This window comes from Lytechinus variegatus, chromosome 6 (assembly GCF_018143015.1).
Source record: "Lytechinus variegatus isolate NC3 chromosome 6, Lvar_3.0, whole genome shotgun sequence".
NCBI lineage: Eukaryota > Metazoa > Echinodermata > Echinoidea > Temnopleuroida > Toxopneustidae > Lytechinus > Lytechinus variegatus.
This window is the reverse complement of record NC_054745.1, coordinates 19,597,556-19,728,397: the sequence shown is the minus strand read 5'-3', so window position 1 is coordinate 19,728,397 and position 130,842 is coordinate 19,597,556. Positions and strand designations below refer to the sequence as shown.

Below are 130,842 nucleotides of genomic sequence, written 5' to 3'. Positions count from 1 at the left end.
GCAAAATATTTGGCATGTTAATAGATAAAATAGGCCGTAGATTTCTAAATAGTTATGAGGCGGAAAGCATCTGACTGCCTTTCGCAATAATCTACGGTATTTTCAAACAATGTACGATTATCGCTTGTGTTTATTTCTGCTCCGACACGAAAATAAAGGCATAAATGTACGAAATATTGAGCCAAAAACTGTCTAATAAAATGATTTTATAAATACTTCTAGTACGTTTCAAGGTGGAAGAATTCATATATATCTAATTAACCCTGCTTAAAAATTAACTATTTCTTCCACCAATGCACGATAATTGCTTGTTCCTGTTTTAGAATGATACAATTCACCTTGCCATTAATTTGATGGTTCAAATTACAAAATTTGTGATTTTATGCCATAATATTTGATGCAAAAGTATTCAAGTAATTTCATTTCATTTTATATAATCATTGGATTATTTTGTCGCAGCAGGTGAGTGTAATGGTGCTTCTTCGCAATTCATTATGTTTCCATACTCGTGCAATGTATACACAATTAATCAATTTAGAAGCCCATTGTAACGAGTAGTCTGAAAAACGCTCAAGCGCAATGAAAAGAGCAGGATCTTTCGCAGAATAGTTATGTCCGCTACGCCCATGACCCTTCAATGATAATTAATCAATATAATCTATGTCGGATACTTTCTTTGAAAAGAACTTGCCGCGCATTATATTGTGAAAGCAAATGGCCGCTTTGATCTTTAATGACTTAAACAGCACCATTGTTAGGTATTTAATCAGTTAATCTTAAAAGAGGATAAGAAAGAACATCCTGTGGAGTCTACTTTTTTGCCCTCTTATAATATTTTAATGCTTTTAAAAGTCATCCAACACTAGAATCTTTTGAAAAATTGTTCGGCGATTTCATGTAAACGGGGGGGGGGGGGGGGGGGGGGGGTGTCGAAAATTATTAGACCTATAAAATCCTGGGCACGTTGAAACCAACAAAGTATGTATAGCCCTTTGGTATAATTATGTACATATATATTTTTAGGGCGGTAATGTCAATAGGCATCTAAAAAGAAGAAGGCGGGATTATTAGAACTTTGATTATAACTTACCTTTTGTATCGGCGTGGGGATACAAAATCTTTGCAAATTGTTAACATAATTAAAAGAAAGATAAACTTAAAAATCGGGGGGGGGGTATACAACCAAGTCCATACTAGTGAGGGCACTAATAGATTTACCCGGGGCCACAATGCCTAGCTGCCCTATCAGCTACTTTAAAAGATATGCCTCATTATATTGCTATATAACTAGATCAGATTTCATTTGGCCTATGTAAATGGTGCAAGCACGAAAACACGACACGACACGAAGCGCGCTTGAATTTTCTATAAGGCATATCTTCAACAATTTTTTTCTGACAGAACATGGGTTCGTCCATATACGGGAATATCAGTTATTTAAATCGTTTACACTCGCATTAAATTTAAAATCATGCGTGATCGATCCTGCATTAATTTGAGATGTTTGTAACTCTATTTCATTTGCCTTTCCGATATTGCCGGGAAAGTGTCATTTACGTTCTCAGAGAACATGAATTCAGTCCTGAAGATATATGAAATTTATCTTAAATTGTTTGCACCTCAAAACAATCGCTCTTACATCAACACATGATCAATCGGAAATGATGGCGAAAATCAAAGAACGACAGAGATATTCCATGCATCCAACAATGGAATCGGTTCGCGAAATATACGCAGTAGCACCCATTCATCATGTTCATAATAAAATATAGAGGGTGAAGAGTTTCCTCATTTGAATAAACACATGCGGCACTAAAAAAAAAAGGATTGTCACATGTATCAGTTCCCATTATGTGTGTAATGGCCCTAGCCTATTTATTCACAAAATGCTGCTAAACTAAAAAATAGGCCTCAAATGATAGGATTTATCAAATACTGCAGTATGGAAATTACAATGAGTATCATACAGTTTGACTTTTTTTTCAAAACTTTGATGTTTTGTATGGGGATGTCATCTGGATCCCAAGCGTTTTCTTTTTCTTCATTCAATGTTTTTTTTAATAAGAAAAAAAACTATGGACTACTAAACCGCACATCCGGGTTTTTTTTTATTATTGTTCCTGCTCGAAATGATATAGAGCGATCAAAAGACGGCGTTTGTAATTTGCATTCGACCCTTAACGCCCCCGCAATCCCCCCTTCCCCCTCTGCGTGTGGTCTTTAGCGTCACTAGGGAATTGTTAACGCACTATAGAAAACCGGTGGATGAAAGGCTGATCGGATTTAATCCCGTGCCTAGAAAGACAGTATTGAAGATTATTGATACTAAAAAGCACTGATTTTTATACCGAGACTTAAACCTCGGTCACATTTGATGTACGGCAGCCGTAAGGCGAATTAAAACAGCCGTTTATTCGTTTGTTTTATATACAAACCACCTATATGCAGCTGGTTCAAAAATGTTAAAACGGCTGTTTCCGACTCGCCGTACAGCCGCCATAGAGCAAATGTGACCGAGGTGACCGAGGTACAAATGGTAAAAAAAATTGACAAGCAAAAAAAAAGTCTTCACATAGGAGAGGGGTCACTTATGGCTCGTCAGGGATCACTTTGGACTCGTCAGGGGGGAGGGGCAGGGATACGTCACTTGCATGTGTTGTGACTCGTCAGGGGGGGGGGCAGTCTGCCCCCCCCCCTTATTAGGTACGCTAATGGTGCTGATCGTTGACTTTGGCCGGTTTATTAGGTCCGGTAAGAGGTAAAGGGTTGGAATAAAAATTTTAAACGTCTCAGATTAATTGAAAATCGTTCGAGACAGAAATTATTTTAAAAAGTGTTTTGATTTGGAAATCATATTGAAATAATTTAATTTCCTTTGAGAATAAACACTCTCCTAAAAAGAAGTACAATTCACGTATCTTTTCAATTAAGTCAGAAATATAAGTCCTAAATACATTAGATAAATGGTCTCAACTCTCAGATCACAGCTCATGATCGATCAGAACGTATTTCAAAATTGTTTTGAGGTGGAAATTATATAGAATTTATTTCAGATACCATAATCTCTTTTTCCCGAAATAAATATTATTCGGTTATCTTTCCAATAAAAGGGAAATACGTTGGAATGAAAGTACTCAACATCTTAGTGTTAGATTAATGCACGATCGTTCGAGACGTATTTTTGAAATTGTTTTGAAGTGGAAATTATATATCATGAAATCAATTAAAACCTTCCAATGTAAACTTTTATTCTCCTGGAAGAAATACAATTCGCGTATTTTTCCAAAAAAAGTCCAAAAGAAGCAGATTGCGTTTCCAATAATTTTCTAGAATCAAGAGTGCCTACAATATCAAAAATTCGGCATAAGTTAAACAAAAAACCCAACATAAATATACCCAAACAATTTATACGATGTCAGAAACAAAATCGAAATGTCAAAAAATCAAAACAAAATATCATAAAGGAAGTATTTCAAACCAACATAAAAAGTAAGGCAGTATGTCTAACAAAAGAAAAAGAAGTAGACATTTTGTTGATTTGCGATTTAGCGTGTTTAATGATATGGCGTCATTATCATTCTCCAAAATTTAGTTTGCCGTTGATATCAATGTTCGCACTAATTTAGTAACATTCGGGCATCATATTCATATTGTGTCATTTTATCTGGCCTCTGTCAGAAAAAATAAATGTTCTAAGAATATTAATCTTCCCGTGGCAAAGATGAATAGGCCTACCCCTCTAGTTATACACTCTTGGCGGACATTATCCGGCGAGTTGGATGATATAGGCCTATTCATACCAAGATGTCTCAAACTATGGCCTTAATAGAGGTAAAAAAAAAACTATGCATGGGTACCATTCGTGCAACTGCTCGATCATTAATATTCTTTTTAAACGAACGGTTTGTCTTGCGCTTCTTGATTTTCATGCTCGGGAATTAATATTTTTGTCAGTGCCAAGAAGCAACGTTGACGTTCGGATAAAACGGGATAAAATAGGCGTGTAATCCATCTGTATCCTGTCCAAAATCATACGTTAAAAAAGGTCATTAATTCAACTTATTTTTCATGTGTGAATCTTCCGTGTCAATCTCAACTCGAAAGCTGCAACATTTTCGAAATCGGCAGTATTTCTATTGATGGCGTTAATTTTCAGTTCAGTTCGTTGACAACGGAAACTATCGAGAACCATCTACTTATCGAGATCGAGAATTTTTGTCATATTCATAATTATGCGCACGTGTTGATCTGTAGTACTCGGTCGCCATGCATGCGACACGATGCAGCCGAGCATATTCTATCGCTAGCTAGCTGTAGTCATTTCCAATAGAACGTGCTTGCATGAAATGCTTCGATACGGACATAAAAGAGGAACGCCTTTCATTATCATGCTTTTAAATATAATAATTTGAAGTCGAGTAACACGACAAGTGGAACTAGTACAGGCACCACGACGTACATGTTTACTCTTCATTCCAGAGCGAGTCGCGGAATTGAAGGCTAGCCGTGGCCGGCGCGGGGTGAGATTGCCTTTGCGAATTTTGATAGAAATGGGGGGCAGCGACAGCGCTTGAGATTTCTACAGCGCAGCTAGCGGCAGCTAGCTGCCGCTAGATGCAGCGAGCTGAGGATTAAATCTATAATCAAATGTATCATAAAGTATGGCAGCGAGCGGCAGCAGGCACAGGGGGAGCTGCGAGAGCGGATGTGAGTTCTATTGTGTTTTAATTATCGCAGCTAGCTGCCGCTGGCCGACGCTATTATCCCGTCTTAGAGTGTGCAAGCGTACGCTCGCGGGGTGCACGCTGCCAATGCAATATGGATGGGCTCCCTTAAGTTTTGGGTAAATTTCTATGGGTGTTTGCAACGGCCAAATTGAATGCCCGGGTGAAAAGTGGAGTGTGAGTTTCTTTTAAATTCCTGAAGCATGTCGGCCAGTCAACTATGGTGTCTTCCAAAGAATAAACTGCTTGAATGATTAAAAAGACGACAAGGACTTAACATTTGATATCACATTCTACCTAAAATTTTGATGACATCGTCTCTTGAAATGCAGAATTCTAGACCCTTGTTGGTACTTTTGAAGGTCCATTTTTTTGGGCAGAAATCTATTTAACCAACTTTTCGTAAATAAATTCAAAATTCCCTCTCAATTTTCAAGTACAGAGTTACTACCTTTACTAAGTTACTAAGTTTACTTTGCTGTTTTCTTATTTGATGCTATCAGATCTTCACATTCTCTTTGGGTTTTTGAATTATTACCCTAATTAATTTCTTGGTAGTTTTGTCTTTTCAAGACACCATATGAAAAATTGGCTAATTGGCAAGCTTGCAAGTATTGAAATCATTCAGTTTGATTGGCTGTTGTAAAATTGTTATAGAAAGTTGCCATTTGCTATTGTTTCACATAATCATGCCGAAGGACCTTGATCCCTCATCACTTGCAGTGAGACAAGGGCCCATATTCTGAAATCAGGATTAACTTGGACCGTGTTATAACCCTGTGCCTAACTTATGGGAAGCCACAAATTTCAAAATATTGTTTACATTGTATGTTACTTATGTTTACCGTGCTCTTTATTGGTGAAGACAACTATCTTATTTACCTTCCCCGACAGTTAATGATATGAGTGTGAAATAACCTAGAAAATTTAACCTCTACTATTCAAGATTTATGTCATAATTGGCTATCCATAATTAAACCAAAACTTCAGACCAGAGTTTAGATTGAACAATGCTTCAGAATACAGGCCAAGAGGACTATTCATTTTGGAGGGAAATGTGCATTTTTTGGGAGTTTTTATTTTTACCTCTGTGGTAAAAACAGGTAAACTACACAGGGCCTCCTGACTAATTCACTCCCTTACACCTTCAAGAGCCTTGGTAAACTCAAACGGAAAAGTCCCTGTATTAGGGTCAAGTCTAAACCAAAACAAAGTAAACAAAATTGATTTGGTGAGTGCAAAACTTTTCCCTATAAGTTTTTTATCATTATTTTTTTAAATGCACAGTTCACCCTAGGATATTTAACTCCAAATGGATTGGTCCCTAGTATCACTCCAAAAAGGATTATGATGGACTATAAAACTATATTAACACCTTTGCATTCAGACAAGTCGTGCAATAAGCAGATGCAGGTTTATGAATAAGTGATGGGCCCCATTGCATAAAAGTTACTATGGTGGTAACATTTCCATCCAGTGGTAAGTATCATGGTAACACTGATCAGCAGCCAATCAGAATCAAGGATTCCATGCAAGTTACCATAATGGTAAGGTAACTTTTTTATGCAACAGGGCCCAGGCCATAGCATTTTGAAAGATAAATGGATGTTCCTCTTGCATATATTTGCCATGGAATATTTGCAGATGGCTATGGTGCGTGACAATGAAACTTTCGGCATCAAGCAAATGGTTTACTTTTTCACCGTTTTTGATGAACAATGAATTTCAGTGTCCCCCATAATGTTGATATCCCTTAATGGAAATAATTGAAATAAATATTTTGTATATAAACCAATGGATATTGGTAGTAATTGTAAATATGCAAACAGGTGCTCCGGTTGTGTTTGGTACATGGTACAAATCAATGTTGACAGTTGGGGGGGGGCAAAGAGGCTGAAGGCTGAGACAGATCAACACAGTGAGGAGAAACAAAGGGAAAAAAAAGTGTGGGATGAGAGAAAGAGAAGGTCAAGGTTAGAGGAAAGGAAGAAAAAAAAGGAAAGAGAAATAAAACAAAAAGTGGGAAGATAAAGAGTCGGAGAGAGGGAACTGGGATCATTGATGTAGAAAGAGGAGAGGGTTAGACAGATGTAAAAGAAAACGATGGATAGAAGAAATGAGAGAGAAAGGAAAAGATAATGAAGAAAGCAAATAAAACAGCAATAACTGTCAATGACTTTTACAACACAGAGCAACGGTTGCAAGAGCAAATGTTGTGTCACCAGATTTTACACCATGGACAGTACCCCATAGAATCGGGTTGATATGCTAAAATGTAGAAATTTGACGAACATCTGTTTGTTTGCTTGAATGTTTAATTTCTACCATGCAGAACAAAAAAATAAGTTCCAAAATATAATGTAACATTGATAATAGTAATACACATTAAGAACTAAAAACGATTGTTTTAAGTGTAGTCCCTCACACAACATTGTATGTAACTCGTTAGAAAAAAATACTGTAGCACGAAATCAGCATTAATTAATAAAAAACATAAACGTAATAAGAATTTTCAACATAGCAACACATTTTACATCAAAATTTTGAGAATAATTGTCGGAGAGAGGGAAGTGGGATCATTGATGTAGAAAGAGGAGGGGTGTTAGACAGATACAAAAGAGAACGATGGATAGAAGAAATGAGAGAGAAAGGAAAAGATAATGAAGAAAGCAAATAAAACAGAGCAATAACTGTCAATGACTTTTACAACACAGAGCAACGGTTGCAAGAGCAAATGTTGTGTCACCAGATTTTACACCATGGACAGTACCCCATAGAATCGGGTTGATATGCTAAAATGTAGAAATTTGACGAACATCTGTTTGTTTGCTTGAATGTTTAATTTCTACCATGCAGAGCAAAAAAATAAGTTCCAAAATATAATGTAACATTGATAATAGTAATACACATTAAGAACTAAAAACGATTGTTTTAAGTGTAGTCCCTCACAGTCACACATTGTATGTAACTCGTTAGAAAAAAATACTGTAGCACGAAATCAGCATTAATTAATAAAAAACATACAAACGTTATAAGAATTTTAAACATAGCAACACATTTTACATCAAAATTTTGAGAAAAATTGTCGGAGAGAGGGAACTGGGATCATTGATATAGAAAGAGGAGGGGTGTTAGACAGATGTAAAGAAGAGAACAATGGATGAAGAAATGAGAAAGGAAAAGATAATGAAGAAAGCAAATAAAACAGAGCAATACATGTGTTTCTGTCAATGACTTTTACAACACAGAGCAACGGTCGCAAGAGCAAATGTGTCACCAGATTTTACACCATGGACAGTACCCTATAGAATCAGGTTGATATGCTAAAATGTAGAAATTTGAACAATTATTGTATAAAGTGTAGTCCCTCCCATAACATTGTATGTAAGTAACTCGTTAGAAAAAAATACTGTAGCACGAAATCAGCATTAATTAAAAAAAACATACAAATGTAATAAAAATTGTCAACATAGCAACACATTTTACATCAAAATTTTGAGAAAAATTGTCTTGAAAATACGCAAAAAAAAATGTTTTTTTTTTCCAGAAAGAGAGCTCAAATGCCTCTTCCTGTTATATGAGCAAGTGTGTCCCAAAGAAAAAAGAGACCCTTCGACAAAGATATAAGCATCTTCAATAAGTTGTGATAACAATCACACATATTCAACAAGGAGTCAAATCAACCAACTTACTATTGGTTTCAGGGTGGCAGGACATGAACTACACGTGGGGCCATATACTTTCAAAGTCATGATGACATTCCAAAAACTTAACTTTTAGATTTCAATGTTGAGGACACTGCCACCGCCGTCGGAAAAGCGACGCCTATATAGTCTTGCCCTGCCACCTGCAGGCAAGACAAAAAGTATGACACCCATCGATAAAGAGTCCTGGTTTATTAGGCCTACCATTTAAAGTTAAAAATCATTGTATCAACATTTTAAATTGCAGAACATTACTGTTTTTCTTTTATACCTAGGCTAATAATTATGAGCAATGATTAATACAGCCTTTGCATTTGACAGTAAAATGTAACAAATATATATTAATGAACACCAATCATAGATTCAGGCTTGTCAGATAGAGGGCAGACCTCACAGATAAAAGACAATTATTGGATTTGTAATATCAATATACAAGTACAGTGCGCCCCAGAAAAAACGAAACGAGATTAAGCTATGATTCATCATAACTTAATCACAAATTATAGACAAATGACCCACCAATGAAAAGCTTAGAATCTCCTCTTTCATCTGATATTACTTATTATTCCCCATCCATGCATGAGTGAGCTAAAACAATTTGAGGAAAGGATACCGAAAACTCATTTGGCGGGTGAATCTGAATTTCAAAACGAAAATAGCATGCCTAAAAAGTTCAATAGCTGCTCTTTTTGATACCTAAATCCCCAAAAAATGATCAAGGAGTAAAAAAGTTATGTTCCCTCAAAACAATGCTTGTATTCCCATAATTTCATTAAATAAACATGTTTTCACCGGTTTCCCACAGAAGCTATCGCATGGTTAAAAAAAGACTTAATGCGTGGCTGATTGTCAACAGAACGGAGTGTCAAGTGAGTTTGAACGCTAGACTGTTCAACCTCTAAATCTTATGAAATTATTGAAATTCAAGCCTTATTTCAAATAAGCCAGAACTTTGTTATTTTTGACCATTTTCTGTAATTGATGTACATGTATCAAATTAAAGAGCAGATATTGAACTTAAATAAAATGTGGATTTCTTTTTGAAACCCAGATACAGCCCACCAAATGATTTGTTGGTATCCCCTCTTCAATTGTTTTTGCTCACTAATTAATTCCAGATCGAAGAGAAAATTCTAAGCTTTACAATGTTAGGTCATTTGTCTATTATATTTGTGATTACGTTATGATAAATCATCGATAAATCTCGGCTTCGTTTTTTGTGTGACGCACTGTACATGTATAATGGATGATTATTGAAATATGCTCTAGGGTGTGACGGTGCATCATTGCACATTGCCTTGATCTGCCTCTGCTTACATGTAAGTGAACTGTCACAGTCATGTACATACATAGTGCATTACAGTTGAGGCCAGAAGTTTACATACACCCAGAAAATTCAAAGAAAAGTTGACGCTTGCCAAACATCATAAAATTTACTGTATCTTATAAAATATTTGTGCTATCATGACGAATGCGATATCAAACAAATGAGTATGTCATGTCCCTTCATCACATTGGTTTGTCATCAGGAGCTGAAAAATATTTTTCCCCTAAAATCTTCATATTTTAGACAAATAAAAATAAAAACTTGACAAATTTCATATTTGTGTTCGTTACTTCTTAATAAAAACATTTTACATTACACATTTTTGTTCAGTGGTGACATATCATGATGGAAAATGTATTATAAATCATAGATTTACATTTGAATATAAATTTCTAGGAAACAATGTTTATGACAAACAGAATACATTTGGCACGTATATTATTTTTTTCTTTTAAGAAAATTCCACCTGCATTATACTTTATACTTTAATCCCAACATTATACCTTAGCCCAACAGCATCCAAACCATGTGAAAGGACTTGATACCCTCTTTCATTTTACACCAAATTCGTCATGGTAGTACTTATATTTCTGGAGATCTATACAGTAAATTTTACGATGTTCGGCAAGTGAATAAAACTTCACTGAATTCCGTGGCTGTATGTATACTTTTTGCCTCAACTGTACATATCATTTACATGTACATATTACATGTACAGTATATACATTGTGCATGTACATAAGTTTTCCTCTATAGCAGTCATTCTCAATTAATTTTGTTGAAGCGCCAAATTTCTTGTTGAGAATCTGGACTGCGTCACTATCCAACACGTGAAGAGCGAAATATTGTGGTATAAAGGGGGGGGGGGGGGGGTGCAGGACCACCTGAAGAGCTTAAAGGTCAAATCCAGATAAATGTTGATTTGAATAAATAGAGAAAAATCAAAGTAGGAAAACGCGGAAATTTCATCAAAACCGGATGTACAATAAGAAATTTATGACATTTCAGAGTTTTGCTTATTTTTTTACAAAACAGTGATACACAAAACTGAAATGAGACATTCGATGATGTCCCTCACTATTTCTTTTGTTTTTTATTGTTTGAATTATACAATAATTCATGTTCTTATAGATTTGACAATAAGGACCGACTTGACTGAATCATACAGTATGATATGCTCATTCCACACGTTCAGAGAAAAATTAGTCGTTGTCTTGCTTGACAATGAGAAAATTAGAATATTCCCTATTTCATATAATAAAATACAAAAGGTGGCCTCAAATAGTGAGTGGATGCCGTCAACGGTCTCCTCATTTGCATACCCACCAGCAGGGGCGTCGATCCATTTTTTTCAGATGGGGGGGGGGCAAAAACGATATGTTTGCCCCAAATATTTTCATTGGTGGGGCAATCGCCCCCTCCCCCCCCCCCCCCCCCGAACGACGCATCTGCCCACGAGAGTGTGCTTATAACTGTTTTGTGAAATTAAGCAAAACTTTAAAATGTCATAACTTTCTTGTTTTAATTATTATGTTTCTGTATTAAATTTCGTTCTTGATGAGGGTTGCGTTTGAAAAGCAAACCGGGTATGTTGATCAGTGGTAAAGCGTCAGTCTCATGAACGGGAGGCCGTGGGTTCGATCCCCAACAGAGTCATACCAAAAAAATATAGGAATTGGACCTTCTGCCTTCTTGCTTGGCGCTCACACACTTAAAACAAATCAGTCAAATTGACTAGACCAGTAGTCAGCTGGGAGCAACTGATATGGCAATCACTGATATTCACATTTCTGACATATATTCTAGTCAGAAATAACTCTGTTCGAGTAAAATATGACTAGAATAACAGTTGCTCCCAGCTGACCCTATTGACAAGTCATTTTTGACTGATTTGTTTTTAGAGTGCAGCATTTACATTGGGGAAGGGTAATAATAACATATATGGAAATACAGGGCCCGCTGCAGTCCCTTACCGAAATGGCTACCCTGAGTATATAGAACGTAATTATGATTATTATTGTTATTATTAAAAGCACTGTTGTATGTTAACATATTATGTACATAGTCTTTGTACCACTCGTAAATGAATACATTATCTTCCATAATAAGGGTTATCAAATGCTAGATTACACAAAATCAGAGGAAGTCAAATAGCAATTAGATTTCAAAAAGAGCTGAGTTTTTATTTTCCCTCTGTAATTAAATGATCAAACCTCAATTCCAGATTAATAGTAGATCAACCTTTTATTTTCTTTTTTCTTTTTCTATGCCGGCTCCCACGCGCCACTCCGGAAGGCTCGGTGCGCCACAAGTGGCGCGCGCGCCACCATTTGAGAATCCCTGTACTAGATATATACACAACAAAAAAAGTAAGTCCCCCCTAAATCAAACTGCTGTAACTTTTGAACCGAATTATTTTGAGATATGATATTTCATAGGTAATTTTCTACACTCATTAAGCAACTCCGGGGGAAAAATGAGATTGAAAGGTTGAGTCATGCATGAATAATTAAAGATTGAATTAAAAATGACCATTTTTGAAAGTCACAATAGTCGTTTTTCAGATTGTGCAAATACAAAGTTGGGCAAAAATTGTTTTTAGGTGAACTTTATAGTGTTATGCTGTTTTAATATCCATCATTGAACCATTTCAGACCAAATTTTGATATCGTATGTTCATGGTTGAGTGAGCACGATGTATTGCAGGGGCCGCGGAAGCGGGGGGGGGGGGGGGGGGGCTGGTGGGCTTCAGCCCCCCCCCCCAACTTTTTTCCATAAGCAAGTACAAAAATGTAATACGATTGTGATTTTTGGCATGGTCAGCCCCCCCCCCAATTTGAAAACTGCTCTGCGGCCCCTGTATTGTGACGTGTCATCATAGGGTTTTGGGGGTATTATCTTTTACAACTTGTTAGATCATGTTAAAATTTGAAAATGTTGATGGCTCCCCCGATTATAGGCCCTCCCCCATTTAAAATTCTGGATCCACCACTGATCTGTCCATACATTCAACTGATCATGGGAAATTGTTAGGAAAAGTATACATTTATGCAGTATAAAGAGTATTCATTCCTAAATTATCGAATGTGCTCGCTCAACCATGAAATGGCTAAAGTTCGGAAAGTGTTTGGTGATAGAAATGATGGATGATAAAAACAACAGCAATTAAAGACACCTTTCAAACCAAATTTGCCCCCAATATTCACTTTATTACCCTTTAAATAGAGTCTGTGACATTGAAAATACAAATTTTCCCACTTTGATGCGTGCTCACTCATCCATAAACAAACAAATCGATTTCATTTTTGCACAGAATTCTGCCCATAGGTTGATAAACATTACTGCCAAACGACATTGCTAAAGACAGTCTTGAAAAAAAGTTCCACCATATTGAAAAAGGGGTTTACGTATGCTTAAACATATGCACCCATAATGCACACAAGTCTATGAGAGAGGAAGTCAAAATTTTAACAAATATGAAATGAGGGTTTGTTTCATGGACGGTTTTTGTTACTTCTGCCAACAGTTATTTCATGAAACTTCGCACATGGCTTCAGAGTAACACTATCCAAAATGTGCGCACACCAAAATTACCATTCGATTCGGTACAGAGCGGGGCCAAGGCCTTGAACTTTCTTCTCATTTGCATAATTTTCGAATATTGTGTGCTCACTGATGCATTAAACATCGGGATTTTCATAAAAATCAAATCAAATGAACTGTGCAAGGAGTTGTGTGACAGATATCCATAGTTACAAATTGCAGTTTTTCCAATAACGTAAAAAAGAGCTAATCACATTCCACATGTTCATTCAAGCGTTAATGTTTAATTTGACACCTTTGAATCATTGAAGCATGTTAATTGGTCATGAACATAACAAAAAAGTTGAGAAAAGATCATTTTCAGTTAGAAAAATGAAGCAATACTTGTCTACGATATTTGAAAATCGCATTTTTTGTTTCCAATAAATGTTCATTGAACCGTGAAACGGTGAATATTGTTGGAGATAGTCTTCCCCAAAATAACTGTCATTATATTCTAGCATTTTTTATTGAAAGAAATGTGTAAAAATCCAATTATAGCAAATTTGGACTTGAGTTTACTCAACCGTGAAATTTAGCTTAAAAAGTTGTATCGTCTTTTAGAAAGTACCCTTTCTAAGCCTTCTGACTAGTTTTCATGATGAAAATGTGGAATTAGTTCCAATACAATGGAATCAAAGTCGTGATATTTTGCTTGTGACTTTTGAAAAGTGACATTTTTGCCTTCTGACAGTGCTCACTGAAGCATGACGTAAGATACATCCACAACTTTTACTTTAGGGTAGCTTATAAAATTACCTACACGCACATGTAAAAATATATCAAAAACTCGCATTGGTTCGGAAATTATTGATGTTTGTTTAGGGGGGACTTACTTTTTTTGTTGTGTATATAATGACAAATCTGGAATCAAGCTGACCCGTGGTTGTTGTTATGAAATAATTTACCTGGAGTTATCATTAAGAACGAATTGTTGAATTGAAATCATTATTCCTATTTCAAAAGGACGTTCACTGGTTTTGCAATTGCTGTTAGTTGTGGATGGTTAGAGTTTGATATCAAGGACATTCTGGTGTCAATTTGACCTGGAGTTGTTACCAAATTGTTGAGTGTGGCAGTTCGTAACTTGAGGTTATCATGGAACACGTCCAATTATTTTCCTATTTTTTTGTTCTGAATATTTGTTAAATTGTTTGTGTGCGATGAAATTGAAATATAACCATAAATCCATAAGAACACGGAAAGGTATGAATTCTTGATATGAAAGATAAAATGATTAAAAACAGTTCATCTGATAAGAGTGTTTGACATAGTCGACAGGCGTCTTGACCTATAGGGTTATTGATATTGTCAAATAGTTGACTTAGAAGAGCCGTGGTGTAGTGGTTCTGACTCTCGCCTTGTAAACAGAGGGTCGTGTATTCGAATCCCACCGCGGTCTAGCGTCCTTTGGCAAGGCGTTAATCCACACTTTGCCACTCTCGACCCAGGTGCTAAATGGGTACTTGGTAGGATGCGAAAGATATTGTATGTTTGATTTTGCCAGCGCCATAATGTGGCTGCGACGAATGCAAGGAATACTCCCCAGGGAGCGGAAATTGTGCACTTTTCGTGCTTGATTGAAATGAATCCAATGACCGGGGTAATAATATGCTGTAACGCGCTTTGGACTATTCTGGGAAAAGCGCTATATAAAAATTGGCTATTATCATTATCATTGGAATCACCATTTTAAAGAGAAGTCTGACTTAAATTAGGATATACATTCTTTAAGAGAGCCTCCATTGATTTTGAAAAAAAAAGAATATAGTTGATACTGATTATTCGTTAGGCCTGACCAAAGTCATGTACATAATACCCATTGATCTGTTTGGTTCGGATGTATTTTTAAGTATCACTTCATGCTGTTAATAATAATAAGGATAATAATAATAATGATAATAATAATAGTAATAATAACAATAGTAATAACGGTTTATTTACCCAGGGTAGCCACTTCAGTTCCGAAAACTGTTCTCCAAGCGGGCCCTGCTATGATCACACCGGCTTTAGCTGGGCTGCCTAGGCGCTCAAGCATTCAAGGAATTAAATCCACCTCACCTGGGTCGAGTGCAGCACAGTGTGGACCAATTTCTTGTTTAAGGAAAACACGTTAGGTTCATTGGTAGTCATGAGTAATGCAAGTTTTCAATGCCAACAAGTTCTTTATTAACTTTGCAAACTTTTGGGAGTCATCTCCTATACTGTAAAAAATGAAATGCTAATTTAGCACTTAAAGTGCTTGTATAGTGACTGCACTACGAGTGCTGATTTTCTAGTTAAAATTTGAACTAAAAAATCAGCACTTGTAGCTATGCAAGCAATGTAAGTGCTAAATTAGCACTTCATTTTTTTTACAGTGTATTCAATATATATTTGTTCGTGGACGCATTGTTACTGTTTTATTTAAATATAAGACACAATTGAAAAGAAGATATGATTAATCAAAACATCAAAGTTGGTGCTTATCTCAAATTTTAAACCAGCATGTCACTTTAGTAACAATGACCTTCCTCTGATCATGCGCAGAATCTTCTGATGTTGTGCAGAGTGGAACTACGAACTGGCTTATTGGCTTGGCGCATGCACGGGTAGCGTATAAAGATAACAAAATATATTTTTTTTCTATAAAAAAAGTCTACAATAACAAACACAAAAAAACTGCACACGCGAGACCGAATTAAAATCAAGCCAGTTCGTAGTTCCTTTCTGCGCATGATCAAAAGATTCTACGCATGATTAGAAGAAGGTCATTTCCACTAAAGTGACATGGTGCTTTAAAATCTAATGAGATAAGCACCAACTTTGATGTCTTGATTATTCATATATTCTTTTGAATTGTCGTTTTCATTTACATCCACAAAAAACAACAATGCTTCCACGAACGACTGGTATTTCAGTTTGTCAAGTACATTGTGCAACATGCTAAGATATACGTGCATTCAAAGTAGGAATGCAACAAATAAATTCATTAAGTGTTCATTGGTGTGCTATTCTAGTCACCAGGGGCCGATTGCACGAAAAGGTCTTTGCAAGGACCGTCTTTCGTGTCGCCCATCTTTTATGATGCGCCATGTGAAACGCATTTTAACTAAATCATCTGCAAACATATTTCATTCGTCCGTTAAATTAAACAACATATTTGTTTATAAAATGATGTAATATATCATGAAATTGTACAAAATCTGATTTAAAAGCAAACTAACGAATCTTATTCTTTATCATAAATTTCAGAAACAACCCGCCTATAGCGTATCATAAAAGATGGGCGACACGAAAGACGGTCCTTGGAAAGACCTTTTCGTGCAATCGGCCCCTGGTCTATTCAATTTCTTCATCCTGCTATGCCAAAAGGCAAGCTTACGTAATATCTGGCTTTGAAATCTTCCTATCATCATGATCGATAAAAGAAATGAAAAGGTCATTTGACCAAAATTGCCCATGCATGAAGTAACTACGAACTGGTCTATTTGGTGTTCGAAGATCTTCACGCGCCGTAAATCAAGGGTGTGTCCAATAATGCATGATCACTGTGTTTTCTTGGATGAATGAAATTAGAAAACAACCGATCGTTTGCTCAACCTATCTGAAGCTTCTGGAAGTAGGAGCCGATACATCTTACCGGATTTGACCACAACGAAGGAAATATGGTAAATACAACTTCGCATTAAATTCATTGCATTTCCCACTATCTAAAAAATCCTAGGGCGATTGACCCTTTGCTCATGCTGGACCAGCCCTGTGGAATTCACTACCACAGGAGCTGAAGAACTCAAACGCTGCAACATCCTCTAAGGGCAACCTAAAATTGTTTTTTTTTCACCAGCAGGTACTGACAGTCATTTTTCCTCATTTTTAAATTTGCCCTTTTTTGTACTTCTCTTAGTTCTCTTTACTTTTATGTCTTACTCCCTTCAACATGTTCAAAGCGCCTTGAGCATTTGATTAAAATGGAAAAGACGCTATATAAATCATATGTATTATTAATATTATTGAATAAATCATGCTAACACAAATAACAATTCATAATAATGTAACTGTATGTAGTATATTCTATACTATGGTCGCATGTCATTATAGCGTGTGATCATTCTTTCTTCTTTTTTGGATACAGACGATCCAAGGCGATAAGCTAATTTTAGGCTCACAATCGATGTTTTCAGATTTTGACAAATCTGAAAGTCGATGAGGGACGATACACTCTTAGTACCTCTACAAAGACTTTGTTTACCCCGAGGTGACCTCAGGCATATTTTTTTCTAGTCCCAAAAGTAAATAGCGCATTATGTAATATTCTCAGGTGAGTGAGTATAGTACTGCTACCCTGTATATTCAAAATCAGAGGATGGGTATACATACATATATATATATATATATATATATATATATATGTATATATATATACATATATATATATAATTTCCGGTCGCATTGATCTGCTGCAATTTTGGTGAAATGCGGCCGCCGAGCGCTGTCCGACCATCGTCTCTGCCCGAGCGCACCCGGCGGAGGCCACGCTAGCTGCATCATGCACGCATGCCCGTTCCATAGGGGTGCATACTACTTACTCACACGCTGGCGATCCGTTCCAAGGACCCCCGTTTTTACAAAATGTAGTTCCGAAGCCCGTTCCAAGGACCCTCCTTTTTACGATAAGCCCGCTCCAAGGCCCCCGTTTTTTGTCTCGCTCGCGGCTATTTTGGTCGAGTGCCCCCCCCCCGGGATGGTTACCTTTGTTTACAGTCATGACAGTAATGTTCTGGAAGATTACTTGTATAGGAGTAACATTGCGGAACGATATAATTTGAGTATTGTCTTTTTTAATATGTATATGCGTGTATGTGTAACTATAGAATAAAAATAATTTGGTTTTCGCAGTTCTTCACGCGCCGTAAATCAAGGGTGTGTACAATTAATGCATGATCACTGTGTTTTCTTGGATGAATGAAATTAGAAAACAACCGATCGTTTGCTCAACCTATCTGAAGCTTCTGGAAGTAGCAGCCGATACATCTTACCGGATTTGACCACAACGAAGGAAATATGGTAAATACAACTTCGCATTAAATTCATTGCATATCCCACTATCTAAAAATTCCTGGGGCGATCGAGCCTTAATTTGCTCATGCCGGACCAGCCCTGTGGAATTCACTACCACAGGAGTTGAAGAACTCAAACTCTGCAACATCCTCTAAGGGCAACCTAAATTTTTTTTTTTCACCAGCAGGTACTGACAGTCATTTTTCCTCATTTTTAAATTTGCCTTTTTTTTACTTCTCTTGGTTCTCTTTACTTTTATGTCTTACTCCCTTCAACATGTTCAAAGTGCCTTGAGCATTTAATTAAAATGGAAAAGACGCTATATAAATCATATGTATTATTATTATTATTGAATAAATCATGCTAACACAAATAACAATTCATAATAATTTAACTGTATGTAGTATATTCTATACCAAACAACAAAACAAAGATCTTGGCGTTACGACTGGCGCCCAAATATAATTTATGGTAGTTTAGTTTATAGTATAGTTTATTCAAACCAAAATAAAACACATTCATAGTAATGGTATAAAGCAAGACATCAAATATTTGATTAGGTTTGGGACCCCAGTAAAGCACAGCTTGCTAACAGGGCCCCTGTAGCGATGAATAACATATCTACAATAAGTATAACTAACGTACAATGATAAACAATGTTATAACTTATAACTAACTACAGACAACCCCCCTCCCCTTCAGCTATACACACATACACACACACACACACACATCACACCCCCACACACATACTCACGCATGGACATATCATTCATGGCTAACTCCTCTTGACTCATGTACGTGTAGTACCAGATTGCAATCTGTCAAAAAGGCGTTTTTTACATAACTTTAAATCGAGATAGAGTCGAGCTTTTAATTATATCATTGGGTAAACTATTCCATTCTTTAACACAGACTATTTTAAATGATTTCAAAGCAGTTTGGGTTCGAGCATATGGCTGATGGATAAGGTTTCTTTGGCGAGTATGATAATGATGGATTGAAGAATTTTCCACAAACACATCAGACAAAAATGTATACTGGCATGATCGACATTTAAACATGAATACTACACAACTAAGAGAAACCATCTCATTGAAAGGCAAAATTTGCAGTTGCAATAATAAAGGAGTACTTGGTGACCTGTAATCTGAGTATGTTATATATCTAACAACTTTTTTTTTGGAAGAACTTGCAGTTTATGTATATGGGTCCTAAAAGTGTGCCCCCAAGCAATATTGCAGTACATCAGATGAGGCATGACAATAGCATTGTATAGAGTAACTAGGGTCTGCTGGGGGAGGAAAAACCGAAGTTTGGATATTACTCCAACACTCCGAGACACTTTAGTACATACATTATCAAGGTTTTTTTCCATGATAAAAATTCATCAACCGTAACACCGAGGAACTGCACATGTTGACTGCAGCTTATCTGTTGACCACCAACAACTAAATGATTAACACCATCAGGGATAACCTTTTCTCTAGCCCTGAATATTACATATTGTGTTTTACCAGTATTTAATAACAATTTGTTACAGCAAAACCATGCAAAAAGTTTACTTATTTCAGTATTAACTGTTTGCATTAGAGTGTGAATATTCTTATGAGAATATAATAAACAAGTATCGTCAGCAAAAAGAGAATATGTAAATAATTGAGACGAATTTATGATGTCATTAATGTAGATCAAAAATAACAACGGGTCAAGAACAGATCCCTGTGGTACACCATATTTTACATTACCTGATTGTGACTTAGTACCATTAACAGTGATACTGGAACTTTCGGTCCCTTTTGAAACCAATACAGAAAAAACACATGAATATAAAGAAAGAAAATACGCCCCACTCATTTCTGACATTGAATCCAACAGCTACTCAGTAAAATACTGTCCAATTGAGGTGGGATCAAGAGGCTACATTACCCGGATAACACAAAACGACTTAAAATGCTTTTAAATGAATTTGGCAAACCAACCCCTTACAAAATTTTCAGAGACAACCTTTCTAAATTGGCAGTGACATCATCTTTCGTAATATACTACTCAAAAAATAACGTCCAATGGGAAAATCAGATTCCTCTGCGTACATAGTGTAAAGTTGTACACATCAATTCACAGTGTAATTCATGCTAATGCATGAGTCCACATACGTCATGGTCTTTCTTTTCTCAATGTTTGGTTTTTATCTAAAATGATTTTATCTACAGGCCTATAATTACTTTAATTACAAATTAATTTGATGATTAACAGTTTATTATACTTTCACCGAATGTTCCATCTTATTTGGTAGTTTAACTATATATAACTGTAACATTATGTTAATTTGCCCTGCTTGCGTCAGTAATGTGACCATGTCCTGGGCTCTCTTTTATTCTGTACATGTATACGTATTGTTGTCATTCTTACACTGTTCCTTTATTGCTTTTCGCACAATAAAGTGATGCAAAACAATCTATTTTCCAGGTAACTTTTAAACCAATTTAAGGCTGTACCTCGCACGCCATAATGTACAAGTTTTTTTCAAGAGAATTTTGTGGTCAATTGTGTCAAAAGCTTTTTTGACAAGTCTAAAAATATACCAAGGCAATACTTCCCACCATCAATTGCACTGACTATTGTATTGATTAAATATAAAACTCCCATACTGGTGGAGCAATTTTTACGGAATCGAAATTGCTGAGGGATAATAGTTTTATTAATAAGCAAAAATTCATTCAACCTTTTGTAAACTATTTTCTCTAGAAGCTTTGAGAATATTGGCAACAATGCAATTGGCCTATAATTCTCAATGCATTTGTGATCATTCTTTTTGAAAACTGGGACCACTTTTGCTATTTTTAACTTGTTAGGAACCACCCCTTGAAACATTGATTTAATAAATATGTCACAAAGTGGATCTGCAATAACATGAATACTATCTTTTACAATTCTAGGAGAAATATCATCTGAGCCTGAGGACTTAGATGGTTTGAAAGCTGAGACTATGTTAACAATTTCATGTGCAGATGTTGGTCTAAAAAATAAGGAGGATGGATTGTCCTGGAGTGACAAATGATTTTCAAATGATGTCTGGACAGGCGGAATTTCTTTGCTTATGTTTCTAGGCAAATTAATAAAATACTTATTAAAATATTCTTCTTTATCCAAGTTTGATTTTAGGTGTTGTTCCCCATAGTACATTTCATCTGGTATGTAATCACGTTTCCCCCTCCAAAGTAAACTGTTAATATGATACCAGGTCTTCCGAATGTCCCTCTGTGTATTTCTAAAGACATCATCATAATAACTTTTTTTTACTCTTACGAACTTAAATTCGTCAATCTGTTTTTATAGTCTACATATTTCCTTTTATTGACCTCATTTTTATGTCTAATATAATATGTGCAGTAGAGCTTATTTTTGTGATTAATAGATTTTAAGAGTCCTTGAGTGATCCAAGGTTTCTTGCATTTCTTTTTTCTACTCAACCGAACAAGAGGAAAATGATTTTCATACAATTTACTAAATATGCTTAAGAATTGATTGTAACTTTCATCCGCATTATCAAGATTATAAAGTAAGGACCAATCAGTGACCAGAATTTCTTGTTTAAAATTTTCAACTCTTCCATTTGTAATCACACGTCGATATATTTCATCGTTCACTTTTTCCTTTGTAAGAGACTTGCCTTTATTTATGCTAAAAATTGGCATATGGTCAGAAAAGTCTGAGCAGAAGATTCCACAATCAAAATTATCTTGAATACAATTTGTGAAAATATTATCTATTAATGTTGAAGTTGAAGAAGTAATGCGAGTTGGTTTTGTTATCAAAGCAAATAATCCAAATGATGTTAAAAAATCAACAAAGTCTTTCACTTTACTATCTGAATCAAAATTTATCAAATTTATATTAAAATCACCCATAAGATAAACACCTTTCTTTTCTCGTCCAATAATTTGCATGTGATGATCAAATGATTGAAGGAAGGAACATCATTATCAGGTGCTCTATATACACAGCCAACAATGGATTTGACATTATCAATCACTATTTCTACAAAAATACTTTCAAAACCAGCATATTCCCCCGATAAATCATCACGTACCTCAAAATCAATGGCATCTCTGATGTATAATAATACCCCACCACCACGTTTATTGGATCTACAAATTTGTAAAAGAGAATATCCAGGAATGTCAAACATACATGTATCTGTTGTTTGTTTGAACCAGGTTTCGGAAATCCCTATAACCGAAAAATTGTGGTCCGTATACATGATAAGAAGACCACATGATGTTCATAATTCTTGAAAAGACTTCTCGAATTTACATGCAAGATAGAAACATTCTTAATGTAATTACATTTAAAATCACCACAGTTTGTGTACTGGCAGTCATTATATAAACGATCAATGTGATCCTGGTAGTTGTCATCCATTATAAAAGTTAATATACGAAAAAGAAACCTTTAAGTGTAACAGAGGAAAGAGATTCAATTTCTGGAGAGCATTTGAGTAAGAAAGCACATAAGTGAACAAATAGAATTGTTGAGGAGTAGCCTTCACACAACCGCAAACAAGCAGTCGCAGCATCACACAAACAACTTCACTCACAACACACATGAATAGTGTAAATATACAGAAGACATGATGACAATGTTATTACGTAAGGAGTACTGCTCCAGATCATCCAGCTTTTTGTCAAGCGTATCAGCCAATGGGCATGTAACATTCTTGGAATGGTAATGTGATAAAATGTACATTATACAGATATCAACTAGTGGGGTATTTAATGTCAACATTATTTGGTTCGCCAGATTTACATTTTCCCGAAGCGCGGCTACCAATATAGACCTTGCATCGATATCATGGTTATGAATCTTGACAAGATTCATTGCGCTGTAAAGCCTGAAATATAAATAAAAGATAGAGAACGTTTTCAGAACATAAATTTGAGCTCGTGGCGTAAATATGAACATGTTTGAGGTTAGAACGTTTTCAGAATACCATCCTGGACTTATATGGTGTATATATAAACGAGTTAACATTGGTCGCATGTCACTAAAGCGTGTGATCATTCTTTCTTCTTTTTTTTGACAATGTGTGATGGCACCAGACAGGCAGACACACGTGATCCGGGCTGTAAAACGTTTTGTACTTAGGGGTGACTCACAAATTCGGACGATACAGACGATCCAAGGCGATAAGCTAGTTTTAGGCTCGCAATCGATGTTTTCAGATTTTGACAAATCTGAAAGTCGATGAGGGACGATACTCTCTAAGTACCTCTACAAAGACTTTGTTTACCCCGAGGTGACCTCAGGCATATTTTTTTTCTAATCCCAAAAGCAAATAGCGCATTATGTAATATTCTCAGGTGAGTGAGTATAGTACTGCTACCTTGTATATTCAAAATCAGAGGATGGGTATATATATTATATATATATATATATATATGTATATATATATATATATATATATCATTCATTTGCTTGAGTCAATGCAAAACAATATTTGCGTTTTATGTGTTCAACTACATGAATATAATTCACTGCCGCAGAAACAAAAATATAAAGAATGAATTAAATAAGCAACTGTTTTATTAAAATGAGTATGAAAAACTTTAGCACTAAACACATGAATCCGCATGAAATGAAATAAATGATATCAAAATCAAAGTAAGGTACATGTAATATATTGTTTCCAGTCTATGCATGTGGTTACGGGTATTGACCATTTAACAATACATTGAAATAATAATGCATAGCTAATAAACTCAATTTCTGTGCTTTTGTGTACTTTGTATTCAACCCAAATTTATTCATGTTTTCAGTCCGAGGAGACGAATAAAGAGATGAGTAAAAAGAAAGTCCTGCCTAGTTTTTATTGTAAGAATCAGTATTAACTAGACAATTTTTCATAATATCACTCTTCATTTTGACTGGCAAACTTGAGATACACTTATTATACTCGTCACATGCAGGTCTAACAATAAGTCAGAGGAGGTAGATTCTGTTATCAAAATGACCACCTTTGGGTATCAATGAGTTCTGGTCAGTCTATGCTACAGTACCCTTCATTTTCCCTGTATATTTATTTCCAAAGCAAACACTGTCGGCGAGTGTAGATGGTAATCAATTTAGCTCTTTTGACAATAGATCTAAAAATGATATTGCTTTTTGCTGCATGACAAATGCCACACACAGGCCTATACGCTATGTGACGGTGTGATACTTTAAAAAAGAGAGAAAAATAGAAAACATAATGTTAACAAAATCAGAATCGCCATATCAGAATAACTTGAAATAGTCAAAGTTAAAATAACTGTGATTTGAAAATCAATGATTACACGAAAAGAAAAAAAAAGAGAGTAAAATCTTGTCTGTATATATCACTGTGGCTAGAGTTATTCATTTGCTGTGTAGAATAATAGAAATTAATAGAGCAGATCAGTTCATTCATATTGCATTTGACAAAATAGGTACAAATTATCTTCAAAGAAGCCAAGAGAATTATACATGTAACTATATGCCTAATCCTTTGCAAGTGCGAACATTCAAACATTCAAATTATGATCTTGTGAACGTATTCTTCTGTATTAAAAATGTACTTCTTCCTATAATTCATTAAGTGTTTTGAAACAGTCAGAGAGTTCCAATTATGGCTTAAGAACAAAAGAGGTTTGATAAACAATAAATAAATGGATTTTTCTTTAACATAATGATCTTCAGTCTTTGGCTTGAAAATAAATACAAAAATGTTCACTTTGGAGGTGAGTTTCTGAGTAATTAAATTCATACAAAAACCTGATCCTCATTACATGTTAAAAGCTTTCTACACCACAGGTTACAGACACCTCAGAAAATATTAGCATCTTCATGACTTTAATATTTTCTAAAATGAAATAGATGAATAAGAATAATTTTAGTAGTACAATGTAGGATTTTAGAATTGATGTCAATGTAAAGGAGCATAATTATGGTGTATGCTCTTTGTTTTACAACATTTTTTTTAAATATGAAATAAATAAACAATTTCGATCAAGTAGATCCCATTTAATTGGGTTAGGTACATTGTTCATAAATCTTTGTTTTCTGTCTCAAATCCTCTAAATTTTTAGTAGTTCTGATGAAAACAACCAAACTTTCACATGAAAACGTAAAAAAGTAGCAAAGGCCAATCACCTTTTTTATTAAAATAGTTTGGATTCATTTTAGTTTAGTTGCAAAAGGGGCTAGGTCCACAATGATAATTTTTAAAAGAATATACAGAACAAAACTAAAAACGAGTAGATTTCTTTACCCTATGACAGTAAGTGACGGTTTTTGTCGGAATGGTAAAATGTGGACCTAACCGCTTTTGCAACTAAACTCTTCATTTATTGCTGCAACTTATTTCATTATAAGGGAGATATTATTTACAAGAGTATGAAATAATGAAAATATGATTTTTGTAATAGCATAGAAAACAGAAAGTGGAAATGTGACATCACCAGCACACCTAATGGATATCCATTTCGACTGCTTTTTCACAAAATATTGCTCAACTTTAAACTTGAATAACTCTATTATTTGTTATCAAATTTTGATGAAATTTTTGGCTTTTTGCTCAGTGAATTCTACTCTATGGAATGAAATATAATTTTTTTTCAGCCCGCACCATCCCTTTAAAATCCGAATGTGTTTTTCATTATTTCATACTTGTGTAAATATTATGCCTCCCTTATATAATGAAATAAGTTGCAGCAATAAATGAAGAGTTTAGTTGCAAAAGGGGTTGGTTCCACTTTTTACCATTCCGAGAAAAACCGTGTTTTTTTATTATCACTTACTGCAATACTCTTATGAGAAACTAAGTTGTCATGATGTACTATACCGTACAATGTGAACATTATAGGGTACAAAAGAAATCTACCCGTCTTCAGTTTTGTTCTATATATACTTTTAAAAATTATCATTGTGGACCTAACCCCTTTTCGAAATTAACTGAAATGAATCCGATCTATTTTGATTTAAATAGTGATTTTTCTTTGCCACTTTTTTACGTTTTCATGTGAATATCAGATTTTGTTGTTTTCATCAGAACGACAAAAAATTTAGAGGATTTGAGACAGAAAACAATAAAAATTTATGAACAATGGACCTAACCCCTTTTGACAAATGAGCTCTTTAGAACAGTTTGTTTGCAAATGGTGTTAGGTCAACTCCAAGAAAATCAGTTTTTTAATTTTTCCGTATTACAATATTCTTATCAAAACTAGATTTTCGTGATACCCTACCATGAGAACATAAATTGGGTATAAAATAAATCTACCTATCTTCATATTTTTGTAAATATTCTTTTCCCAACAAAAATTTGTGCGGACCTAACCCCTTTTGCAACTAAACTAAAATGGAACTAACCACTTTTGAAAAAAAGTGATTGTTCTTTGCCATTTTAGATCACTTTCTAATGGGAATTTCAACTTTTCTTTGGTATCATTTTATAGAGCTACTAAAAATGTATACATTGAGACCCCCCAAAATCAAATTTGATGAAAAATGAACCTAACCCCTTTTGCAAGTGAGCTCTTCAAATATCTAATGCACTAAATCAGTTCTCCATCCATTTTTTCTAGTTCTTGGAGGAAACAACTTGAATGAACCTAATTACATATAATAAGATACAAACGAACAATTGGGGATGTGACATTATCAACCCACCACATAAATATTTATGACGACTGTTTTCACAAACTATTGCTACACTTTAAAATTCAATAACTTTGTTATTTGATATCCGATTTGATGAAATTTTCGGCATTTTGCTTAGTGAATTCTACTTAATTTTGTTAAGCTAAAAATACTTTCAACCCGGACCATCCCTTCAAACAAGAACTTTGTTCTACTATTGGCAAGGAAAAATTTCACAGGGAAAACTGTATACATCCACTTCTAAAATGGAGAAAGGGTCTAGATGAACATGTTGACTGCTTTTAGGAAAACTGTGCATATTTGGTTTTGTAAGATTAATCTTTTAATGACTTGATTTCGATTGCTCTGAGTAGGTATGAAAGTTTTATCCCTTTTTTGATATTATTTTGAGTAAAAAAAAATAATAAAAACGCTGTCAATCATTTGCACATGTTTCATTGGAAGTAATTTAAATGAATGTTTTACTTAAAAAACATGGTGATTTAAGTCGCGATCTGAATCACAATTTAAATCGACATGATTTATCCCCACAAGTTTCAGTGTGTTTTTTTTAAACTATTTTTTATCCGAATTAATGCTATACTTTAGCATATTCCAATTTGCACACAAAAATTGATATGATACAGTACATGGATCAGGTACAACCCTACTACATAGTATACACTGATATGATGAATGTATACATAAGTACACACGTTCAAGCCCCTTTGTATTCATTTTTTTACAATACTGTCCATATCAAAGTGCATTCAACTTTCTCTTCTCATTCACAAATTTTATTTAGGGCGATACTGAGTCGATACTCTCAAGAATACAGCATCGACTTTGTATCGCCTAATCTATAAAGCTTACATCGATTTGGATCGACTGTTGTATCGACGGCGATGCAGTCGATAAATGACCTTGTGAGTTACCCCTATTTTAAAAGCGAAAATAACAGAGGAGAGAGAGAGAGAGAGAGAGGGTGGGAGGGGGAGCGGGGGATATAAATTGAATCATTGCACAAAAAAATTCACCCTTTCAGTCTGCTTTTGACGATCGTCCGCGTTCGCGGAACGGGGTTGGAACGGGGTGGGGGGGGGGGGGGGTGAAGTTAACAAAGCTTTTTCGAGACAACCGAGGAGCTTTTCACGAAAGGGGTGTGCTGAGAAGTCTCATGTAGCGGTTCTTGTGGCGTGGGTGGGTACGTGAAGGTGTATGTGTGTGTGTGTGTGTGTGTGCACAGCAAAAACTGGAATTAACCAGTGTACATAGAGGACCACACCAGTTATTTTACACCGGTGTTAAATTGGTGGTGTTAGTTCTACACCTATAGGTGTTAACACCGATGGTTGATACATTTACACTCGTTGGTGTTATGTTCAATCTCTAGGGTGTTATTTGAACACCTCAGGGTGTGGTTCTCTATTAACACCAATTGGTGTCAGTTCTAACACCACAGTTTTTACAATGAGGAAAGAAAGAAGAAAACAAACCCCTCATATTTTTTGTGCATTTGCAATTTAGTCTTCTTCATTTTTAATACTCTCAAAGGCGCATGCACGGTGAGGCCACGTCGTGCCGGAACCGACCGGGTTTGCCACACATTCGAACTATGGTACTATAATTATATTACTTATACTACTTATAGTCTAGGTGATTGGTGAAAAAAAAGTTCAGAAAATGGTACAAGCATGAAAATTGGCACAATGGTAGAGTAAGTTATCCTAAACATTTATAACAGGGGTGCCAACGTGAGTTTCCCAAATATAGCAACGGTTTACTAAGTAACATATTTACCTTAGTAGTCCAGGATAGGCCCCATAGAAAACTGACCAAACCTTGTTTTTTATATATACAATATTTTTTAAGGTTTCTTGTCAATTCGAGGATGCTGATTACGAATCTGGATGATGCCACTCTTTTAACCTTGAGCATTTTCCGCAAATTGGCAAAATCCAATATTTGATATGCAAATTACCCATGAAAATCATAAAATTGTCCGCACATTGACTGTGAAATGCATGAAATTGTGTGGCAGGAGTGAAATACAATCTTAAAAAATAATTTTTAACAAAATATTTATTTTTCTGATATTCAAAATGGCCGCCATAGGCCATTGTATACACTATCATGTACAGTATACAGTATATATAGGGAAAACTAATTTTCACAAAAATGAGCGCTGCAAAAACTCGCGATATATGAAGTAATATATGCAAATCATCATTATTAACGAGATATATCATTTATAATGTCATATGTGGGAACATTGCTGTATTTTGATATCTAAAATAGCCGCCACTGGCCCAAACAGTATTTTTTAAATGTTTGTTATTACTACAGTTACATGCTTATCAATGAATGATAATGGACCACATGATTATTTATCTGAGCGATTGAAAAAAAGTAGAATTAATCGACACTTGTATCATCAAGAATCATAAGTCTAGAAACCGTTGACATTCATGTACAAATTTCATGTACTTTCAACACATCAATTCTGAGCAAATATTTCTTGGCTCCATTAACGTTAATGATATCCATCTTGCTGAAAAACAAGAAACGAAATTCTTAGGTGCATTGACTCTAATTTAACTTTGGAATAGCCACATTTGTTATATTAGCACACTTGTTGCCAGTGGTATTGGCATACTATTCAAACTGCAATATTGGTTACAGCCCGATAGACCGGGGGTCCGATAGTCCGCGGTGTGTGTAAAATTATGATCAGGACAATATAGTGAAATCCATGTCATCAAGAGGTCAAAAGGTCATTGATACGAGTCCATGTGGTTGTATAACGATGACCCACAGGACAATTGCCCCCTGACATCTACTTCAAGGAAAATATTATCTCCATATTTTTATCATCGGGGACTGTTACCCCCCCCCCCCCGGAAATATGCCCTCTAGACGCCATACGAAGCTTCTGAAATGCCATCGACTTGACGACATAGCGAGATACTTTATCTTGCCATGTCGACTAAATAAGCTTATTATGTCCGCATGGCGAGATACGTTATCCTGCCAAGTCAGTCCACTTATAAAACGTTATATGTCAACATGGTGAGAAATTTCCATTCTTGTGGTAAAAATATTTTTTCACTGAAACTTACTTCAGAAGTTCTCTGCACTATCAGCTGGGTATGATTTGGGAAAAAAGTAATTAGTTTTTTTTCGTAATATTCATTCAAGTACAAAAGATACCCTCATAATTTGTTTTTTCTAAGTCCGTGATGCCTTTCTCCTAATAAACTTTGCCCCATTCACTTGTGTACAAAGAGGTTTAAAAATACACGTGAAATTGATGTTTTTTTTTTAACTATACGAACACAAGGTGTGGATTCAAATGGATAATTTTCAAAATTGATTGAGGTAAAATCAGGTGTGCCTCAGAGTTTTGTTCTGTGTTTAATAAGTAACATATCCAATGCCATTGTTTCTGAAATGAAACACTATACTGATAATTGTATATTTATATACAGACTGGTAAAATCGACAAAGATTGTGTAATTCTACTATGATCTCGATAAACGTAAAATAAATGGTTTCTTGATTTGTCAAAACGGAATTATTGAAAATGTCCCGAAAGTTCAAAAGGTAGACTGTGCATACTGAATGGATGGAAACGATTTAACTATAACCAAATCTGAAATGTATTTAGACATTTTGATCAATGTCACTTTGAATTGAAAAGATCCATGCGAAGCAGCATATACCTATTCAATTGTGAAAAGGAACTTTGTGAATCTCCAAAGACCAGTGTTACGAGTCACTCATTCGACCATGCATGATGCATGAGACCCGAATCATATGCCGAGATTGAAAAAAATAACAGCAATAATGTGCTCTAAAAAATGAATGAGCCAAATAAAGAAGCTAGACAATACTATTTTAGGTGGGGGGGGGGGGACAGGTAGGTTTTATAAAACTAAATAGTTGATGCGAGCGGGGCGGAAATATGTTCTCGGTCATATTTTCCCCGATCAGCCGCTCCAAAATTCTGGGCAATGTATATGTGATCCTGAACAGAATGTGCGTATGCAACTACAGATAATTGCTGCGAGCACGAAGCGCAAGCAGAAATTTTTAATATACGTTTTGATCTGATCGAAAAGTGGCCTAAGGACTGCTTGGACGTAGACATGAAGATGCTAAAATTCAATAATCAAATACTGCGAGCGCAAAGCGCGAGCTGGGTATTTAAAAAACATTTTTACCAAAAGAATGGAAATTTCAAGCACTTTTTGTAATCGTGAACAGGACAGGTAGGTTTTATAAAACTAAATAATTGATGCGAGCGCAAAGCGAGAGCGGAAAATGTTGAGATTTAGACCTACAAATGGGACACTCCATTAAAGTTAAGTAAATCATAAAAAGGATGGGAAATTGGAGATCTCCCTACATTTATAAATGCGAGCGCAAATAATTTTGATTGATCAATGGCACAATGAATAGGAATGATCATTGTGAAGACTCATACCTATTGCGAATAGGAACTTTACGAACTTCCAAAGACCAGCAGTGGCGTACCGTGGGTCACGGCATTGGGGGCACCATCAAAAAATTTGGGTTGCGAAGCTCAGTTGCGCGCTCAGTTGCGAGGCATACTGACCTAAAAGAGACATTTTAAGGACAGTGCACAGCGAAAACTGTGGTGTTGACCGGTGTACATAGAGGACCACACCAGTTATTTTAAACCAGTGTTAAATTGGTGGTGATAGTTTTACACCTATAGGTGTTATAACACCTTTTGTTGTTACATTTACATTCGTTGGTGTTATGTTCAATCTCTAGGGTTTAATTTTAACACCTCAGGGTGTGGTCCTCTGTTAACACCAATTGGTGTCAGTTTTAACATCGCAGTTTTTACAGTGTGCCATTAAATGGATATTTAATTTTTGACATCCAGATCTAGAAAGGGACATTATAAGCATTTTTTTGTTATCATGTTTCATACCTGTCTCGCTATAAAACAAACAATACGAGCGTGATCGAGCACAAGCTGAAATTTTTGTATAATTCGACCCCAAACGGGGACATTTTAAGGACTTTATTTTAGGAATCAATTAAGAGCATACATATCTCACCATATTCATCAAATGCGAGTGCCAAGTGCTTGCTGATTTTGTTAGAATCTAAACACAGGAAGCAATTGTAGTCAATTGTAATTACGCATCTCACTAATCAAATATTGGAAACGCGAAGCGCGAGCTGAAATTTAGGAAAATCAGACCTGAAGAGGGGCATTCTAAGGCTTGTTTGCAGGAATTCACTAAGACCATACGTATTTCACTAACCAAATGATGAGAGAGCGAAGTGTGAGCTGAATTTTTTTGATATTCAGATCAGAAAAAGGGACATTTAAGGGCTGATTTTAGGAATTCATGAAGAGCAGACATATCTCACCAATCTTTTAATGCGAACGTGAGCACGGACAGGAAATATGATATACTAAGACCTTAAAATGGGGCGATCACTTTAATGTAAGTAGTCATGAAAAAGAAGCATAATGTCACTACATAAAACAATAACTGCTCGAAGTGCAAGGAAACACATTTGGTTATATTGACTTGATTTGACAACGTCACGTCTCTCAAATATACTTGAAAACTACAGTATTCCGGAAAAAAAAATTTGATGTAATATATCTAGTTTAACAGAAAATGCGAGCACCATGAACAATGAAGACATAGGCCCTGAACAAATTATGTTTCATAACGTTAGGACAAAAAAGTTTATTTATGTAATATACAGTAATAAAACATAATTACATAAAATTAATAATTTCTTCTTTCCCACTACGTTTCTCTCCCTTTCTCTCTCCCTTTCTCTCCCTTTCTCTCCCTTTCCCCGTTTTTTTTGCCAGCCGATGGGGGGGGGGGGGACGTGCCCCCCATGGTTACACCACTGAACACCAGTATTATACATGTTATAGACCCTGTACTAGTTCACTCATTCGACCATATCATGCAGGGGACCCGTATCGGGCAAACAATATGAAATTACTCGAGGGTATACAGAAAACATAAGTTAGAATATTGTGCCGAAATTGGCAAACAAGTTATAATGCGCTTCTACAAAAATTGAATATGCCAAATATGCAAGCTAGACGAAAGCATCACAGACTTGTAAAGTTCTATAAGATCACCTGTAATTTAGTTCATGTCAATATAATAATTAAACAAGCCATCAGGATTGGTAGGAACGACCATGACAAGGTAATCACGCCCTTCGCAGAAACAGATCTATCAGAACTCTTGGGGGTAAGAATCTCAAAAGATCGGAACATGCTTCCTCGTAATGTCTTAAATAACATATCTATCAGCATGTTTTAAAAAGAAGAGGGGGAAAGAAGGAGAAGGTTGAGAGAGAGAGGAATAAAAAAGGAAAATGGTAGATGGAGAGAAAACGATAAAGAGGGGAATTAGAAAGGAGAGAAAGGAAAGGGAGCGAGGAAATGGGGGAGGGGAATGCAAAGGAGGGGAATGCGAGAAAAACAAATGAGAGGGAGAGAGAAGGAAACGCGGAAATGGAGGAGGGTGAGAAAGGTAAGAAGAGAGAGTAGGGGGAAAAGGAAAGGAAGAACAAATTTTACACTGCGAAAACTCTGGTGTTGAATTAACACCAGCCTGGAATCTTTATATGTCCACACCAGAGAAGTGTTAAACAACACAAGCTTCGTTTTGGTCTAACACCAGATAGATGTTTATACAGCACCAATTAGTATAAAAACAACGGTTTGATTTTAAACTGGTGTTGTTTCAATACTTCTCTGGTATGGACATAATTCCGGACTGGTGTTAAACTAGCACCGTGGTTTTTGCAGTGTAGTTTCATTTGAACTGAATGATAGTATTATAGCTTAAAAATATATACATGTATATACATATGCTAGGGCGGAGCGTGAGCTGAAAACTTCATATTCTAAACACTTTTTGTAAACATGAACTGGATCATGGTTATTAACCTAGCATTACACTAGGAAGCGATGGAGGGGGGGGGGGGTCCTGGGTGGATCACCCCCAACTATTTCCTTGGGGTCGCTGCGTGTATTATTTTCCATAGGCAGCACAACTACGTGTTATGAAGGATGTGTAAAAATAGCAAAATGCATCCAAAATGAATTTCATTTTTAATTAAAAACCTTTTTTCTCTTGTTTTTCTTTTCGAGTTTCTCGGGAGCAATTTAATATTTACATTGTTTTGAAACCCTACTTTTTCATTTTCAAATTCAGCAGTCCCAGAAAAAGAAAAATGAGAAAATGGGAAAAAAATATCAGGGCCCTGTACCCTAGACTTAATCGCGTACGTTGCCGTGATGTAAAATGGCGTCGGTACTTTTTTTTTCAGCGGAACGTGAATTTTTTAAGTGAGCCCTCTAGTGCTTGAGGGTATTTAACTCTTTGGTCAAGATGCATTCTTTCTTTTTCTCTCTTAGGAAAATTTGTCTAACCCCTTTGGCGATAGTGATTTCGTCGACAGGATTGGACCTTTGTCTGAGAGATCGGATGAGTACAAGACATGGTTACTCAGTATCCTGCGCAGCAATAATTGTCGACGTATACTTGACGTAGCATGTGGAACGGGGTGAGTGTTCTCATATAACTTTCAAGTATTCGAAACAGATATAATAGGTATTTTTCGATTTGCACGCCACTTGTGAACTGCGACGAAAGTACGTCATGATAGTCTACTTTGTGTTGATGGCATACAAAGTCAGTCGAGCACATGATTGGAAGACACTGAGCATGTGCAAGCCATTCCTGACACGTCAACTTCATGATGATGACCGTCGATTTCGATCAGATCCCGGTCGTTCGAAATGTATAAAACGATCAACTAAGTCATTGCCCATTGATTGAAGTCACGTGGTGATTTACTCACACAAAGCAGACTACATGTATTATGATGCACTTTCGTCGCAGTCCACTAGTCGACGTGCAAATCGAAAACTCGCTAATTAATCATGTTAGTTGGTGTTTCACAGAGAAGTTACGTGGATATGTTAATGTCTAATTGAAGAGCTTCTTTGGAAAAGAGGTTAGATCCATCTTAGACCGTTCAGAGAAAATTACATTTAAAAAAAAATATTTTCCCATGTTGCAATTATCCTTATGCTTTACTACCCTATGATGTGAACATAAGTTTAGGTATAAAAGAATTCGGCATGTCTTCATATTTCTTTTCTAAAAAGATTACCATTGAGGATTTAGCCCCTTTTTGCAACCATGCAATCGAAAATAGATCCAACCACTTTTTTAATAAAACGCTGATGTCTCTTTGCCATTTTATTGAATATTTTAATAGGAATTTAAATTTCACTTCGGAATCACCAGAGCGACTAAAAATCTATACATTGAGACAAAAAAATGATCCAACCCCTATCTCAAATGAACATTTTTTGGAAGACTTGCAATAGGTTGCAAAAGGGATCAGACCCACGTCATTCACTTATAAATCATTCCAAGAAAATATATATGTATTTTTTAATATTGTAATATTCTTATGCGAAACCAAATTGTAAAGACACCCTAGCATGTAAACATAACATTGGATATAAAAGAAATCTGCCCATCTTCACACTAAAAAAAAAATTTCGCCACAAAAATTACCTTTGTGGATCTAGCCTCTTTTGCAAACAAATTTAACTGACATGGATCTAACCCCTTTTGAAAGAAAAAGTGATTTTCTTTGTCATTTTAAACGGAAATTTTATACTTTCCTTTGGAAGCATCTTAAAGAGGTACTAAAAATCTATGCATTGAGACAAAAATATCAAATTTGATTAAAAATTTATCTAGCCCCTTTTGCACTGAGCTCTTTAATTGAAAAAAAAATGAAGAAACAAAACATTGGCCATTCCTCCACCCCTCATCCAAAAATGGTGTTACGCGAAGGCTGCCGAAGGTTTACTAAAGCCCCTTTAACAATTGACGTACGACCATTTGCGACCTTTTGGTCGTGCGACAGGCTGCAACAGGCAACAATCGCTAGTCATCTCATAAGATCGCACAGATGCTTTCACAGTTGCAACAGCTGTCGTACAACAAAAAACCCAGTTAACCCCGTTGCACGAGTAAGTCGCATATGCTCTTATTGTGCTCGTGCGATCACATGCGAGTGTTGCACGATGGATTGCGAGTGGAACGGTCGCATACATGCGAATGAAACGGTAGTGCAATGTTGTAAGCCGTTGCGATTGGTTTTGCAATAGTCGCACCCAGTCGCTAGACAGGTCTCTGTACATGTAGGTCGCTTGCACATGTTCACGTGTTGTACGACCTCCAGTCAAGTAAATGCGACTACTTAGTTGTGCCACCTCTCGCACCAAGTCGTACGACGTTGAACAATACTCGCACGATGATCGCTCGACCGATGGTACGACCCCGGGTACGGCCTGGTGCGAATAAATTGATCGTATTTGATCGCGTTTGGATTTTGAACATGTTCGAAATTCAGATGTGACCAGTCACGACCACCTCGAGTTCGTGCGACCGTCTACAACGACTGCGAGTGCTCGCAAGACACCAAGGAATCGATCGTGCAACAACAAGAAAAACTGTTGCAGGTGGTCGTAAACAGGTCATACGTCAATTGTGAAAGGGGCTTTACTAAACGCTGTGGGGCGCTCTTCCCGAACGACGCTCTCTATGTACTGTCCAGTCATCCCCTTGTCTGTCTGTAGAAACTCTTTTCGACTCGCCGTACTGTCATCGTTAGAGAAGACTAGTGTGACTGGACAATCACATATGCTTCCGATTAATCATCGATTTTGTGTTCAAAGTTCTTAGATAACAGTTAAGATGAATAAACTTAATATTCCCATAAAGTAATTCCGTATAACTCTTTATTTTTTCTTTGCAATGCAGTGTAGACTCGGTATACCTTCTTAAACAAGGAATGGAGGTGGTTAGCTGTGACGATTCAGAAGCAATGCTTCGCTATGCAAGAAGGGAGAAGGAAAGGCTGAGACTCGATGACTGGGGTATCGTATATTCCTGTTCTATTATTAAGAAAGTTCAAGCTCTAAGGAGCATTGGCGTACAGGTGGGGGCTTCGGGACTCGCTATTTATTTTAAAAGGATTTTGTCCAATGCGCCACATCCGGCCCCTCTTTAAAGGGGAATGAAACCTTTGGAACAAATAGGCTTGTGTAGAAACAGAAAAATCAAAGAATAAGAATAAAGAAAGTTTTGAGAAAAATCGGACAAATAATGAGAAAGTTATGAGCATTTGAATATTGCGATCACTATTGCTATGGATATAGCAAATTGGCAATGCGACAAAAATGTGTGATGTCACTTGTTAACAACTTTCCCTATTACTTTAGTATATATTTCAGTTGAATTGCCTCTTTTATCACATCTATCCATAGATCATGTGTTCTGTCTACATGAGGGCATGTAATACATATTTTTTAAGAATACATCATGGATAAAGAGTTTGTATCATCATAAGAAAAAGCAAAAAGAGACATTTTGAGGGTATTTTATAGTCCACCAAAGGGAAAGTTGTTCATCAGTGACATCACACATCCTTGTCGCATTGCCAATGGGAGGATCTCCATAGCATTAGTGATTGTAATATTCAAATGCTCATAACTTTCTCATTATTTGTCCGATTTTTCTCAAACTTTTGTTGATCTGTTTCTTTGATTTTTCTGTTTTCACACAAGCTATCTTGTTCCAATGGTTTCATTCTCCTTTAAGGATTAGTTGTTAAGTATCTGCTCTGAGGGCAGGTATAACATTCTTGCTGTGCTTTATGGAACCCGTTACGTGTTGACATTAGCTTAGGAACTGTACAACTCTTTATCTATGGTCGCGTCGTGGTCTAGTGGTTCTGATTCTCAGCTTTCAAACAGAGGGTGTAAGGTTCGAATCCAAGCCATGGGTGTTCCCTTCCGAAAGAAATTTAACCACACTGCTCTGCACTCGATGAGGTGAGGTGAATGGGTATCCAACATGATTAATTCATTGAATGCACTCGCACTGCAAAGGCAGCTCAAGCTAAAGCCGGGGTAACAAGAATGCGCATCGGAATTGATTATTTCTGGATAGATGGCACCATACAATGCCTGTTATTAGTGTACAAACTTTAAGATACCTCTTTAATACTCGAGTTAAATCTATATCAAGATTTATTCTTCCAAGGCTGGCCAGCCTAGTGATGTTTGTGTGGGTGTTGCATATTTGTTTTGCTTATCTTTTTTTTTTACATAATTGTATTTAACATTTATTGTACTTATTATGTAGTTATCTAATTGCTGACATCTCATTTGATGTCGGGCCCCCATTCACAAGCTACTTTTTTTAAATCCTTGAACACCTTTGCATATATATATACACACTTATCACGTTTTAAAAAAAATCAATCTAAGTTCAACTTGAACTCGTTCTACTTGACAACAGATATCAAACGAGCTAATTGGTTGACACTTACCGAAGACCTGACGGATACAGAACCCTTCGATGCGGTGCTTTGTTTGGGAAGTTCCATTCTGCATCTTGTCGATTCGACTCCAGAGCTCGTACTCCTTCGCAAGTGTCTGGTCAACTTTAAAAAAATTCTGAAACCCGGCGGACTGTTAATGATCGATCACAGAAACTTGGATGCGATGCTAGATCGAGGTCTTGTCGTGAATAAAAGAATTTATCATAAGGTACGTTTTTTTTATAAGAACATGCAATGCTCTTGAATGACATACATTAAGTGATCATGTTTAAAGCAAACAAACAAAATGTAAAAGCAAGTTTAGAAAAAAAATGCAAAGTGTTCTTAACGCCCATTGCAACGCCCCAATAGTCTATACATTGGACAAACTCTCAAAGTTAGGGACAGATTTTAACGATTACAACAGCAGCATTACCCACAGTGTAAATCACATTGGAGCAGAATACTTTAATCAAGCGGGGCCTTCAATCATGGTTGATGCATCTCTAAGTTGTGTCTTTCGAAGAGTTTAAGGCACTTATTTGAAATGAAGATGACTATCAAAAGAGAAAGTTGCCAAAAGCAAGGTATCTACACTGGTGCGTCATGGCTCCTATAATTTCTATTATTACACCTTATTTTGAGGTACACCCACCTGATTCATGTTGGAAATAATTTTTTTTGTTCCATTGCCTCCAGTCTGCATAATTTCCGTTTACCACTTTTATTCCTGCCTATGGGCTGCTGGAGCTTTCAGAGATGCACTGCCTGCAGATCCTTTGTGTGGAGCTTTATCTTCCCTATTCACAAACTTAATTGCGCTAAAAACAATCAAAGCCTGCCTTCATGCTGAAAGTTTGTATTTAAGAAAATGTAACCTTTACCAGAAGAAGGGTGGGCCTAAAATCACGAGCGCCACGGGACGCATGCGCATGGTGCGCTCGGTTCATGGACTTTGTGGTCGTTCGTGTTGCTATGAATACATGATCAACACCTAAATCCGATTCTCAATCACTTATCAAATACCATTAAGAGCAGCAAAAATGGTAAACTAAAAATATGTTAATTCCGAACTTTACGTTTACTTACGATCAATGAGCTTGGTCGCCTTGGTTTAATAGGTCTAATCCGTATAAAGAACTAGTAAGACAATTGCCGATTTCGAGATTAGAAACTTAATGATTGGTAAAGAAAATGCAGATCGAGCAATTATATTTTGTTGATCTCGACGGGGATCAACATCGAGAGTTAACTCTGCAATTTGCAACAGTATGCAGAGCATTACGTCCATGTTCTACTCACTGACGTTGTGCCTGACGCTGCGTCAGAATACGTTCCATGCTGATACAGCGCAGACCAGAGTCTATCAAGGCAGAGAGACTAGATTAGATCTAAGATGAATCTATCAAGATCTATGACTAGTTCTGTATACGAACTAGATCTATTTAAACCAAGGCTACTGAGTAAACTGGTTTAATCTATACTAAACGGAATTAAACAGTTCGAAGTTAATCATGGCACAATTTGGCATTATAGGCATTAGGCATGTCAAGATTTGAGATAAAGTTAATTCGCTAGCCTAAGTTAGCCATATTTTAGGCTAGCCCTAGCCTAGCATTTTGTATTGTCATTAAGAACAGTTTGATACGCGTTTAAGAATTGGATCTAGATGTAGATCTAAGGAAATAAGGCCTATGTAAACGTGCAAGTGTACCGGCAATTAGAGGGTGCTGATTCATTCGTGGCAAAGTACGCTAACGACCACTGGCAAATTTTGTAAAGATATAATCCACGCGCATGCGTACTCGTATTCCGAAGACACAAATCATGAATATTCACATTGGCTTCCAGAAGTGCGATGGGAAAAAATAATTTCGGACACGGGAGCTTGCGTCTGCCTAAATGTCTACGGGCCTTGGCTATTCGCTAAACGTGCAAAGTTTGACACACAAAAGGATATCTCACTAAAAACCACCACTGAACAGTAACTAAGTGAATCAATTGACATTGGAATTTATTTAATTTCATCATGCAAGTACATGATATTACAAACGGTATCACATTTAATAATAAAGAAACTTACATTTTTCGTGACGATGGAAGGATTTATCGCGGCCGATCTGATGAAAACTGTTCTCCTCACGCGCGCGCGGGCGCGCAGGGTGCCGAGAAACACGTGCTGACTACATAGCATACACAATGGGTGAAATTATTTTTTTAATCTCAATCGGCTCTATGTTTTAACTGACCATTAAATTTTCATTAAGACGAATAACAAGTTTCTTCATTTTCGTACTGATCTATTTCATGATTTAGATTACGAAATTATGCATTTTTCTAGTATAATTCTAATCCAAAATCACAATTTTTGTCAGTAGTTCACTAATAACATTTGGTGAAACAGGTTGTTTTATTGCTGTGACGTCATAACACCTGAAATGACGTTATACGTTATGACGTCTTGTATATTTGTGACTTCACTCAAAAAGCGGTCCCAATGCACTGGTTGGTGTTTGTGTTAAATGCGCTTCTTCTATTTTGAAACATATTATGCACCAATTTTTCCAAAGGCTATACGATATAGCTCTGGGGAACCTTGATTTAAGCTACGCCTACCATTGTTCTCTTCATCCATTTCTTTACAATAGTTAAATAAAAGAGTTGCCAAAGCTGTTGTACATGTATAATTTTACACATTGTATACTTTCTCTCATACGTGTACTGTATCAAAGCAATAGCTTTGATCCAGCTGAGGCATGGCGGCTTGTCATTGTTCAAAACCCACCTTCACCCGACAAAGAAAATTAAAATTGGTAAAGTGTCGAAAATCTGTCTATCTGACGGTCAATTGAATCGGGTCGCCCTAACCATTAACCCGTCTCTGTGGTCAAGGCACCGGCGTTCAAAGCTGGGGGCCCGGGTTCGCAGAGACATTTTTTCGGCATCAACAATTTTTCCAAAGGGTAGATAGCTATGGGGAACCTTGATTTAAGCTACGCCTACCATTTTTCTCTTCATCCATTTCTATAGATATATATATATATATATAAATATATATATATGTACACACACACAAACACACACACACACACACATATATATATATATATATATATATATATATATATGTGTGTGTGTGTGTGTTTGTGTGTGTGTACATATATATATATATATATATGTATATATATATATATATACATATTTATATAATATATTTATTTATACATAATTTCACCCATATGAACTCGTTCACAAGTGATTTGCATGTAACAGTGTATCACAATACGCGAACGAATGAGTAAAGGTGGCAAACGCTGAACCTTGGCATCGCTTCGCATCCTAACCCTACTAGGACTTGTACGATGATCCCCCCCCCTCGACGCTTCGCGCGATATTTCCGAAACTCAAAAAGATAGATTTTAGAACGTTTTTGTTAACTCTCACGCAACTTTAAAGACCAAATTCGCGACATACGCATTTACCTTTGCGACGCCACGTGACGTTTTAGGAGACAATGTCATGCCGATAATTGCTATTTTTTGTATTTTCTGTAAAAAAAGTCTATGGGATATGAAAATCATGAAAAGGAATATTCGTATCAACCACCTTCAAAGTTAGAAATTACTACCCTCCCTCAAAAAATATGATTAATAATAATAATGTAAGCATGAACAATGAGCTTATGCGCATAATACAACTAAATGTAAGCGTACAAAAATAATAATATGAGCCTATGATTATGTCTAGTTTACATTTGACTAAATCAATATTTAAAACAATGTGCAACTTGACGCATGAACAATAGGAGTAAAACATGATTTGTTTTTCAACTTAAAAATGTCTCTTTAAACCTCCCCCCCCTCCCCCACGATCGCCAGGCCCCATTTCACAAAGGGGAGACCTTTGAAGGACTTTTGAAAGACAAAAAATTGGCAAGGTCTTACTGCAGTCTCCAAGATCACTGAAATTTGTCATCTCTGTGGAATGGCTCAGAAAGACCACTAAAAGAACCCAAATTAATAGTAATCTTCCAATGGTCCTTCAGAGATCTTTAATGCAACAAGTGATCTTTAAGAATTCTTTCCTTGGACTTTGTCTTGTCTTTCAATGATCTTTCAATGATCGTTTAATGATTTCTCTTGAGTCTTGAGAGACTGCGGAAAGATCACTGAAAGACTGAAAAAAGAACTTTGAAAGTTCACCGAAAGACCACTGAAAGAATGCTATAGGCCATCAAAAGACCATTTTCCTGTACGACCGCTGAAAGACTGCTTTTTACCGTTTCAAAGTTTTGGAGATCATGCAGACCACGAAGACCACGGAAAGATCCATCTGGGCCTGTTGCAGAAAGAGTTGCGTTTAAACGCAAGTCAAAAAATCAATCGCAAGTCCCAAATGCGCGCTGTTGATTGGTTGAAAATCAAGTTACGCATGATTTTTAGAGTTGCGATTGATTGCAATTTTTTCTCCAACGGGCCACAGGAATCCTAAAAGACCTCTGAGGTCTTTAAAAGTTCGTTGAAAGACCTTTGAAATCTCAAGCAAGATTAATGGTCTCTATCATGTCTATACAGTAGTCTTTCAGGGGTCTTGCTCTCTGTTGGTTGGAAATGGATAGCACAAGGTGCCATGTCCGAGTAGTCATATTTAACTTTCACCCGTTAAAGGGGAATCCAACCCAAATAAAAACTTGTTTTTATAAGGAAAAGAAAAATCAGACAAGTTGATAGGTGAAAGTTTGAACAATATTGGACAACCAAAAAGAAAGATATGAATTTTTAAAAGTTGTAAATATTGGTAATCACTATACCCATGGAGATTTCAAATTGGCCGCATATGGGATGTCATAGTGATGTAAGGCAAGGACTACTCTTCCATGTACTCCAATACATATTATGGCTAAAATGTCATTTTTCCCAAAAGTTTTATTTCAAATTATATTTTTCTTTCATGAGGACATAAAACAATATACTACATGGGTTACATTTAGATTACTGCCCCAGGGGAATGGGTACTTAGGAGAAAACCACAAATCCCTGATAATAAAGTACATGGCCTATGAGAAAGTTGTCCTTGCCCCTTGTCATAATATACTTACCCAGTTGCCAATTTGAAATCTACATAGTATTAGTGATCTCAATTTTAAAGCAGCTATAACTTTCTTATTGCTTGTCCAATTTCTTTCAAACTTTCACCATTCTTTTTAATTTATTTTTCTCCTTCCCAACACAACATTTTATGGCCAAGGCTGGATTCCCCTTTAAAGAAATCGTAATTTGGATGATGATTCCAGGCAAAAATAAGGCAGTTTATGACAGATTTTTAGCACGTGTGAAACCAATCTTGAACCACGAACGCTAGTCACAATCACGAATTCAAATTTTAATCCGGAAGTAAATGCCAGTTAAGTTTCAATTAATTCACAGTACGAATTTTGGGTGTGAACGTCTTGATCTCTAAAACATCTTTTTGGGGCGGAGCTTAATTATACTTGACCTTTCAAGCAATTCCGTAGATAGTACAATTGTAATGCATTTATTGTAGTTTGTATTTGCGACGCATACCGTCTTTGCTCGGGAATTAAAATTCAAATCACAGTTTTATAGTAAGCGTGTGAAAGTTCCGCTATTTCTAAAGAGGAATTGCAGTCATTATCACAATGATGATTCAAGGTTTCCGTGTGAAAAGACCATTTGGCGCCTGATTAGACACATGGAAGTCTTGGGTTCGATGCCCTGCCAAGGTAGATTTTGCCCTTGAGTAAGGCAAGGCATAAACAATGTTTTTTTTTATCATACATTCAAATAAAAGGAAATATTATAGCATTCCTGAAAACTATGTTTAACAGGGTATTGTCGTGTAAAGCAAAGTGGTTCAGAGAGTTTCTTTCCTATTTTTATTTTTCTCTCCAAAAAAAAAATGCTAGGAGCACGCACTGATGGAAGCAACAGCCGAAGTAATAAAGCAGAACGGCAGTCGGCAGCGAGTTGATATTTCCTACAGCATAGCTACAAATGGATCCAGAGAGGGAAACTTAAAACTAGAAAAGTACGTAGCCTACTTTTTAAATAATAATGATAATTATATGCCTCTATGAATTACATTTTTTAAGACGATATAGAAACAAATAAAAAAAACGTATGACCGCAGTTAACAAATTTATCGAAAATTTGGCGAAAATCGACCTATATTATAGTCAGCATACTTAAGAAGACGTCTGAACACAACCCCCCGGCTATTTTGAGTTCAGACGCAATTTTGATGACGTCATGAGAAAAGTGAGGGTCAGGTGAGAGATGAAATCATATCTACGGTTCATACTGTATCCGAATAAGAAAACGAAATCGAAGAACTATTGAACAGCTATGATGGATTTTGTACAGGTATGTTTTTTGACATAATTATTTTGCCTATAGCGCGCGCGCGTGTGCTGTAAGCTTTGGTGGAAGCTAATTCCTTTATTAAGGGTAGCAGAATATTGATCAAGGTATCAGAGTGCTCAAAATTTCATAACTAATGCATTAAAATATTTTAAAAACCCAAACAACAAACGTTGATTCTAAGTTGTGTAACGGCGTTAAGCGCGAGAACGAGTGTGAAAACGCGCGCGTGCGTAAATTTTTGAAATATTTTATCTCTCCGTAGCTTTTGATGGCATTTACAGTTGACCCTTGACCAGAAAAAAATGACTTGATGTAGATATGATAATAAAAATAGGATTGAAAATGTAATGGTATAAAATGATGCCTAGATGATGTCACAATGAACTTTTGACCTTGAACTTGTTTTGTCCATATCACCTCACATGCCCCAATTGAGTGAATGACTTTAGATTTCGTGGTTACAAGAAACCAGGGGAAATGAAAACAGATGCATGATTGAATAAATAATTAGATTAATAAATTGATGAATAAAATAAATGACAAATAAACAAGAAATTTCACACGAAGATCAGAGGTGATCTGTATATAAACAGAAATATAACCTAATTAAGATCAGGGGATGCCAATGATTAACAAATCCCATTTTAACGCTAATTGTTCTTGCGTTTGTCTGGTATAATGATGAATAATAAATTATGTACAGGTGCACGACAAAAAGTAATCGTGAACAGCACACGTGTGGTAGTCAGTGAATCGGAACATTCTCCAAACTACAGATATTGACCCAATGTGGCAGCTCTAGATTCAGACAAAATTTCATTTTATATTGCGAGAACAAATTAAACATGACCTTTTAAGGACCGACCTTCGGTTGCCGTTATTTTCACTATTGGTGGCAATAGGTTTTATAAACTCGGGGAAAAGTGGAGGGGTCAAAGAAGTTTGACAGGCTGACAGAGGCGGGACATTTTCATAAAATCGGGCGTGAAGCACGAGCTCAAACATTTGGAGATTTGATGTACTAAGACCAAAAATGAACGTTCTGAGTAATTTCTGGAATGAGATACAATATGATGCCCGTTCCAGCGGTATGCACACACAGGCGACCCGTTCCAAACACCCCCGTTTGCACAAACATGTGTAGTTCCGAATCCAGGTTCCAGGACCCTCCTTTTTAGAATAAGCCTGCTCCAAAGCGCCTTTTTTTTGGGTCTCGCCCGCGGCACACACCTACCACTTTTTTGGTCGAGTACCCCCCCCCCCCCCCGGAGTATGCAGAGCCGCGCCTTTACATATAAACTTTTATACGTGCATCTTCTGTACACTAGCATTACTTTGTGCCTGATGTTGATTCGTTCCATGCTGATGCAGTGTAGGTCATAGTCTATCAAGATCTAGACACAAGACTTTATCTAATTAAAACTAATTTTATTTAGATCTAGGACTAGTTCTTAATACGAACTAGACCTATTAAACCAAGGCTAGAAGGCTCATTAGTCTATAAACGTAAGTAAACGTAACATTTTTAATTATAAGTTAACCAGGACACTAGCTAGCCCTAGTGTCTTGACAATAATGGCATTTGATAAGTGTGCAATAATTGGACCTAAATAAAGATTTAAGCCTAAGGCTTATTTAAGGGTACCTGTACCTTCTTGACGGTGTCGACTGTTCTTACGGTGACGATTGTTATTGAACTTTATGTGACGTATAACTACGAGTGAGTAGACAGTTGACAATACTCAAACAAAAGACTTGGTGACGCAGAATTTCCAGTTACCATAAGATGCATCAAGTATACCGTCAAGCATACCATCGAGCATACCATCGGTCATGTTCAATCTATGGCGTAAAAATATAAACAAACAATAATAACATCTGTATATGTGCAATTACATTTTACAATTATGTACTTGCATGAGATAAATAAATAGTATAAGTTTGCACAAATTAATTGTGACGTTTGAATCTTGCATAAATAAATATTCTGGTTTTCTGTAACAAATTTACCTTTTATGTTTTGTCAATTTGTTCAAAGAACCTTGAATTAACTTTGCTATATATGTGGTTAAACAAAACCTTAACTTTGTCTCATTTGTTCCTTATACCAACTACGACACTTAAATCAATATAACCTTGCCTTCAAACCATTTTCATACTCTGAGGCATTAATGACTAGCAAAAACTTTACTCACACCAATAACCACGCTTTTATTTCACCTATGTGTTATTTGTAATTATCAGGGCTTTAAAATGCACCCCCCAAAACTGGCTTAAATGCCTTATTTCCAAACTCATACATATACTGTATCTATTTCAACAACTTAGAACCAAATGCAGCTAACAAAGAACAACATTTGTTTATTCGACATTCCATTTCGTTTACAACTCGGAACATGCAAAACCTATATGCACCGTGTGCGAGATTACCACACAGTACCGTACCGGTATGCTATTACGCAACACTCTTCATGTACATGTCCAAGTACCTATCAATGTACAATGTCAACATACGTTTATCACACGTGTATCTATACGTAAGCTCAAAACACTTTCACCAAAGTTATGAGGTAAATTAACAACAAATTAATTATCGTCTAGAGTTAATTTTGGTCTCATATATTCAGTTACATTAAGGAAATATCAAGGTCTTTTTACTTACAACATTGGACTTGTACCGATTATCTTGAATTCTACTGTAAAGTCACTTCGTGCTGAAATTTAAATCTTTGTCGATCTTGGCAAGGCAAATTTCCAACGCCCTCTATCGATCCAGATAAATAATGCTAAATCTCAAGTAACGTCCCCGACGTCATATTAAATATTTCAAGGAAAAAAAATACACTTTCTAAATCTTCCATTACCGGTAATTTGAGGGTGTTGATTCGTTCGTGGCAACGTGAACGGCCACAATTTTGTACCCCAAGATCAAGTCATGAATTTTTATACAGACTTGGGATCAGGATGTAAAAAATAATAATTTCGCGTCCTATAAGTGTGGTAATTTTTGTGCACTATACAGTGTGCGGATGATGCGTGTGTGGCCCTCTTACAGCATCGTAAAAGGGGGAGGGGGGCGACATTTGCTGAACGACAGGCAATGTTGCTCCTCGGAGGCCAGCTACAGAGGTTGAAGTTACAACAGCGTTTGGGAGAGTATTCCAACTACGGATGGCTCTTCGAAACATACTGTATATGTAGCAATTCACTCAACAAAAGGGTTGGGTGTACTTAAGCTGATGTCCAATGTGAACGTTGTGGACGGGCGTTACTGCTTGGCCTTACCTGATATAGCATGCTGATGTTAACAAATTTGTGATGAATTTTGTAGAACATTTCACATTGGTAAACATGGTAAAGAAGGCGTTTGCGTTGAAGAGTATCCCAGTGAGGAGTTGACAACATAAATGTTACACTGGACTCTCTGCTATAGTCACGAAGGACAAACCTTGCACCCTGACGCTGAATAATCAACATCTCTCTGTATGTAAATGGCAGATTTTTGTTGTTGTCCAGTTTATCAAATGCATGGGGGGAATGGGGGGAGGGGGTAGCAATGTTAAATGCGTAAAATGCCCCCCCCATTGGTGCCAGTGCCGCCAGTGATTGTTTAGAGTTTTCTGTGTTATCTATTAACCCTTTCATTATCGTCTTTACAGGAAAACATTGCAGTTAGCACCTGTCTATCTTCACGATTTTAGTACACTGCTGAAGGAAGTGTTTGGAACAAGTCGCAAGTACGCCATCTACGGCGATCTTGTACGTCAGGACGTGACTGATACAGAAAATACAGCTTACTTCCAGCACGTCATTTACAAAGGGATATGATTTAGATCCTAATTGGCACGGTCTTTTACTCGGTCATGCTAAAAATAAATAATGAATAAAATAATAAAATAACGGAGTAATAAAGATTGTTTTTAATGAAAATATGCAACATTACAGTTGTAACCTTTTTGGGTGAATAGAAAGGTTCATTTACATTTAATTGCCTCTAAATCAATTCGACACCATGGTCCTGACATTTGGAATGGTCTTCCAAACAATATTAAAACGTGTTCAACCATATACTCATAAAAAGCCACTCTAAAGAAAACTATCATTCGAACAGAAATGGGCAAACAAAGTTTTTCTTTTGCTGGTGCATTCATTTGGAACAATTTACCTATTTTTTTAAGAAATGCTCAATCCGAATCCTCATTTAGTCTTCTATTTTGGCGTTATAACAGTCTTAATTTATAAACTGGCCCCTTGAGTTGTTCTTTTCTTTACAGTTTGTTTGTTTCAACTTACATTGTACACTGTTTATACTCATGTTTGTTATATGTTTGTATTTTTGTTGTAGGGCCTCCAAGGACAACAGTATATCAATTACTGATGGAGCTACCCTACTAAAAAAAGACTTATAAATAAATAAATAAATAAATAAATTCAATCTTATCAACACCACCCTCCAAATTAAAACATTCACTCAAATATTCACATTCGCTATTTAATATTCTGATTTTACTCAACTGCTATACACAACACCAGCACCTGCACTTGCAATACACCCACTTGGTCAGTAAATATCAATCTTAGTCACGAATCTTTTATGAGGCCGCCATCAATTCAAGCCTAACCGCTCACGATGGCGGTCTCCTGCTTTCAGTTATTACATTATATATATATTTTTACATCTATAAAAGACTAATTTATACTCACATCCCTATTTATATTTATTATGTAATATGACCACATTGTTTATATTGTGAATTATTTTGTATTTTGTAATTATAAATAATTTTGTATTGTGTTTTTGAACGCAGAAATAAATGCAAACAAACAAAAATGCAAACAAACAATCATCGGGAGAGCACCATAAATTTATTTTCAGTTTATTTTTTTTTCTGATTTGTGTTCCTAACCATCTAGACATACATTGTTATTTCTGTTTTTAACATAATTTAAACATGCATTGGCCAGGATCTACATGTTATGAAATTAATTAATGCTTGATAAGATGTTTGTACAAAGTTTTCAGCGATTTCCATGGTTTATATTGTTTGTCAACAAACTCATGATCTTAAACGGAGCTTAGGGGGAGGGGGCGATAGGGGGTAATCCACTCTGGGAAGGGTCAATTAATGATCGTTTTACATAAATTATATCTTATTGTATTTCAATAATCTATTTTTTCTCATGTAAGCAGGAAAACAAATATTGAGGGAAAAAATGCTCTCGTCTCATTGAGGGTGAAATCCAACGCTTCACAAAAATACTTCCATGGCAAAGCTTTCCTTTTTATCTCTAAACAAGAATATTTTGATGATAGGTATAGATGTACGATAGCATACCGATTAGATATTCATCAACAGTTAACAGTAACGATAATCCAACAGATCGTTGTATTATGAACAAGTGAAGAAACGAATTTCTTGAGCAGGTGATGAATGACATGTATATTAAAAAAAACTTACATTTGCTACCTATCCAACCCCGCATACACTACAAAGTACTTCTATTCGCCTACCAATGTTTCCATCAGTTTGGTCCATTGTATCTCATTGAATTGTTAACACCATATAAACCTGACAGAATGCTACGTTCAAGTAAAAAGTCATTAGTACAGGTCCCACATACTGTGACAAAGTCATACGGGGAAAGATCATTTTCACATGCAGCTGCTACATGTATTTTATGGAATGATCTGCCAGAATATCTTAGAAATATGTAACCATACGAACATTTTAGAAATAGCTTGAAAACACATTCACCATTTTGTAACTGAACAATTAATGTAAGAACCCAGTGCTCTCCTTTCCATATCCACTCCTTTTGTAAAAAGCGCTTAGAGGCATGCAACTTTCCTTAAGTATTTTGCGCTATGCAAAAACGTTTCATTATTATTTTTATTATTTCAGATGTTGTTTGAAGGTTTGCATGGGGGCATGTAAAATTGCTGATGTGGTTTACGGTACACCATGTGGAGTATTATAGAAACAGTGGATAGAAGAAGAGAAGAAGTGGATAGGCTTTCTCGCCTATCTCCTTCTCTTTTTCTATCCACTGTTTCTACAGTGGGTATAAAAAAAAGCTTACACTTTGAAAAAATCCTGTAAAATTATACATTTGTAATATCCTGAAGATTTTTCCACATTTTAACATTGATACAGATCCATTTAAGCAAATGACGATATAACTGCCGAAAAATATTTCCGCTTGAGTGAGCACCACTTACTTTTGAAAAGTTAGTGAAAAATGATTTGCGCAGAACTTGGAAATATTTATGCGAATATAAGTAAACCTTAATCAAGAAGAATACGTGGGATTGAGTTATTAAAATTGATTTGAAGATATCTTCCACCTTTTTACGTGTTTCCTTGCCAAAAACACTTCGAAGAGTGCATTTTGCCCCACCCCACTTCCCCACACACCGAGGCCATCGTGACGATATTTGCTTTACACTGAGCTGTCATTTACATGGAATGGATTTTCATTTTGTTAATCATCGCCAAGCTAGGGAAAGTGTGGAGAAACAAGTATTAAATGAAAAATGAAATGTAAACCCACTTTCAATGATAAAAACGTAGTGAAAAAATGATGGAGATGTCTGATATAAACTTTTGTTCAGATTCAGTAATGTAATGTCCTCAGATCCACCTGACACAAAAAGGGTAAAGGTTGTACTTACTAAGTGTTGAAATTTCAAATTTGGGTGGCAAAAATGTCACGAAATGCTTTAGTGTATCCGTTTTATTTCAATTGGCTAAAAGTGCAAGTGAAATGTATGAGAAATGTTTCGCAGGGTAAGTTTGATTTCGCCCTTTCCCCTTGACACAGCATGAAAAGAAGCATTTCTGCGCAAACAGATGGACAGTGCTCACTCAAGTGTAACATTCTGACAAAACTTTTACTTTCATTTGATAGATGAGACCCAAACCCAAGATTGTATGTGAAAAAATTACCCACATGTTGTATATTTTTTAATTCCCATGACTTTTTCAACGTGTAAATTTTTTTTTGATACGCACTGTATAACACTCCACATGGTGTACCGTAAACCACATCAGCAATTATTATTATTTCATACTTACATTGTATAATATCATTATATGTGCATGTGTTATCTAGTTGAGAAATGACAGGGTTCCAAGCCCATCAGGGAAATCAGAAAAAAAATATTAAACTTTTTTCAGTCAAAGGGAAAAATCAGGGAATTCGATAAAATACCTCAGAGAAAATGCCTCAAATGAGGAGACAATCAGGGAATTTTGATCGGAGCGAAAGTCGAAAGAACGGTAATTAGACTGTTATATTTTGTTGCATATCAAATTTTACTCAATGTTTTTAGAGTGCATAGAAATGAGGTCACTTATTTAACATGTTTAATTGTACTAACCCTCATTTAAAACCTCATTGTCTTCTTCTTTGTTTTTGTTATAATTATAGGAAACTAAGTTTGGGTATGAGGCTAACATTGCGTGAATATATATACACGCTTTCTTTTCTTGGCAAGTCCCTCCGCTCGTTTCTAAATTTACATTCTTTTCGTGGATAATATAATTGCAAGTCACTTTAGTTTTGTTTGATTTATCTTCAGAATTTTTATGAAATATAGATCTGTCTGTAATATTTTGAATATGTATTGTTACTTTGATTATATTTTGAAAATTTTGTTGAGCAGATATAAGTAAATCTTTATTTAAATTTTTGTGCGATTTTGATGTGTTCCATTTATATCAAAAGGACCATTGTTTTTCTTTTCTTTTAACATGAGTCTCTCTTGACGAGAAGTTTAGCTTTTAGTGACTCCCCCACTTCGTATAATATTATGTTGATTGTTTTTACATGCATTATAATTTGTTTTTAATTAATACATTAATAAAAGGCCAGTAAGTATATAATCAAAATTCCATTCATGATATGTTTGAATAAATTGTGCGTCAATATATAATTAGACCTGGCATCCTAACGAAATAAAATCAATTCGTAAAGTATACTTGTCTGTTTGATGTCAAACTTCTAAGTCATATTGCTCTGTAAATTAAAAGATTGTTCCATTACTGTATTTTAAAGATAACTTTTCAAAAGGCCACTACCAACATGACCAAGAACAATTACCAAGAGAGAGAGAAAGAGAGAGGTTCGAGAAGAAAATCAAATCTGTAATTGTAAAACTCGCCTTTGGCACTAATTACTCTTAAAAAGGCATTTTTGCGAGATGTTGCGAGCATGAATCGCAAGCTCAAATTATTTTAACATTCAATATAATAGGACATAACATGAGATATTCCGAGCTTTTTTTTAAATCATGAAAAAGATGTATATCTAACTAAATAATTAATGCGAGCGCGAAACGCGAGACGAATTTTCTTATATACTTACCAGAAAAGGAACAGGTTTGCAATTAGTGACTCATGAATGGGATACAAAGCTCACCAATCAAATAATGCTAGCGTGAAACGAGAGCTGAAGACTTTTGATATTCCAACCTGAACACTGGACATTCTCAGCATTTTGTAACCTTGAATAGGATGTGTACCTAACTAAACAACAATTGACGCGAGCGCGAAGTGCGACCCTCCCCCCCCCGCGCCAAACCGAGTGAATTTCTAACCTGAAATATATTGTTTAAAGTAAAAAAAAAAGAAAGAGTATTCTATTTTGAAAAAGGGCACATTTCATTTTAGAAAGGATAATTTTGCATTTGCTGCCCCCCGGTTCCGCTGCCCCTGATCATCATCATCATCACCATAATCATCATCTCCACCATCATCTTCATTCCCTCGTATACTTCTCTCATATAGCTTCATTATTAAATGACAAGTCCTATCCACCAAAAACGTTGATTTGAATAGAAAGAAAAAAAAAATCATCAACATGGGATGCAAAATACGAAAGTTATGACACTTTAAGTTTATGTTGCTTCATTTCACCAGGGCCGTTTCCCTCCCACGTCCAGGATTTCACAAAGCAGTTATACAGTGCGTCCCAGAAAAAAACGAACCCGAGATTAAGCGATGATTTATCATAACTAAATCACAAATACAATAGACAAATAACCTACCAATGTAAAGCTTAGTATCTCCTCTTTCATCTGATATTACTTAGATCATTCCTTATTCATGCATGAGTGAGCAAAAACAATTTGAAGAAAGGATACCAAAAATTCATTTGGCGGGGGTATCTGAATTTCAGAAAGAAAATTACATGCCTAAAAGTTCTATATCTGCTCTTTTATTTGATACCTTAATCACAAAAAAATGGTCAAGAAGTAGAACTTTGTTTTTTCTTGACCATTTTCTGTAATTGAGGTATCAAATTAAGAACAGATATTGAACCTTTTGAAAATGTGGGTTTTGAAACCCAGATAAAGCCTGCCAAATGAACTTTTGATATCCCCTCTTCATTTTTTTTGTTCTCACTCATACGTGAATGAGAAACAATCTAAGTAGTACCAGATGAAAGAGGAGATTCTGAGCTTTACAGTGGTAGGTCAATTGTCTATTGTGTTTGTGATTAAGTTATGATAAATCATCGATAAATCTCGGTTTCGTTTTTAGTGGGACGAACTGTACACACATCCTGCTTTGTAAATAAGTGGACCGACGTCGTCACTCACTCAGTATTTATTTTGTGTTTTATTGTTCTATGATTAGCATTCCAGCTAAAAGTCTTCTAAAATACCCGGGAATAGCGTATGGCCGGGTGCCAAGCGCACTTTTGCGCGAAAGTGTCATTTTTGCGTAAAATGTGAAAGTATATAAAAAAAATCAGGCATTTTGATAATTTGACGGAATAAGTTCACATTTTGATTACCTTGATATGCAAAACTTTTGATTTGGATTTTCAAATTATAAGTCTGATATTACATTTCAAATTTGAATATTACACACAACTGTATGGTCCAGTTAAACTGAATTAAAAAAATATAACATGGCTGACAAGAGAATGAACAGTTTGAAAACAATCAAATTAACTCAATATGCGTAAGGTTGACCTACTCTTTTAAATTTGAACAAAAGCTGCAGTATTAAAGTGTTCTGAATGATTTCATTACGATGATAAAAATTGCTAGTTTTGGTAATGCTTGAACTAAATGATAAATAGCAATGTTGCAAATGGCCACAGAAAAGCACATATATTTATTTTAACACAAAACATGTTTATTTTATTTCCTTTTCCCTAATTTTAGGTGGCTGAACATATATATATTTACCTGTTGCTAAATGATAAGCACCATCTTATTTCATTACCATAGCATCAAGATATGACCTACAAAATCATATCATATGCATATACAGAAAAGACAATACATTCTTAAATACTTCAATCAAAATTAAAATATCACTGGGGAAAACAAACGAGATACTAGGAACGACAAAGAAGAGGGAGGGTTGTGATAGTGAGAAATTAGATGACGAGTGCACGAGAGTGAGAAATCATATTAAATATCTACAATATTAATCTCACTGACTCAGTTTTTACTTTTAGCTCTACCTTATTGCCCGGCGTGACATATCCACGCATTTTATCATTAGGTTTCTTGAGCAGGCGATAATTTGGGTCCGTGGATAAAAAAATGGAAACTTATTGACCCACCATTTGATCACAGTCATAAGCAGGCAATTAATTTAACTCAGGTGCCCTGCTCAGACTTCTGATACGGAATATAGAGTATTTGTAATAGCGCCAAATCAACATTCTTGGTGTGCTCAAGGAAACAAGAAAGATAACATGGAGTCCTATTCAGCTACATGTACAAGGCTGTTTTACAGAGTGGCTGTGAAAATAAACAAGAGCAGAAATCGTACATGTGTCAATAAAAATATACATAATATACAAAGATTGAAAATATGATTACAATAAACAAACATTGGAAACATTAGACAAGAATGAACTTGGCACATGTAAATTTTACACACAAAAATATAATAATCATTAAAATTCAAAGTTGCTATGTATTGATATTAATAAAGATAAACAAACTACAACAAGCTGAACAAGCTTTATTTTATCCTTTTCATTTCTTCAGTCTTCACGTGCCATATCAAGCAGCGCCGCGCCAATTACCCTAAGCCCATGGCCTTTAAACAGGATGATCTATCTCAATAAACAGACAATGCGAGCACCAGGAGTGACGAACAAATATTTGCCGAAGAAAATGGCGAGGTAAAGTGCCATCTAGTACTCGTTTTAATCAACTTTGCAACATCGACAGGCAACATGCTTCCAAATTGTTCACTCTTCCCTTACGAATCACTATTGACACCAGACTTCGAATCACACCCTATGAAATTTTAAATAACTTAATACCTATAAATGAATGGCTCACACAAATAGGAAAGCATACCAAAGCATTATGCTATTTTTGCAATGCGACACCCGAGATATCGGATCATTTGTTTTTTTTGCATGCCCTAAATTTAAATAGCATCCTTTTGGAATGCGTTGCGTATGAGTGTGACTGATTTTAATCCTAATTATTTCCTGCTTTCATGTGAAACTATTTTATTTGGATTACTAGAGGCATTAAGCCAATCCACCTTAGCATTTGATTGTCTAATCTTTCTTGATAAACAATTCATTTTGCGATGTAAATACCAAGAGACTCTCCCTAGTTTGAAACAATTAAATTATTATCTTTTATCTTATAAAGTTTTTTCCCCATGTATTCACTTCTGAATATTTTGCATGTTATGTTTGTTTTTCCCTATTTGCTTGTTTGATATATTGTAAACATTTGTTTACAGGGCCCCCTGGAAAAAGTACATGACTACTGATGGGGCTACCCTGTATAAATAAAACGAAATAAATAAATGAATAAATTAATTACTGAGGAAATTATTGCAAAAAAAGAAAAGCAAACTCAATACAATTTAAAATGGCAAAACATGAGTATTTTTCCATTGCATTAATTGTAACCACTGTAGTATTTTGTGTTAATCGTCTTTTTGTGAGTTTGTTTTATCTTCTGTTCATGTTGTAGTAGTGTTTTTTTTTTCATGTCATATGTTTGGTCATGTTAATACATGAAGTGTCATATATTTTGGGGGATTGCGCTATACCCCGGCAATGCCGTCAGGACGACCGCGGACCGACGGGTATTATCGTACCCCTTTTCTTTTCGAGTCATGGATCGTCCTGTCGGTAGAACTAGGGTTCGAGTTGCTTGTAAATTTTTATGAGTACACAATTCATTTTATGTACTTCCACAGTTTGTATCAATGTTCTGTTTGATTGAAGTGTAACGATATGTTTTGTATACTTTGATTGTTTTTGTGACTAATAAAAACTGCAAAGATAAAAAAATAGTCATCTAGAGATCAAAGGTTAAAAAATGGGAGGCCACGTGCATATTATTTTCTGGTTAAAATAATGTTGAAGCTTTTTGCGGCTTGCTCTCGCCTCTTTATTTCTGAATCAATTATGTCCATACTTCGTAAAAAAATATATATATATCATTGGTTTACCGCATGTGTTTTGATGACTTGAACGTCATATATATATACATATATATATATATATATATATATATATATATATATATATATATATATATATATATATATATATAAATGTAAAACATACTGTTTCATGTTTTATTCATGGCGAAATCAGACGAGACTCGTGTTTCGTGAACAACCAATATTTAAATATCAATACATTATTCCAATTCTGGCAAATTCGTCTATAAAGCTTTTTGCTATTTTGCAAACGATAAATCAGTTCATTCGATCATTCAATAGATAGACACGATTTGCTAGACCACATTTCGATATGCCTGTCATTCTTTACACTTCTTATTCAAAAAGATAGTGAGGTAAATGCATTATATACCACCCTCATTCGTTACTGCTACGGCACGGATACTATTTTTTTCCAGCGTTGATAGGCAGGTGGAAAAGTACGTATTGAACATAATTCTAAAGGAAGTACCATAGAGCTATTAATTAGCTCCATGGAAGTACGTTCCTTTTGTGCATGTCATGACGAAGTTTCCAAATTCATGGTACGATCCAGGCATTGAGAGCGAAAGTGATTTTGCGCGTTATTCTTCTTAGCGGCACTAGTCTACTTCTATAGACACTATAATTTGTTATTTACAGACCAAACGCCAAAGCAGAGTGTTCACACTGAGAAGCCACTCTGACCAAGGAGTTATCAGCACCTTGCTCTGACCACTGAAAAGACAATGGAGAGACCAGAGTTTGGTAGTCGCAAATTAGTAATGGCTTGGCGCTTGCAATAGCGAATTAAAAAAAAAAAGAGTCTAGAGTACTAGACTATAACCGCAGATGGGGAAACTGAGTTCTCATTATATTGATTGGTTACTGCAGAACTCCACGTTCAGTAAATAAGGGTGTGTACAATAGCTCCATGGTACAATCAAGGAGCTTCCAACACAGCTCCTTGGTAAAATAAATGAGCTGGCTTCTTCCTGGTACAATACATGTGGGCATTCTCGTGATCGAAGCCACTAGTGGACTCTTTCCCCGGACACTTTTGGTATTCAAATCATGTCCTACCTTTCGAAATTGAAAGTCTTTTTTTCAGCAAACTATAGCCGTCCATCCAGAGATATCGTGCGCTTACATTGTACGTCGTCGCGTCGCATCTGCGCTCGAGCTAGCTCTGCCCAATTCGTGTGCAACTGTCATGCGCAGACACAAGTCGTACACAATACGGTACACACTACTAGTGATCACCCGATGCATTTGATGACGATTGGGAGGCGGAGCCGGAGGCGGAGTTTGGAAATCTGTGACTTTGGGGGGTGAAATATACCACGCGCATCAATTTCTTTCAAATTCTGTGGTTTATTTCGTTTTCCAACAGGTGGCTTGGATGTAATCTACTATGGGCTCAATCTATTTGGTCTCCTTCGAGGCCACTACTGTGTATAAACCTATGGTGTATTTTCCATAGACTTCTACACAATAGTGGCCTGGAAGGAGACCAAGTATAGTGAGCCGATATTTCCAAAAAGTTATTGTTCAAGCTATACTTGGTATCCTTCGAGGCCACTACTATGTATAAACCTATGGTATATTTTCCATAGACTTGTACACAATAGTGGCCTGGAAGGAGACCAAGTATAGTGAGCTGAAATTTCTTTAAAAAATTATTGTTCAAGCTATACTTGGTCTCCTTCGAGGCCACTACTGTGTATAAACCTATGGTGTATTTTCCATAGACTTCTACACAATAGTGGCCTGGAAGGAGACCAAGTATAGTGAGCCGATATTTCTAAAATCTTATTATTCAAGCTATTCTTGGTCTCCTTCGAGGCCACTACTGTGTATAGTTTAACGGTGTATCTTCCATAGACTTGTACACGATAGTGGCCTCGAAGGAGACCAAATAAAGACAGATTTATATTGTATTTCATCAAATATTTTTTATATTAAAGCGTTCTTTTAAAAAAAGATAAGTTGTATAATTGTGTTTATTTCTATTTTCAGGAATAGGTAACTGTCTGAAAGTGGCAGAGTGGTCTTGAAGAGGAGGGAAATGAGGGGTAGATGGAATATACAGGTTAATTACCTTAATTCCCCTGTATTAGCAGTGGACAGTGCGAACAGTCCACATTTATGTGGACTGTTCGCACTATCCACTGCTAATACAGGGGATCTGCATTATTTTGTGTGCACACGCTCACAATTTTTGCTGTAAACGTGATCGTGAGTGCACACGGTACTCGGTGTCATCTCGCAGCTAATTTACCCTGCATGGGAGGCGGAGTCTGGAAATCCGTGCCTGCGCATTGGTGATCATAAGCTTATCGATTGGAAGAATGGGCCGCGGAGGCGGAGTCTAAAAATCCGTGCCGTGATGAAATTAGCGCATCTATGTCAAATTCTGTGGTTTATTTCGTTACTAAGCAACACATGTGGCTTTGATGTAATGTACTTTTAAAAGTGAATCAGCTTTAAAAATAGTCTCATTCGAAGCCATATTAAACTCTTGACGTATTTTTCTTAGACTTTTGGTTCGAACAGACAATCATCTGAATATTTTTAAGGATGCAGGAATAACCGTCTGAAAGTGGCAGAGTGGTCTTAATTGAAGAGGACTAAAGTGGACCTTCCTCATTTGATAGATTTAGGTTATCGTCAGATCTACTTCATTGTTTTACCTTTTTTCTTTAATAATTATTTTAACTAAATAAACTCAAGGGTATAATGAGTAGGCCAATAAACTCAAGTGTAATGAGTAGGCCCAATCTGTCGAAATACGCAGGTGACAACTTGGTTGATTTGATTACTTTTTATAACTTAATTTTATTTTCCAAAGATCATGCAGTGCTAGAGGATTGCACTTCAAAACTGCGGACTAAATAAAGCCTACATGGCCCATGCACCTCACCAGCTGCAGCCCGTCTCGATCGAGAAAAATAAAATGCTTAACGCTCGCGAGCGATGTGCTGCAAAGTCACGGACAATGTAATAAAAACTGAAGGCGGAGACTCGGGCATGAGCAAAACTTTTCGCCAATATGCACGTATACATGCACGTTGCACTGCCGAGTGTGGCGCCTCCCATGTAGTGATATCTGCAATCTCATTGGCCAAAAGTACATACATCCACGGCGACGTGCGCAGAGAATTGAAATATACATGTTTGGTTGACTGGACTATAAATTCTTGAGTACTTACGCCATGTACCAATATCTTGCGCATGCCTTCTTTCGGCCAATGACATTACAAATAGGTCACTACATGGGAGGCGCCACTCGACGGTACTCGATCATGATTGGCGAAAAGTTAGCGCACGCCCTATAGCTACAGATTCTGCCAATTGGACTGCACGCATGCTTGCAGTAAACGGCAAGCTTTTATCAATTTGAGAAGACTGGTTGTTGAGCTGCATGGGCCAGCGCCACTATGATCGAGGCTTTATTTCGTACGTCCGTACAATTACAATAACAAAGCAACCCAGTCGTCATTTGCGTATTTCGTATATTGGGCCTAATTCGAGGCCGGCCTTAAATCAAAATCCTTGAGTTTATTTAGTCAGAATAATAATGTTCATATATCAGGGAAAACCAATGCAAATAAATTTGCGAGCTTGCTGTGACAAAGCAATTAAAAATAGCGGCCTAATTATAATAGTGAACATGGTGAACTTCCATAGATCTATAAACCAAATGAGGACGATAACGTTAGATCTATTATGTTTTGCTTTATTAAGTACATTAAGTATGTTAAAAATAGAATTGAAGTTACATGTTATATACTTTCAACGTTGTGGAATCAAATACTTTGATAACTCCCCCTTGCGGCAACTATCAAAGCTTTCAATTTGGGCAAAATGACTGTTTGAAATGTCGAGTACCCATGTTTCATTAATTTTCATTATTTTGATTACTATTGTGGACAGCTCGAACTGTCCACTGTTAATACGGAGAAAATTGGAAATTAGGGTAATTAACCTGTATATTCCATCTACCCCTCATTTCCCTCCTCTTCAAGACCACTCTGCCACTTTCAGACAGTTAATACATTTCTTGAACAATCAACATAAAACACAATAAAACAAATTAATCTTTTTAAAAGAATGCTTTAATATCAAAATATTTGATGAACACAAATCTGTCTTTACTTGGTCTCCTTCCAGGCCACTATTATGTACAAGTTTATGGAAAATACACCGTAGATTTATTCACAGTAGTGGCCTCGAAGGAGACCAAGTATAGCTTGAACAATAACATTTTGGAAACATGAGCTCTCTATACTTGGTCTCCTTCCAGGCCACTATTGTGTAAAAGTCTATAGGAAATACTTCATAGATTTATTCACAATAGTGGCCTCGAAGGAGACCAAGAATAGACAGCATTCATAAGAAATAATAGTTGATAATAGCATCTATTCTGTTAGTTTTGTGATAGACTTAATACTATTTTTTATACTATCGTTCATTCTATATTTGGTCTCCTTCCAAGCCACTACTGTGTACAAGTCTTTGCAGAGGGCTCCATAAAGTTGTACTCAATAGTGGCTTGGAAGGAGACCAAATATAGAACGACAACTAAGAGTCAAATCATTATCATATTTATTGATTTATCTTATCGAGGAGAGGGTCGGGGATTGTCGAATGAAATAACGTCCTACTCAGAAATTATTGTATCAATGGGAAAATACGTGTTGTAGCAAGGTCACTATTTCGGTTCGTCTGTGGGGGAAGTTTCGCATCGAGAACAAAAGATTTCTTTTGAAAATCATTGAAGCCGTCATTTCATTGAATCGGCCTGCAAATATTGGTAGGTGTTCGAAGAGGTCCTAAGTGGCTTATAACACGATATGGCCTACATGTGTGATGACTGTTTATTTCTGGATGGCTGACGTTGGAAAACACCCTACCGTTTGCTCAACCTAGTTGTACGAGATACAGTGGAATCTCTTGGAAGTGCAAGCCGATACATCTGCTCACAGCTAGGCCTCAGTCACAGCGTAGGAAACATGGTAAATACAAATTACTGCGTGTGATTATACTAACATAAATGGTAATGATACGGGTAATGATAATTCTACTACACTAATTATAGTATAGTGTTTCTACTAATTGTAACGAAACACTGATCCTGGCAGCCTAGTTCAAGTTGGCTCGCCGCTGCATTACTGTATGGTAGACCAAGGAGCTTCCAACATCTTGGGTAGACACATGCAAGCGCTTACTCCAGACATGGTAATTTGGTAAAATGTATACATGTGTGCAAGTCGGTGTGCAAGTCAATATTGACTTGCACACCGACATTCTACCCTGTAAAAAAATGCGGTGTTAAAACTGACACCAATTGGTGTTAATAGAGGACCACATCCTGAGGTGTTAAAATTACACTCTAGAGATAAAACATAACACCAAAGAGTGTAAATGTAAGTAACAAAAAAATGTGTTGTAATAACACCTATAGGTGTAAAACTAACACCACCAATTTAACACCGGTGTAAAATAACTGGTGTGGTCCTCTATATACACTGGTTAACACCACAGTTTTTGTTGTGTACTATTAGTACCAGTTTACAGTCTACATCGGCATAAAAGTCACAGATTCTATGGGTATAAATAGAAACAACTTAGCAGTGTCACCAGAGCGCATGGACATTTTTTTTAGTGACAATTAATTTGTGATGGTATCTGACACATGTGGCCTGGGTTGATTTAATACTTATTTTTATTTCAAGATAGAAATCAATGGAAGAGTTGGGATAGAGATATTCGGAGAGAGAGAGAGAGTGAGTGAAATGTGGGGCGAGAGGGGTACAAATCAAGTTAATATAAACAGGTAAAAAAATTATAGTATATTTTCCTCCTTTTAGTATTAGTCTGCAATATTAGACCCGAGCGCCTTTTGCCTTACATTTTCTTGAGTATCTGCTCTGAGAGTCGCGGGAGGTTGAAATGAGTGTTATTAAACATGTTTGTCATTATTTTCAGGACGTAAAAGCCAATCCATTTGATGACGGAGATGCCGTCCATAAACTCGGTCCCTTGGCAGAAAGATCTGAGGAGTACAAGGAATGGTTACTGGGGGTGTTGAGAAGTAACAACTGCCATAGGATACTTGATGCAGCGTGTGGGACAGGGTAAGAAGAACCCCATGCAACCACTAACTAGTTTTAATAGACCAGGGTCTCGTAACACAAAAGGTTAACGATTGATCGTACGCTTGATTTTCACGATTGATTGTACATTGTAGTCTATGCAATCAATCGTAGAAAAATGTTCTTCGATCATTGTTAAATTTTGTGTTACGGGCCCCAGTTCGTATGTACTTCATGGACCATTTTGGTCAAATGACCTTTCATTTCTTTCATTATGACAGGCAGATTTCGAAGCACAAAATTACGTATGCATGCCTTACATAGCAGGATAAAGAAATTGAATAGACCAGGTGACAAGATAGCACACCAATGAACACTCTACGAAGGTATTTGTTGCATTTCTATTTAAATGCATATTAGAGGATGTTGTGCAATGTACTCGGCAAATTGAAATATACCGGTCATTCCCGGACGTATTTTTTTTAGTGGATGTAAATGAAAAACACAATTCAAAAGAATATAACAAAATCAAGACCTCAAAGTTGGTGCTTATCGTTGATTTTTAAACCACCATGTCACTTTAGTACCAATGACCTTCCTCTGATCATGCTCAGAATCTTCTGATCATGCGCAGAGTGGTATTACGAACTGGCTTAGTAAAGATAAATTCCAGTTCTGGTAATGATCTCAAAATGACTTTTTACAGAATCTAAATATAATGACCACCCAAGTGTCTGTATGAATAAAAAATATGTGTTAAAGGATTTTGGAAGAAATTGTGTAATTTTTGAGAAATGGCAAAATAAGCGCGGATTCGGTCACTTCCGTCGGGTCTTTGTTCAAGCAATAATACACTGTCCCACGTGTGCTTATCTGTGTTGGCGATCTTCATTGTGATCGTGTTTCAGCCTAGATTTTATGATTTCACAATGTTCAGTTTGTGTAATTGTACCAGATCTAGATCCACGATGATATAGTCATACTTAACCTTAGTTTTACATACTTTCTCACGAAATTAGTGCTTTACTGCAACTACTATCATTTAGCTTTAATGTGTATAAAATAAGATCACATTATTTTGGAAAATTTTACCATACAGCCTTGTAGATTACATTGCACACTATACCAGCGAGCGTGCGCATTTTTGCGGCGCCCGCGCGATCGGGGGCTGAGATCTCGGGGGGGTTAAATCAACCCCCCCCCCAGCCACAGCCCGGCCTAGTTAGGGTTAAACTCAGGTTTAAAGTTGGGGTTTAAGTATGGATATTCAATTGTTACATAAATCACTAACAGTAGAGGTATCAGACTTCAGCTTATTTGGCTCTCAAATCATTCATAATTGTGTAGGAAGTACATATATAAATAGATGATTGTCTTGAGAATCAGGAAAGAGCACAGTAAACATAAAAAACATACAGCTTAATATTTTTGTGATACTTTTGGCTTACAATACTTAAACCACAACTTTAATCCTGAGTTTAAGTTAAACCTGACTTCAGAAGCACAAAAGAAAGAACGGCAACTAGATTTTAATTCGTCATGAGGACGAATTAGGTGGTCTGTCATGAATTTTCATTCAGTGTCGGCTAATGTTGTATGAAATGAATTACTTGGATATGATTGATAATCTTGGTCATAGTCATCATACGACTAAATTTTGACCATTCCTATATGTGATTATTAATGTGGTGATGACAATCGTGATGATTATAATGATGGTGGTGATAATAGAATACGGTAAATATGAAATGGAAGTTTGGAGCACGTAAAACACCTTAAAAACTCCTCAAAAATTTCAGACGATTTTTACCAAAATTGACATTCTAAAATTGCGCAATGAAAGGCGCCTTAATTTCCACAGCAGCTAATTTTTAATCGACAGTTTTATGTTTTTTTTGTGCAAAATCTTTTTAAATACCCTTTGTACTGTTAGCACTTTTTTTAAGATTTCAAGCAAGAATTTTTACAATTTCAGTGGGTATAAATTTCACAGAATACATGAAAATTCATAGGTGATACTTTTTAAAATTAAAATATATTTAATACTTTTGTTCAAAATTTCTTCTAAATTTCAATGATTTTAATTAGAAATTTCTGAATCACAATGCTTCAGTTTCCCAGCATCCACTTAAAAACTGATCAGCGATGTTTTCTATGAAAGAATGACGTAGAATTTTGTTGTAAAAGTTTGCAAAAATTTCTTCAAATTTCTAAAATTTTGACATTTTTTCCGTCAAGAATTTTCAATATCCATTGATTAATTGAGTATGACTGAAATTTACTTGAAAGTTCTTTCGTGATGATTTTTAGTGAAAAAAGGTAAGGTAAAAGATTAAAATACACGCAATTTTCCCGCAATATTAACGAAATTGCACAATTTTTTAAATTTCATATAAGGTACCTGCAAATTTTTTATACATTATATTCAATAGAAATGACCAGAAAAAAAAATCCGGGAATTTCCAGAAAATGTCTGGAATGAATTTTTCCACCAAAGGGCGTTTCAATATTGTAGCGTTTACTCAGAAAATACATAAATGATCTTTTACAATGTTAAAATTACCTCTTAAAAAGTTCCGGAAAAAATACGAAAAATGTCGTACATGAAAAAGCACAAAACCAGTGGGCTTGAAACTTACAGGAAGACCGTAAAATTGATTAAAAAAACATTTTCTCCAATTTTTTTTCAAAAATTAGGCCCAGAAAAATTTTGCAAAAACTTAAACAGGTCACAAAACATTGATGCTGCGGTCGAAAGTGAAAATTATTCACACGTTATTTGTAGAAAATTGTTTTGACTACATCATATCAAAATTTGAGAGAAAACAGATCACTAATAAAAAAAAATACGGTCAAATATGCATAAATACGTTGACGTATTTTGCAAAAATGTGTAATTTTTATTTCTAACATAATTTTGTGGTATTTACGCAATCTCCAAATGAGATATTTACTATATCGAAGAGTGAGGAAAAATTTTGGGGTCAACGGACTCCTTGAAGAGCTACAGTGAATTTTATATAGGCATATTTTTGCCCACTTTTGACTTATTTTGCGAGTTTGCACGCGCGTGCAATGCAAATTTGAATGGACGCGCATTCCGGTATTATTGGTCGTAAGAGGCTGAATGAGGTATCAAATTAATCAGAAGATCATGGACAATTGACAGACATAAAATAAATGACAAATCGAAGAGGCATACCGATGGTAGGAGCAAGAACGCGCATGCATACCTGTGCGCGCGCAAATTCTTGACATGCTCAAAATGGCCTGAAACGTACCCAAACTTGACCACGGTTGATTTGGAGAATTTTCAAATTTTGACGCGTGCGTACGTGCGCGTCGTGACCTCTGCATGACCTCTGTTGACATGTCCTGATGACTTGTTACCTGAACTTGATATGATGGAAATATGGATGATTTTTGATGATTAGTTGCGATGATATGATCAATCATTTAATTTCACAAAATGGCGCCTAGATGACGTCATCATGATTTGATAACCTTGAAAAGTTTCGTTTCGCATGTCCATACTGATTGCCATACATGACATGAAAATCAAGAAAATTGATATGCCCGATATTGAGATAAAGTGGTTACTAGCTTTGGCAATAAAAATAAAGAAAATTCTGACGAATATAATAGGTGATCTGTCATATTCATGACAGACCACTTAAAAAGGGTTAAAAAAGAGAAAAAAAAAGAGTCGAGCGAGGTTTGAACCACCGACCCTGCATTACCAGTCAGGTGCATTATCCAGTCGGCCACAATTGTTTTCGACAGACTGCTTGTGCGAAACAGGAAACTTATTGTCAATGTAAATTTTTCCAAGTCGAAAATTGGCACGATGACAAACCTCTACAAATTCTAGTTTTGAGAGTAGTACAAGCTTTCAAATAAAACAATGGACATATCGTCTAAAGGGTACATTTTTAGCTAAAACATATTGAAAATTTGGCGAGAAAAGACCAATATTTACGGAATTAGAATCAATTTACATGAGTGTGGTGACATCATGAAACAGAAAACGTTAATTTTTAGTTCCGACGCCATCTTGATGACGTCACGATGTTTTTCAGGGTCAAATGTGGCATGAAATCATATCTCCCATTCATACTCTATTCGAATAGAAAAAAAAATTGGGGGTCAACGAACTCCTTGAAGAGCTACAGTGAATTTTATATAGGCATATTTTTGCCCACTTTTGACTTATTTTGCGAGTTTGCACGCGCGTGCAATGCAAATTTGAATGGACGCGCATTCCGGTATTATTGGTCGTAAGAGGCTGAATGAGGTATCAAATTAATCAGAAGATCATGGACAATTGACAGACATAAAATAAATGACAAATCGAAGAGGCATACCGATGGTAGGAGCAAGAACGCGCATGCATACCTGTGCGCGCGCAAATTCTTGACATGCTCAAAATGGCCTGAAACGTACCCAAACTTGACCACGGTTGATTTGGAGAATTTTCAAATTTTGACGCGTGCGTACGTGCGCGTCGTGACCTTTGCATGACCTCTGTTGACATGTCCTGATGACTTGTTACCTGAACTTGATATGATGGAAATATGGATGATTTTTGATGATTAGTTGCGATGATATGATCAATCATTTAGTTTCACAAAATGGCGCCTAGATGACGTCATCATGATTTGATAACCTTGAAAAGTTTCGTTTCGCATGTCCATACTGATTGCCATACATGACATGAAAATCAAGAAAATTGATATGCCCGATATTGAGATAAAGTGGTTACTAGCTTTGGCAATAAAAATAAAGAAAATTCTGACGAATATAATAGGTGATCTGTCATATTCATGACAGACCACCTAATAAGACCTTTGGATGTCCGCCTTCGAAGCAGCCAGTTTCAGTGAAGAAAGCAGGGGGGGGGGGGGGAGAAATTTTGAGAATATCCATTTGTATCAGTTTTCCATCTTTCATATTAATAAACAAACTGAAATTTAAATGCATGGAAAAACATCAATTACCAAGCACTATTATGACAAGATATTTGCCCAGATTATATCAATTGACCTGTAATTATTGAAAAAAGAAAGAATTTGACTTTTACTGATACCAGATTTTAACACTTTTCCGATCGTTTGCGGCGAATGAAAATTTGAAATTTTGTCTGTAGAATACTATTGTTCATCACTGTATATGCCAGATGAGTGCCCGCACATGCCCAGTCGAGAAAATTTGAGTCATATTTCAGGACATATTGCATAGTTTATTTTCGCATGCCTCCGAATTATGTACTACACATATAACCAGACCAAGATGCGGCGAAAAAGTAATTATCATCACAAAAGCCTATTTCCCTTTATGTATGACCTATAGCTGCGGAGTCATGCGGGAATGTTTGTCTACACAATAAGCCAGTTCGTAGTTCCTTTCTGCGCATGATCAAAAGATTCTTCGCATGATCAGAAGAAGGTCATTTGCACTAAAGTGACATGGTGTTTTAAAATCTAATGAGATAAGCACCAACTTTGATGTCTTGATTATTCATATATTCTTTTGAATTGTCGTTTTCATTTACATCCACAAAAAACAATGCTTCCACGAACGACTGGTAATTCACAGTTTGTCAAGTATACATTGTGCAACATGCTAAGATATGCATTCAAAGTAGGAATGCAACAATACCTTCATTAAGTGTTCATTGGTGTGCTATTCTAGTCACCTGGTGTATTCAATTTCTTCATCCTGCTATGTACGGCAAGCTTACGTAATATCTTGCTTTGAAATCTGCCTATCATGACGAAAGAAATGAAAAGTAATTTGACCAAAATTGCACATCACCAAAGTGTTTGTTTGTATGAATAAAAAATATGTGCCATAGGATTTGGGTAAATGCTGAGAAATTAGCAAATAAGCACAGGATTCGGGTCAAGCGTTGGGCCTACATTCAAAGCAATAATAATACACTGTCCCACGTGCGCGTATATGTCTTGGTTTCAGTGTGAACATTTTTCAGCGTAGATTTCAAGATTTCACAAAGTTCAGTTTATGTAACTGTACCAGATCTAGATCCTCGATGATATAGTAACAATTAAGCTTGGTTTCACACACTTTCTCGTGAAATCAGTGTTTACTGCAACTACTTTCATTTATCTTTAATTTAACTTTAAGTTGATTTAGTAGTATTAGTTGCTGATGAGCCTTCGCGCGTAACAGTCTGTTCAAATAATCATCTAAGCAATATCGCTCCGTCCTATTATATTAAAGGGATCGTTTTACTTTGTGAGCAGCTGACTTAAAAATTCTCAAACTGAGAAGAAACACGTGTATGAGTGCCTGTATTTGTCCTCCAAAACCCTGAAATATACCACAATATAGGATGAAAAACTCTTAATTTAGATACAAGTAGCAATTTATTAGTTTCATTTTGAGAAAGGTCTAGTAGATGGGTTCAGCCTATGACCAGTTTTCTTTAATTCAAAAAGTCGGTTGGCTATATTGACTGCCTTCTGCTGTGTGTATCTCCTATACACACGCTATTATTAGCTGCACTGTACATTCAGTGTATACCTTGTACCACACTCTATGTAGGTCATGCTGTGTTCATCTAGAGTTACTGTGTTGTGTTGCACAGCTCTATACACATAGTCATTGAAACCAACTCCCAATTATTTTCAAACTTTGGTTAACATCTCCAAGGTTTTAAAATTGATCCTGTAGATATAACACTTTGAAACTTTTGGGATGGTATTTTTACACTATAAGCCTAATGTTTAGCCCATTTTTATGAACAAAAAAGATACTTTTTTAAAAATCAGAACAAAGTGAAATTATCACTTTCATACTTCATGAGCTCTTATACACTGTAAAAAACTGATGTGCTAATTTAGCACTTGCCGTGCTTGTATAGTGACTGCATTACGAGTGCTGATTTTTCTGGTTCAAATTTAAACTAGAAAATCAGCACTCGTAGTGCAGTCCCTATGCAAGCAATATAAGTGGTAAGCTGGCACTTCATTCTTTACAGTGTAGTGTATGCATGCAGTTGAACACTTTCAGTAACTGCAGTCTCAAAAATAGTCATAATATATTATACAGTGCGTAACAAACAAAAGTTTACACTTTGAAAAAGCCCTGGGAATTGAAAAATATACAACATGTTGGTAATTTTTCACATATAATCTTGGGTTTGGGTCTCATCTATCCAATGAAAGTAAAAGTTTTGACAGAATGTTACACTTGAGTGAGCACTGTCCATTTTTGTAAAGCTCGCAGAAATCTGTTTGCGCAGAAATGCTCGTTTTGACGCTGTGTCAAGGGGAAAGGGCGAAATAAAACTTACCCTGCTTAACTTTTCTCATACATTTCCCTTGCACTTTAAGTCAACTGAAAAAAACCCGGATACATTCAAGCATTTTGTAACAATTTCCACCCAAATTTAAATTTCAACACTAATTAAGCACAAACTTCATCTTTTTTGTGCCAGCTGGATCTGAGGACATAAATGAATCTGAACAAAAGTTCATATCAGGCATATCCAGCATTTTCCCCTATGTTTTTATCATTTGAAGTGGGTTTACATTTCATTTTCATTTAATACTTGTTTCTTCACACTGTTTCAAAGCTTGACAATGATTAACAAAATGAAAATTAAGCCTAAGCCATTTCATGTAAATCACAGCTCAGTGTAAAGCAAATATCGTCACGATGGCCTCGGTGTGTGGGGGAATGGGATGGGGCGCAGTGCACTCTTTGAAGTGTTTTGGGCAAGGAAACAAGTTAAAAAAGGTAAAAAGATATCTCCAAATCAATCTTAATAGCTAAATTCCATGTCATTCTTCATGATTATTGTCTACTTTTATTCGCATAACTATTTCAAAGATCTGCGTAAATCATTTTAAACTAACTTTTCAAAAGTAAGTGGTGCTCACTCAAGTGGAAATATTTTTCGACAGTTATATCGTCATTTGCTTAAATGGATCTGTACCAATGTTAAAAATGTGGAAAATGTTCAGGATATGACAAATGTATGATTTTACCGGATTTTTTCTAAGTGTAAACTTTTTTTTGATACGCACTGTATATATTACTTTGTTCATGTCATACAGTGTAGATTCCCTTTTCCTACTCGAGCATGGCATGGATGTAGTAAGTTGCGATGATGCCGAGGCGATGCTTAGTTACGCAAGGTCGGAAAAGGAACGATTGGAACTCAAAGACTGGGGTAAGCATATGGTAGATTCTAAAAGAAAAAAAATTACCCAATAATGGATAAAATGGGAACATGCATGTTTCTTGGGTAAAATGATACCAAATATCTCAATAATATCTCAAATATCTAAATAAGATAATACGCAATGTTGTGTTGAAATTAACCCAGCAAACGTGCATGTTCCCTTCCTACCCAATATTGGGTAATTTTTTACTCTCTGTTTTAGAGTGTATGCGTTGACTTTCACAATGAAAATAGATGTAATATGTAAATTTGGATTTCCGAATAGGTCGTATTTTTATTGAGCCGATGCTTTTATATCAAACCCTTTTTAATATAAATTAATTTATAATGACTAGTTGTGATCTTAAGGGGGGCTATTATATCAGGTGTTCAACATGAATTCGACCCGGTTTTTTCTTTCAAGAACGAAACATACATGATGGCCTTTATTCAATGTTTTACTTTTTAAAATGTGTACTCTTCCCTTTCATATAGAGGCATTCTTTAGGGCAAGGGAACATTTGATGATTTGGAATTAGGTTCTTACATGTGCCTTCTTATTGACATACACTGTTAAAAACCCCATGATTTTACAGAGAAATAATAGAAGATTTTGCATAAAGCAATTACAGAATCATTCTGTAAATTCATAAAACATGATTTTTCTCTGCAATTTAACAGAACAGGTCTGTTTAAAAAGGTGAAAAGACTGTTTTATTCAAGGAAATTTGTAAGATGCCATACACCAAATACCAATTTCCTGTAAGATTACACAATCTGTTAAGATTACAGGTGTTCTCGAGACTCTGCTGCAGGAACTTTTATTGTAAGGATAAATTTTCTAACTGTGTATGTAGGCCTAAGATTGTAGTAAATGAATAGTTTGTTATTGATGGTTGCAGTTGTCAAACAAGCGAACTGGCTGACATTAACCGAAGACCTACCATCTTACGAACCATTCGACGCAGTGCTTTGCTTGGGGAGTTCCATTTTACACCTCGTTGATTTACCGCCAGCGCTGAGCCTCCATCGGAAATGTTTGACCAACTTTAAGAAGTTCTTGAAACCAGGTGGGTTGCTGTTGATCGACCATAGAAACTTGGATTCGATGCTTGATCGTGGAGTAGTAGTGAACAGGAACGTTTATCATAAGGTATATGCCTACGTTTTATTCTGATTAACCATCTAAAATCTCTTAACCATTGATATCCTCAAGTTTTGTAAAACAAAATCACCTTTTTGTCATCTCAGCTCGCTGTTTGTTAAAACCCACAATCTTGACCGTTTCATGTGCTTAATTATACATATTATTTTGTTGAAACAGTTTTATGTATATCCTCCTGTCTTATGATGCAATTGGCGAGCTTATGACCGCATATCTCCAATTATATTTGGGGATTTTTACATTACGGTGTGTTCTGATTTTTTTACCCCATAATATGTAAAGATCCTAAACTATTGAGTTATTTTGTTAGATAATCTTTGTTAGCTCCGGGGCTTGTTTGACTACAAGGGAGACGAGTTTTGCACCTAAAAATATAAAATAATTATGAAGGCCTCAAAATTAAATATTTGAAAAGTGGGGGACATAACGTCACCAATCAATCTTCTGCATATTCATGAAGGCATGCTGATAACTTATTTTATAAAATATTGGCAAGAATCAAAACTCATGACTCCATTTATTCATCATCATATTTTTTTTTATAAATGTTCAATTTTTCTCGCTGAATTCTATCCATATACTTTTTGCATTTCATTATTTAAAGCCCTGAGCCCCATTTAAAAATACAGGTCAAATCCCGTGGGAAAGTTTATTCGAAATTAGAGTAGCAGAAAAAAAATAATAAACACGCATCTCGCTGGAAATCTCATCCAAATCAGTCGAGAAACTAGAAAGTTATTACATTTCACTTATTTTTTTTTACTTGACAATATATAAGATTACAAATTACCTGTGTAAAAATATTTTTTTTACGAATGAATCAGCATATATTGAGCATTACAATTTTTAAAAAAATATCATTTTAGAATAGTCTTTTTCTACCTGATTGCACTGTATGTTTAAAAGAAAAAGTACTAACCAAATTTCTGCGCGGTCGTGCTAACGATGTCCGAGATCAGGGGAATGGGGGCACGACCCAGGCGCGGTTCTAGACTAAACTCTTTGTTGGGGCTTCTGAGGGCTTGAGAAATTTTCGACGTTGGTTTATTCAGTACTATGATGAGCAGCATGATATGTGTACAATAGAGACTATTTTGCTTTGACCGACCAGCTAGTCAGCCGCCCCTAGTCCCCCAATATGTTTTTGATAATATCCCGTTCGCGACGGCATAGTAGAATAGGTTCTAACACCCCAAACGAGATTAATCAGCCGGCCATGTCAAGTTCGAACAGCTCCATTGTTCCGTGCGTGCGAGCTGGATCGTTGATTACAAAAGCGTGTGTGCGATCCACGATGAGTGAATTGATCGATCGATAGTTTTCGCGCATGCGTAGTTCATTTCCTGTTTTGGCTGCACGGAGTTCAGAGCTCACCTGTCGCTCCAGTGCTATAATTATGTCCGTACAGAGTGACTTCTTTGAGAATGTATTGTTGGTGATGTGGGTTTTGAAGTTCTTCTTGGACTTCTTCTTTTTCGATATTACTATTATCATAATATTCTCATAATGTTACTATTATCATAATATTCTCCCTTCCTTTCTTCTTCCTTTTCTTCTTTTTCGATCTTCTTATTATTATCAAAATTATTATTCTCATTTCTTTTCTTCTCATATTCTTTTTTTTCGATATTCTTCTTATCTTATCATCCTCATTTCCTTTCTTCTTTTGTTCGATCTCTGTCTCATCTTTTTGTTCTTATACTTCCTATTTATAGACCCCCCCCCCTTCTCCCTTGATATAGTCTTGCTTTGTTTCCTCTTGCAAATGAAATCCTCCTTGTTTTTTCTTCCTTTTTTATAATGCTCCCTTTTCATTTTCTCCTCCTTCTTCTTCACTGATAATTGTGTAATCCTACACCTCCATCTCCTAAGTTTTCTCTTTCTTTTTCCCTTCTATTTATTCTTGTTATGAATTTGCTTGTGCTTCTTTTTTCGCCTTTTTTCTTCGTCGTCTTATTTTCTCTTTATACCTATTCTCATTCTTTTACTCCCGTCGTCCTATTTTGCTTAATTTTGTTCTCTCTGTTTTTCTCTTCATGCAAAATGAAAAAAATGAAGAATATGATATTTCCTTTTAAAAGTATGCCCCCCAAAACATGAATCTTCAAAATATCGTTATATGCATACAAGTAATACTTTCTGAACAAGAAATCATAATCTTCTCGATTAAAATTTGCAAGGTGGTATACGACAATTATTATGAAGATTATTTATCATTTATCATCCAATTACTTAAGTTAGCCCACCCCATCCCCCATGATCACCATTATCTTCTCCCTTCATCTTTTTTCTGTTTCGTCTGCTTTTTTATTTTATCTTTTTCTTTGTCTTATCATTATTATATTCATAATCTTAACCATTGTTGTTGTTATTATTATCAATATTATTATTATTTTTTTATTATCCGATTGTTATATTTTCTTTTATTATTTGTTATTATCATTGTTAGTGTTGATAGTAATGTTTATAATTGTTATCATTGATATTATGTAAACATTTGAATATTTTACATGTAAAGAATAAAAAAATTAGTTTAATTCGATTGAAAAATATTATTGTTATTGTCATGAATGCCACCCCCTCTACTCTCTCTAATCCCCTTACCTCTAGTCAACCTCTACTTATATTCTCTCTCTCCTCTATTTTCCCTTTACTTTTTTCCCTTCTATTCAATCAGTAGCTTACGCAGGGGGGGAGGGTTCAATTTCATACGAGGCGCTTTTAATCGAAAAAAATGTACTACAACACTGCGCAGACAAGTGGGTTATGCTCTCTCTCTCTTCTTCATCTCCCGTTCCGTGCCCCCGGCCCTCTCTCTATTTTTTCCCTTCTGAGTATATTCTCGTCATCACAGAAATATGTCCAAACCCGGCCCTCCAAGCCCAACCCATACTAAAAAATAAAACCTACATTAGGATAGGTGCCCGGCATATTCGGCCCATAATCAATTTCAAATGATTTCTAGATTTTATACGTCGTCGAGAAATGTTCAACAAAAACCTCCAAATTATTTCCTTAATTTAAAATCCAACGGAGACGTTGCCATGTATTTGTGTAAAAAAATGAATATTATGTATCAAATGATTCTAGTAATTAAAATTGTATCAAAAACAAGACATTCTGCCTTTCTTTCATTATCCAAGAATATACAATAAGTCCCTGCAAACCGTTTTATTTATTGTGAACTTACTCAATTCTCAGTTTATTTCACTAGTTTAGAACGTGTGTGGTTATTTTCTTGACATGTATGTGCAAAGGATTTAATGATCAACAAATGATTAGTAATTCATGGAAAATGCAAGAAAAAATAACTTAAGTATATGTTGGTCAATTTAAAATGGAAAAAAATGAGTGTGACCAGAAAGACATTTTCGGGTTTGCTGGTATTCTAGTTGTCAGAGATCGGCGGTGAACCAAGGAATTCTTGGTGGAGGGGACTATAAATGCGCTACTTTTTCTTTACTTTTTTCTGACAAGCAAAGGGGGGGCGGAGAAATAGAGGTCAGCAATGAAATCGCAACCCAAGTTACACCATTACTATTTTATACCCTTTTTTTATTCTAGTGCATATAAATTATATTCCATCATTTAACCCCCCCCCCCCATTTGTTTCGCCACACTCACTGTCAAATTTTCGGACAATATATGATTTGATTAACATTTTAGGAACTTTCCGTTCGGAAATTATTATTTCCTGCGTTCAGTTTGTTTTAATATCCAATTTCGTCAAGATGAAAAAGGACTCTGAAAATAATAACCTGCATTGCCAAAGTATAATTCTAAAATGTCGTAAGTGTATATAATTTCTCACCTGGTACATTCACCTTTACAGAATTTCGATGTATTAAAATAATTCTTATGTTTTATTTCTCCACTTCCTTTTTCCTTGTAGCCAACAATCCATAAGAGCTCCGATGAAAATACAAATATAACGAGTTAATTAGAGAACTGTAAGAGGAAGAGCGTGCTTCAAAAGAGATACATAGAAAGGCCATTCTCGCCTGCCTAAATATCATATTCCAGCTCATATTAAGTGATATATATTATCTCTAATTAATTAATTAATTGTCTTTATTAATCAATTCATGTACTGATTGCTTTATCTCATATTTATCTTTATCAAAGTTGAACGTCTGTTATATTCTATGGAGTACGGCCAAAAATGAAACAAATAACTGAATGGACGTATATGGAATCACAATATGCTTTATGCCGTTTTTCTCGCACCCTTCTAACAAGCAATTAAAAAAAAATTAAACGAGCCGCATGATGATAATGATTAATAATTCATATAATATCCACTAAACATTGTGATCAAGGCGCTCTACTTATTCATTACCCGGCTTACATCATTTGTTCCGTGAAAAGCATTATAGGCCTGTTTGCAGACATAAACATAAATATTTTATTTTAATATATTCTGCTTTTCATTCCCTCTATCTTCTCGAATAATATATCCATGGAATGCATATTTACTCCATGCTCTGGATTCCTATCGCATCACATTTTTTTATATGCAGGTCAAACCAAACCACGATAACATACTCAATCAGAATAAAATCAATTGGGGAAACCTTAGATTTTTTCGAAAATTCATATGAGATTACTGATATGGATAAAACATGCTTCATATACTTTGTACATCGTAAATAACACATATTAGTCTTCATTAGCATGATTATGCCTATGTCACGGCGTTTATCACTCTTTGGTGTTAAACCAAACTGACAAAGTGTGAATTCATCCGTACATTCTTCCCTTTCAAGTCACTCTTTTACATTGTTAGTAAGTGGCAACTTTATCGACCTTCGCTGGATGCCCTTTTGTGATTTTCAAAGGAAAGGGGCCATGCCTCCATCAATTACCACATCCGTATCGTTAGAACAAAATAGAGTGTACGTACGATCCGAGGTATTCTCAATAGCCAGCTGTATACACTTTTTGTTTAGGATTATAGAAATCGATATCAACTTAAAGTCGTGTACTCTCTTCTAGTTTGATCTAGCTTGATCAGTTCACGAAGTTGAATATTATGACAGCCATTTTCAAGAGGCAAAATAATGCACCTAAATGAAAGAAGAAAACAAAAATCGATGTGTTATAAACTGAAACCCTGATTTTTCTTCTTCCTATATTTTATCAACGGCGCCATTTTTTTTTAAAAAAGAAGTGCACACCTAGTTAGCAGTAATGCATATAGCATTTTCATTTCTTTGAAAAGCAGGATAAAAGAGCATTGTAGATTAAATGCCTTGCTCACGGGCATAGGTGCCGCGGCCGGGATCGAACCCCGGACTTTTTGAAACCTCACAAGCAATCTTATAAAGTATCGATCGTTTTCGATCTATCGTTGATCATATCAGCGCACGCACGCAGCTCTGCGTGCGTTTTGGGTTGCATTTCGCTGCTCCCATTGTTTTCCCTCACTTTTATTGATTACGGTATATACGTGGTTCTGCGAAACTGAAAATCGTTGAAATCAAGCTTCCATCGCGGCAATGCCCACTGTACGCCAATATTGGACTCTCTTCGAAGCATAACTCGTTTTATAATGCTTTATAAAATATAGAAACAAAAGGTAAAAACGTATGACTTTCTGAAATGTGTAGTTTAATCAATGGACATTGTAATTATAACACAGTAAATGCAGAAACATAGTATGAAATTGTATTTTTAAAGCCTGCAAATGGATGCGAGTAATAGCCTTTGCGGAACCGACTATATACGGCTCCCGTACATGAATAAGTTTTAGGGAACCGTATATATCCGGCTCCCGTTGGCAACGGGATATGCGAGGGAGGGTAGTGACCAATAAAAAAATAAATGATGCAAAATGTTTGTGAATGATTTAATAACAATTTCATCTAATATGAACACCCATAAGTCCCTGATTGATGATATAGATGAGGGTATATTATTTCACTTAATTATAATTTTGACAATAGTATTCAATTAAAAAAAATAGGTTTGAAAAAGACTCGGAATGCACTATGAAACTATTGTACTTGACAATAAATTCGGAGCTCTTTATTCATGTCCAAAATACTAAGGGTTCATGAACAAATTGATTTTAAGATCATCCTCTTGCTTACTTTCCAATGTTTGATAAAATCAGCTCCAGTCTATCTTCAACAATTAATATTAGAATACTCACCCTCCCGCAACTTGCGCTCATGCAAAAAATCAATCTTAGCAGTTCCTGCCATCAACACCCAGTCTTATGGTTCCCGATCTTTTTGTTCAGCATCCCCTCAACTTTGGAACAACCTACCTCAGAGCATAAAACAAGCAGACTCAACTAACAAATTCAAATCTATGTTAAAAACTCACCTTTTTGTTAAATAGATCGTCCTTAGCATATGCTGCTTCAACTGTCAACATGTATAATTTCATTTCAGCTGAAATTTCTTGTCTTCCTATTTATTTTCCTTAAGCGCTTAGAGGCATCTTTGTGATAAGCGCTATATAAATGTTGTTAAATATTATGCTGTTAAAAGTTGACGCGAAAATTGAGCGCGCCGAAAATGTCGGCTATTTTTTATCACATCGTCAAGCCAAATATTGATTGACAACCCTGTGTCTAAACTAAACGTTTTAGATAATTTTAGACTCGGTCAGGGAGAATATAGCGACTAAACCATTTTCTCAAAGTCTAAAAAGATATATTATAAAAAATGACAAAATTTCAGATCGCGTTTGACAAATAAAGGCAAATCTAGTGTTAAAACTTGAATTTTACAGCATTCGAATTCGTGTTTGCTGAATTAGAGAGGTCCTCATTTAATTGTATTGCGGGAGATCATGGACTTGCTACACTCGCTAAGAGAGCATTAATGCATTCTGAATTTAGATGTGACCGAGCGAGAATTTTTTTGAATGTGTATAGTAAAAGCGTTGATTTTAGAGCACTTGAAGACATAAGTGGAATACTGCATTATTCAATACATATACGCAAATATATATATATAATTTTTTCTTTCTTTCTTTTTTTCTTTGTGTTTTGTTTTTTGGGGGGTTTCGGGGGGGGGGGGCTGAGCTATTTTATTTTTCTTGCGTCGGGCTTCACCAAAACTGCCCCTAGAACCGCGCCTGGCACGGCCATCTCCCTCCCTTTCACCAGTCCCCAATAATTCTTAGCAAAGTCTTTTTAGGGTTACATATGCGTACCGGACGTTAATGAATGATATGCTGGATACTTGTAAGACTGTGGTTATGGCCTTTGCCCACAGTGAATTTCTAATTCTCTTATCTGTTTTTTTTTCCTTCCTAGGATGACACTTTGCCCAGTGTATCAATCGATGTGATAGAAAAGGATGGGGTTCGGCAGCGGGTAGACATTATCTACGATATGGTTGTCAAATGTGAAGAAACAGGGAAAGACAAAATAGAAAAGTAAGTAGACGCGTCAGCAGAAAGATTTTGAAATATGACGTATTTAATTATGTATAGTTTATTCAGAAATTATACACATAATACTTTCAGTATTAGATGACTTGTTAAATTGCAACTATCGTTTGACCACATAATATGTTTATTTTCAAAAATGCTTGATTTGTATTTCTTGTGCCTTTACTATTATAATTATGTATTACATATATGCTTACTACTATGTATCTATATTTCTAGGTTTAAGTTTAATTATCAGTTATTTTTTATTTTATACATGTATCCTTTACATTAAGTTTGATTCATTGGACTTCTACAGCGTAAACTTAAAAGTGTAGTTTCCTCTACATAATCTAAAAGCGTGAGAAAAGTGGCTGTTGCATGAGATATAGTACTTTTTGGAATCCACCAATTCAATTTTCTATCAAATTTACTATAGCCTCCGGTTTAGTAGATCAATAGAAATTTGCCTCCGGAAAAAAAGGTTATTGTTTTATATCGTTTCATTACACATGGTTTTTGCTAGATCCTCGAAAGTCGTGATATATTGTATACTGTATACTTTTCTGAGAAGTAACCTTGTACGTTTATTCAACCTTTGTTGTCTTTCTCAAGATATGTTATTCTTATGCATGTCTGATAAATATCAATTTCAATATGTAATAATGATGATAATGATATCTGGGTTTGTGAAGTGCTTTTTGCCAGAGGACACAAAGCTCTGCTATTGTTACCCCGGTTTTACCTCAGCTACCATCCCCGGCACTCAGTGCATTCAAGAAATTAATCCTGCCGGGTACTACGTATCCACCTCACCTTGGTCGAGTGCAGCACAATGTGGATAGATTTCTTGTTGAAGGAAAACACGCCATGACTCGGATTTGAACCCAAGACCCACGAGAGGTAGAACCACTAGACCACGACGCGCACACACCATGTACTTGTCATTTTCTGAAATGACTTTCTGTTACATCCTTGAATAATTCAGGATCATTTTTAATTGGTGTGCTGATTCAACCCCCCCCCCCCCTCCCCCTCTTTCCTCTCGACAATTTTATACAAGCAAAATTGTGTCGACATAAAACATACGGTTGATATATCATTCATTTCGTACCTTTATGCTTTATATTGCACAGGGTTACAATGCCATTAGCGCCAGTTCACGTCAACACATTCAGCAGTTTACTCAAAGAGATATTTGGACCAAACTGCAAGTACTCCCTCTACGGTGACTTAAATCTTCAAGAGCAGGGTGATACAGAAAATACGGTATACTTTCAGCACGTGGTACACGAATGTATAAGAGAGTAATTTGTAGAGTACCAAAGCGATGACGTCAGTTGTCATGGTGTCATGGCGGCCTGGTTCTAAACAAATTAATCCGGAATGAAGGCATGTGTTTATCATAGGAGAAAATGGCTGCTATCGGAATGATCGCTTGCAACCTAATGTTCAGACGAGCCAAAGTCATTTGTCAATACAAATGTGTACAGACGGTCGTCAACGCGACTCTGTTTAGAACCAGCCTGTCATGACACCATGGCAACTGACGTCACACTTCGGTACTCTATTAGAACAAATGCGTACTCATTAAAGTCCCTTTCACTATTGGTGTTGCGACTCCTTACAACCGTTGCGTTTCTGTGCAACATATATTCTGACCACATGATTGCAAACGATCGCACGACCAAATGTGAAAGCCTCTTTAAGTGCGTACTCATCGTGTGCTGAAATCCCTAATAGGGCCTGATCTCTCCTGTCTGGGACTATCATACAAGTGATGCATGCGCATGAGTTCACTATGCGATTTATCCTCACTCGAGTTGAAGCTCTGTTCAATCCATTGCATGAACCCTTAAGGCTAAATGCAATGGGGTGAACACGAATTGAATGGATCATTATTTCATCTTTCACCGAATGAAGTATTCTTTCCATGGCACGAATGAAAAAAACAACATTTGGTTTATATGACACCTAAAAAATAATCATTACTTTTTTAAATCATGTGATATTCATGAATTTCTATGCAATACGTGCTCATGCAGTGCGAGTTCGGTCTGTTTATTTATTGTTACGTCATTACAACATGCGCACTGCTGGTGCGTGAGCTGCAGCAAAGAGCTGCAGTCTCGGTGCGATAGTGCAAAATAGACAAAATCGTATGGATCCAAAATTGCACGATGAATGGAAAAAAATGCACGGTTGATGACGTCATTGTAAAATGGGCTGAATGAACGATATCAAACAACCAATCAAACACAAGGATTTATCTAGATGTCATATAATTTGGTTTATTCAACGATTTTCTTATATCTGTTTGACAAAAAAGAAGAAAAAATAACAAAAGCAGATGTAACTGAAATATATTTTGCCTTTATCGGACAATTCATTTTCTCTGAAAACATTTTTCGTTTTTTTAAATCTAAATGAACACAGCATAGACAGCCTCGTTTAGCCGTGCTATGAGGGGAAACATGCACTGTCGCCGGACAATAGAAAATGAAATGTACATGCAGCGCAAAATGGATCAAATATTGAATGGCTTTCAACCAATAAAATGATAAGAATATTTGTACGAGTTGTATAGTCTGCAACGAACCTCGATTCCTACAAGGGTTGGCCCTTCTCTTAAATGGTTCCGAAATTACGCGATACATGTCGGACCAAATTTTCTCGACAACGTGATTTTGTATACAAACTTCACGCAGTCTGCCTGAGTCGAATCGATTTTAAAATTTGTGTTCGATCGATGTTATCGAGCGTCGGTAAAGTTCTATTTGTTATATATGTTTTATTTTGTATATGAATTGAAGTTGCCAATAAAAACTCAATACAAAAAAGGGTGCCGTGGCCGAGTGGTCTAAGGCGCCTGGCAAAAAAGAAAAAGTCGGTGCAGATTAGCAAAATCGGTGCATCGATAAAAAAGAGACATTCGTGAAGGAACAATAATAAAAATAATCAGTAATGTATGTCTATTATTTGAATTATATTCCCCAAATGAAATCTATTTTGTAATTATAATGCTTATTCGCCATTGGTTCGAAGTTTAGTTTGATCTTAGTTAGAGTCTTACTCGTCGTTTTATGCTGAAATAATACATGCAAGGTGAATGGACTTTATCGTCATCGATAAAATGTATTAGAAACAAATGTATTATGAAAGTAATTTGGTATGTCTAAAATACAAAATTTGCGCATTTTCTATATTTTCCCGAGCTTTTATTTTCTTGTTTTGAAAACAAATTATTGAGAGGTATAAAAAATAAATCGTTATTGTTTTCCGCATTCATTAGTGTAATTATAGTAAAGTAAACATTTGTAAAATTTCGTTTTCCATATGATTTATTAGTCGTCTGTCGTCTCTTTTTTTTATTTACTTTGAAAATATTGGATTTACTTTCAAGAACAACAGTGATTTTATAACGAATTTAGTATTGCTACCTCTGGAATAACTGAAATAGAAAGCAAATAAAGCAATATTGGTATGCTTTTATGCATCTCGATGTATATTCATTGGTTACAGGGTTCTATTTAACTTACACATTAACATTCTTCATGTTAAAGGGATGGTCCGGGCTGAAAGTATGTATAGCTTAATAAATGGAGTAGAATTCACTGAGCAAAATGCCGAACATTTCATCAAAATTTGATAACAAATAACAATATTATTGAATTTTAAAATTTAGCAATATTTTGTGAAAACAGTCGTCATGAATATTCATTAGATGGGCTGATGATGTCACATCTCCACTTTTTCTTTTGTATTTTATTATATGAAAGTAGGTTTATTCAAATTTTTCCTCCAAGAACAAGAAAAATGGGATTGACAACTGATTTAGTGCATTAGATATTTATTGCTGCAAATTATTTCATTGATAAGGGAGACATATTATTCACACAAGTATGAAATAATGAAAACATATGATTTTGTGTAATAACATAAGAAAACGGAAAGTGGAGATGTGACATCATCAGCCCACCTAATGAATATTCATGACGACTTTTTTCACAAAATATTGCTAAACTTCAAACTTCAATAACTTTAATGTTTGTTATCCGATTTTGATTAAATTTTCTGCATTTTTCTCAGCAAATTTTATGCTATGTATTAAGATATAAATATTTTCGGCCCGGACCATCCCTTTAATGTACCTCCGTTGTTGTTAGGGATTATTTTGCTATTATATGTATGTATATGTATATATATATATATATATATATATATATATGCTATTAGGCTTCCCATTTCCGTTTTACATGAACTTGCAGTTATTAGATTTGTCTCAATGATTTTGAAAATTTTCATATAGTTTCGACTATTATTCACCTAAAAGATATTGTGTTGCTCTTGTTGGTAGCGCCTTGAGCGCTACCAATATAGGAGCGCCTTCAGCACCTAACAAGGTGGATATGTGCGCAATATAAATATCCTATATTATATAGTTTATATATGTTTATATCTTGATTATTACAGGACACAGTTGCAAGTATTTTTTCCTAACTGAAACGGATACACTGAAATATAAAACATAAATTAATAAATGTACATGTATATTAAGTGTCTGTTTATTCTTTACGCGAAATGTATTTCCGTTTGAAACTCGTGTGCATTTTGATACTTGATAGTAATATCATCGTATACTTGTATATATATGATATTTATATATACAGACACACACATATACATATATATATATATATATATATATATATATATATATATATATATATATATATATATATATATATATATGTGTGTGTGTGGGTGTGTGTGTGTGTTTGAGAAGATGCTATAACCACAGCGAGAATAAGCAATGAGACGTAGCAGAGGTTCACTTCATAAAGTTTAATCACAAGCTTTTGGCCATGATTCTTCAAGTATCTTTAACTTTAGAGTGAATTCTTGACTGTTCGGTTGTGCGTATAATATAGTTGAATGTAAAAAAAATCTGGGGCGGTGATCCTTGCAAACACCTTAACAGTCAAGCACTCACTCTAAAATTCAAATTGCCTGAATGCGTTTTTGGTATCCTTCAAATTGTTTTTTCTCACTCATGCGTTAACGAGGAATAATTTCAGTAACATCAGAAGAAAGAAGATTCTGAGCTATTGTTGTCTATATTATTTTTATAATTACGTTAGGATAAATTATCGCTACAACTCGGTTACATTTATTTTTATTTTTTATATATTCAAATATATTTATTCAGGATGACAAGATCAGTTAAGAAACTGTTTTACATCGTGATCGTGACATTAAAAACACAAATACATAAATCAATCTATTTCAAATGAGATAAAAATCAAAGTAATATCTAAACATTTGTGCTTACATTGATACGATGTAATACAAGAAAATTAACAATATGTTATACAAAAGAAATAAAGTAAATGTAATTAATTTTAAGTAATTTTGAACGAATCAAACTGCTCATATCAAATATCAACTGCTATTTTAACGGGTGTTTATTTTAAGCCATCCTGCACTTTTGACATTAATGGATGCCCTGTAAATTGTTTCAATGTACTAATTAACCCTTAAAACTATTGAATAGAAACCAAATAAAATCCAGATAAATTGTGGATTTGAGCCCTACGGCAGCCATTTTGGGCACCAGGTATAGGTTTATTTTCCAGGTACCCTGGAGTGCTAATATTCACTTAAAATTAATTTCTAAGTGAATAAAATATGAACCTAAATACGATTCAAGGGTAGAGTATGAGAAAGTGTTATCAATTTTCAGTGAATGGCGGCAATCTTGGACGCCATCTTGAAAAATAACTATTTTCCTGGACGCGATTTTTTGTAGATTTTTGGTGTCTTATTCCTGAGGTCAAATAGTACCAAAAACCCGTTGAAAAAAAACACATTCGTTCCAATTTGTTCCAAATTTCGTTGCAATGCGGATAAGGGTATTTTGGTCGTACATTGACCCTCTGTAAAAAAAAAAATTGGGACTTGACCATGATGATCCTGATGATAAATTGATTTAAAACAAGCAGAATAATTAGACAAACGAACGTTTGATGCAAATTCGCCAAAAAAAGTTATGATCATAGTTTGTTAAAAGTTGACAATGTGACTCAAATCGCGTGCTACAAAAATCCACACAAACTGTAATAATATCAAACCTTTGAAAATGATTGGATCAGACAGATGATTTTCTGTAAGAAAAAAAATCTGTTTTTATCAAGTTTCGTTAAAAATGTTTTTTACAAACTTGTATTACTTGATAAGATTGAGGAGCTTCTCGCATACGAAATATATATATGCGAGCGTTGTGGCCCAGTAGAACGTCGTGGGTTGTGGCCCAGTGGATTTAATAGTCTTCTGTCTTTGAAACAGAGGGTCATGGGTTCGAATCCCAGCCATGGCGTAGTTTCATTCAGCAAGATATGTACGTCACTCAACCTAGGTGAAGTAAATGGGTATCCGTCACGATTAATTCCTTGAATGCACTGAGCGCTGAAAGGCAGCTCGAGCCAAATCCAGGGTAATAGTAATAATAAACACTGCGCCTCGTAATATATTATTTCTAGATAGATGGCGCTTTATGAATGTATATTATTATTTTCAATATTATCATTATTGCTATTTTTATGACGTTATAAATGTAAAACTAAAAAAAAACACGTTGATGTATTTTCATTATACGTTATCCCATATTATTCTCTATTTATTAAACTCCTGGTGATCTTTCTCTTTAAGCTTATTCATCTTGAAAATGTATGACGGTCACGTGTAGATTTCTTAGTGAGAGGATGTCGCATCGACATTGTTCAAAGATTTATTCATATCGATATATGCGGGTTCGTTTAACAATATAAAATAAGTGAACCTTTGAAAAACGTTCACATCTGCCGCGATAGTAATTTTTTTTTGTTGGATAAATTCCTGAACTTTGAATCGTGCTATTATTCAATTCAATTCAAGTTTATTTTGCTCTCTGCATAAAAATGAACAAAAATGTGGTAAAATACATAGGAACAAAGTTTACATAACATCAAAGACATAAAAAAGCATTGAGAGGGAAGCAGCCAAATAGGAAAAGAATATCCTTATAAAAAGGCCGACCCAACTTACTTTAAAAAAAAAATAATAATAATGATTATTGACAATATCAAAAGTAAAAAAAGACAATTAGGAGACAATACAAAGGCATAGATACACAAATGGTAAGGTTTAGATTATATAAAAAAAATATTTACAAACAGGTTTTATTATCAAATATAAAGTTTCTGAAGTTACGTTTGAAAATATTAAAAGAACAAGATGTTTTCAAATTAACGTATTGAGTAACTTAACGGTGTTTGGTCCAATTGTAATCAGACCAACCTTTGCAGCCCCTTGCAGACAATGATCCAAACTATAGAACCTGAACCTGAAAAAAATCGCATTGCCCCCAAAGAGAGAAGGCCGACGTGGCACAACCAGTGAATTTCACTGGGGAAATGATTTTAGAAAAACGGGGAAAGGTGATGCTTGTTGAATTTTCCTCTTTATTCAAATCAAGTTTTTTGTTGGGGTGGACTTGTCCTTTAAGAAAGAACAAATTACACCGAAATGCTAATAGGGACTGCATGAGCATGAATATTAAGAAAGGGAAATATATTAACTCTTACTCTGCCAGGCCCAATACCCCTCTACTGCCAGGGATATGACAAGATGACAAGATGGGAATGAGGGTAGAATGGAGTGAGCCAAAAGCCACATTGGAAAATAAAAAAAGCAACCCCCCCCCCCCAGGAGAACTTAATCATGGTCAATTGTGTCAAATTCAAAAACATCAACGGAAATCAAGCAAAAAGTACCATTATTTGCAGAGGCAAACTGAGGGATAAAAATGTTCCTATGTCATGCAAATGTAACAAAGGTCTGTAATTAAATATATTTTTCTTGTATTTTTTTTAAACAGGAACAACCTTAGCTACCTTTGACCTTGATGGATCTCTCCATAAAATAATTTACAGATATTGCCTACCTAGAGTTTGAATATAACATTTCCTCTCCCCGATGGAGTTATATTTTTCCCAAGGGAAAATATTATCCCAAGGGAAAAATATAGCTTCGGAGGGGAGTTGAAATGTTATTTATTAAAACGATAGACCAGGCAATATCTGTTATATTATATAGTATATGTGGATTCGCCATCAGAAATTGCATTCATCATCTGGTTCAAGAGCGAAATTCTTGCTAAGATCTGATCCGTCTACGTCATAATAGATTTTTTTTTTACATCAAGCGCGTTCTTCATGCAATCGACGCGTTAACACTAGCGCGTACATCAAATAAACTATCTTGTTGCGCAACTTGTATGCAGCGAGTGACGTCACCTTAGTGGATATAACGCCGCAATTGAAAATACTACGCAGTATATTCCCTGAGGTGACGTCAAAACCTAGAATATAACAAATGCGATCCTCGCAGCTATGGTCACGTGATGGCGTATTGACCTATCACTGATTCGAATCTACATAACCTATGTAATATCACAAAATATTACATAGGTTATGTAGATTCGAATCAGTGATAGGTCAATACGCCATCACGTGACCATAGCTGCGAGGATCGCATTTGTTATATTCTAGGTTTTGACGTCATCCCAGGGAATATACCGCGTAGTATTTTCAATTGCGGCGTTATATCCACAAAGGTGACGTCACTCGCTGCATACAAGTTGCGCAACAAGGTAGTTGAAGTACGCGCTAGTGTTAACGCGTCGATTGCATGAAGAATGCGCTTAATGTATTTAAAAAAAAAATATTATGACGTAGATGGATCAGAGCTGTAGCAAGAATTTCAGGTTTGAGCCAGATGATGAATGCAATTTCTGATGGCGAATCCACATGTACTATATAATATAACAGATATTGCCTGGTCTATCGTTTTAATAAATAACATTTCAACTCCCCTCCGAAGCTATATTTTTCCCTCGGGATAATATTTTCCCTCAGCGCTGCGCGCTTCGGGCAAAATATATTGCCTTGGGAAAAATATAACTCCGTCGGGGAGAGGAAATGTTATATTCAAACTCTAGGTAGGCAATATCTGTATAATAACCCACACTGCAAAAACTTCGGTGTTGATTTAACACCAGCCCGGAATCTATATATGTCCACACCAGAGAAGTATTGTATCACCAGTTTGGAATCAAATCTATGATGTTTTAATTCGAATTAAAATTCTGGTTTTAGAGCGAAACCAAACCGGTGTAATTTAACACTTCTCTGTTGTGGACATATATAGATTCCGGGCTGGTGTTAAAATTTTTGCAGTGCATAATAATTCGACAGGATATACATTCCTTCACAACCCTAGGAACAGTGTCATCAGAACCACCTGGCTTTGATTGTTTAACTATATATGAAAAGACCCTGGTGCTGTTGAAATTTCTCTAGTCATGTTCAAACGCTTAACCTTATCTGACACGAGAAATGACCCCTCATCGAATATCTCTAAGCGAAGAGTCATGACGAGAACTTATTTTGTGTTTGATGTATATGGAATATAAATAATGGTTGCGATTAATTGAATTTAATAGACAACTAGTTGCCAAGGTTTTTTTTTACTTGTCTTGTTATTTATCACTTTGACAAGATGGAAACATTGATCAGACAAATCAGTGAATAGACAAATAAAAAATCATAAGAATCATCAGGATTTTGAAGCAGGTACAGGACCTCCTGCCAATCAGTTTGCTGTTAGATTTTGCTTAAAGGAAGGGGGGGGGGATGATAAAGTAGGTTTTGGTTTGATAAATTATATTGTGAATGGGGGGATGTTAGTTTATACATTCAATTGTATATATGTTATATATGTTATATAGGCACACATGCAAGCTGACCAAGCACTTCCTAAACTTTAGCACACATAAATTAGCCAAATGAATACATGAAATATGCAACACATAGAATAACAGCCTGTCAGGAAAAAACAGAACAGTGAACATTGCACATAGATAAGAAGCCTTCATAACAAAGCTAAAACCTGTAGGGGAAAAGGCATTCTAGATATTAAATGCAAGTTAAACAAATACAAAGACAACATCAAAGAGTAAAAAGTGACTTTCCAACAATATTGTTTTTTCCTTTTTATTTATTCTTGAATATTTAAGCAGAGTCGTCTGATGAGCATAAAAAGCATACGATATTTGAGAAAAACGTAGTAACATGACATAATGAGATACAGAAAAAAATAAAAGGTAAAAATACGAAAATATGTTACGAGATACATGATTTAAATATGCAAAATACAAACATTAAAACTGGTCATTCTTAGGGATCTGTCATTATTTTCTTTTAAAGGATGAATGATTGTTTAAACAAAAGACAATGTATTACATGGTACAAATACATTTATTTTTTAATAGGAAAAACCAAACAGGAGACATACCGCACCATTTGGACATTTAGTCCAGGATAGAAGAGGCATAACCTTGTTTTTTTATATATACAATATTTTTTGATGGTTTCTTGTCAATTCGAGGGTGCTGATTACGAATCTGAATGATGCCACTCGTGTAACCTTGAGCATTTTCCGCAAATTGGCAAAATCCAATATGGCCGCCAAAATATGCAAATTACCCATGAAAATCATAAAATTGTCCGCACATTGGCTGTGAAATGCGTGAAATTGTGTGGCAGGAGTGAAATACAATCTCAAAAAAATAATTTTTGACAAAAAAATATTTTCCTGATATTCAAAATGGCCGCCATAGGCCATTGTATACACTATCATGTACAATATGAATAGGGAAAACTAATTTTCACAAAAATGAGCACTAAACTGCAAAAAATCGCGATGTATGAACGAAGTAATATATGCAAATCACCATTACTAACGAGATATAGCATTTGTAATGTCATATATGGGAAAATTGCAGTATTTTGATATCTAAAATAGCCGCCACTGGCCCAAACAGTATTGCGTACAATGGCAATGGGGGCCAAAAAATTCTCAAGAGTGATCACTAAAATGCTTATTATGAAGATTAAACAGTTGGAATACTGACTATAAACATAATTATTAACAGAATATATTACTAATATGCCATGTATGTGGTGAATGTTGTATTCTGATATTCAAAATGGCTGCCAAAGGCCCTAAAAGTATTATACAGAAATGAGAAATGGGAGAAAAGAAATCACAAGAGTGAGCACTAAAATGCATATATATGTGATAAATTAATTGGATACTGTCTAAAAACTTATTTTCTTACGAAATATATCATTCAGGTTTTAAGTTTGTGTTGAATATTGTATTTCGACTTTCAAAATGGCCGCCATCGACATTAACCGTATTATGTACAATGCAAAGTGGGAAACCAATATTCACAGGAGTGAGCACCATAAATGCACGTAATAGTGATCTATGAGTAAAATATTGTCTGAAAGCATAATTTTTATTAAGATATATCATTTATTCTACCAGTTAGGTGATAAATACGGTTATTTTTAAGTTAAAATGGCCGCTACAGTCCCTTACGGTATTATACACAATATGGATGGGAACAAATCATTTGAACAGAATTTAGCTTTGCTTGGTCAAATGGTGATGTATGAGTGGAACGTTGTCTGAAAACATTATTTATAACAAAATATATCATATCTTATGTAATTTAGGTGATAAATACTGTATTTCAACATTCAAAATGGCTGCCATATGCCCTTTTTGTGAACATGATTTGTCTCCACCCAAAATGTATATTATACGATAAGTGCCTATGGTGGCCATTTTCAATTTAAAAATGCAGCATTTATGACCTTAATTACACAACATTATGATATATCTAGTTAGAAACCATGGTTTTAGACAATTATTCACCTTTACATCACAATTCACAATTGTATGCAATATTTAGAGTCAAGCAAAGCCAAATTCTGTCAAAATTATATGTCCCATGTTACAATGTACACAATACTTTTAGGACCTATGGCAGCCATTTTGGATTTCAAAGTACACCATTTATTACCTCCACCATGTCCACGACCCATATGTGATGTATTTAGTTATAAATAATGTTTAAGACAATATCTTTATACCCATACATCACAGTTATATGCATTTTATGATTCTCACTCTTGTGAAAATTAGTTTCCCTGTTCGCATGTTACATAATTTAGTTAGGGCTTGTAGAGGTTATTTTGAATGTCAAAATACAGTATTTATCACTTATATGAAAGAAGAAATGCGATGATTAAAAAAATGTTTTCAAACAACGTTTTACTCATACAACAGGATTATATGGATGTCATAGTCAAGCAAATCCAAATTCGTACAAAATTATATGTCCCAATTCAGATTGTAGATAATACTGTTAGGGCCTATAGGGGCCATTTTGAATTTCATAATACAGTATTTATCTCATGCATGACAAAAGAAATGATATGTCTTGCTATAAAACATGTTGTCAGACAATATTTTACTCATAGATCACAATTACATGCACTTTATGTTTCTTACTCGTGTGAAAATTAGTTTCTCTACTCGCATTGTACATGATGAAGATAGGGGCTATGGCGGCCATTTTGAATTTCAAAATACAGCATTTACCACATAAATGGCATATTTACATCTATGTTTTTAGTCAGTATTCCACTCGTTTATCTTAATAATATGCATTTTAATGCTCAATCTTCTCATTTTTTTGGCCCCGGCCATTGCCATTGTACATAATACTCTTTGGGCCAGTGGCGGCTATTTTAGATATCGAAATACAGCAATGTTCCCATATTTGACATAATAAGTAATATATCTCATTAGTAATGATGATTTGCATATATTACTTCGTTCATACATCGCGATTTTTGCAATTTAGTGCTCATTTTTGTGAAAATTAGTTTTCCCTATTCATATTGTACATGATAGTGTATACAATGGCCTATGGCGGCCATTTTGAATATCAGGAAGATAAATATCTTGTCAAAAATTATTTTTTAAGATTGTATTTCACTCCTGCCACACAATTTCATGCATTTCACAGCCAATGTGCGGACAATTTTATGAATTTCATGAGTAATTTGCATATTTTGGCGGCCATATTGGATTTTGCCAATTTGCGGAAAATGCTCAAGGTTACACGAGTGGCATCATTCAGATTCGTAATCAGCACCCTCGAATTGACAAGAAACCATCAAAAAATATTGTATATATAAAAAAACAAGGTTTGGTCAATTTCCTATGGGGCCTATCCTGGACTAATTTGATCACTATACACCGAGATAAACACAAAAAACAACAGCAAAAACAGTATGTTTTACTGTCTAAATAGTTTAATTTGTAACGTTTATACAAATTGCTTCAATATCACATCCATAACTGCATAATGATAATAACTCGTTTGAACGATACATTGGAATTTACAGTGTAGCTACGGTTACACTTCGTATATACCTCGATGTTCATTAATCCGAAAACGAAATAAGGTTGGTTGTTCCGACGATTCGTTAGTCCGAAAACGAAATAAGGTTCGTTAACCATTACGTTTTCGGACTAACGAACCTTCGGAATTACGAACCTCATTTCGTTTTCGGATTAATGAACCTTCGGAATTACAAACCTCACTTTATTTTCGGACTAACGAACCTCCGGAATTACGAACCTCATTTCGTTTTCGGACTTACGAACCTTCGGAATAACGAAGCTTCGGAATTACGAATGTATGCGGTAGCTACACCACCCCCATGCTTAGTTAAAAAAAACACCCAAAAAAGCAAAAAAACCCTAAAAAACAGCGAGAAACATAACGAAGATCAATACAACTTGGTTAAAAAGACGGAGAAAGTTAGAAGTAAAAACAAAATGAACGAACAGGAAATAGCTAAAATAAAAATAAAAACAGTGAGATGTATGACAAAGATCAATAGAAGTTGGTAGTGAAAAAATGTAAAGAACTGAATTAAGGATACTGCTAGATGAGAACGTCAATTTAATCTTTTGAGGTCATCAACGGTATGGATATAGGGCACTTTTTTACCCCCCCCCCTCCTTGATGAGCGCAATAATATATGAGCAGGGGTCCGTTGCCGAAAGAGTTGTGTTTGAACGCAAGACAAAAAATAAATTGCAAGTCCAAAATATTCGCTGTTGATTGGTTGAAAGTCAAGTTGCCTATGAATTTTAGAGTTGCGTTTGATTGCAACTCTTTCTGCAACGGGCCCCTGTTCAACCACGCACTCTTGAAAAAAAATCTGAATCAGTAGTTAACACTTTAATGTTTTTTAGTAGAATTTACTATTTGTAATTAGTTTTCGTTTTTTAAGTAGTTTGAACTTGTCTTTTAATATACTTGATTTATTTGGGTTCAATATACATTTAAGAAAATTCACGTATTGATAGCTTGCTTTGATTGAGTAGATCTAATTGAATTTGGCAAAGATGATTATTTCTTATCATGCTTATAAAATCATGTTGAATGTACGTATATTTTTTAATTAAACCCTTATTTGAATAATGCATGAATATTCATTAGAGCAAGTAAATGCTGTTTTTTATAACTGTCATATCTATTTGTGTTTGAAATTGTTTTGGATAAGGGTGTGCTAACTATTTTATTCTTTTGTTGAATCAAAGAAAGAGCAACATTAATTCGTCATTTAGCAGAAAATTTCAGATTTCTTTTTAGGTTTCCAGAAAATGCTTATAATACTGTTTAATTTGTAAGAATGAAACGATCGCGTATGCAGGTAAGTGAATGCACAAAGTCTAATATTTGGATAAAAGATGTCTAAGATGAAAATGATGCCACCAAAAGTGGGACCATGTGTAATAAATTTCAAGTCAAAAGAAGACGGCTCTTGCGTCTTTAGTACTTTTATCGGCGAATTCAATTGACTACTGTGATAAAATAAAAAAGTTTCCGAAAGCAATTATGCGCGCCCAATATGAGAGAGATAAAGAAGAATTTTCCCCCTGTATGCCATGTCTTCCCCCTACGTTTAAGTATTGTTGGTACATTATTCCGTTTATCGTAAGTTTGAAATGCCTTGGCCTTGGTCTTGGTATTGAGGTTTTCAGGCATTGGTCTTGGGTATTAAAGCCTTGGCCTGGGTGTTGACCGTGGAGGTTTGAGCCTTGAGTACATCCCTTGGTAGTATAGCATAGGAATAATTGCAATATGGGAAAAATAAAAATGGAATGGTCTAAAGTGGATCTAACCCCTTTGCGAGAAAAATCTTCAATTAGAGATGAATATATTTTAGAGGTATTCGGGGAAAGAAAAAGATGGAATTATCCACATGCGCTGCCCGTGTGCCCTCTCCGAGACCCCCCTCCCCCCCCCCACACACACACACAGCAGCGTGCCGATGTGCGAAGGTTAAAATCAAGAAGTGTCCGACCTTGCCCTTGTAGTAGATTTAAAGAAATCAGTTAAAACTTAAACGACTGTTTTCCACTCACACCAGCGTGCCGATGTCCGAAGGTTTACTTTAATAGTTAACGCTAGTGGGTGTCGAAATCGAGCGTTTCAAAAAAAAAATCGCCGAGGTGTCCAACCTTCCCTTGTAGTATTTGATAGAAATCCGTTAATCATGTTAACTGTTTTTGACTCACCGTGCGGTCACCTTAGGGGAAATATGAATGCAGCATAAAGATTTATATGCTATATTTCAGTGATCCATGCAACTCTTTTGTGGGATTTCCTTGCCCATATCTAACAATAATAATACAGAGATCATACAGCGTGACCTATCTATAGAAATATCGATTCATTTTCATACCTGGCACAAATACAAGGGCGTAGGATAGGAATGCACTGGTGCACGAGCACCATCCCTCCAGGGGCAGTGGAGTTCCGACACTGGCAAGCAAAACGAGATTTAAACCCCTTCTTCTGCTGTCAACAGCTGATCTTCCAAAGTTTATTTCCATCTCCCCAAAGAGTGCATGCACCCCACATACCACTGAAGTTCCACCTCCCCGTGTTCAAACCAGCGTACGCCATTGTTCACCATTATGAAAACATGTCACAGGTTGTTTCTCTGTAATAATGATTAAAAAAAAATTCTCCGCAAAATAAAGTGGTTCTTGTTATTCATACGCTATTAAAAATCGTTGATTTATGAAATAAAATAGTCACAAATCAGCGTACATGTATCTTGAGATTACGCGATTCACCAATGTATTGCTATTTTTCATTATTAGTATTATTCTATACAATGGGATATAACTGAAAAGTGCTACTTAGTTTGCATAAATTTAAGATTTTCATCAAAGTCCCGGTAATCTATTTCTCAGAAACCTATCTCAAACCAACGCTTTTTGAAACATATTAATCCGATGTTCCGTTCTTTTCCCATTGATGATTTGAAGTTCGATCTGTAATGAGGTTAATAATTTAAGTATTAGTTAGCGTGATTGAAGTTTTAAGAATCTGCGTCAGTTATTCCATGGGTCCATCCCTGCCGGAAAGAACACAGTGTCCCACAGTGTGAAATCATCTTCACACTGTTAAATTGGAGCGTTTTAACATTGTGAATCACATTTTCACATCGTGAACGAGTAAATTCGCACTGTGAAATCAATTACATCACTAAGTGAACACTCTGTGGTAAACCACACTGTGGAGGTGTCCACAATGTGAAATCATCTTCACACTGTTAAATTGGAGCGTTTTAACATTGTGAATCACATCTTCACATTGTGAACGAGTAAATTCGCACTGTGAAATCAAACATCACTTAGTGAAAACTTTGTGGTAAACCACACTGAGCCGGGTGTCCACAATGTGAAATCATCTTTACATTGTTAAATTGGAGCCTTTTATCATTGTGAATCACATCTTCACAGAGTCGACTATGTGAACACACTGTGGGACACTGTGTTCCTTCCATGGGTCGATGGTTATTCATAGAATCTTATTTCGAAAGGATTTACAATTAATTCTGTTTTCTATTCGTCACTCCCGTGAAAATAATTGTCTTTTGCCATCTGCCTACTGAGATCATACGTGGTAATTTTCATTTTTTTTTTATTGTAAGCATTTACCGAAATTTCAAATTGGGAAACTTTCCATGGAATCGACACGCCTAGAATCATTTTTTTAAATAATAATAATATAGGGTATTTATATTGCGCACATATCCATCTTGTTAGGTGCTCAAGGCGCTCCTATATCGTTTTATTCCTAATCACATGCCAAACCTTGATTGTATAAATCCTTTCCCCCAAAATTTTATAAGAATGCTGAGTATTTTCTATTTTTAATATCACGCTAACAAATCTTACAAAGCACACTTCAGTTACAACTCAACATAACATTTTTCTTGGTAAAATGTGCATCGACCTATAATTATATGAAATTATGAAAGTGACATTAAAAAAACGGGGGGGGGGGTGTTGACTTGCCGATAAGTTGGTTTCAAAAAAAATAAAACAAAAATTGAGAAAAATACTTGCGATGGCAGTTGATGAAAGTCAAGCAAAAAGAATAGAGTGAGGCCCATGGATGACGTGTTTACTTCTATACCGATAGTTTTCCATAATCACATGATATACATACACGCCCACACACACACCCTTATATACACACATATCATGTATATACTTTAATTTTTTATCATTACATCTTCTGAATGGAGCCTGAGTTTACATAACAAGAGATATAAAAAAGCGACTCGTCTGTGACGTCACTAAGTAAAGAAAAATCCTGACTCTGTTAATATATGACACATTTTCATTAGAGATTTAGTCATACATTTTTTTCTTAAAACTGATGTTAACATCAGGGTGAACTTCCACTTAATCAATGTATACAGTGGGTGTTTCATAAAGATAATGATGACTTACACTGCGAAAACTCTGATTGATTTAACACCAGCCCGGAATATATGTATGTCCTCACCAGAGAAGTGTTAAACAACACCAATTTAGCTTTGGTCTAACACCAGATAGGTGTTTATACAACACCAATAAAGAAAACAGCATCGGTGTTGTTTCAGTACTTCTCTGGTGTGGACATAATTTAGATTCCAGGCTGGTGTTAAATCAACACCGGAGTTTTTTTTTGCAGTGAAAAGCCGGACTCATTTAAATGTCCAGTTCCATGCAGCAAAATGCACCACCGCATTGGATAAAGGCTAAGAAGACGTACGCTATGTACTGTAACCTGACTGTAATCAACAAGATTGTGCATTAATTTGCGCGTCAGCAGATACGCATTACTCGACGTCACGCTTAATTCTCTCTAATGCCAAAGTCCAATATATATTAGAATTATATATATCCACGTTAAATTCACATATCGGTGCCTTTGCATTGCTGTTCCAACTTTTTCAATCATATAACACGCATTCACTCGTATTTATTTATTATCATTGTACTGTTTCTTTTTCAAATTATTGTTATTACAATCATTTGTCTTTTTGTTCTTTTCTTTTTTCTCTCTCTTCCCTTTTTGTTTTTCCTTCTTTTCCTATTTTGTCTCTCCTCCTTCTCTCAACACTTGATTTAGAACACATCATCCCTTTCACTTACCGTTACGTCTCTAAAGTAATTTCATGTAGTATTTATTCCATTACTCTGTAAACATGTGATCGTATACATTTGTAAATACTTTGTAAGTATAATTGAAATCATTTCGAATATGTTATGTTCTGTATGATAGTGTCCCCAATACCCGAATTGGGGTGACATGGGTAAATAAATCATTGTCATTGTCATTGTCTTTGAAACACCTACTTGTTATATCTGTTTCGAATACTTGAAAGTTATGAAACATGCACTCATCCCGTTCCACATGCTACGTCAAGTATACGTCGACAATTATTGCTGCCCAGAATTTTGCCAATTAGCGGAAAATGCTCAAGGTTACACGAGTGGCATCATTCAGATTCCTAATCAGCACCCTCGAATTGACAAGAAATCATAAAAAAAATATTGTATACACTTGTATATGAAAAAAAACAAGGTTATGCCTCTTCTATCCGGGGTCCGTTGCAGAAAGAGTTGCGTTTAAACGCAAGCCAAAAAATCAATCCCAAATGCGCGCTGTTGATTGGTTGAAATCAAGTTGCGCGTGATATTTAGAGTTGCGATTCATTGCAACTCTTTCTGCAACGGGCCCCAGGTGGGTGTTTCATAAAGCTGTTCGTAAGTTAAGAGCGACTTTAAGAACGACTGGTGACCCCTTCTTGTGGTAAATGGTATATTCATTGGCGATGGTTTAGCGCGTAAGAAATGATCACCAGTCGCTCTTAAAGTCGGTCTTAACTTACGAACAGCTTTATGAAACGGCCCCCTGGACTATTAAAGTCCCATTAAGAAACAGTGTTTATTTTGAATGATTGGACTTTGTAAAATGTTTTGGGTATCTTTTAAGAAATCATCATGGGGACATTGTGGAGGACGGTAATCACCCATATTATAACATTCCTACTGTCAGTATTGTGTTTATTTTTAACTCTATGAAAAGTGATGCAAGACTTTCAGTCATGTGGGTAGTTATTTTCAAACAAAAGTAAATCTCGTCGGTCTATTATGTCTGATGTTTTGTGAGTTAATAATGATCATCAATACTCAAAGGAGATTTACTCTTGTGTTGGGGCCATGTTTCAGTGAGACCAATGATAGGGCTATTATGTGAATTAAAATGTTCTAGAAGTAGATCAAGCTGATCAAAATCATTGTATATCTTTTATATTTAAATGTAAAAGAGGCGTGTTTTCAGATCGAGCGCGGGACAGGAGCGACCGCGCCAGAAAATGTGCATTTTTTTCGAATGCAAAATTAGGCAAATTTGGATACCACTTTGACTGCGTTATTCCGATTTTGAATGATGTATTTTGTTCCATCATAAAATAACTCAAACAGTAGGGGCATTTGATATTGTGCCCCCTCCCCCTTTCGAAATAAAAAAAACCTTTTTTTAGGGGTGGACTAGACCTTGATCTTACAACATTCAGACTATACACCCTCTGGAGATTCTAAGAATAGGTCTACCTCTCTACATGTAAACCGAATGAAACCTGCACTAAATAAAACGTCGGGATGTGATTCACACGTGATCCTCGATTCATTTCATCAATAGCGGGCAGGTAATGTTTGCCTACGTTATTATTCCTATCTCAGGCTCGTATCCAGCAACAGATCCTACAAAGGATTTCATGGGCCCAATTATCTGGGGACAGTAGTGACTCTATTATCTTTTCTTTGTCATAGTTGAAGCTGGATGTTTCTGCAGTTGTTGCTTTTCAACATTCGACTTATTGTGTGTCCACTAGCCTTCGCCCGATGTTTTATATTTCATCATGGCATCGTGTTCTAGTTTTCAAGATATTCGATCAATAAAAACGGTCCTCGCCCTCTTCCTTCAGACGTGCTATGTCTTGGGAACGATTAAATCTATCGGGGTATATTTGCCAGCTCTGGAACAGAGTTTAGGCCTGACGTCAACAGATACTGGGCTTGCTCTTGGCCTGTTCGACGCCTTTGCGTTCGGCCCAGGTAAGTAGAATAGGCCTTTACAGGGCACTAGTCATTCATGTGAGCATGAACCTACAGCAAAGAGACTGAGCCAGAGAAAACATTATATTGTTATTCGCCCCTTTCTAACTAATTGACACTGGGCCATATGAAGGATTTTATTCAAAGAGAGAGAAAGGGGGGGGGGGGTCTTAAAATGATAAAGAAGCGCCAAGCAGGTTTGTCCTCCTCTGCGATTAATATTTCTGGTGCACAAAATGTCGATCAATTCAAAAGGGAACGTAATGTCTTTAATCTTTTGCACAACCTTTTTCTTGACCAAATGTGTCCCACCTTTTTTGTCTAGTTCTGGATCTAAAATACAATTATAGTTAGTATTCACCAATGATAATGTTTTCTTTTCCATCCCATTCTGTTTCTAATATTTTCAAATAAATCTCTATAAAACTGTACTTGTAAATTTTCCACATTTGGAGCATATAAATTCAAAATGGGGAAACTTTTATTTTCAATATTCACATGAACACATAACTTTCCCTGATTCATCTCTAAATACTCTATGTATTTTCAGATTTACTCTACTATTAAACAAAATTAACACCCCTTTACTGTGTGTTGAACCATGGGAGAACAACATATTGTTACCCCCATTCACTTGTCCATCATGTCCATACTACTTCATCTTTTGAACTTGTATCATAATAATATCCATCTTCATATTCCTAAACCAATTTAAAATACTTCGCCATTTAACTGCATTTTGCAACCCTTTTACATTCATAGACATCACATTAATTGTAAAATCATTCTCCATTCTGACCATCTAACTGTCTAAGGGCAGCTTTATTTCATTACATTTCCCAACATGTAGCACCAAGCTATTAAAATGTAAAACAGAAAATTCTTCAAAAATACAAATAAAGAATACGTAAGAATAGATCCAAAAGTGTTCATAGACCTTGGCATATTGTTCATATCCAAAAAGTCTTGCATGAATGTCTGCATGGTATCTTCACCGACAATATGCAGAGAAGTGAGGGGGATAGTGCAACGGCCCTCGGTAAGAATCCTGCGCTCATCAGTAGTCATTTCCGCACGGTGAATTGGCAGTCCTGGGGCCCGTTGCAGAAAGAGTTGCAATCAAACGCATCTCTAACAATCATACGCATCTCTAAAAAATCATGCATAACTTCATTTCAACCAATCAACAGCGCGCATTTTGGACTTGCGATCGATTTTTTGACTTGGGTTTAAACGCAACTTTTTCTGCAACGTGCCCCTGCCTGGTCCCATACCTCGCTCAGACCCGCACCTTATTGTTGATTTAACCAGGGACGTCAGAAGGAGAGCATAAACTAAAGGCTTTCCGCTTGACTTTTTCAGTACACATGATGAATTTCTCCTGTTAGGAGCGATGCATGTACATTTTGATTAGAAGAAATGGGGACATATTACGATAAATATATTGTTTTTCTTCGTTGCATTACGTTACAAACCTGTGATGGATTTGTCTGTCCTTGTTTTTCTCTCTTCCCCTTCCGTTCCCTGATTGATTAGGTCAGCTACACTCATAGTATTTGTAATGATTTAAGTTCCACAAAGGGGAAGTGTGCATTTGTACATTTTCAAGTTTTGAACATACCAAATATCATTTCAGCTTTATTGATAATAATGATTTTAAACTAGTTTTTAATGATACAAAAGTTTCACCAAACAGTCAATATAATGATGATTTTCATGATGCAAACAATAGCTTTACAGATCATTTTGATGAATTTGATGTGCAATGTGACCATGATTTCAAAGCATATTCGAAGAAAATTATCGGATTGAGTGTTGCGATAACTCATTTAGTTTATTGCATTTTAGTTCACACAGGCCTTAAACTTTCAGGCTATATCTAATTGTATAACTACTTTACCTCTCAACTTTACTATTTTTGGTTTCTCTGAAACTTTGAGTAATGATAGCACTCCATTTTTTTTTCATATTCTAGGTTATATTTTAATCAGTAGAGACGGTAAACATGGGACAAAAGGTGGTGTGGCCTTGTTGGTAGATTATAAGTTAAATATTACAATCAGAAATTATATACTTTCCAACACAGATAATTATGAGTCCTTATTTATTGAAATTAGAATTTAAAATGACAAAAATATTGTGGTTGGCATTATTTATAGATTTATCGAATGAAAATGGGATGTAAAATGAGAAAATTATGACATTTTGGAGCTTCGCTTAATTTCCCAAAACACTTATATGCACATCCTGGTCGGCATGCAAATAAGGGGACTGGTGACATCATCAACTCACTACTTCTTTTGCATTTTATTATACGAAATATGAATACTTAAATTTTCTCCAGGTTGTCAGGAGTTATAAAGTTGACCATGTGACGTTTGAGAAAAATCGGACAAATAATGAGAAAGTTATGACCAATTAAATATTGCAATCACTAATGCTACGTATGGAGACCCTCCCATTGGCAATGCGACAAGGATGTCACAACTTCCCCTTTGATGCCAAATGCTTTGGCCACGTTAGATTTCTTTAACTCGCAATACAGAGTAAATACGGGTATATGCAGTGAGCAAATATTTCTTCCCGCGAATGGCGTTTTTTCTCTGTATTTTAGAAATTTCTTTGAAACTTTAACCTGCTCTAATTTTGATGCTTCCAAAAATAATACGAAGAAAAATGTAGCTCAAAATGTGAAAGGGATGATGCCTGGATGAAGCAAGCTTGTGGAGGGACTTTTCCTTTCCCATGCACGCGAAGCACGGAAACTTCTGTGATTTAGAAAATTTCAAATCAATGGCGCAAAACAGGACAGGAAATGGATGTGCAGCGATATAAATTTAGAATAAAGTTTCATCGTACCAACGTTTGCATATAGCACGGCACGAATTCAATACTCCCCCTCTAAGCAGAAATTGCTTCCTGAAAAGCGGAAGAAATAGCTTCGGGATCGAGTGACGGTAAACAAAAAGGTTTACCCGCTCTGAACAGAAGAGCCGAAATTTTGTGTCAGTGCAATAAAAAAAGTAATTCTCATACCATCTACACCCATGTACGCTTATAATTTCTGGCAAGAATGCGATTCCCATGGCGAGAAGGGGAAAAATGGAGTAGAAAAAAAGGTGTGGGAAACAAATTAGGAGAAAAGCAATTTTGATATTTTTCCCGCGCGGAGCGCGGAAGCTAAATTTTGTATAAAAGAGAATAAGGAACATCTCGTCAAGGTTTTTATTCTTTTGACATAAAAGGAAAAAAAATAAAGCTATACCCTTCTTCCCTTTTCTTCCTTCGTTTTTTTCTTTTTCTCCCTTTTCCTCTTCATTTTTTTCTTTTTGGGGGCGGTTTTTTTTGGGGGGGAGCGACTGCCCCCACCTCCCCCATGGCTACTCGCCTGCATCTTTATTGCATTGCCAATGAGAGGATCTTCATTTCATTAGTCATATTCGCCACAATTAGTCATAATTTCACGAGATAAACGTGTTTTCACCGGTTTCCCAAAGAAGCTTTCGGATGGTGAACAAAAGATTTAATGCATGGCTGATCGTCAACAAAACGGAGTGTCGAGTGAGTTTGAAAGCCAGCCTGGAGAACCTCTTCATTTATGAAATTATTGAAATTCAAGCCTTGTTTCAAATGACCAGAACTTTGTTATTTCTTGACCATTTTCTGTTATTTAGGTATCAAATTAAAGAAGAGATACTGACCTTTTCAAAAATGTGGTTTTCTGTTTGAAACCCAGATACCCCCCGCCAAATGAGTTTTTTGATATCCTTTCTTCAAATTGTATTTGCTCACTCATGCGTGAATGAAAAATAATCTTAGTAATATCAGATGAAAGAAGAGATTATAAGCTTTGAATTGGTAGGTCATTTGTCTATTTTGTTTATGATTAAGCGATGATAAATGATCGCTAAATCTCGGTTTCGTTTTTTTCTGGGACGCACTGTATAGTAGATGAAAAATATTATTGGTAATTTTGATCAGGTTAGGGCTCAAAATGAGTTCTTTATGGGTCAACTTAAAAAAAATGTCATGATAAAGACAAGCAGCATATATCAGGATTCTACGGCTACTTCGACAAATTAGCCGTTATATCATGACATATGCTGCTTGACTACATCGATCGTTGACCAGTGCCCGATCGATTACCCATTGCTCAAGGCCAAAACTGGGTCAAATCGGGAAACTTATCTGTTTAGCGTCCAAGCAGCGATCAGGGGCGGATCCAGCTTTCGCCAATGGGGGGGGGGCGGAAAATATTTTCATCAACATTTTTCTCGATTGGCCGCTATAATCTGATTTTTTTTTTTTTTTGGGGGGGGGGGGTTCAGGGGGTAATCCTTACTAAAGACTGAAGTTTTAAGTATATGTTAATTTTTATTGTTATAAACAAGATAAGGTATCTCATGTGTTCTTAATATATAATGCGAACGGCGAGCTAAAATACTTTGATATTTTATGTCCTTAGAACTGAAGATTCTGAGCAATTTTTATAATCATGAACAAAGATAAGTATCCAACTAAACAATGCGAGCGCGAAGCGCGAGCAAAAATTTTATTATAGTAACGTGAAAAGGGAGTCCATTAGAACTTTTTTGTGATTAAAGAAGAGGATACAAGTATCACCAATTAAATAATGATAGTGCGAAGCGCGAGCTCAATATTTTTGATATTCCGACCTGAAAACTGGACAGTCTAAGCGCGTTTTTATTTAAATAAACAACAAGCTGTGTGTCTCAAACAATTAAATGCGAGCGCGAAGCACGAGCTTATTTTTTTATACTGACATAATAAAAAAGCATTTTGACAAATTTTGGCAAGAATTTCCAAATAGGATAGGTATCTCACAAGTCAAACAATGCGAGCGCGCAGCGCCAGCTGAAAATTTTGATATAACAATTTGTGTAAATCAAACAAAATAATGAAAGCTTGATGTGCGAGCTAAAATATTGTGTGCAAATTGATTTCAGAACTGGATATATGAAGTGTCATTTAATCCTCTTAAATGGGATTCATTACACAGGCAATGCGAGCGCGAAGCACGAGCGAAAATTTTTATTTAAAGTCTATTTTTCAATTCTTTCCCTCATCTTTTTCTTGTTTCCTTTCGGGGTCGGGCCGGCCGTTAACGAGGCTGTAAATTGCACATCATTGGTATAATACCTCTTTCTTACTTTTCTTTTTGTTTTTCTTAGTTACTATTAAGATAAAGAGTACACTTTTTTCTGCAGGTTGTCAAAAAAATAGGGGGGGGGGGCCGGGGCCGGCTCGGCCCCCTCCTGGATCCGCGCCTGGCGATCGGCTGACGACCCACCGAATCCCAGGCGGTTCCCCACCGGCCGCGCCACCGGCCTTTTTTTTAGATAATCGCCCGTCCGCGATTTTTTTTTCCGTGATGTTAACGCGTCACATCAGCTACTATTATTCCGCAGAGCGACTTGATTGCAGGCCGTTGTCGATATAGATAGGCAGTACGCATGCGCATGGACATGCATACGCATGTGCTCAGCTCGATGATTGCTGCATGCATAAGTGAGCACGAGTCGATCTTGCAAATATTAGCATATTATGGAATTCCAGAGTCTGATAACCGTACACATATTTAAATAATTTCTACACTGTGAGTCAGTCAGTGGAAGGTGAGCAAGACTGCAAAAGAGATATTTGCATTTTCAGCTGTGTCTTGAATAGACCCACATAAATAAAGTCTGGAATTCCATAATATGCCAATATTTGCAAGATGCATGCATCGAAAATCGAGCAGCGATCATCAGTCCACGCGCATGCGTACTTCCTATCTATATCTACAGCGGCCTGCAATCAAGTCGCTCTTCGGAATAAAATTAACCGATGTGACTCGTTAACATCACGGAAAGAAATCACCGCCCGTCCGATCTTGAATTCGCCGCGAGATCATCGACCGATCTCTGACCGGCAAGCGGCCGGCGACTGGCCGATGGCCGCTCGACAGCTGTTGATCCAACGAGTTAAATTTTTGACCTAAATCGTTCAACGGCGACCGCTCAACTACGTCAGCGCCTCCCGGACGGCGACCAACCAGACGCCGAGCGTATTTCGGGCCGCGAGTGAAAGTGACAAGGCGCCGCCAGAATTTTAACTCCGCGCCTAATCTTGAGCGCCGACCGAGCGATGCCCCAAAACTAGTGATGCCCGGGCGGCCGCCGATCGGTTCCCGGGCGACATTGGCTAAAAACTCGCTGCCCGGTCGCCGAGCAGGCTAATTTTTGGAGTTGTTACCTTAGCCTTAACCATAGATCCTACTAGAACTAGTAGGATAGAATCCATGCTTTTACTAACCAAGGAAAGCTACATGTATACTGAGTGGTAATAATGATGATGATGATGATGATGATAATGATGATGATAATGATAATATTTCCCTGTATGAAATGTTATAATGGCTAAATCCTATCTATACTACAGGTCCGGTGGTAGCGTACCTTTACAAAAGGCTTCGTGGGGGCTACCGTAGGGGGTTCGTGATGACTGGATCCCTACTGGCAACGAGTGGCTTGCTTATCGCTTCTTCTGTGACCAATGGTGTAGAACTTGCTCTTTGTCTTTCGATTGCAGGTATATGTTCTTCGTCATATATCGATTACGTTTCTTAAGCGGTAAAAATACTAATTAATACAACGTTGTTTATGATATGTACTTTACCGCAGTTGTTTAAACCCTCTAAACAAGTGTTGGAATTTTAAACAATCATGCTTTATTGATTGAAGACGGATTATTACACATTTGTACTCCCGTTCAGTTCCAGAGTACACATTGTACTCAAATTTCAAACTGCTATTTTGAGTTAAAGAGTTCACATGGTTAAGTGAAAGAATAAGCCTAGAAACATGTACAATGTCTGAATGTTTATGTGCATTCAATTTTCTAATTATTGTGAACTAACGTAGGCGTTTTAGTTTTCATATGGCTTGATTGTTCATGTTATCTAAGTATTAATATAAAATCACTTGATATCTGTAAGAATTTCCAATAGTTCTCTTAGCTTTACCACTTGGCTACAATCGAGTCAAGACACGGCCTCAAACTTTCCGTTCACATTTAATATATTTGATAATAGACAATGATTATAGATTTTGCACGGTGGGGAAATTCAGTAAACACACAAAAATAGAGTTTATGGCGTTTATAAGCTGTTTTTGTCCTTTCCTTTCCTCATTTTGTGAAATGTAGGTCTTGGTTCAAATATATTGTCAATATCGCTTGTAATTGCCCTCAGCGACCAGTCCGGCGATGCCTTCGGAATTCTCTACGGAATTGGCAAATCAGGATATGCTTTTGGCATGGCCCTTGTCCCTCTACTGGCTGACTACCTGATGAGTATCTACGGCTGGAGAGGATCCTTGATGATTATTGGAGGCATCATGGCACACCTGATACCACTGACCTTGATGGCCGATTTTACAGAAATAACAGTCCAAGAAGAGGGTAATGAGATTTCGTATAGCGATGGCCGAAAGACTGACAATCATTTTGATACAACCGACATACATGTAGAACCAAACTGTGATGAATCTCTTGTTAGGTCTCAGTCGGCCAGCAACTGCTCCGACCCTTCACCACTGGAAGGTGTCATTCAAAATGAAAATGTCATCATTCCCCTCGAGGAAGTCAATGAAGAGACACGTGACAATGCATTTTTGATACAGGAATCATCCACTTGCGAACGGCGCAAGAAAATGTCTGTCAAACGCTGTCGCATCAAGGGTCAGATGAACTGTTCTGAGCTCTCTTCCGCCGTCCGCCGAATATGTGCTAACTCAATCTACAATCGAGATCGGTGGATGATACTCCTCATGTTCGTCACGATGGTGTTCGCCATGGTGGATGGTGGTTGGCACGCGTTTCTAATTCCACGTGCTGTCGATCTAGGTGTTCCCACTTTTAACGCATTGGCCCTGGCTTATTCGGGAGCCGCTGCAGCTTTTATAGGCCGCTGCTTTGGGGGATTACTCTTAAACTCCAAACTCATTTCAGGACAGTGCTGGTTTCTTGTCCTGACATTTCTCAACGTGGCATCACTGCTTCTGGATATTTTTGTCCCAAGGTTTGAGTTAATGATCGTGACCGCTTTTATTACGTCACTCACGATTGCCGAACGGAACATTCTGGTGTTGGTCATATGCAAGGAAAGGGCTCCTCTGTCTGAGTTTCCGGTCATACTTGCTTCTTCCGAGATTGTATTTGGGGTTGGCACTTTCCTCGGCGCCTTTTTCTCTGGTAAGAATCCTTGTATTTCACCATTTCAAATATTTTCCTTTTTTTAGGAATAGCGTTTTGCACATTTAATCTTGAAGTATTTTCCCCTTCAAAATTATAATTGATTCAACAGAGAGAGAAGGAGAGGAGGAGGGGGGTAGATGTCTTGTATTCGAAAGGGATGGGGGCTATCAATAAGTAAAAGTTAAAAAAAGTCAGTAGCACTCATTTTCAGCCAACCCCCCCCCCCCCCCCCCACAGCCTGCAGACATGCTAACTATGCTTTTCTCTACCGCCCTTCATCTTGAATCAACCATTTTTCACTTAAATTCGAAAATTCTCTCTCCACATCCCTTCCCATGAACCATTAAAAAAAAAATTATTGCTCAAGGCCTATCTGATGAGATGGGTGGTATACACGAATACAGCAGTGCTCGTTGATATACGAAAACATGCAAAGCAGAGACTAACGTTAGCCTATATATATATATATATATATATATATATATACACTGTTAAAAAACCCCGTGATTTTACAGAGAAATAAAAGAAGATTTTGCAGAAAGCAAATACAGAATCATTCTGTAAATGCATAAAACATGATTTTTTTCTGCAATTTAACAGAACAAGTCTGTTTAAAAAGGTGAAAAGGTGTTTTATTCAAGGAAATTTGTAAGATGCCATACACCAAATACCAATTTCCTGTAAGATTACGCAATCTGTTAAGATTACAGGTGTTCTCGAGACTCTGCTGCAGGAACTTCTTTTATTTCAAGGATAAATTTTCTAACAGTGTGTATATATATATATATATATATATATATATATATATATATATATATATATATATATATATATATGAGGGTGTGTGTGTGTGAGGGTGTGTGTGTGTCATATTCCTACAACATATTACAAACGTGTGGTTGTCGTTATTGTTTGTTTATAATATCTTCTGAAAATGTATTCGGAGATATATACTTCATAAATGTTACTTGTTATTGTTCTTTTTTGTTTTCTTTTCACAGGTTACGTGGCAGATATAACCGAAACATTCAACGCTTCGTTCATGTTTATCGCAGCTGTTGATGCTTGCGTATTCTTCCTTATGGTCCCTCCTATAGTTGTAAAGGGGTCGAGTGATCGCGTTGTTACATGATTCAAAACAGATAAAACAGAGCCAAATTATTATAATATTACAGATCACGGCAATTTCTTGTCATCAACTCCCATCCCCATAGACGCTGGTTTGGGCCCGGAAGGAAGGAGGGGGGGGGGGGGGGGGCTACTAAGTATAAATGTATGTTAAGTATGAGCCGCGGTCGAGGAGAGCATTTTCGTTGGTTATAGGGTTTAGGTTAGAAGGTCTTCTTTCTAATAGCCGAATTAATTTTGATGATATATGAAAACAAAAATGACAGCCAGTTTTCAATACCTTACTTTATAATTCTGTAAAATGGAAACTACACTTAACAATACATATTTCATAACTATGAAGGTTCTAGATTATTTAAAAGAACGTGGAATCAAGTGCTAAGATGAAAGTTTGTGACTGTAACTGTACTCAGTTGCGAACAGGTGGGAGCGCCCCTCCCCCCCCCATGATAAATGAATAAATAAATGAATAGATGAATGAATAAATGAATAACGATCGAGACATAAACGACCGAGACTTTTCCTGAATATTATGTCAAAATCTATCACAAAAACATTAAGAATTTTTTTGCGCTCGCTACCAACTTGAATATAAATGCATTTTGCCTGATATGCCATATATCACCCCCTCAAATATTTTAGCTCATTATGTATAAGCTAATTAGATTGCACACATTGCTGATTTTACGTAGCCAAAAATATTATAAATTCTATTGAGTTTTGATGATAAATATCAATATCGGCATGCAAAAAAGGGGCCCCAAAATTAGAAAAAAAATGAGGATGGGGGCAGGGCGGCCAGTGATTTATTTCTTCATCATTGAATCTGAATCATGCATCCCGTAGGTAGAAGAATAAGTAATACTATCATCATCGGAATGATTGTTTTTATTTCATCCATAATCGCTGCCATGGAACCCCAACATATATGCACCACAGGACAATTATACTGTATAATTATGTCAATGTGTGTACGTTTCATGTGTATTGTTTTATGTTTTCTTTATAAAGATAATAGGACAATAATTATACTGTAAAATTATGTCAATGTGTGTACGTTTCATGTGTATTGTTTTATGTTTTCTTTGTAAAGATAATTTGCCGGTTTTATCGTCATCATATTTACCTTATAAAAGTCGTCAAAATAAAAGAAATTTCCTCTACTTTCTATGAAAAGTTTGGGTGTTTTTAAAGCCTTTTCTTATGCTGACATGCTTTAAATTCCCGGAAGCGTGTCTGCATGCAGGCAAGCTCGGCGGGTAATCGCAAATAAGTTTGTGTTTTATTGTGTCATGTATTTTTCATTTATCAAAAATGGTACGGAAAGAAGCATACCATTACAGAGGGAATATATCACAATGCATGCCAATCATATCATTTTTCAAGTTCAAGTTCCAGTCCACCCCGGAGAGAATGTGGTTTGAATGAAAAGAGAAAAGTTGGGGACATCCCGATAGTCTGCAGAAGTGTGTAAAATTATCATCAGGATATATCATCAGGATACAGCGAGATCAAATGTCATCGAGAGGTCAAAAGGTCAAATGATACGAGTTCATGGGATTCAATAGAAATCCCCCCTGACAACTACTTCAAGGAAAATAGCATGATATTTTTACCAGTGGGGTTGCCCCCCCCCCCCGAAATTTACCCCGGATAAGTACCCCTAGTACAGAACCTTTAAAATGCCATCAATTGACGACATGGGATATTTTATCTTGCCCTGTCGACATAATAAGCTTATTATTTTGAAATGGCGACGTATCTTATCTTGCCATGTCGACTTAATAGCCTTATAGTGTCAACATGCCGAGATGTGTTATATTGCCAAGTTCACTTATAAAAAGTTATATGTCAACGTGGCGAGATTTTTGACCTCGCCAAGTCGACCTTTGAAAAATTGCATGTCGACATGGTGAGATATTTTTTCATGTCAAGGTGTCGAACCCCCGAGCCAAGTCAATAGTCCAGTCATTTTAACTTTTCACTTGGAACAAATTGCAACAGAATTTATTCTAATGCAGAACATTTCTTTGAGGTCCATAGAAGACCATACTAAAAGTCCCAGAAAATCCGAATAGGGGAAAGTGTTCTAATTTGCATAAATATAATTGGTAATTTTGGTCATATTCGCTCATTAAGTTTACGTAGCAGACGACGTTAGTGTATACTATGTACTCAGACCCGATCACAAATCATATCAATTCCGACCTCGATATACTATAAACATTGGCTTCCTCAAACTATCGCTATATCATATATATCAGAAAGCAAAGATTTGTCTTGTCTTACAAGAACATTGTTACTATTAACATTAAATGCATAGATTCGATTCTGTTTAGACTGTATTAATTGCTTAACATGAATGGGCCTAGGCACGGAAACTATCATATGCTAGTCACGTGACGTTGTACACCAAAATAATGACATTTGCTGCTTGCTCGATCTCAGAGTTCTAGAGAAAAATAAGTTGTAGCTATTAGACCTGCCACATCCTATTATACTATACTATTAAACTTTATACCGAAGTCACACTTTTTCCATATTTTGCTAATTTATGGGAAAATCTGTCAATTTGGAGCCCCTGAAGAGGGAAGGGGTCGATGCACTGATAGACTAAACCTACTCATCTTTAAGTTTCAAATAATAAAAGTGACATACCATATAGCAGAAATTCATTTTGCTTAGAAAGGGATGGGGGGGGGGGGTAAAAAACTGAAAGAGGGAAAATAAGCAAAAAAGGGTGGAGAGACTTCGGGAACCCCTGAGGGGTTTGCTTTGCTCAGCCAGCACTTCATTTCTGTAGTTCATAGAGGAAAATCTACTTTTTTATCTCCAAGTGGTTACGAAACGATAAAAGTGGTTTGCTATATATGAAAAAAAATGCATCAACGGGGCTCCGAATTGATAGATTTTCCATATAAATAGGCAAAATATGGACAAGGGATGGGTGACTTCGCCAAACCCCTGAGATGTAGGGTTTACTGTGCCAGCACTTATTTGAATGTAGCTGATGGAGGAAAATCTAATTTTGTTGTCTCCAAGTGGTTCCAAAGAATAAAAGTGGTCTACTGCAAAGGGGGAAACGCCTTTTACCTCACTGGGGCTCCAAAATTTTACAAGAAATGGGCAAAATACGCAAAAGGGGTACGGTGATTTCAGCAGTCCCCTAAAGGCATGAAAGGATGTAGGCTTTGATGTGCCAGCACTTCTTTAGCACATAGAAGAAAGGCTACTCTTTTGTTTCCAAGTGGTTTTAAAACAATAAAAGTGGCTTACACTGTAGCAGAAACATCTTTTTGCCTCAGTGAGGGCCCGGATTATAGATTTTTTTCCATAAATTGGCAAAATATGGAAAAGGGGTGATTGACTTTAGCAAACCCCGTAGGGGATAGGCTTTGCTGTGCCAGCACTTCTTTAAATTTAGCTGATAGAAGAAAATCTATTTTTCATCCCTTAATGCTAACAAAACAAATCTGTTTACTGCAAAGGGGAAACGCCTATTGCCTCAATGGGCTAAAAATTGTGCGAATTTTCCAAGAAATGAGCATAATACAAAAAGGGGTTGGTGAATTTGGAAGACCCCTGAAAGGGTAGGATTTGCTGTGCCATTACTTCTTTATATGTAACTCATAGAGAAAAGTCTGCTCTTTTGCCTCCAAGTGATTTCTAGACAATAAAAGTGTTTTTCTTTGTAGCAAAACACCACTTTGTCACATTGGGGGCTCCAATAAGCACGATTTTTTTTTATAGTAGAGCTACGGATAAGGGGGGGGGTGATAACTTTGACAAGCTACATGTATTGCGGGACTATGCTGTGATGTTCGTGAACGTAATTGCAGGCAGCACGCAGAGCAATGCATCCTCTAACTTTTCTAAGAGATTTCATTAACATAACAGTTACTTTCATATTTGGAAAAAGCCCTTTGCCCACATATCAATTTATGTAATATACACCTTTGTATCGCTATACGTCATTGTATTTACGCGTGTTAGTCACACCAACAAAGGCGAGGCGAGACCGATTTAATATATTGTACTATCTTCAAAGGCATCCTAGCGATCGCGATGTAGTCGATATAAAAGTAAGACTGGGACACGGAGGTTGGTTTTTGGTGTCACTTTATCGCAATGATATCGCATGATACATTCAGATGTATTTGCCCTTAATCTAAGCAAGTTAAGACACTATTACTGTTATGAAGCATATCAATTTTCTCGTTGATATATCAACTTTCTTTTCGAATGCTGATATTTTACATTAGTTGTTGATGTTAATGATAAAACAGAAAGATATCAACGCACATGCAAATTTTTGACCGAAAACACGAAAATTTTGGCATAAATTCTCACATTTTTCGAAAAATATTAACCGGACAGTCCCAGAAACGATTGCAATCGATTTATGATATCTTAACCATAGTTGATTGCGTATTCATTTCAAGATTTTCCCCATTATCTGTAGAAAAAATATTAAGGAGAAGGCATATCAATTAATTTTGGCAGCCATCTTGGATTTGTGCAAATTAGATGCCTTTCCCCTATTCAGAAAGTTTGGGACTTTTAGTATGTTGTACTAGGGACCTCACAGAAATGCATTGTTATAAAAAAAATATGTTGCAATTTGTTCCAAGTTTGGTCAAGATTTGACCTAAAATGACTGGGCTACAAGGCGTAAGCACAGTATTGAAAGAGGTGCTGGTGTTTCATTCCCGTGAAGCCAACATGGCATGGTCGGTGAAACGTCGTGACTACAGAGATTGAGTTTCAACTGTACAATTTTCACAAATTTCCAGTACAAGATTTATAACTGATTAATATTTCAAGTGTACTGGATTAATGATGATATTCATGGAATAATACAGACGCTTGATAACATGGTTTATTGTGTATTTTACGAAATATATATATTTACATAATCGGTTGATGAAAAAAGGGGATTATTCATCACAAATCCACAGTATCCTTCAAAATAATATTGTAAATGGAACAACAACTGAACAACAACAAAAGCATATCCAGACTCTTAGCACATGGGTTCCATTTAATGTCAACAGTTTGTATCAATATTTTATTAGGCCTGTTTAAATCAATATATTTGAGGGAAGTGGCAGATATGATGCTTCTTTGATGGAGGTATCAAATGGGGGGGGGGGGGTATTATCATGCACTGCAGGCGTCCTTCCAGCGGCGTACCCAGGATTTTCCAAAGGGGGGGCAAATTTTTTGGAGCATATTTCGTCCACGAAAAAAATTGACAAGCAAAAAAAAAGCTCTTCTACCAACAAATCAAGGATTTCATACCAGAAAAAATGACAAGCAAAAAAAAAAAAGGTCTTCAACCGCAAATAAAGGAGATCTCATTTAAGACTCGTCGGGGGGGGGGGGGGCAGGGGTACGTCCCCTGCATTAGTTGTGTCTCGTAGGTACGCTAGTGTGTCCTATAGGCCTAGTGGGTGCAGCCATGAACTCTGGAAGCAATGTTATTTTTGCCTCGCCTGAAAGACGTCCGGACGAGAAAATAGATATCATGAGATACTTGTCTCCCCGGAAAGAGGTTCGTCAGAGATCCGATAGATCACCTTTTTTTGGTCTCGTTTGAACGAAGTTCGACAAGCATGACAAGAGATTTTTTTTTTCTTTCACCCTTAACAGGTGCATTTATTTTCCAACAAAAATCTCACATTCGGTTACAAAGCCATATAACTTTCTACAAATACAGTTTCAACGTTTCAGGCAAATTGTACATTTTTCGTTTTCCCTTTTTCACAAGAGCATTATTGTTATCAATTCGTATTTTAAGTTCCTTCAAAAAAGTAAACCACAATCTTTTCTTCCTTTGATCTGTTCCCTTTTCGTTCCTCAGAATCAACATTTTGTATATGCTCCAGAAAGCAATCGACATGATATCAATACTTTTTTCCTGATAATTTTTCAACAAAGTATTAATGTCAAAGCAAAGTTCTACGTTATAAACATTCTTAACCATCATAAACAGATTATCGAAAAAAGGAATGTTCATTTTGCATTTCAACAAAACATGAAGTAAGTCTTCTGTGCAATTACAAGCTTCACACTTGTCAGAATTGCTAAGCTGCCATAGAAACAACATCCTTCTAGTAGGAATCAAGTTATACAGCATTTTGAAACTAAACTGTTTAAATTTGTTTTCTTTTGTATTTTCTAGATTTCTTTGAAAGATATTTTTCCAATTTATGTAATCATCAGTTAAGTTTGTCCAGTATGATGGACCATCACTACTTCTTTCATATGTTAATAAGATATGATAAAACAATTTACTGGAACAAAACTTCATTTCTTTTTCTCTTTGACGCACTGGTATTTTTGGAATTTCTAACAAACTGGTTTCCTTTATATTATTCATCCAAACTTTCGGTACTGCCTTTTGTAATTTGGAATAATCAAATAAGACTCTCGCCTTTGTTTTTTCAGCATGTAAGTTTTCTTTCAATTTTGAAAGAGATATAAATTTACCTTCAATACAAATATCTTTCAAAAAAATTATATTTCTTGAGTGCCAATCTTTGTAGAAAAGTGGCTGATTATCATGAACGATATATTTGTTATACCATAAAATCTGATTATTTGAATGAATATCGTCCTTTTTTATATTTCCTTTAAAATATGACCACGCTTTTATCATTTCTACATAAAACCATGGCAATTTGTTAACAAGACATTTTTCTATCATGTATTGATCAATAGTACAATTTAGGAGTTTGAGACCTCCAAGTGTTTGAAAGTATATTAATGCAAAATCCTTCCAGCATCCATGTGTGTCATCAACTATTCTAGCCAACCATTTCAATCTAAAACTCTGTATCAGTTTCTGAATATCAATCATTCGTACGCCACCATCCTCGTAATCTCTGACAATCATTGCTCTTTTCACTTTGTCAACTTTTGATTTCCACAAAAATTGATAAATTATCTTTTCTAATTTCTTAACAACATAACTGGGTACTGAGCAAAACATTATCAGGTGAACTATGTGACTAACAAGTAATGTCTTAATTATAAGGACTCTACCAACAATTGTAAGATTTCTCCTCCTCCAATTATCTACGATTCTCTGTATCTTTTGTAGCTTTGTTTCCCAATTCAGTTTGACAACCAAGTCTAAATCATTATCTATGTGAACTCCCAAGTATTTAATACAGCCATTTGTCCAATGTAACCCAAAATTTTCAAAGTTCCAATAATTCTTTGTGGAGCCTAACCATTTCAGAATTGTTTTGTCGTTATTAACCACTGGGCCAGCAACATTTCCAAATTGATCTAATTCTTCCAAAATGTATTTCATGGAAGACTTTTCTCTGAAAAACACAGACGTATCGTCTGCATATTGCAAGATTTTTAATTCTTTTTGTCTTACTGTTGTTTCCAAACAAAAAACCTTTAATTTTATCATTTTTTTTCTAATTCTGTCTGCTAAAATTTCTACCACTAAAATAAACAACATGGCCGACAGAGGGCAGCCTTGTCTAATGCCTCTACAAATCTGAAATGTTTTTGTTCTCCAACCATTAATTAATACTGAACTCTCTACTTTTTCATACATCAGTTTAATCCAACAACGAAAGTCTTCACCAAAATTGAAATTGAGCAAACAATATTCAATAAAATCAAATTCAACGGTATCGAATGCCTTTCGAAAATCAACCAGCATTAATGCCCCTTCTAAGTTTTGCTTTTTCATGTATTCAAAAACATCTTGTGTGAGTCTAATATTAAAACCACTCATTCTGTTTTTGATATAACCAACCTGATTTTCATGTACAATTTTTGGAATCACTTTATGTAACCTATTTGCCAAGGCAGAGGCCATTATTTTATAATCATAATTCAGCAGAGTTATTGGCCTCCAGTTATTTAAGTCTTCCAACTCTCCTTTTTTGTGAATTAACGTAATAACTCCTAAACGTTGAGTTTTTGACATGATTTTATTACTGAAATTTTCATTTAGTGCATTAACAAACATAAACTCAATATCATTCCAGAATTCTTGGTAGAACTCTATGGATAAACCGTCTCCTCCCGGAGCCTTATTTCTGCTCATTTTAAAAGCAGCTTTTCGACATTCTGAATAAGTTAACAGTCCTTCACAATTTTGTTTCTCTTTTTCATCTAACTTATTTACTAAAGAACTTTTAAAATATCTTTCTACCTCTTCTTTCTGTACCATTTTACTAGCATATAACTTTTCATAAAAGGAAACAACCTCATTTAGTAGCTCAATTCTTTTCGTGATAATCCTGTTACCTTTTCGTAGTCTAGTAATATTTTTTTTCTGAGCATTTTTCTTTTCTAAGCTCATAAAATATTTTGTATTCCTTTCACCTTTCTCCAACCATTTGACTCGAGAACGTATACTTGCTCCTTTACATTCTCTTTTATACAAATTATCTAATTCACCCTGAATTCGAAAATACTCTTTTTTAGTCTCATCATCAACATAATTTTGTTCATCCAGTTTCTTGGTTAAGTTTACAAGACTTTCTTCTAATCTTCTCTTTAATTTGTTAGATTTACATTTTTTTCCAACACAGTATGTTTGCGTAAATTCACGACATTTAATCTTTGTAAGTTCCCATCTATCACAGAAACTAAGATTCATCATTTCGATGTTTTTAATAATGTGTCTTACTTGATTTTTATAACAGTCATCTTTAAGGATTTTTATAACAGTCATCTTTAAGGATTTTTGTATTTAATTTCCAATATCCTGGACCTTTCTCTAGCTTACCTGTCAAAACCTTTAAAAAGATGGCATTATGATCACAACGTACAGATGGACGTATGTCACACATCATTATTTTTGACTTAAAGTTCTCATTTACCATCCAATAATCAAGGCGGATGCCACATCTAAAAACACGTTTCTCCATGTAAACTGTTGTTTTTTAGGATTTAAATACCTCCATATATCGCATAAATCGAGACGCTTAATAAAAATCTTTAAATTTCGTGGCGTCTTATAATAAGCGTTCGGGATTCTTTTCACGTCTTTGTTTGGACAAAGAGTAGAGTTAAAATCGCCCCCTATTATCACATCGTGATGTGGAAGTCTATTTGATTCTATCCATACATATAATTTTTTAAAGAATCTATCTCTGTGTTTCTTTTCTGTTGGTGCATAAATATTTACAATGCATACATTACAATTGTTTATTTTAGCATTCAACATAATCATCCGTCCTTCTTGACCCTGAATAATATTGTTGACAACAATTGGTAAATCGTTTGATATAAGAAAGGCAACTCCTCTAGCGTGGTTTGACCCATTACAACAAAAGAATTGACCCCTCCATTCGTTTCGAATAACTTTCAAAATATCATCTGTCCAATAAGTTTCTTGTAGTAACAGTATATCCGTTTTTTGTTGCTTGCTCCATGAAAGGATGGCGTCTCTTTTCTCTTTGTTTCTGATACCTCTAACATTCAAACTAACCAAGTTGCAGCATTTGTTTTTTTATTCCGGTCATATATCTATTTACACTATATACACTTTGCACTGATTAGAAGCAGGCAGTAAATACTGTCTATTTCTTCTTTGCAGCTTTGCTTTTGTTTTTTTGTTTACGTTTAGCACTGGCGAACTTCTTCCCATCTTCAGGGAGTTTCGGTGAATCTGCCGACATATCAGAGTACTCTTCTTCAACTTCAGGTGTGTTGGCTTCTTCACTATCACTCTCTGAGTTACCATCACTCTCCGAATCTCTCTGAGAAGCATTTTCGCGATCGCTCGCCCGTTCCGCTGAAATAAACTGCGTGATCTTTGCTTGCGATTTTGGTGCTTCTTTACTGTTACGTAATGATCTGTTGCTCTGGATATGATCAGAAATTAAATCGCGAGCTGAGTCATCTGCATTGGAATCCATCGACGTGTCGCGCGTCTTCTGTACAGGTTGTGATCGTGGCTCCCTGTCGCACCTGTCAGAAAATTGGGTTTCACGCATACTTGGAATCTCATCGCCACCGGTTTGTTGCTTGCATTCATATGCTTTATGACCAGCCTTCGAACACTTTCTGCACACCACTTCTTTTGTGCACGTTGATGCATGATGCCCCTGAGCTAAACATTTTGAGCACAGGGTGGGTCTCTTGTCTTGGCCCTCATGGTAGATTCGGGCTTTGAAGTTTTCCATATTCAAGACTCTCGGGAGGGGCTTCATTGGGGTGATGAACAACATTCTATCTCCTGTGTAACAGTCGGTCAGAAGGCCATTCACTCTTAGTTTCATTCTCTGTACTTTGCTTTTGACTTTACATTTTTGTTTCTCAATTTCATTTACGATCACATCATCTTTCACTGACAGTGGGATGTCTTTCACAATTACTTTTACTGATGTGGTGGAATCATGGTGGCTCAAGAAAGGGTTTGTGTCATATATGGGGGCTGACACACCTCTAATGCTAAGTCCTGTAGAAATAAGAGCAATCCTATCGGTTCTGTCATCAAAATAGATCCTCCAGAGTCCCCCAATCCTCTGTAGACCTTTTAAGTTCTTAGTAGAACCTAGGTGTTTATGAAGGGCTATATACAATTCTTCATGTAAAAGCGGCTTTCCGTCTATGGTTACATCTCTGTTCTTTAGAAATACGGGCTTGATCACACTACCACCATCATTCACACCTATGATACCGGAGTCTCGGGCCGCTGATTTCACGGCGCCTGCATACGTGGCGCCAGGCTCGAGAGGTGGAGTCGAGCTGCCGCTTTGATACATGTTTCTCTTGAAAACTGCTTGTCGATATTCGGGCAAAATTGTTCTGTTCGATAATATTCTATTAACTTAGTAATACTGTCTCTCAAAAATTTTCACTCACCACTTTCTAACTGTTCAAAAATAGCAAATCAGCTTCCAGTTCTTGGGAAGACGTGTCTCAATCGTGATCTTGACGAGCGCCCTAAGCATGACAAGAGATAATAGTGACCACATATTTGTTGTCTCGCCTGAACGAAGTTCCATTGAGACCTAGACAGTAATCACAATTCAATTCAATTCAATTAAAAAATGGTCTTCATTGATAATCAAACATGTTAACAATTATACATGAAAAAACAGCAAAAGCTCGAAAGATCGTGCTTACAAGTTGGTTTTGGCACATTACAAAATACATAGTAAAATGCATTAAAAATGGTTATACATTTAAAAGGCATAAAAGACAATGAACATGATGAATGAGTGAATGTAATATGATAATGGCAGACTTGAAGGAGAGGAGACTGACACTTATTTAAATGACAAAAATAATTTTATAATGGGGTGAGGATGACGATTTGCATTGCCTTTCCGAGTCTACACACTCATCTTTTGTTGAGTATGTCTACCAAAAAAGGAAATGGACTGTTTTTAAATCTTGTTGTTCTTATTGGAAACTGCTGATAGTTGTTTGTACGACGAAGAGATATTTTTGTATGTTTTTTTTTTTGAGGTAGCCATGTCTTACACAATGGATGAGTTGAAAGTGATTTTGCAATTTTTTTACTTAGTGTCAGTCTTCTCTCCTCAAGTATTGGTAAATTACATACCTGACATGCATTTGAGTATGTAATGTAATTATGTCCTAAGATAATTTTACATACTCTCCGTTGTATTCTTTAAATAGTATTATTTTGCTTTGCTGTAAGACTGCTGTGGAAAACTGGAGCACAATATTCTAAAATTGGTCGTATATAACCCATGTATATTGTCACTAAATCCTTTAAAGGTAAATTGAACTTTTTCAGTTTCCTCAATATATATAATTTTCTATTGCACCTCTTAACCAAGTCATCGACGTGTAAATTCCATTTCAAATCAGATTGTATAATAACTCCAAGAATTTTGATACTTTCTACATTACATAAGGCAGAGTTATTAATGGCAAGAACCTCAGGAGCGATGGGGTTTTTCATAAAAGTAACATGTAAAGTAAAACACTTTGAGGGATTGAGTGACATATTATTTGATTGTGACCAGGATTGCACTAAATTGAGTACTGACTGTAATTGCGAAGTGTCGGTTGATTTACGACATTGTACTAAAGACAAATCATCAACATATTTAGAATAATGTATTGGAATATTTTCACATAAATCATTTACCATGATTAAAAAAGATAGTGCCAAGTCGTGTCCCTTGGGGCACACCGGCATGATTAACTTTGATATCAGAAAAGATTCCATGATATAACGTACATTGCTTGCGATGTTCAAAAAAAAACTTACAATCCAATTTATGATCCATGGTTTTATGTGCATATTAATCATTTTTTAAATTAGAATATTGTGATCCTGGCGATCAAACGTCTTTTTAAAATCTGTACATACAACAGTGGACACAGATTTTTTGTTTTCTGCATTGTCATAGAGATGATGTAATAGACCAACAAGATAATGTGATGTAGACAATCCTGCTCTGTTACCGAACTGATGCATGTCAATTTGTTTCTCAATGTCTTACAATAACCATTGAGCCATAAAAGATTCGGCGAGCTTAGCAAAATGTGAAGTTAAAGATATCGGACGTAAATTATTGATGCACGGTGGATGATATATTTGAATGGGAGTTACTTGACCGAATTTCCACTGTGAAGGTACTATTCCTTGTCTAAAAGATATATTGAGTATCCTAGTAACCGGTACACTCAATTCACATGCAATTTCTCTAATAACACGAATGGGGAGATCATCTCTGATTGATGATTTATGTAATTGTAATTTACGCAGTTTGCAATAGACTTGCCAACAACTGATCTCAGAACTTTCAAACTGAGAAGGTAAAAAAGCTGGTAATGATCCTCTATTTAGAGGAGAAAGATCAGAAGCGATTGACACAAAAAAATGTTGATTGCATCAGCTGCTTGTTTACAATAGAGATCATCTTCAATGTCAACATTAGGAATCGTCATTGGAATATTGTCTTGATTACCATTCGTAAGTATTTTAATATGTCTATACCAGGCTGAAGGATTATTTAATTTTTCTTTTTTTATACGAGTATTGTAATAATTAGTTTTTGCAACGGAGATAACTTGAGGAATTTTATTTCTTAAATGTCTCCAAAGAGTGTCATTTTGTTTTTTAAAAGCCTTTTTGTCGGTCACGTATAAGTGATTTGATAAAAGGTGTTATCCAAGGTTTATCAGTCTGACTAATTTTTACTTCTTGCGAAGGTAAGTATATATCAAGTTTATTTTTTATGCTATCGATCAACCTGGTATACATTATTGATAAATCAGACGTATTTAAAAAGACTTCTTCCCATGTTTGTGCTGTCAACCATTGTCCAAACAACCTCAAACCACTGTCCGTTAAAGGACGTACAATTCTAATTTTCTTATCAATAATTCTTTTAGAAATATTAGAAGGAAACCAAATAACACAGTTATGGTCGCTTCTGCTGACTGGCGGGAGAATAAAAACATTATCATAAAATTCAGAAAAGTTTGTAAAAATCTTATCAAGTATATTGTGCCCTCTTGTTGGTTTATTTACAACTTGTTTAAACATGTCATCATTTAGTATTTCTTGTAAATTAAAATCATTAAAATCACCAAGTACAGTTATCCCTGCATCAGGGTATTTCACAAGTAAAGAGTCAATTGTCGAGATAACATATGATCTGCATAATCAGCTTCATTAGTGCTTCTTGGAGGAAAATAGAGTACACATAAAATGATACTTGAAATTTTCATGGGTAAATGAGAGGGTCTTAACATAACCCATATTGCTTCAATATTCTCTGGTACTTTAAAGGGGAATGAAACCTTTGGAGCAAATAGGCTTGTGTAAAAACAGAAAAATCAAAGAATAAGAATAAAGAAAGTTTGAGAAAAATTGGACAAATAATGAGAAAGTTATGAGCATTTGAATATTGCAATCACTAATGCTATGCAGATCCTCACGTTGGCAATGCGACAAGGATGTATGATGTCACTGATGAACAACTTTCCCTTTGGTGGACTATAAAATACCCTCAAAATGTCTCTTTTTACTTTTTCTTATGATGATACAAACTCTTTATCCATGATTTATTTTTAAAAAAATATGTATTACATGCCCTCATGTAGAAAGAACAAAAGATCTATGGATAGAAGTGATAAAAGAGGCAATTCAAGTGAAATATATACTAAAGTAATGGGGGGAGTTGTTCATCAGTGACATCACACATCTTTATCGCATTGCCAATTTGCTATCTCCATAGCATTAGTGATCGCAATATTCAAATGCTCATAACTTTCTTATTATTTGTCAGATTTTTCTCAAACTTTTGTTGATCTGTTTCTTTGATTTTTCTGTTTTCACACAAGCAATCTTGTTCCAATGGTTTCATTCTCCTTTAATGTCAGTTAAAAGACGAGGATGAAATTTATGCTTGGCAAGCAGAGCTACCCCACCTCCTTGTCGATTTTTTCGTGGTCTAGAAAAAGTTGCGAAACCATCTAAATGTAACAACTCAAGAAGTGAAACTTCATTTTCCCAGGTTTCTGTCAATGCTACTATATCAACACAATTTTCTTTTACGATGATTTCAAGCTCATCCAATTTGTTGTTAATCGATCTTGGATTTGTCAAGAAAAATTTAGGTAAAAAAATATCTACTGGTTTCACTTCTATGCAATTTAATTTGACGAAGATATGTGAATTAATATGAACTCCTTTTTTTCGCCGATATTTAATTCTCAAACGGATAATAACTGGTATTGTGCATTGATCATCATTACAAGCAATTCCAGGTGTTGTTATCGAAAGATGAACTGGTTCCCGCCCTATTGCGATCAGGTTTTTTTCTCTTTCCTGCTCGTTTGCCACGATGGTGAAGAGGTTCCCGTTGAATACCAATATCTTTGATGATTTTCCATGTTTCACTATTCGTGTTGGCCTGTTGGTGATTGTATGAGTAATTTTAGCAATTGTTTCCTTTATTTTTCATTATTATTATTTTTTTGGTTACTCCTAATCACAACATTTTTCGCAAGTTTATTTTTCCGTTTCTTGAACTTAACGGTAAAAACCAATAATCAATTATCTTGGTTTTTTTGCTTGTCAGTTTTTTGGCTTTCTGGCTTTCGCCGCCAGTGTGGATTGGTACATAATCCTTTTTACATGATGTATTGAATGCAACTCGGGAGGAAGAACTGAGCACTCTTTAGCCACATGAAAAGGGGGTAAGATCCCAGGGGGCACTTCTATTGACGAGTGGTATATGTGCGTCCATGGCGTTTTGAAAAGTACCTAAATAAGTAAGCCTATTTGACGTGTTCTAAAAATGCACCTAATCAAGTATTGGCGTGGATTGTACCGAACAAAGATGATTAGAAATTGACAGATCATAGGAAGATACAAGGTATATCATTGATTGATATACGGGGCTGGAGCGACCTCGTCTGTTGACATTATATGTGACCAAGCAACCACCCCAAAACCACCAATAAGTCGTCACGGAAGGTTATCTGTTAATCGCCAAAATGTAAACTTGTCTTCAAAAAGAAAAACGTTAATCTTTTAGCTTGTCTGTAGGAGCAGGGTTGGCGATTTTTTTTTTTTAAAGAAATAAAAAAAATCGGATTTTTTTTATTTAAATCAGATTTTTTTGATTTTTTTGATTTTTTTAAAGTTCCTTAAAAAAAGGGTAATTATCCCCCCCCCCCTCTTACTCTTACAATGACATCAATATTGATGTTATACATTTCACCCCTAATATTGTTCTTAACCACATATTTTGTAATTAAAATACAGTAAAAATGGACAATTAAAAATAAATTTGAGGAATCATGTATCTGAACTTAATTCTATCATACATAGGCCTATGAAGGAATATTCCATAGGGAATTCCCAGTGAGTAGAGAAAATTCCCCTCTGGGATTTTTCATTCAAATATTTAAAAAAAATACCTTATCAAAACTGCCAACAAACCCTTTGCCAATTACTAGTATTCATGTACACTGTAAGAGAAATAATTCAAATCAATTGTTTTTTTTTTCAATTAGTCACAGCTTTACAATAGTCAAAGAGAGACTACAACTGTATATGTTTAGGATCTTTTTAGTTTGATAAAAAACTCTTCTCTTGCTACAAATATAGATGCAAAACTCTCAGTTTTGGAGAACAATATAAGATATAGCTTAGTCAAAGGGTGACTATACTACATTATGTTACTGTGATTTTTTACATTAATCTACAATTTTTATTTCCATATTCTCTACAAAAAATTCTGTTTGATCCATGAAGTATGAAAAAAAAAATACTTACTTTTAACTTAAAGGATAAAAACTGCAAAACTGCTTGAATTACAACATATGTATTACAAAAAGTATTTTATTTTAAATGAGACACAGCTTACAACTGCCAATGATTGTAACTGAAGTACCTGCATCTTAACATTTAAATGCAGTGTTAAATGTTTATTCTGAGTTTTGCAAATTGTTGTTATAGAGCTCTTTCCATTATTACATGCAGATACAAAACTTCCATTATTTGAGGCACTGAACATAAAATGGGCTGCAGTGACTTAAAAGGTTTATAAGAGAAAGCTTTTCTCAACAATCAAATTATGACTGTACTACATTATGTTAATGTGATTTTTATAATTATGTTATTAAAAACATCCAATGTATGATAAATGTAACAATACGAAATAAGAGGCATGTTAAATATGTTGATTACATGCAGGTATCATTATTCATTTTACATGACAGAAGTAGTTACATGTATGTGTAGTAGTCCAGGATAGAAGAGGCGTAACCTTGTTTTTTTACATATACAATATTTTTTAATGGTTTCTTGTCAATTCGAGGGTGCTGATTACGAATCTGAATGATGCCACTGGTGTAACCTTGAGCATTTTCCGCAAATTGGCAAAATCCAATATGACCGCCAAAATATGCAAATTACCCGTAAAAATCCTAAAATTGTCCGCACATTTGCTACGAAATGCATGAAATTGTGTGGCAGGAGTGAGATACTCTCTGAAAAATTATTTTTTGACAAAATATTTAATTTCCTCATATTCAAAATGGCCGCCAAAGTCCATTGTATACTCTATTATGTGCAATATAAAGAGGGAAAACTAGCTTTCGCAAAATTGAGCACTAAACTGCAAAAAAAAATCGCGATGTATGAACGAAATGATATATGCAAATCATTATTACTAACGAGATATATCATTCATTATATCATAAATGGGAAAATTTCTGTATTTTGATATCTAAAATGGCCGCCACTGGCCCAAACAGTATTGCGTACAATGGCAATGGGGGCCAAAAAATTCACAAGAGTGATCACTAAAATGCATTTATTAAGATTACACGAGTGGAATACTGACTATTATAAAACATAACTGTTAACAAAATACATCATTAATATGCCATGTATGTGATGAATGTTGTATTTTGATTATCAAAATGGCTGCCAAAGGCCCTAAAAGTACTATGCACAATGAGAAAGAGGGGCAAAGAAATCACAAGAGTGATCACTAAAATGCATATATATGTGATAAATTAATGGGTACTCTTTAAAAACATATTTTCTAACGAAATATATCATTCAGGTTTAAATTTTGTGTTAAAAACTGTATAGTTTTACTTTCAAAATGGCCGCCATAGACATTAAGAGTATCATGCACATTGCAAAGTGGGAAACCAATATGAGCACCATAAATGCAAGTATTAGTGATCTATGAGTAGAATGTTGTCCGAAAGCATAATTTATATTAAGAGATATCATTCATTCTGCCAGTTGGAAAGTCAAAATGGCCGATACAGGCTCTTATGATAGTATGCACAATGTGAATGGGAACAAATTATTTAAACAGAATTTGGCTTTGCTTGGCCAAATGGTGATGTATGAGTGAAATATCGTCTGAAAACACGATTTATAACAAAATATATCATCTCTTAATTTAGGTGGTAAATACTGTATTTCAACATTAAAATGGCTGCCATATGCCCTTTTTGTGAACATTATTTGTCTACACTCAAATTGTATATTATACGATAAGGGCTTATGGTGGCCATTTTCAATTTAAAAATGCAGTGTTTATCACCTTAAATACACGAAATTATGATATATATTGTTAGAAATCATGGTTTTAGACAACATTTCACCCTTGCATCAGAATTCACAATTATAGGCAATATTTAGAGTCAAATGTCCAATGTTACAATGTACATAATACTTTTAGGACCTATGGCAGCCATTTTGGATTTCAAAGTACAGCATTTATTACCTCCACAACCAATATGTGATGTATTTAGTTAGAAATCATGTTTAAGACAATATTTCTGCTCGTATTTCACAGTCATATGCATTTTATGATTCTCACTCTTGTGAAAATTAGTTTCTCCATTCGCATTGTTCATAATTAATATAGGGATTATGGCGGCCATTTTGAATGTCAAAATACAGCATTTATCACATAAATGGCATATTAACAGTGTTGTTTTTAGTCAGTATTACACTAGTTTATCTTAATTATATGCATTTTAGTGCTCACTCTTGTCACTTTTTTCCCCGGCCATTGCCCTTGTACATAATACTCTATGCCACTGGTCGCCATGAATGTTGAAATACAGTATTTATCACCTAAATTACATAAGATAATATATATTTTGTTATAAATCATGTTTTCAGACGATATTTTACTCATACATCACCATCTGGCCGGCCCGGTGTAAAAATGGCAGAGGTAAAAATGGCAGAGGTGATAATGGCAGAGGTAAAAATGGCAGAGATAAAAATGGCAGAGGTAATAATGGCAGAGGTAAAATTGGCAGAGGTAAAAATGGCAGAGGTAATAATGGCAGAGGTAAAATGGCAGAGGTCATAATGGGAGAGGTAAAAATGACAGCTATAGGTAAAATATGGCCAGCCTCAAACCCGGAAATGAATTGTCAAAAAGTCCCCGCATGTACATAGATTAAATTAGAAGTGCATGTCACGGTTAGGCATTTCATCATATCATTATGTCTTTATCGGCCTAACAATGCTATTTACGAATTCGTTGGAGGTGTACGTGAAGGCTTTTTAAAAAGAAATCAAACCACAAATGTTTTTTTCATTCAATTCTTCAGGAGCAAAATGAAACTGCACTATTCTCATTCATCATTTTATAACATTACTTTTTGTCTAGCTGTTTTTTTATATCTAAAGTTTTGCCAGGTTTACCGTTACAAAAAGGAGGAAGAGTAGACATAAGAGAGGTGGAGAGGCAGAGAGGGTTAGAGGTGGGAAAAGAACATAGCAGGAAAAGCTTAGACCTTGAAATTGTCACGAATGATTGTGGTTGAATATTATGTCCTAATTTGTGATGTCGTCTGTACAATTCTTGTTAAATATTTGAATGACAATAAGCATGCATTCCCAGGTTTTGCACTGAATGTGTAACTGATTATGAAAATCAATTATAATCTTGACTGGTAAACCAATTTGGGGTCGATCGAGTGGTACCGTCTGGTTCAGATTCTTTGCATAAAAGAAGACCCTGAACCTTCTTTACTATTGCATCCAATATGATATAGACGGCTTGATGGTCATAACCCTTGGAAGCGGAAGTGCTGTTGGGTATTTTGTACACCATAAGCAGCACCCTCTTGGTCTTGGTAATTAGCTACTGCACTGTGTAATCCTACATGCATACATTTGTATAAACTTACAGAAAATTGGTATTTTGTGCATGTACCGATACAAATTTATTGTAATAAAATTGTTTTCCCCTTTTTAATAACATATCTGTTCTGTAAAATTGTAGAAAAATTGTGGAAAACCCTCCTGTTATTATAATTTTCAAAATTATTTGTTTTTTTCTGTAAAACATGTTTTTTTAATTTTTCTTCTGTAGAATCTACTGTTTTTCTAATAGTGTACCTCGGCCACTTTTACCTCTGCTATTGTCACGTCTTCCATTTTTACCTCTTGTCATTTATACCTCTGCTCTTTTTATCTGCTGTTCTTACCTCTGCTATTTTTACCTCTGCCATTTTTTACCTATGCCATTATTACCTCTGCCATTTTTACTTCTGCCATTTTTACCTCAGTATCTGCCATTTTTACCTCTGCCATTTACCTGGCACCATCTGGCCAAGCAAAGCCAATTTCTGCTGAAATAATTTGTTCCCATTCATATTGTGCATAATATCGTAAGGGCCTGTAGCGGCCATTTTGACTTTCCAATAACAGTATTTATCACCAAACTGGCAGAATAAATGATATCTCTTAACTGCTTAATAGAAATTATGCTTTCAGACAATATTTTACTCATAGATCACTAATACCTGCATTTATGGTGCTCACTCCTGTGAATATTGGTTTGCCACTTTGCATTGTGCATAATACTGTTAATATCTCTGGCGGCCATTTTGAAAGTAAAAATACAGTATTTAACACACACTTTAAACCCGAATGGTATATTTCGTTAGAAAATAGGTTTTTAAACAGTATCTCATTAATTTATCACACATATATGCATTTTAGTGATTACTCTTGTGATTTCTTTGCCCACTTTCTCATTGTGGATAATACTTTTAGGGCCTTTGGCAGCCATTTTGAATATCAAAATACAACATTCATCACATACATGACATATTAATAATATATTTCGTTAACAATTATGTTTTAAGTCAATATTTCACTCGTTTAATCTTAATAATATGCATTTCTGTGATCACTCTTGTGAATTTTTTCGGCCCCCATTGCCATTGTACGCAATACTGTTTGGGCCAGTGGCTGCCATTTTAGATATCAAAATACAGAAATGTTCCCATTTATGACATAATAAATGATATATCTCTTTAGTAATGATGATTTGCATATATTACTTCGTTCCCGCTTCGTTCATACATCGCAATTTTTGCGGTTTAGTGCTCACTTTTGTGAAAATTGGTTTTCCCTA

At 35.7% G+C, this 130,842-nt stretch overlaps 3 protein-coding genes across 4 annotated transcripts; all 3 read left to right on the top strand.

The window, feature by feature from the left end:
• Nucleotides 1-16,795: 16,795 nt before the first annotated feature.
• LOC121417155 (glycine N-methyltransferase-like) lies at nt 16,796-48,956 on the top strand. 2 transcript variants are annotated; one of them, XM_041610745.1, is made up of 7 exons: nt 16,796-16,987; nt 18,216-18,383; nt 34,480-34,628; nt 36,911-37,026; nt 38,453-38,703; nt 44,401-44,522; nt 48,517-48,956. In XM_041610745.1, the coding sequence occupies exons 2-7, from the start codon at nt 18,381-18,383 to the stop codon at nt 48,683-48,685; spliced, it is 810 nt and encodes a 269-aa protein (XP_041466679.1). In that variant the 5' UTR covers nt 16,796-16,987; nt 18,216-18,380; the 3' UTR covers nt 48,686-48,956. The 2 variants fall into 2 exon arrangements, with proteins under 2 accessions (XP_041466679.1, XP_041466680.1); XM_041610746.1 differs by lacking the exon at nt 18,216-18,383 and having other exon boundaries at nt 16,797-16,987.
• Nucleotides 48,957-62,152: 13,196 nt separating this feature from the next.
• LOC121417154 (glycine N-methyltransferase-like) lies at nt 62,153-82,982 on the top strand. Its single transcript, XM_041610743.1, has 6 exons — nt 62,153-62,303; nt 63,277-63,425; nt 71,465-71,580; nt 72,474-72,724; nt 80,007-80,128; nt 81,259-82,982. Exons 1-6 carry the CDS (start codon nt 62,301-62,303, stop codon nt 81,431-81,433), a joined length of 816 nt encoding a protein of 271 aa, XP_041466677.1. The 5' UTR covers nt 62,153-62,300; the 3' UTR covers nt 81,434-82,982.
• Nucleotides 82,983-100,090: 17,108 nt separating this feature from the next.
• Nucleotides 100,091-110,042, top strand: LOC121416555. The gene is made up of 4 exons (XM_041610049.1): nt 100,091-100,564; nt 107,006-107,155; nt 107,771-108,817; nt 109,822-110,042. Exons 1-4 carry the CDS (start codon nt 100,369-100,371, stop codon nt 109,950-109,952), a joined length of 1,524 nt encoding a protein of 507 aa, XP_041465983.1. The 5' UTR covers nt 100,091-100,368; the 3' UTR covers nt 109,953-110,042.
• The last annotated feature ends 20,800 nt before the right edge of the window (nt 110,043-130,842 follow it).

What these genes read in the sequence shown, in the direction of transcription:
- LOC121417155 (XM_041610745.1), top strand. An exon ending in GACGTAGCATGTGGAACGGG is followed by an intron (nt 34,629 to 36,910) that starts GTGAGTGTTCTC and finishes TTTGCAATGCAG; the next exon opens with TGTAGACTCGGTATACCTTC. An exon ending in ATAAAAGAATTTATCATAAG is followed by an intron (nt 38,704 to 44,400) that starts GTACGTTTTTTT and finishes AAAAAATGCTAG; the next exon opens with GAGCACGCACTGATGGAAGC.
- LOC121417154 (XM_041610743.1), top strand. An exon ending in ACAGGAACGTTTATCATAAG is followed by an intron (nt 72,725 to 80,006) that starts GTATATGCCTAC and finishes TTTCCTTCCTAG; the next exon opens with GATGACACTTTGCCCAGTGT. An exon ending in GGGAAAGACAAAATAGAAAA is followed by an intron (nt 80,129 to 81,258) that starts GTAAGTAGACGC and finishes TATATTGCACAG; the next exon opens with GGTTACAATGCCATTAGCGC.
- LOC121416555 (XM_041610049.1), top strand. Translation starts at nt 100,369, where the DNA reads ATGGCATCGTGTTCTAGTTTTCAAGATATTCGATCAATAAAAACGGTC. An exon ending in CGCCTTTGCGTTCGGCCCAG is followed by an intron (nt 100,565 to 107,005) that starts GTAAGTAGAATA and finishes TCTATACTACAG; the next exon opens with GTCCGGTGGTAGCGTACCTT. An exon ending in CCTCGGCGCCTTTTTCTCTG is followed by an intron (nt 108,818 to 109,821) that starts GTAAGAATCCTT and finishes TTCTTTTCACAG; the next exon opens with GTTACGTGGCAGATATAACC.